This window comes from Patagioenas fasciata, unplaced genomic scaffold (assembly GCF_037038585.1).
Source record: "Patagioenas fasciata isolate bPatFas1 unplaced genomic scaffold, bPatFas1.hap1 Unplaced_1, whole genome shotgun sequence".
Lineage (NCBI taxonomy): Eukaryota > Metazoa > Chordata > Aves > Columbiformes > Columbidae > Patagioenas > Patagioenas fasciata.
The window spans coordinates 1,199,892-1,318,635 of record NW_027288510.1 but is presented as its reverse complement, the minus strand read 5'-3'; the positions used below and the strand labels follow the sequence as shown (position 1 = coordinate 1,318,635).

Genomic DNA, 118,744 nt, shown 5'->3' with positions numbered 1-118,744 from the left:
TAAGGGAAAGGGAGCTGGGGGTCCTGGGGACAGCAGGGTGACCATGAGCCAGCACTGGGCCCTTGTGGCCAGGAAGGCCAATGGTACCTGGGGTGGGTTAGAAGGGGGTGGTCAGTAGGTCAGAGAGGTTCTCCTGCCCCTCTGCTCTGCCCTGGGGAGACCACACCTGGAATATTGTGTCCAGTGGTGGCCCCTCAGTTCCAGAAGGACAGGGAACTGCTGGAGAGAGTCCAGCGCAGCCACCAAGATGCTGAAGGGAGCGGAGCATCTCCCGTGTGAGGAAAGGCTGAGGGAGCTGGGGCTCTGGAGCTGGAGAAGAGGAGACTGAGGGGTGACTCATTCATGGGGATCAATATGGAAAGGGGAAGTGTCAGGAGGATGGAGCCAGGCTCTTCTGGGTGACAACCAGTGACAGGACAAGGGGCAATGGGTGCAAACTGGAACACAGGAGGTTCCACTTAAATACGAGAAGAAACTTCTTCCTGGTGAGGGTGTCAGAGCCTGGCCCAGGCTGCCCAGGGAGGTTGTGGAGTCTCCTTCTCTGCAGACATTCAAACCCGCCTGGACCCCTTCCTGTGGAACCTCAGCTGGGTGTTCCTGCTCCATGGGGGGATTGCACTGGATGAGCTTTCCAGGTCCCTTCAACCCCTGACATTCTGGGATTCCGTGACTTGTCACACTGGTCACTGCCTGGGGAGAAATCCTCCACTTTGGAGCAAACTGCTTCTCTGTGCTCACGTGTGGAGTGGGAATCCAAAGATTTTTTTTTACTGCTGCTTTCTACATTTCATCTGTTCTTCGCCAGCCTTGCTTACACCTTGAAAGAAAGGCTAATTAATAATTCTTATTATTCCCACCTAGTTTTTCAAAACGTAATTTACCTCTACACCTGGGTCCTCAGGACACTCATTGTCTCAAACCAGTGTGTTCCTGGGGGGGAAGAGGAACCGGAGGCTCATTCAGAGCACTCATAGCATGTGCTGGGCTGGCTCCCTGCGCTCAGTCCCCGATGATGGGCGTTTTTTGCAGGATGACGACTGCTGAAGTACGAGGCTAAAAGTTTGTCCCTGCACAGCTCCCTGATGGCAAATCTTGTGCATCATCCTTATTTAGTTTTTTGCTAATTAAAAAAAAAAAAAGAAAAAAGGCAGCGCAGCAGGGACATCTTTACCCAGCCTGGCCTGGGATGTCTCCAGGGATGGTTCATCCACCACCTCTCTGGCCAAGCTGGGCCAGGCTCTCACCACCCTCAGGGCAACAATTTCTTCCTCATGTCCAGCCTGAATCTCCCTCCTTTAGTTTAAACCATCACCCCTTGTCCTATCGCAACAGGCCCTGCTCAAAAGTCTGTCCCCATCTTTCTTATCAACCCCATTGACGTATGAAAAGGCCACACTAAGGTCTCCCCGGAGCTTCTCTTCTCCAGCTGAACCCCCCAGCTTTCTCATCCTGTCCTCCCAGCAGAGCTGTTCCAGCCTCGGATCATTCCTGTGGCTCCTCTGGCCCCGCTCCAGCAGGTCCATGTGTGTCCTGTGCTGAGGACCCAGAGCTGGACCAGCACTGCAGACAGCAAAAAAACCCCACAAAAAACCCAGACAAATAAGTCAATAAAATCAAAATACGTAAAAAATATTGACAAGTAAGTAAAAATATTGACTTATTTTGGAGCATGTGCCCCGAAACCTGCCTTTTCTTAACATGCTGTGGATCTGGCATCCTCCTTCATGAGTGAAGGATCCTGTGTGTCTGTGCCTTCGTACTGACACCACAGTGTGTGCAAAATCCCCTTTAAAAACCAACATGTGTTGTCAGCTGGGCTGACAGTTCTGTGTTGAAATATGCGGCTTTGAGATGTGCACTTAGAGAGGGGCAGCGCTGTTCCTGCAGCCCAGCTCGTGCGAGGACTCATCTGTTCCATCTTCGTTTTAGAAAATATATAGCTCTTTTGATGCCTCCTAGGCTTCTTAAAATGCTTACTACACTTTTTAACTAAAAATATTAAAGAAAAGGCTGCAGATTCCTCCAGTAGCCCCTTCCTGCTGCAGAGGTGGGCACAGCACCTGGAGCAGGGCTGGATTTAGAGCTATTTAGCCTCTAATTCTCCCATCTCAGATGTGAAATACAGCACTGGGAAACATTTTTTTATCCCTTTATGGTTCTTGTTTCTGAAGCTTTTAATGTCTGAGCTTTTTGTCTTCTTTCTTTTTTCGAAGAAGTGGGATTTGGTTAAGGAAGTGGCAATCCCCCCAATCTTTGGGGGGATTACTGGTGCCTCACCAGCATGCGCTTGCAAAACTGATTGGTTTAGGTGAGTTTTCCCCTCTGCAGATGGGTAATGACACACTGCTCGGCGCAGGGCTGGATCTGGAGGGATATCCCTGCTTATCAAACTGTGATATCTTGGATACCTTCATTGACGTGAGGCTGATTCATACCTGCTCACAACAGGGCCCTGAGCTGCCGCATATCTATTTTTAGGAATAAATGAGACTATTTGGATTTTCAAAAATACTTATCACTTTGCCTGGGAAGTAAGGTCACTACAAATCTGGGGAGGGTAGATATAGAAGTGAGAGCTGTCCTCCCAGCTGCACACAGATGTGTTTGTGTGTTACTGCAGAGTGGGTCTGGTGGGCATTGCAGCTCTGACCTGTTCTCACAGCTCACGCTCATGTATCAGATTGTGCTTGTGTAATGGGGTTTTATATATAGGAGTGTACGTATGCACACACATTCATGTACCTGCAGGGACAGAAACTTTTTGTGTTATTAATTCCAAGACAGGTCAAGGAGGGAGCGCTTTGTGTTTTCCAGTATCCTGGAGAGCTGCAGATACTGGAATGGAATGGAATGGAATGGAATGGAATGGAATGGAATGGAATGGAATGGAATGGAATGGAATGGAATGGAATGGAATAGAATAGAATAGAATAGAATAGAATAGAATAGAATAGAATAGAATAGAATAGAATAGCCCCCCCGCAGTGAATATAGAATAGAATAGAATAGAATAGAATAGAATAGCCCCCCCGCAGTGAATATAGAATAGAATAGAATAGAATAGAATAGAATAGAATAGAATAGAATAGAATAGAATAGAATAGAATAGAATAGCCCCCCCGCAGTGAATCACTCCCTGACAGCCGGGCAGGACAGGGGTCCCGGCCCCAGTCCCACCGCCCCGGGCGCTGAGCAGGCAGCGGCTGCAATAAATGGCGATGGGCAACCAAGCGCCGGTGCGGTCTGAGTGGGGGTCCCTGGGGCAGGATGGCAGAAAGCCCCGCTGTGTTTGCTTTTCAGGAGAAAAATAAGCGCTAAAAGGGCACTTTGGGGGTGCCCAGGTGGATCCGGTGGTACCCAGGGCCCCCCCAGAGGAAGCACTGGCAGCAAACCGGTGGGCACCAGGGCAGAGCCAGCAAAGGCCCATCCTGCACCCCGGGTGGGGCTGAGGTGTCCATGGGCTTCAGAAACACCCCCTGGGACTAACTGGGGGGACGGGGTGAGGGGGTAACCAGGGGGCTGTGCAAGAAGCCGGGCTGACTGTCGGCAGCCGGAGGAGGGGAGCGCTTTGCTCTGGGTCGGGGGACCCAGAACTGGGGGGACGCAGCAGCTCCGCGCCCCGCCCCGGGGGGCCCACAGCCCCGTGTCGCAGCACTTTGCAGCCGCAGGAAAGCGCCCGGCACTTCCGGTTGATGGGCGCTCTGGTCACGCCCACAGCCCTCGGCTGACAGACGGAGCCCTCGTTTAGTGAAACGCCTGGGAGCGGAGAAGCTTCTGGAGCACTGACCGTATACGGGCCCAGCTCGGATTCCCTTGGGCTTGACAAGGAGGCTGTGGGACCTTCCGGCGGTTTCGGTGCGGGGCTGCGGGCGGAGCGTTGTCCTCAGACTGCGGACCCTGCGGGAGCATCCCGGGGAGAGCCCCCCCCGCCCCGCCGGCCGGTGGTTGTGTCTGCTGGGGACCCTGCGGAGCCGCCAGCTTTCGTGAGTGGGGATGTGCCTTTGGAATTGTCATTCAAAGGGTAGATGAGCACAGCTCGGCTTCAGCCGGGACGCCTCTGTGCCTTTAGTTTTTGTTTTTCCCTCACCTTCCCTTTCGCGCGGAGCGGCCCGGCCCGGGACGGGGGGGTGTGGGTGTGTGTGCTGAGGGAACACCTCGTACCCAGCAGCCTGCTCCGTGCCGCTGCTCCTTGTCCCTGCATTTATATACGATACACAAATGTAAAGCAAACGGGGGGGGTGCGTGGGAGCAGGAGCGGCTGGGGGCTCCCGGGCCGGGCCTGACGCCTGCAGCGCCTCACGCTTTCCCGCTCCCGTCGCGCCGCCATCTTGGGCGCGGGCAGTGAAGCCGCCGCACTGAGGCCGTGCCTCGTGCCGCCGGGGAGGAGGGGAGCTGGTCGCTCTGGGAGCCGCTCTTGGGAAGCGGGCGGCGCACCCCGCCGAGGAGGGGGAGTTAACGTCCTTCGAGTCCTCCTGCTCGGGTACCGGCGCCGTTCGGGCGGTGGCTGATGAGGTGTCTGTGGCGGGGCGGGGAGAGCGCGGCCGCTGTGCCCTCACTAGAGATGGCGGCGGGGCGGTCTCTGGCGCGGACAGGACGGCGGCCGCGGGGAGCGGCGCTCCAGCCCTATCTGTGATAATAAGAATTAAAAGTGTATGGGGAAGGAATATATTAGTGGAAGATTCCCCAGCTTATTTATTAGAGACAAACGTTTTACAGGCTCTGGGTGTGGAAGCACAGTTACTGCCTGGGGGGGTGATAAGGAGAAAATGTGAGAGCTATTCTATTACCTGGAAGTTGTGTTGGTTTTGGCCAGGGTGGAGTTAATGTTCTTTGTGGTACCTAGTATGGGACTATGTTTTTTGATTCGTGCTAAAAGCAGTGTTGATAATACAGAGATGTTTTTGGTACTGTTGAGCAATGCTTGCACAGGGTGGCCTGTTCTGCCTCCCACACTGCTCCACCAGCAAGTGGGCTGGGGGGAAGCGACAGCCAGTGGCACACTTATCTAAGCTCTTAGAGCCAGTGTCTTGAGTGTGTGCAAACTGCAGCAGTCACCGCTCTTCTGGTGAAAGAAAGCAGGAAATTAAACCCTGCTGCTTTCCTGAGGAGAGATGACAATGGGCTGCACCTCCTCATAGATGGGACTTCAGGGATAATTCAGGGGAAAAGACACAATGGGTGTGCCATCGTTGAAGGTGTGAGTGGTGAAATAAGAAACGGGCAGGTTACCTAATAACTGGTCAGCTCAAACATGCCAGCTATACGCTGTCAATCAGGCACTGCAGATGTTAGATGGAAAAGAAGGTACCATCTGTAACGGTTCTAGATATGCATTTGGAGTAGTGCACACCTTTGGGAAAATCTGGGAAGAATGGGGTCTAATGAATAGCAAAGGGAAAGAATTGGTTTGTGAAGAACCAGTTGGACAAGTGTTACATAATCTGATGTCACCAATAGAAGTGGCTGTAGTACATGATGTCCATTGGGACATCAGAGGGGAAACTCCTTTTGTGTCAGGGGAGATTGGTTATCAGATGAAATGGCCTGAGAAGCAGCCTTAAAACCTGAAGTGATAACTGTAAGTTATCTCACGCTTGAGGTCCTGGCCTCACAGGAAATTCCAGTTTTTGATGAAAAATAAGAAGAAGTCCTCCAAGAATTAGGAGCCAGGGAACAGAGTGGGAAATGGGTACTCCCAGATGGTAGAGAAATGTTAAATAAGCAAATCATGAGGGAGGTATTAGCGATTCTACATCAGGAGAGTTATTGGGGAACACAAGCAATGTGTGACGTAATACGGGAATTTATACTATAGCCAAGCAAATTTGTGAAAGATGGGTGGTTTGTAAAAGAAGAAATAAAAAGGCACTTAAAAAGCAGCCTGCAGGAGGGCAGGGTCCAAGTTTACAACTCTCTCAAAATATTCAAGGTGATTTGCCTGTAGCTGGTCGAATTAAATACATACTAGTGTTGGTTGATCACCTTGCCAGATGGGGAGAAGCTTTCCTCCTGAGCACTGCCGCAGCAGCAGTGGTAGCAAAAGTTTAAGAACAGGTGGACCTCCACAGTTTGAAACTAAGGATTTATTTCTCAAAAACTGTATACTCGGGTTGTCTTGCCTATCTTCTCTCAGGCACAAGGCCGTCTGGCACAAACTCTGCCTTTAGAGTTTTCAGCTCACAAGTTTCAGCCTGAAAACTGGGTCCTGGTCAAATCCTGGAAAGAAACGGAAGCTTCAGCCAGATTGGGAAGGAGCATTTCAAGTTCTGCTGCTCACCAAGACAGTGGTACGACCAGCTGAGAAAGGGTGGACTCATTAGACACGGATTAAAGAGCCAATCGAACCTCCAAAGGACAATGACGAGTGGCAAGTATTGACAACTGATGACCCCCTTCGACTAAAGATACAGAGATGAAAATGAAATGAAACCTTTGGGGATTGTTAATCCTGTGTATGTAGAATTTACAAATGGGTTACTTAACAAACGTCACTGAAACTGAAGGTTCCCTAACAATTTGAGTAGATGATTGCCACATCCTTAACTGTGGGGATGTACAGAGCTAAAGAGAATGGAGTTATGAAAAGAAACGTGTCCAAGGGGCCTGAGTCTAAGGATGATTTAAATAAGTGCACAGTTTTTGTTGCTGTCTCTCATTGCCCCTCCTGGTACAGTGTTATTTGGAGCACAGAGTTTAGGGGATGGACAGTGAGCAATGAACGGTTATAGAGTTGCAAAGAAAAATGACCCTATCTAAAGGACAGTCTCTCCCAGGATGTGAGTCTCTGCAGTGCAACCCTTTGCTAATTGCAAGGCAGAGAGCAGATGATTCAGTAAGTGGGGTTTATGGATCACAAATAGACATTAGTAGAAAAGATGCCCTGGGAAGGTTCAACATATATGGAGGTACAAATGCCTGGGTAGAATGGATCAAATATATGGTGCAAAGCCTAAACGAGCAATTGCTATGCCTGTGCGGCAGGAAGGCCTGTGGCCCAAGTGGTACCCTTCCCTCTGGGGTGGAGCGAAGATTGACAGGGGATGGAGTGCGTCTTAGCCTTATGCCAAGACTCTACGGCATGGAGAAATAAGTCGTGTCGTACTCTCTCCCTACTGTTTCCAGCTTTGCAGGGAAAAATATCAAAATTCCCCTGGCATTTTCAGGAATAATTGGAAATCATACTGCCTGTCTCTCACGACGCGGCAGGAATGATACCAAGTTCCTAGGAACATGAGTAGGTGTGCAGAGACACGGGAAGTTGGTCCTCATATGTCCTCAAATGCTTCTTGAGTGGATCTTTGGTGGTACTGTGGGAAGATGACACTTCATTCCATTTTATCCCCCACTGGGAAGGTACCTGTGAGGTCGTACAATTGGAAATTCCTTTTACCCTGGCATTTGAACACTGTGATCCATCAGGGCAACAGAAAAAGGAGTTGAGGGCTTTCCTCTGATGACAGGGTTTATTTCAATTAGATTGGGGTCCCCAGAGGAGTCCCCAAGGAACACAAAGCAAGAAGTCAAGTTAGCTGCGGGTTCTGAGTCCTTTTTGTTTTGGTAGGTAACTACAAACAAGAATGTAGACGGGATAAATAACATTTATTTATAAGTTATACTAGACAAGCAGTTAAATGAATCACCAAGCAATTAGATGCTACTAGTAGAATGGCATGGGAAAATAACATGGTCCCAGATACGATGTTGGCAGAAAAAGGTGATATATGTCTAACCACAGCTTCAGCAGAAGAATTGGCTGAGAATTCAGGTGTAGATAGTCCACTCATGGGATTGTTAGAATCTTGGTTTGGAATATTGAGAGAAATTACTTCTTTAATCGAAGTAACAGAAGCACTGATTTCTATAGCGTGCTACATCATTGCGTGTCTGCAAGGACTTGTTCAACACCTTATTGGACAGCTCTATCAAAGCAAGTGCCTTTAGGGCCACTGCCATGCTCAGATAAAATGATCCTGCTAGAAGAACAAGAAGAAAGAAAGAACAGCAAATGCATAGCTCCAGAAGAAAAACGTGAAATCGTGTTGTCTAGGCTTGAAGCCACCTATACAACTGTATCATAAGAAAATGCAAAACCTCCTCCATTTCAGTCCTGCAGCTCAGCACTAGTTTTTCCTCTTCCCTCCCTTTGTCCTGCTCCCTTTGCTTTCTCCCTTTGTTCCATATCCTTCTGCACAAAACCACCGTGACTCAGCCTAAGTAGATCTGCCGCTTATTCTTTTGTAGTGCCAGCAGATTGTGGAAGTAGAGTATAAAACCCATCCTTATGGAGAGATCTTTGCATTTTAGGCTTAGTCTAAGTGTCTCAAGTAGCCGGGGTTTTTGTTTGGGCCTAATCCATCAGGTCTGATGGCTTCCCTGCTCGTCTCCAGATGAATGTGGTAGAAAATATAAAGCAAGGAAACGTCCTTTGGCCCAGCCTTGCCTTATTTCCTTCTCATCCTGTTCTCTGTGCCAGCCTCTCTCACTAAGCCCTCGTCTGGCTGCATGTCTCTTCTTTCCTCTCTCCTTTTCTCAAACTCTCCTGCTTCCTGGCTTTTGTCTTTCCATTCCTCCATTTCAGTCCTGCAGCCCGGCACTAGATTTTCCTCTTCCCTCCCTTTGGCTTGCTCCCTTCGCTTTCTCCCTTTGTTCCATATCCTTCTTTCCGACTTGTCTCTTGGAGACTTTTGGCCACGCTGGACCCAAGTCTGGGGATGTTTTGGAAACTTTTCCGAGGCCTCGCTGGTGACAGGGGGGACAGCAGGCAGTGACAGGCCCGGGGCTGACAGGCTCCCCCTCCCCTAGGGGGCGCTCGGCTGCCACACCCAGCTGACATAGAACCTTTGTCACAATGCCCGCTACCGTGGGGAGGATGCGGGCACTCTGCGGGTGACAGGGACACAGCCGGACTTGGTGTCAGCTCAGCAAGTTCTCAGTTCCCCAAAGAAGCTGAATGAGGTGTGTTTAAATACAGTAAGGTGTTACGTATTCATAATGACCCCAGGAACGCCTCTACATATTCATAACCTTTCCTGCTTCTTCTTAAAATGAGTCCCAGGTGATCATTTCCATAGTCTCCTCCTTGACCCCTCCCTGTTGCACCTGCGCAGTGCCATCTGGTGGTCTTGAGGAGGGGTCTTTGGATGAAGGCTCCTTCAGCCTCGTCACAGTGACCTCTTTACCTTTGGCTCATTATGTTGAGTGGACTGGAACCCAAGCTGCCAAGTCGATTGAAATCAGACTGGTTCCCCCCTTTTGCTGTAAATCTTCGTTATCTCGTCTTCTCAAGTTTACATCTAGGTGCTGTAAAACCTCTTACCTTGGCATTCGACGAGGTTCTGTTTTTTCTTAACGTAATGGGTTAGTTAGTTAGTTAGTTCCCTCTGTCAGTTCCCCCCTTTTCGGGAAGGTTAGTAAATTCTTGTACTAACGTGATGATTCCCTATTTAACCTTTTCTCAGACCACAAGTAAGAAGGCTGCTTCGACAGGAGAAGACTTATCTTTCTCCCTCAAAGAACAAACAAATTCTCATGTTGAACAAAACATTCGTGTTGCTCTTCTGGGGCAGCTGATGACCGGGTGGCTGGTGCCCCGGCAGCAATGGCATCTGTTGGGCTGCAGCGGGAGCTCGCGCTCTTTGGCGTGGTGACCCCGCTCACTGCAGTTCCTAGCGCTTTCCTTTTGGGTTTCTTCTTCCCAGTGCGATGGCCAGGTCCAGTTTGGTGTTATCTTTTAAAATCATTAGTTTATACCCCGTTCCTTTTGCTGCCATTTCAGGATCTATAGGCGTGCCTGAGATTTGCATGGCTTGGACTACTGAATGTATTAACCGAACAAAGCAGGGGGTCATACGTGGCACAAACAGTAAACCCAGAAATGCACATACTATCGTGAAGCCTATTTTCTTCCACCAGGCTCCCCCAAATAAGTTACCCCACCAATGGCTAGTAAGTATAGAATTCCACTTCTGTACTGGTACATGTGCAACGCGTTTTATCTCCTCTGCTATTTTCATTATGGCTTCCCCATCGTTCTCTCTTTCCAAACAACACTCCGAAGTATTCAGTTTCCCACAGACGCCCCCCTCTCTTCAGCTAAAAGCCAATCTCACGCTCCCTGATTTTGGTACACTGCAGCTCTGGTCTGAGACAATTGTCTCGCTATGAGATTCGGTGCCTCAGCCGTCTGGTTGCTTATTATTTCAACCACTGCTTGCAACCGAATAATTTGGTTTAGCATATATATAGGGGTACGGGATCCCCAGTTTCCATCTTGGGCCCATGTGGCTGGATCATAGTATTCAAATATTCTTTGTGCAGGCCATTCACCATCTTTCCAAGTTTGCATTCCTCCTATGGGGCATTTATTAAACTCCTCTCTGTTTCAAGTTTTGTCTTGCACTCCCCCTCCATCTGAATAGCCCCTCCTACCAGCTTGTGTAAAACGGATGCTCTGTTCTCCCCTAGGGCAGGAGGCAGAGCCTACAGCGAGTCCACCTTTCTCTAGGTTAGTTGCTACCCATAATTTCTGCCCTTGGATTTCACACTTCTCCAATTTTGTTCTATCATAACATCCAGAATTAATACGAGTGTGATAATGTAGAACATACTGGGTTAGTCTTCCTATTCTCACACGCTTGTAGCATTTGGTACAGTGAGAGAGTGAGAGAAAATGGAATGCTCTTATTGTGGAAATGTGGGATATTTACCCCGAGGACGGCAACTGTTAGAAATGACTAAAGAAGGAAAACTCAATACACTTTGGAAAATCAGAGGGGCTGAAAATATTTGTGGTGTTTCTTTTTTGTGGGGCAAGTTGTTTAAATCGCAAAGGGGCATGTAATTGGTAAAGTAGGAGGTAATGAGGTCTAGTTTTTAGTAAAAACAGAAGCTACCCTATCCCTTCTAAATTCTACCCTAAAAAGATCTAAAACTGAAGAAAGAGTTGTAATAAATGGGGTAGCAGGGAGGAAGGAGAGACAATTATGAATAAATTCCTATCTGTGATAATAAGAATTAAAAGTGTGTGGGGAAGGAATATATTAGTGGAAGATTCCCCAGCTTATTTATTAGAGACAAACGTTTTACAGGCTCTGGGTGTGGAAGCACAGTTACTGCCTGGGGGGGTGATAAGGAGAAAATTTGAGAGCTATTCTATTACCTGGAAGTTTGTGTTGGTTTTGGCCAGGGTGGAGTTAATGTTCTTTGTGGTACCTAGTATGGGACTATGTTTTTTGATTCGTGCTAAAAGCAGTGTTGATAATACAGAGATGTTTTTGGTACTGTTGAGCAATGCTTGCACAGGGTGGCCTGTTCTGCCTCCCACACTGCTCCACCAGCAAGTGGGCTGGGGGGAAGCGACAGCCAGTGGCACACTTATCTAAGCTCTTAGAGCCAGTGTCTTGAGTGTGTGCAAACTGCAGCAGTCACCGCTCTTCTGGTGAAAGAAAGCAGGAAATTAAACCCTGCTGCTTTCCTGAGGAGAGATGACAATGGGCTGCACCTCCTCAGAGATGGGACTTCAGGGATAATTCAGGGGAAAAGACACAATGGGTGTGCCATCGTTGAAGGTGTGAGTGGTGAAATAAGAAACGGGCAGGTTACCTAATAACTGGTCAGCTCAAACATGCCAGCTATACGCTGTCAATCAGGCACTGCAAATGTTAGATGGAAAAGAAGGTACCATCTGTAACGGTTCTAGATATGCATTTGGAGTAGTGCACACCTTTGGGAAAATCTGGGAAGAATGGGGTCTAATTAATAGCAAAGGGAAAGAATTGGTTTGTGAAGAACCAGTTGGACAAGTGTTACATAATCTGATGTCACCAATAGAAGTGGCTGTAGTGCATGATGTCCATTGGGACATCAGAGGGGAAACTCCTTTTGTGTCAGGGGAGATTGGTTATCAGATGAAATGGCCTGAGAAGCAGCCTTAAAACCTGAAGTGATAACTGTAAGTTATCTCACGCTTGAGGTCCTGGCCTCACAGGAAATTCCAGTTTTTGATGAAAAATAAGAAGAAGTCCTCCAAGAATTAGGAGCCAGGGAACAGAGTGGGAAATGGGTACTCCCAGATGGTAGAGAAATGTTAAATAAGCAAATCGTGAGGGAGGTATTAGCGATTCTACATCAGGAGAGTTATTGGGGAACACAAGCAATGTGTGACGTAATACGGGAATTTATACTATAGCCAAGCAAATTTGTGAAAGATGGGTGGTTTGTAAAAGAAGAAATAAAAAGGCACTTAAAAAGCAGCCTGCAGGAGGGCAGGGTCCAAGTTTACAACTCTCTCAAAATATTCAAGGTGATTTGCCTGTAGCTGGTCGAATTAAATACATACTAGTGTTGGTTGATCACCTTGCCAGCTGGGGAGAAGCTTTCCTCCTGAGCACTGCCGCAGCAGCAGTGGTAGCAAAAGTTTAATAACAGGTGGACCTCCACAGTTTGAAACTAAGGATTTATTTCTCAAAAACTGTATACTCGGGTTGTCTTGCCTATCTTCTCTCAGGCACAAGGCCGTCTGGCACAAACTCTGCCTTTAGAGTTTGCAGCTCACAAGTTTCAGCCTGAAAACTGGGTCCTGGACAAATCCTGGAAAGAAACGGAAGCTTCAGCCAGATTGGGAAGGAGCATTTCAAGTTCTGCTGCTCACCGAGACAGTGGTACGACCAGCTGAGAAAGGGTGGACTCATTAGACACGGATTAAAGAGCCAATGGAACCTCCAAAGGACAATGACGAGTGGCAAGTATTGACAACTGATGACCCCCTTCGACTAAAGATACAGAGATGAAAATGAAATGAAACCTTTGGGGATTGTTAATCCTGTGTATGTAGAATTTACAAATGGGTTACTTAACAAACGTCACTGAAACTGAAGGTTCCCTACCAATTTGAGTAGATGATTGCCACATCCTTAACTGTGGGGATGTACAGAGCTAAAGAGAATGGAGTTATGAAAAGAAACGTGTCCAAGGGGACTGAGTCTAAGGATGATTTGAAGAAGTGCACAGTTTTTGTTACTGTCTCTCATTGCCCCTCCTGGTACAGTGTTATTTGGAGCACAGAGTTTAGGGGATGGACAGTGAGCAATGAACGGTTATAGAGTTGCAAAGAAAAATGACCCTATCTAAAGGACAGTCTCTCCCAGGATGTGAGTCTCTGCAGTGCAACCCTTTGCTAATTGCAAGACAGAGAGCAGATGATTCAGTAAGTGGGGTTTATGGATCACAAATAGACATTAGTAGAAAAGATGCCCTGGGAAGGTTCAACATATATGGAGGTACAAATGCCTGGGTAGAATGGATCAAATATATGGTGCAAAGCCTAAACGAGCAATTGCTATGCCTGTGCGGCAGGAAGGCCTGTGGCCCAAGTGGTACCCTTCCCTCTGGGGTGGAGCGAAGATTGACAGGGGATGGAGTGCGTCTTAGCCTTATGCCAAGACTCTACGGCATGGAGAAATAAGTCGTGTCGTACTCTCTCCCTACTGTTTCCAGCTTTGCAGGGAAAAATATCAAAATTCCCCTGGCATTTTCAGGAATAATTGAAAATCATACTGCCTGTCTCTCACGACGCGGCAGGAATGATACCAAGTTCCTAGGAACATGAGTAGGTGTGCAGAGACACGGGAAGTTGGTCCTCATATGTCCTCAAATGCTTCTTGAGTGGATCTTTGGTGGTACTGTGGGAAGATGACACTTCATTCCATTTTATCCCCCACTGGGAAGGTACCTGTGACGTCGTACAATTGGAAATTCCTTTTACCCTGGCATTTGAACACTGTGATCCATCAGGGCAACAGAAAAAGGAGTTGAGGGCTTTCCTCTGATGACAGGGTTTATTTCAATTAGATTGGGGTCCCCAGAGGAGTCCCCAAGGAACACAAAGCAAGAAGTCAAGTTAGCTGCGGGTTCTGAGTCCTTTTTGTTTTGGTAGGTAACTACAAACAAGAATGTAGACGGGATAAATAACATTTATTTATAAGTTATACTAGACAAGCAGTTAAAGGAATCACCAAACAATTAGATGCTACTAGTAGAATGGCATGGGAAAATAACATGGTCCCAGATACGATGTTGGCAGAAAAAGGTGATATATGTCTAACCACAGCTTCAGCAGAAGAATTGGCTGAGAATTCAGGTGTAGATAGTCCACTCATGGGATTGTTAGAATCTTGGTTTGGAATATTGAGAGAAATTACTTCTTTAATCGAAGTAACAGAAGCACTGATTTCTATAGCGTGCTACATCATTGCGTGTCTGCGAGGACTTGTTCAACACCTTATTGGACAGCTCTATCAAAGCAAGTGCCTTTAGGGCCACTGCCATGCTCAGATAAAATGATCCTGCTAGAAGAACAAGAAGAAAGAAAGAACAGCAAATGCATAACTCCAGAAGAAAAACGTGAAATCGTGTTGTCTAGGCTTGAAGCCACCTATAGAACTGTATCATAAGAAAATGCAAAACCTCCTCCATTTCAGTCCTGCAGCTCAGCACTAGTTTTTCCTCTTCCCTCCCTTTGTCCTGCTCCCTTTGCTTTCTCCCTTTGTTCCATATCCTTCTGCACAAAACCACCGTGACTCAGCCTAAGTAGATCTGCCGCTTATTCTTTTGTACTGCCAGCAGATTGTGGAAGTAGAGTATAAAACCCATCCTTATGGAGAGATCTTTGCATTTTAGGCTTAGTCTAAGTGTCTCAAGTAGCCGGGGTTTTTGTTTGGGCCTAATCCATCAGGTCTGATGGCTTCCCTGCTCGTCTCCAGATGTATGTGGTAGAAAATATAAAGCAAGGAAACGTCCTTTGGCCCAGCCTTGCCTTGCCTTATTTCCTTCTCATCCTGTTCTCTGTGCCAGCCTCTCTCACTAAGCCCTCGTCTGGCTGCATGTCTCTTCTTTCCTCTCTCCTTTTCTCAAACTCTCCTGCTTCCTGGCTTTTGTCTTTCCATTCCTCCATTTCAGTCCTGCAGCCCGGCACTAGATTTTCCTCTTCCCTCCCTTTGGCTTGCTCCCTTCGCTTTCTCCCTTTGTTCCATATCCTTCTTTCCGACTTGTCTCTTGGAGACTTTTGGCCACGCTGGACCCAAGTCTGGGCATGTTTTGGAAACTTTTCCGAGGCCTCGCTGCTGACAGGGGGGACAGCAGGCAGTGACAGGCCCGGGGCTGACAGGCTCCCCCTCCCCTAGGGGGCGCTCGGCTGCCACACCCAGCTGACATAGAACCTTTGTCACAATGCCCGCTACCGTGGGGAGGATGCGGGCACTCTGCGGGTGACAGGGACACAGCAGGACTTGGTGTCAGCTCAGCAATTTCTGAGTTCCCCAAAGAAGCTGAATGAGGTGTGTTTAAATACAGTAAGGTGTTACGTATTCATAATGACCCCAGGAACGCCTCTACATATTCATAACCTTTCCCGCTTCTTCTTAAAATGAGTCCCAGGTGATCATTTCCATAGTCTCCTCCTTGACCCCTCCCTGTTGCACCTGCGCAGTGCCATCTGGTGGTCTTGAGGAGGGTCTTTGGATGAAGGCTCCTTCAGCCTCGTCACAGTGACCTCTTTACCTTTGGCTCATTATGTTGAGTGGACTGGAACCCAAGCTGCCAAGTCGATTGAAATCAGACTGGTTCCCCCCTTTTGCTGTAAATCTTCGTTATCTCGTCTTCTCAAGTTTACATCTAGGTGCTGTAAAACCTCTTACCTTGGCATTCAACGAGGTTCTGTTTTTTCTTAACATAATGGGTTAGTTAGTTAGTTAGTTCCCTCTGTCAGTTCCCCCCTTTTCGGGAAGGTTAGTAAATTCTTGTACTAACATGATGATTCCCTATTTAACCTTTTCTCAGACCACAAGTAAGAAGGCTGCTTCGACAGGAGAAGACTTATCTTTCTCCCTCAAAGAACAAACAAATTCTCATGTTGAACAAAACATTCGTGTTGCTCTTCTGGGGCAGCTGATGACCGGGTGGCTGGTGCCCCGGCAGCAATGGCATCTGTTGGGCTGCAGCGGGAGCTCGCGCTCTTTGGTGTGGTGACCCCGCTCACTGCACTTCCTAGCGCTTTCCTTTTGGGTTTCTTCTTCCCAGTGCGATGGCCAGGTCCAGTTTGGTGTTATCTTTTAAAATCATTAGTTTATACCCCGTTCCTTTTGCTGCCATTTCAGGATCTATAGGCGTGCCTGAGATTTGCATGGCTTGGACTACTGAATGTATTAACCGAACAAAGCACGGGGTCATACGTGGCACAAACAGTAAACCCAGAAATGCACATACTATCATGAAGCCTATTTTCTTCCACCAGGCTCCCCCAAATAAGTTACCCCACCAATGGCTAGTAAGTATAGAATTCCATTTCTGTACTGGTACATGTGCAACGCGTTTTATCTCCTCTGCTATTTTCATTATGGCTTCCCCATCGTTATCTCTTTCCAAACAACACTCCGAAGTATTCAGTTTCCCACAGACGCCCCCCTCTCTTCAGCTAAAAGACAATCTCACGCTCCCTGATTTTGGTACACTGCAGCTCTGGTCTGAGACAATTGTCTCGCTATGAGATTCGGTGCCTCAGCCGTCTGGTTGCTTATTATTTCAACCACTGCTTGCAACCGAATAATTTGGTTTAGCATATATATAGGGGTACGGGATCCCCAGTTTCCATCTTGGGCCCATGTGGCTGGATCATAGTATTCAAATATTCTTTGTGCAGGCCATTCACCATCTTTCCAAGTTTGCATTCCTCCTATGGGGCATTTATTAAACTCCTCTCTGTTTCAAGTTTTGTCTTGCACTCCCCCTCCATCTGAATAGCCCCTCCTACCAGCTTGTGTAAAACAGATGCTCTGTTCTCCCCTAGGGCAGGAGGCAGAGCCTACAGCGAGTCCACCTTTCTCTAGGTTAGTTGCTACCCATAATTTCTGCCCTTGGATTTCACACTTCTCCAATTTTGTTCTGTCATAACATCCAGAATTAATACGAGTGTGATAATGTAGAACATACTGGGTTAGTCTTCCTATTCTCACACGCTCGTAGCACTTGGTACAGGGATTAGCCAGGCTAAGTTGGGAAGAATAAGTCACCGCTCCTGGCAAGAGGATCAGGTCCAGGTTTCCACGCTCTCTGGCCGAGCAGGTTGCAGCCGGCAGCCGAGTTCGTCGTCTTCTCGGCAGCGAGGGCCGTGTCCCCGCCTTTCCTGTTTTTGTTGTTAGCGTGGCGATTATCGTTTCCCAACTCTTGGCCTTCACTTCCTAGGAGAACAGGAGCAACACGGAATTTGATTTCTCTGTCTGCACTCTATTCTTTTCATCACTGGTGGACTCTCTAAATTCCCATTCACCCCTTCAGTAAATACCTCCCACCATTCTTGGCTATTTTTTTTCTATTCTTCCAGTGGCAACTGGAATCCTCAACCGAGCTCTGGTTTCCTGATCTTCTATTCTTAGACATTTCTTACACAATCCCGTTGGTAAGTTCCCTTTGTGGATATGCTTATACCACAGTCCATTTACAACCCCGAGTCAACTTCAATTTCAGTTTGCCCGGTTCTTGAGATACTTTCAAGGTTCTTTCTTCCGTCAGGGGTCCTTTAGCTTGAGAGACGTGTGTCCATCTTTTCTCTGCCCTCCAAACAGCTGGTTCTGTAGTTAACAAAACAAGAAAAAGGCCATGAGGAAAGAAAGGGAAAAGGGGCGAGATCCTCGTGATCTCCCACTTTTATATGAAGTATTCACGTGAACAGAATGTTATTCACCATTGGTCAGTCGCTCAGTCATCAGTTTTCTCATTGCCCCCCTCGCGAGATGTCCATCCGTGCTTATCAATAAGTTTGCATTCCCTTGCTGGGTTTAACCAAAACATGTGTTGGGTTCTCCAGGAAAATGCAGTTGACATGAAGGCTTTAGCTGACAGGCAAATTCACTAAAAGAGAAACTTGTTTTTAACAAAACCAGGACATAAACGTAGCAATGGAATGAAAACTTATTGATAAGCACGGATGGACATCTCACGAGAGGGGCAACGAGAAACTGATGACCAACTGTGTATAACATTCCATTCACGTGAATACTTCATATAAAAGCGGGAGATCACGAGGATCTCGTCCCTTTTCCTTCCCTTTTGCCTTTTTCCTTCCCTTCTGCTCATGGCCGACATTAGGAGAGGACCTTGCTGGTCGTCCCTGCGAACTGAGGCCAGTGAGAGACTGAATCCAGCTCCGGTTGGCTACAGAGTCCAATCCAGGACTTTGGGTGCTGGCTCTGCAGTTGCTGAGACTTTCAAGATTGGTTTTGTATATTTGTGTTATTTTCTCTATTCTTATCAGTAGCATTAGTAAAACATCTTTAACTTTTCCAACTCTCTTCTCTCTGTCCTTCTTTCCCTCTCAATCACCTGTGCTGAGTGGGAAGGGGGGAGAGGGAGGGGCAAAAGGGGGAAGTGGCGGGGAGAGGAGGTTGACAACACATCTGCCAGGGTTTGATTGTCACCCCGCAATCTTAACCCTCGACACCAGCCTATCTCCATTTCCCTGCCCACCTCTATGTCCAGGCCTCCTGGGCACTGGTGCCCTCTACGAGGAAAAAGTGGGTGGCCCTGTGGCATCCCCGGGGATTTTGGGCCATGAAGGCACCCAAGAGTGGCCGTGAGCAGGCGAGCAGGTGCCACCTGCCAGCGATGCCCTGACCACTCAGGACAAGGAGCCTGGACCTTCCTGTGGTCTCAGGGGAGGTGCCCACCGCAGTGGCCCAGGAGGGAGGGGCCGCAGCTTTTGTTGGCTTTTGTTCACTTTTAAGAGAGGCCTTTGGAGGAGTCAGGTGGGAATCAGGAGCTCCCTGCCGCAGGTTCCCTGTACACTGCCTTTTAGGGAGTTTCATTTGCAGACAAATGATTAAACTCCACTGCTCCATCAGGTGAAGTGAAAAGATCAAATGCAGAACTTCAGAACATCACTTTGTGGAGCAGCAGTGTCTACATTCATGGCAATCTATCCAAGACAAACTTACACTCAGAGGTGCCCCAACAATATCACTCCTGTTACACAGTTCTAGCACAAATGCCCAAGTATTTAAGGACAAGAAAAGGAATCATTTAGCTGCACAGAACTGTCTTCCAAATGTATGGAATGTATTGGTTTGGGTATTTCTTTGAAGCCCCAACTCACAAGAAAGAAACAGCACCAAGTTTAACAATAACGGTTTCTCAGTGGTTTTTGAGAACTTTTCCAAAAACCATTAGGCAAAAAAAAAAGCATTGAAAAACAAGAGCTGAGTGATACAATGTGAAAATGGCAAAAACCACACTCCAAACAATTGTTATTGCAAGAAACAGAAATCACACACAAGCTGTACAAACATACACGTTACCGGCTCTGGACAGACAGACGCACACCACGGCAGCACGTTCAGCTGTGCAAACCTTGAACCCACACGATCTAAAACCAATCTGACATTATCTGTACAACACAAAGTCAGACCGGAAATATTCCGGCACATTCACAATGAAATACAATGTGTTGCTGGGCACAAACACCAATATTCACATCAGAACTGTGCAAACCATGGCATTACTCGCTTTGGATTTACAACACAGCCTATGTTTTACTGGAAAACACATTATGTTAATGTTTGGAAAGTTAATACAAGGCTACATTGTTTAGAATTCAGTGTAGTGTGTAGGGAAAACAGTGAGAACGTGTGTTTTTCGTGCTGCTTTTGACAGGCTGTGTCTCATCTCGGTGTACTAAATGTGGCTTTTCTTCCGTGTGCACACCGAGTACAGACCCCTGGTTTTGGGATAACAGTTGTATCACCCAGATGGACACCAATCAAAGCCTTGCCCAGCCCAGCTCGCTGGAGCAGCGGGGCGGGTGCCGATGGGGCTCCAGCCGCACTGCCCTGTTTGTCAGGAGCCCCAGCGGTGCCTCCACCCGGCTGAGCAGCGAGCGGCCCAAAGGCGCAATGCAAACATCGAGATATTGTCTTCAATGAATGTAATTGTGATCTGTTTGTATATTTGAGCTTGGCGTGCGGTTTGCGTGTCTGAGCTCAGCCTTTTACTTCGCACGTTTATATTTGGTACCAAAAGAATTTTGTTCGGGGAGATAATTACAAAATGAGAACCGGTTCCATTATTAAAGTGCCACCGCGCTCCCCGTTCAGATGCATCTGTACACATGAGAGTAAATGAGAGGGGGAAGTGATGTGAATGTGAAATTCTGGGTTAGCTGTGTTGCAGTCAGTGTTGTTCTGCGCACAGACTGATCTGGGTCTGAAATTAGTGTAAGAAACTACAAAAGGGAGGAGCTGAGGGATGTAACTATTGCTCAGCTAATTGAAATTGCATATGAAGTTTATAGTCGCAGGAACTAAATGAAGGGAGAAAGAGATTTTAAATCAGACTCTGCCTTTAGGGTTTCCGATTCATAAAATACAACCTGGGGATAAAGTACTAATTAAAACCTGGAAAGAGGAAACTCTGACCCCACGATGGGAAGGACCTTTTCTTGCCTTATTAACTACAGAACCAGCCGTTCGGACTGCAGAGAAAGGGTGGACACACGGCTCTTGAGTTAAAGGACCACGGACGGGAGAAGGAACCTGGGGAGTAACCCAAGGACCAGGGGAATTGAAATTGAAATGGAAATGGACACGGGATTGGTGATGTAACCACTATCAGCACTGTTAATGTGAATGTCCAGTACAGAGAGTGAATCGCCCGTGCACCCAGCGCTGTTTGGCTTGTGCTCTAACGAACACGTGTTTGAGGAATACAATTAAGGAATTGGATTAAACGTTGTTTATCCATAGAAAAAGCGTAAGCTACTTATTTCAGTTCTTCATTTGGCAAAAATGCTGTAACTCTGTGCAGCACGACCCCTCATCTTTATCTCTCTATCTTTCCACCTCTTTCTGGCGTTAACAACGCCCAGATCAAACCTCTCAGCACAGACACTGAGAAATGCCCGCGGCCCATGCTCTGTCAGTTCCTTGGAGCTGCTGCTGTTCTGAGATCCCAGGAGGAGAAACTTCTCTTCAGCCGAGTTTAACACGGAACCTGTTCTCAGCAGCCGAGCCTTCTCCTCTGTGCAAGGGCAGCAAACCGCAGGTTTGGAACCCACAGCCCCTCAGTCCCGCTGCAGCCAGCGAGGAGGCGACGAACGAGCGCGGACACCGAGTCCGCCCGCGGGACGCGCCGGTCGCGCTTTGTGCTGCGGGGTCAGCGGTGCGGAGGGCGGGGAGGAGCTCATCTGACAGCTGAGGCTGACCTGCAGTTCAGGGGGTTTTCCACTCTCTGAGCCACCATGACGGCACGGCTGCCAGAGACTTTGTTATTTTAATAACTGTTCAACTCAGTCACATTTCGTATAAAAATTTGGCGGGTCAGGCGAATAATCGGACAGCTCTGGCGGGGTCCTGCCGGCAGCGCCGCTCGGCTCGCCCCTCCCGGTGACGCAATTTCCGGCTACAGGGCTGGGGCGAGCGGAGGCTGCTGAGCGGGTCCGGGGAGCGAGCGGCGGGTCCGGGGGAGCGAGCGGCGGGTCCGGGGGAGCGAGCGGCGGGTCCGGGGGGGCGAGCGGCGGGTCCGGGGCGGGGAGCGGCGGGTCCGGGGTGGGGAGCGGCGGGTCCGGGGGGGCGAGCGGCGGGTCCGGGGGAGCGAGCGGCGGGTCCGGGGAGGCGAGCGGCGGGTCCGGGGGAGCGAGCGGCGGGTCCGGGGAGGTGAGCGGCGGGTCGGGATGGGGGCGGGAGAGGCGCCCGCGGTCGGGGCGCGCGCACAAGGATCCGTGTGCGAACGGGCCCTTGGAGACCCCGGTCCCGGGAACCCCCGGAGCTGAGCCCACAGCTGCCGGTCTCTTGGTGCTTTGTGCAGGTGACAGCGCAGAGGCCGCCATGAGAAACCCGGGTGTCCCCAGCACGTTCCTGTTGGAGCAGCGCGTGGCCTGTGCAGCTTCGTGTGGGCCAAGGGAGGCGGCTGTGTCCGTGTTGGCTCAGGTCGGTGCAGCTGCGCTAGGATTTAGAGCAGTGACCCTGGCTGGCTGGTTGAGCCTTGGGGGTTGTTTATTGCTGAGAATGGCAGGGGTCTGTTCAGCAGGTCTTGAATTGCTGTGCACTTTACCCTGCAAGAAGGGTTCATTTTCAGTGTTATTCATTCAGCGTAGCTCTCTCCATTGTACGGATAAGTTTTCCCGCTCTCAAAGGTTCCCTCTCCATTTGGTGGTTGAATTTCTCAGCGTCTCTTCTGCCGTTTGTTTTCCTTCTCCTGCAAAGTGGGGTGGGAAGGAGAAGGCAAAAGGCTCCGCTGCTTCCAGGCAGGGACTTGGTTGCTTGTATAACGTATGTCTGGTTCATCTCGAAGTAGACAGAGAAGAGTGGTGTTAGAAATCAATCAGCTGCCTCCTGTTGGAGGGACAAAGTGTGTTGGGTTTGAAGGCGTTGGGCAGGACAGGAAGAGCTGCCTTCCTGGGTCAGTGATGGGCGTTGGCATGTATTGTCTGAGCTGGAGCTGATGGCTGTCACCACTTGAGCTCTAGAATTACTCTGAGACCCAGGAATCTCCAGTTCCTTGTGGAGCTTTTCCAGGCTGTGGAAGCCCCTTTCTGTCACAGATTGTAACGCAGCCCTTGGAGAAGGGGGCACTGCTTGAGGTTCCTCAGTTTGGGCATTGGGGAGGCGTCGTTCTTGGGCTCACGCTGGGCGTTACGAGGAGACGTTTTCACGTGAGCTGAAGGCAGCTCTGGGTACCCAAAGCTGTTAACCGGTGTTAACAAACGCTGCTGCTGAGATTTGGGGGTGAAAGTGCCACAAATGTGATTTCCCAGGGAAAACAGAGAGATTTGTCAGTGCCTGGTTGTTCCATGGCACATTGTAGTTAAGCACAGTGGTAATTTTGCATCGATTTTACACAGAGTTACTGGCTCTAACAGACTGGTTGTATCAAATAAATGTTGACTTGCTGCACTGGTGGCCTTGTGAACAGCAGATGGCTTCTGGAGGGGGTGACATCTCCTGTGAGCCCAGGAGTGCTGAGCCCATCATACAGGGAACGACCTCCCCTCCCCGAGCAGGGCAGAGGACCCAGGGGTCCGGGCTGCCTGTCTGTGCTCCTCCCCTGCCCCAACACCAAAATACATTCCTTGGGGACAGATGTGGGCCTGGACCAAGATGTTACATAAGATGTTTTTCCAGTAATTGTTATTAAAAACACACTAAAGTCATGTGATGTTTATTTCAGTTACGTTCCCACTCGTTCACAGACCAGGCCCAAGGACATTCACACATCCCATGCACTTGGGGGCGGTTATCCGGCCCGAGATCCCATTCTCACGAGTCTGGGCTATAACTTTTTACAGTTATGAGAAACGTACTTCAAAGTACTCTGTCCAAGGCCCGTTCTATGTTATTATGTTAGTATTATGTCTTTGACCGTCCAGATGGTCATGTTAGTATTGATCTTCGTTTATCATCCAGATGGCTGGAACCGCACATCTTGCTTTTCCACATTTACTTTCCAAGAGGCTGCTGAACTGTGGCAAGGTGTTGCTGTCTGTACGGAGAACATGGTTGTAAAAGTACATCATGGAGATGCTCACACAGCCCAGAGTCAGCCACTGAAGAATATCAAAGCAAACACAGGTATGTCCCTGAAGGGCTGCCAGCTCTGCAGGGACAGAAATGGGGTCTTGGGAATCTGAGATCCCTCTTCTGCTCCAGTCAGTGAGCACAGACTGGTGCTGGAAACCGCTCAACATCCAGGTCGCCCGGGCAGCAGCCACTGAGACTGGAGTTATAAACCGATTGATTCCCCCACTGTCACACTGCCCCACAGTGCCCAGAGGATGCTGACCAGGGCCCCCAGGATGGGGATGTTTGGGCCAGGGGTGCAGTGAAGGGAACCCCGCGCCCCGCAAAAAGCCAGGGAGAGCTGCAAGGTGGGCGGGGGAGAGGGCAGGGGAGGCCGTGCCCCTGGGGACACAGCTCCATCCCCCAGCTGCTCTGAGCCCCGCTCCGGCAGGACTCCCCAGGCTGTCCCGAAGCAGAGCGGCACCCCGGCTGTCCAGCTGCTCCCCTGGGACCCCCCGGCCTCTGGGCTCCAGCCTGTGCCCAGGGCAGCCAGGGAGCCCCAGGCGTGCGGGTGCCCCAGGACCTGCTCCTCCCCACTGCCCCAGCACTGCCCTTCTCTGTGGGCTCTGCCCGCTGCCAGGGCTGGGGGAGCCCAGGCTTCCAGGCTGCTTTAACTGCCCTGGATCCCCTGATCGGTCACTCTGTGAGGCACCGATCTTGGTGAACGGGCTTCTTGTGCCATGGGCCCTGGGCAAACAGAGCTGATCAGAGCCGCTGTGGGAGCAAACATCCCTCCTCGTGCCAGGGGAGCTCTGTCCTGCAATGAGCTCTGAGCAGCTGCCTGGGAACAAGCGCCCGCTTCATCACGTCCCTCTGGATGGCCACGTCCTGCTCAGGGACAGCGCTGGCCTGGGCCGAGGATGGGGGCATTGAAGGGACGCTCGGTGGGGACAAGGGCCTTTGGTGAGCTGTGACCAAGTCCCAGGAAGGGACAGGGCTGGAGCCAGAGCCTTGTTGGGGACAGGGACACTGGGACCCACCATGTGGGATCAACTCTACAGGGCGGGACCCAGGTTGTCTGGGAGGGCGCAGTGACCCCGGACAGGGACAGGTGAGAGCCAGGGCAGGGGATGTTCCCTCTGCTCTGTTCTCAGCTGTGGCTGCAGACTGGACCAGTTGGGGGCTGGCGGTGCAAGGGAAATGGGGTGGGCTGGAGCTGGGCACTGACACCACCCCAGCACTTCCCCCAAGCCCAGCCCTCCTCTCCCAGAGCCCAGGATTCACCAGTGCTCCCCATTGGCAGTGCCACCAGTGACTGAGGATCCCAGTCACTAGCTGTCCACATTGCCCCAGCTGTCCTCCCACCTCCCAGAGTTCCCTAATCCTGGGGTCCCTGGTGCCCCAAGAAGAGGAGTGACTCCCAGCCCCTCATTTATTTAAGGGGCTGGAAAGGGCTCAGAGATAATTGTGCTTAGAGACCCCAGATTTGAGGCTGGTGTCATCTCTAGGGGGGGTTCCATAGGGAAAGACTGGCCTGGGAGTTGAGGGGCACTGGGAGATGGTGGTGCTGGGAGGTGAGGGGCACTGGCAGGTGGGGGGATCAGGCTTTTGGGGTTGTTGCAGGATGGTTTCGAGTTGGAGCAGTGGGTCATCACCATAGGGTGTCTGGCTGTCAGGGACACACTGCTGTCCCCCCTCACCACTGTGGATGCCTGGGCCCTTCCCCGTGCAGCTGCCCCATGCAGGAAGCGGCACTGATGCCAGGGAAGGCAGCTGGATCAGTGCTCAAGGCGGGAGTGACTCTGTGCCAAGGCTGGGTTGCCAGGGCGGGTGTCTCTGCCAAGCTTTGCCCTGGGGGCTGGAGGTGTGGGGAGGGGCAAGGAGTCCTCCTGGGAGGGATAAAGGTGCCCTCACCTTTTCTGGCATCACCCAGGACTCGCTGCACCGCAGAGGAAGATGAAGGTCGCAGTGCTCAGTGTGGCCCTGCTCTTCACCATCCTGCTGTGCACCCTGGAGGATGCGCAGGTGAGGCTCCAGTGAGGGCCCCTCCCGGTTTCTTGTCTTGGTGCCCCCACACCCCTCTTCTTTGGGCCTCCCCATTCCATCCTTTAAGACCCCTCAGGTATCTCCTCCTCAGGATCTCCTCTGTGTCCTATAGAGGGTCGCCAAATGCTCTCCCTTTGATGGATGCCAACGCCTTTCTTTCCATCTTTCCACTCCATCCTTTGCCTTTCACCCTGTCCCCTGCGGTAGTGCCCTCAGATCCCCCTCCTTGAACACCCCCTCCCAAACACTTTCCCGATCCCCGCGTTTTGTTCCTCTGCTGTCCTCTTCCTCCTGCCCCCACCAACAACCTCACCTGAATTCCCCATGTCCCCTCCCCTTGAATTCTTTACCCCTCACTTGCATCCCATGCAGTCCTGTCCCTCCAGCACCCCCAGCCCGGTCCCTTGGGTTCTGCGAGTTCACAACAGTGCCCTGCCTCTGGGTCCCCCCCAGCCACCGTCCTCCTTGGAGGCCCCAAATTCCCATGTTATCCTTTTCTCCAACCCAAGCCCTGGTCCGCCATGAACAGGTATCCCAGGTGAAACTTGGAGGAATGAGGTTGGGGGGAGCAGAAGGGATTTTCACGCTCAGATGAGGGAGAATCCAGGGGCCTGGGTGGGGCTGGGGACACCTGTGCCCCACCCACAGCCCCATTTGTCTCCAACCCAGAGCAACCCCTTTCTCTTCTTTCATAGGCATTTCCAGGAACATTGCTGGAAGCAAGTGGAGGGTCTCTCCTGCATGTGAGTAGTGGGGCGGACTTGGAGGGCATCCAGTCTGGGAACTGGAGGGCACCTTGGTCCTCCCCTCCCTTGCTGGGGCTGGGACATCCCAGTGACCAGTGAGGTCTCATGGTCTCTCTACAGCAGGGACTCAAACTGGGGCGAGTGAAGAGGGCTGCGGTAGGTGTCACAAGTTCTGCTGCCCCACACCCTCCCTCCCACGGCCACGAAACTCCAGGGCATCCCGGTGTGCCCCAGAGCATGCCAGTGTGCCCCAGTACACTCCCATGCACCCCCTGCAGCCCCACAGAACATCCCTGCTCCCCAGTGTTTTCCCAGGGATGCCCCATTGCCCAGGGCTCCCATTGCATTCCCTTCCATCCCATCACAACCCACTACAGCCCAGTGCACCCCACGATACCCCAGGACACAGCCCCTTCCCCAGGACCTCCACTGCTTTCTGTGCCCCACCACACAAACTCACGCACCCCATTTTCCCTGGAGTCACCTTCCCAAGGACCCCATCGCTTTCCCCTGCCTCCCAGTGCACCCAAGTGTGTCCCTCACCCAACCTTTCTCCCCAGCTCCCTCTGTCTCTCAGGGTGGATGATGTTTTGCAGCAGAAACACCAGGTTCCAGATCTTCCAGATGCTGAAGTGCTAGTGCACCCATCTCCTCCATTGCTGGTGAGCAGCATCAGGGCATCTCCAGCCCCACAAAGGGTCCTGGGTGGGCAGAACGTGGATCTAGAAGCAAACAGAGGAGACTGTCCATGCCCTGTGTCCCAGGCCACGCTGGACAGAGCTGCCCCCATGACTTTTGTTGCACCCAGCGGGGCTCTACGGACCCAGAGGGTCACCGTGCAGGCCGGGCTGGGGCTCTGGGGCCTTACAGACCCCAAGGATCACCCTGAGGGCTGGGCAGGGTTCTGGGAGATGTAGGGGCATCCGGGGCTAGTGACACACTGGCCAAGGAGCTCTGGGTGCCACATGGATCTCAGGAGAACCGAGTCTTGTCCTGGGTTGATTGAGGGCTCCAACTCTTCTCTCCTTCCCTGGGTCTCTGCAGAGAGACGGTGGGGAGAAGCCTCCCCTCATGTCCCAGCTGACACTGGAGATCTCATTTTGGGCTCTGATTTCAGAACTGAAACTGATGGTGACAGCCGTGTCCTGTCCCCCTCCAGTGACATGAGGAGATGATCATCCCTGGATGACCCCGTCTGATCCCCTGGGAGCCCTGGGCCATTTCCCTCTCATGATCAGTAAATCCCTTCAGCAAAGCTACGCCTGCGTGTGGATGTGTGTCCGTGTCCATGCTCCCACTGCTGTGCCGGTGCCCGGACACCTGGGTCCTCTCTGTCACTCTGCCCGACACGTTGCCCCTCATGTCGTGGCCTCAGCAGAGGAGGTTTTTACCCTCATGATTCTGCAAGTATTGCACTAAAAAGCTGCACCCAGCGCATGTGCCTGATGTGCTGCTCTGAATCACATCAATAGTCAAAACTGCTGTGTTTGCTCCCCTCCCAACTAGAGCAAAGTGAACACCTGCATTTCACTCTCTTTCCCAAAGAGCCGATCGTAGGAAGTTACATTCACATCCTAGGATGGAAAAAAAAAAAGAGAAATAGGAAAAGCAGTCCAGACAATGGAAAACAAAATGGAAAAACATTCTATAAGGAAACAAAAATTTTGCAAGAGGCATCCACCTGTATTTCATATCAGAAATACGCTCAGTGCCGATGTTTGCAACACGAGGTGTACAACGTGGCATTCTCTGCACTGCTTTAAATCTGTTATATAGTATTACTAGATAAGTAAAACAATGATTAACTTGTATGAAACCTTGTTTTCATCAGAGTGCACCCACTTCACCTTGTTTCCTCTGACAAGCTGTTCAACTGGCCATATGGGAGAGATTCTAAGGTAATGTCTTGAGGACTCATGTTGGAAAGTAAATGTGGAAAAGCAAGATGTGCGGTTCCAGCCACCTGGATGATAAAGGAAGATCAATACTAACGTGACCATCTGGACGGTCAAAGACATAATACTAACATAATAATATATAAAGGGCCTTGGACAGATTACTTTGAAGTACATTTCTCGTAATTGTAAAAAGTTATAGCCCAGACTCGTGAGAATGGTGTCTCGGGCCGGATAACCGCCCCCAAGTGCATGGGATGTGTGAATGTCCTTGGGCCTGGTCTGTGAACGAGTGGAAAAACAAGGGAGACAAACATCACATGAGTTTAGTGTGTTTTTAACAACAATTAGTGGAAAAACACCTTTTGTAAACATCTTAGTCCAGGCCTGTACCTGTTTTTGAACAGTGGTACTGTCTGATGGCTTTCCTCCTCGTCTCCAGATGAATGTGGTAGAAAATATAAAGCAAGGAAACGTCCTTTGGCCCAGCCGAGCGCCCCCTAGGGGAGGGGGGGCCTGTCATCCCCGGGCCTGTCACTGCCTGCTGTCCCCCCTGTGAGCAGCGAGGCCTCTGATTCAGCTGCAGTTTGTACTGTAACCGTGCATTTCTTGCTGTGGGCAGTAGCGCTCCAGGCTGAGTTGGACACCTCTGTTTCCCTCTAGACACTCTTCCAGAACGTTGTGCCCCACCACTGCCTGGGCTGCATCTGGTCCCGAAGGGACAAGAAAGAGAACAAACAGCTGGCACAGAGCATCAGAGCCACCACCTCGCAGTTCAACGCCGTCACCAACTGCGTGCTCAGCACCATCCTGGAGAGCAAAGAATTAAAGACACAGCCAAGAGCGAAGATCTTGGAGAAGTGGATCCGTATCGGACGTGTAAAGCGTTTATTCGCGACTGTTTAACGTTCCTTGTGCGGGTGCCGTGGAGCTGGGAGGGGACAGGGGGGTTGTAGCGGGGAGTGATATTTTTGATGCTCAGTATTTGTAGAGCTGCCCGCTTAGCAGGGAGAATGTGCAGCAAGCAGGACACGGGGCAGACAGAAGAGCACTGACTATTGGTGATGCTGACGTTTAACGCTCCTGTGTTTCTAACCGCTCCTTTCACAGCAATGTAGGATCCTGAACAACTTTTCGTCTCTGAAGGCCATCGTTTCCGCCTTGCAGTCCACCTCGGTTTATCGCCGGAAGAAGACCAGGGCCTGCGTTCCAAAGTAAGGCTGTGCAGTGTGTCACTGGATGTGTTTTGGTGCTTTTATCTTTTCTGTGCCCAACTGTTAACGATTCTTGAGAAAAAAATTGTACCCTGGTCTGATTCAGAGTGCTTACAAACAACTTAAATCATTGAATCTTTTCCTGTACAGGGACACAATGCTGATGTTCGAAGAGCTTTGCGAAATCTTCTCCGACTGTGACAACTTTGCGACGAGCAGGGAGCTGCTGCTGAAGGTGGGAATGAGCTTGAGTTGCCAGGTTGTGATCTCACCCAAAGCCGAGCTCAGCCCTGTTCCTGACCAATGAGCTCCCGTATGCGGTGCTTTGGGGAAGACGGGTCTGTAAATCCCGGCTTTTCTGCCGGGGCGAGAGGTGCCGCACAGCGAGATTTGACGCAGAGGAGTTACGAATGAGCACTTTGGCTTATATACCGCTCTGCGCAGACATGAACCGCTGGCTGAGATACCAAGGATGATGTCGTGAAAGCATCATTTACAAGAGCGCTGTTTGGTGAAGCAGACTAGTTGTATTTGGTTTGCTTCCACAGGAGTATTCTAATTAGTATAATTATTACTTCTCAGTCAATTAATCCACCATTGCTCTGACCGTTTGCAGGGAGTCACACAAGGCACGGTACCTTACCTGGGTACCTTCCTCACTGACCTCGTCATGCTGGACACAGCCCTTCAGGACTATCTCGAGGTAATTTGGGGCAATTTTTGGAATCCTAAATCTCCTCCCTCCCTTGCAGACACTGTGTCTGCTCCTGCATCTTCCACTGGGTGCTAGTGCAGTTCTTAAAAAGAGAGGAATGTATTTAACAAATAGACTCAGGTACACGAGTGCTGTGGCTTATCCTAGAGCTGGAAACGGGTCTTTGTAGAGGCCTTTGGTCAGGGCAGCTCTGGCCTGTCCCTTGGTGTCGCTACTTCATCCTGTTCATCCTGTTTGTGATCAACTCCAGCCGAGCCTGTGCTCTTCTCCTCCGATCCCTTCTCTGTCCTTCCAACAGGGCGGCCTGATCAATTTTGAGAAGCGGCGAAGGGTAAGTGGAACGGTGACTGTTCTGTGATCGTTAGTGCCTGACGCTCTCTGCTAGAGCGTTCTCTTGGCGAGGCCTGTTGTCTTTGCTGGGCGTATCCAACAGCCGCTCACGTTACTCAGAGGGTGAGGAAGGAACAGTCCCCGGCACGCTGTGAACCTCTGCCGGGCTGTGCGGGGCGGCGCGGGAAGAGAAATTCCTTTTAGATGCGGGCAGCAGGGGAAGAGGAGCCGCAGGGCACTCGCTGCCGCGGGAGTTACGTCTGGGGCACGTTCCCCCCGTTTGGTGTTCACGGGAACACGTTACACGAGCGTGTTCTGTGTGCTGGGAGCGCATCAGACCTGCTGGCGTGAGACCTTTGCTGGCCGCAAGATGCAGTCTGTGACCATCTTCCTTGTGCTGCAGTAAATAGTTGTGGGTCAAAGGTGCAGAGAGCGAAGCGGGTACCTGGGACCGAGAAATCAAGGCTGAGCGTTGCCTTCCAGCCTGAGCCTTGTTGGTCAGAGATCAGTAGGAGCGAAGGTGCCGGGGTTTCCTCTGTCCGAGGGCAGTTTGTCCTGGATCTGTTGCTGCGTGTGTTTAGTGTATTAACGAGACTGGCTTGATTTTTCTAATTAGAATTCCTATTTTATTATTTGTTTTCTTAGGAGTTTGAAGTAATCGCACAAATTAAGCTGTTGCAGTCCTCATGTAACAGCTATTGCGTGACAGGAGATGAGAAATTCGTGCAGTGGTTTAGGAGGCAGCGGCATTGAAGTGATGAGGAGAGGTAGGGTCTCAGCCCAGCTGGCGAAGCAGCTTTTCTTCCCCCGCAGGCAGGTTCAGGTTCTCTCAGCCTTGAGCTCTGCGCTGCCAGGAGCTGCTCCCGGAGAGTGGAAATACACACGCACAGAGCTGCGCTCCTCCTCGTGGGGATGAACCCTCTGGGACGTGGGAGTGACCCAGGGCTTCTCAGATATGGCCACTTTGAGATATTTAACTAACGGTATTGCCTGTTCTGCAGTTTCCGTCTGTCACGTGAAATCGAAGGAGCAGCTCCTGACCAGAGCACCGCAGCGGGCAGAGCTCAGAAGAGCGTGGTGAAGAGATTCAGCCTGTGAGTACAACGGGGAGGGGGTTTGGTGTGTGAATATGAACTGGAATAAATCAAACACCAGCTGACAAACCTGGCTGGGGATCCAGAGCACTGCAGTGCTGCGAGGAGACACCGCCAGCTAGAAATACGTATTGCTGTTGTCTCTTTCTATTGGTGTAAGTAGCCAGGAGGGTTATCGACTAAAGACTTCAGAAATAACTCTAAGGTGTCAAACAAAGGAACGATTTTAGTGCTGGATTATAAATTCAATTCAAATTTGCAGCAGCAAAACAGAGCAAATAAGGATAGAGTCTAATTTGCTATACACACACAAACAATAGGCCACTCGAGATAGGAAAACACAACAGCAGGTCAGATTGTTGAAGCAAGTGACAGCTGTGCTCAGCCCAGCTCTGTTGTGCTTTCTTTTCTCCCCTAGGCCGTTCCTGGGCTTGGGGGTGAGCGCCCTCAGCACCCCCGTCAACGCGCAGCCCAAACCTGCTCCAGGTGGGAGCTCTGGGGACAGCACCGTCACCATCGTCCCTCCCACCGACACTGCTGAGGAGCCTCAGCACAAGGTAGGGCCCGGGCCCTGTGTTCAGCACAAACAGCCTGTGCGAGGCTGCTGACGCTGCCGGCGGCCCCAGGCGCTTGCCCAAGCCTGTGGATCTTGACTGGAGCGTTGCTGGCAGTGGAATGGAGGGACCTGAGCTCTGGGAAAGGCGATTTTGGGGGGAGGGCTCATGTACATCAGCCCAGCCTAATTCTGGGGCAGGCAGAGCAGCTGAGCAAGTGAGAAGCAGGTGAGGTCAGAGCTCACCAGCCCTGTGGTTTGACCTGCCAGGAACTGCCCAGACCAAGCCTGGGCTGGGCTGGGTTCCGTTCCCAGGGAGCTTTGTCCTGCAGACTCTGCTCTCTTGACCTAAGCTGCCTTAACTGGGTTGCCGAAGCCCTTGTTAAGGCTGTTGTGCTGAAGAGTGTCATCTTTAGCTTTTGGATCTTTGAAATTCAATGGTAATGAATGTGTTTGATCTCGTCTCCCCCCTTGCTGCCATCTGATGACAAGTGCTCCAAGAAGTGCCCCGGCCCCGTGACTCCCGTTCCATCAAAAGAAGTGCCGCCAGTCCTGCCAGTCTACAACCAGCAGAGCGGAGAGAGCTGCGTCATCCGCACCAGCGTAGAAGAGGACAGAAGCGGCAACATCTACAGGAGCATCCTGGTGAGCGGTGGGAACAGCAAAGCGCTGTTACTGTGGGTGGTGTTTTCACCCCAGGTGACTTGAATGGTGCTTTTAGTTTCGGAAACACCTATTCCCCGATCAGACCTCCTTGACAGGGAACGTGACCGATGTTACAAATCAAAACATGTGGAGCAGGGGATGAATGAGAGGTTTGCAAAGAGCATCTCTCAAGGTTTCTGGCCTTGAAATTGAAGCTTGTATTTGATCAACAATGCCAAGGGAAGCACTCTGAGCAAGTGCCGGCTTTGCTGCCCCTGCTCTTCTGCCAGCGCCGGCTGTTGTGTGTCCAGCTCAGCACTGGGGTGTGTGAGCTGTGACACAAGGTGCCCCTTCCCCAGCAAACCCAGCTCCAAGGCCCAGAATCTTTGCAGGACATCGCAGAAAGTGTTTAGCAGGGGAGACTGTGGATTAATGGATGTCTGCAAACAGCAGCTGGGGCAGCTCTTGCTGCGGATTCGATGGCTGCTGAGAACAAGGTCTCACCTCTCCGAGCGGTTGCTCAGGAGAGCAGAGGCTGTGATTTCCTGCTGCATTTCTAGAGCAGTGTCTGTTGTCTTGAACTAACTCCACCCCCAGGTGTCGCAAAGAGCGTGTTTTAGCGTCTGGCAGAATCTGCGACTTGGTTACCAAGCGACTCCTTGCAACTCCCTCTTTGCAGCTGAGTAACCAAGAGAAGGCTCCTGCTGTCACCCAGCGAGCCATGGAGAAGCACAACCTGCAGTCTGGCTCGGCCGAGGATTACGAGCTGGTCCAGATCATCTCCGAGGACGAAGGTGGGGAAGCAGAACTCTGCTGCTGCTGCTGCTGCTTGAAGAGCTCTGCTGCATTTTGCCGGCCAGAGTAACATGCGAAGCGACGTCAGAAACGCCATCGCCACGTTGTCCCAGCTGCCGGTGAGAATAAACCCCCAACGCTGAGTGGGGCGCCCATGAACGCTCGCTCTGCTCCCTCTCTTGCGGAGCTGGCGATCCCACCCAAGGCGAACGTGTTCTACGCCATGAGCACCCAGGGCAACTTCGACTGCATCCTGAGAAGAAAAGCTGCAGCACAGGAGGAGCCCGCACTTCATGGGTTGTAATGGCTGAGCTCTGGATAGGATTTACTGTTTATATTATAAGTATGTAAACTTTTTTCCCCCCAGTTTTAGTCTGGAGTTCATGTATTTTAATATGTGACCTGTATATAATGTTTGAGCTTTGTATCATATTTAATATTTCTATAACGAGTATATTAACATTTTTCCAGTTTTTGTCTGCAGTTAATGTATTTTAATACTCGATGTGTTTATCATATTTAATCTTTCCATACTTCTACAGAAACCTTCAATATTATATCATCTTTTTTCTACTGATGTCTGCTTGGAGTTACTATATTTAAATAGCTTAGCTTTATAGCGTATTTTAGCTTGTATAATATTCAGTATTCACAGAATAAGTACGTAAACTTTTTCCACTAATTTCTCCTTGGAGTTAATATATTTAAATGTTTTAGCTGTATATAGTATTTGAGCTTTATTTAATATTTTTTATTTAACATACTGATATTTAATATTTATGTGATATTTTTATTTAATGTACTAATGTTTAATATTTATTTAATATGTTTATTTAATGTACTAATATTTAATATTTATTTACTATGTACATAGACCTTCCCCAATAATTATTTTCTGGAGTTGATATATTTTATTATTAAATCTTTATACAATATTTGATCCTTGTATAATATTTAATATTGATATGATAAGTATATCAACGTTTTTCAACCCATTTTTGTCTGGAGTTAATGTATTTTAATGTTTCTTCTGTAGATAGTGTTTGAGCTTTATATCACATATCTAGAGATGCATATAAAATAAATAGAGAAACTTTTTTCCACCCTTTTTTTCTGGAGTTAATAGATACTAATAACTGAGCTTTATAGAACACATCATCTTTATTTAATATTTATAGAATAAATACTTGAACTTTTTTCCACCAATTCTTGTCTGGCATTAAAATATTCTAATATTTGATCCCTATGTCATATTCAATCTTTACATGGATGTAACATCTCTATCATAAATACGTCACTTTTTTCCCACTAATTCTTCTCTTGAGTTAATATATATTAAGATTTGAGCTTTTATATCATACATAATCTTTATTTAATACATAATCTTTATTTACATAATAAATATGTGAACTTTTTTCCCCCACCAATTCTTGTCTGGCGTTAAAATATTTTAATATTTGATCCTTATGTAGTATTTAGTTTTTATATATATGTAACATTTCTATGACAAATACATAACTTTTTTCAACTAATTTTTGTCTGGAGTTAATATAGTTTAATATTTGATCCTTATATCATATTTAATCTCTATATATTATTGAATGTTTCTATAAAAATCCGTAAACATTTTTCCAGTATTTTTTGATCTGGAGTTACTAGGATTAATATTTAAGCTTTATATAATACATAATCTTTATTTAATATTTATATAATAAATACTTGAACTTTATTCCACCAATTCTCGTCTGGAGTTAGTAGATTTTAGTGTTTGATCTCTAGATAATATTTGATCTTTATATGATATTTAATCTTTATCTCATATTGAATGTTTCTATAATAAATGGATTAACTTTTGACCACTGATTTGTGTCTGGAGTTAATATATTTGAATGTTTGATTTTGTATTCTATTTAATCTTTATTTAATATTTAATACTTATATAATAAATATGCAAACGTTTTCCCACCAATTCTTGTCTGGAGTTAGTAGATTTTAATGTTTGATCTTTAGATCATGTTTGAGCTTTGTGTAATATTTAATGTATCTATAATCAATAGATGAACTTTTTAACACTATTTTGTGTCTGGAGCGAATGTATTTAAATATTTGATCTCGTGTAACATTCCATCTCTCTATAACCTTTAATGTTTCTATGATAAATACGTCAACTCTTCCCGCTCCTCAGTGTCTCGTTCATCTCTTTTCCTCTCTGAGACTGCACCGCGGTCTGAGAGTTTCCACCTTTTCCCCGTTGTCTCCATCACGGCATTTGTTGCTCCTGGCAAAAAGACGACCCCGAATTTAAGCTGCCTCTTGCGTTCTGGTTGTACTTCAACTGCCCGGGGAGCCAGCACACTGTTGTCAGGTTGTCAGGTTCTGGTGACAGCCTTAGAACCGGTGACGTGCACCAACCCTGCCTGTGCCCTTGGTGTGAGCAGCTCCACTTGCTCCTCACCCTGGGGAAACTGCTCCTGGCTCCGGGTCTGTCACCCTCGCTGCGGGGTCTGCACCAGCCGGGGCTCCGGGGGCTTCGCTCTCGTGCTCCACAGCAGAGGACAAACCCCACGCTCACAGGAGAACACAATAACTCATGGAGCAGCTGAGCTTCACAGCAAAGGGGAAAAAGAGCAGAAAAAGAGCAGAACAGCGGAGAAGGGTTTGCACTGGCTCCTGCCTTCCCAAAACACAGTCAGTGCTGAGCAGGGAAAGCCCGGACAGCACCAGCCCAGGAGCTGAAAGCACAAGTGCGGTCACCTGCTGAAGTGAAGGGTGTTTGGGGTTGCACTGGGAAGCAGTTTTAGTCCTTCTGGGTGAGCAGCCTGGGTGGTGCTCACCGCATTGGGAAGAAGAAACCCAAAAGAACAAAACAAGTAGAATTTCTGGTAGATATGGGGGCAACACTAATGAAAACCTGAAAAGAAGAAACTCCAACCCCATGATGGGAGGGACCTTTTCTTGTTTTGTTAACTACAGAAACAGCTGTTGGGAGGGCAGGGAAAGGATGGACACGCGTCTCTCGAGTTAGAGGAGCCCTGACGGAAGAAAGAACCTTGAAAGTATCTCAAGAACCAGGGGAACTGAAATTGAAGTTGACACGGGATTGGTGATGTAACTACTATTAGTGTTATTGATGTGAATGCCCAGTATAAATGAAAATGAGAATGGCTTAATAGCTAAATGTGTTGAACCGAGTTGTATATGTAATTCTCATTTTATATTTGATGTTTAGGTTGTAAATGGACTGTGGTATAAGCATATCCACAAAGGGAACTTACCGACAGGATTGTGTAAGAAATGTCTAAGAACAGAAGATAAGGAAACCGGGGCTCGGTTGAGGATTCCAGTTGCCGCTGGAAGAATAGAAAAAGAATAGCGGAGAATGGTGGGAGGTATTTACTGAAGGGGTGAATGGGAATTTAGAGCCCACCAGTGATGAGGAGAACAGAGTGCAGACAGAGAAACCACATTCCGTGTTGCTCCTGTTGTTCCTGGGAAGTGAAGGCCAAGAGTTGGGAAACGATAAAAAGTCGCCACGCTAACGGTAAAAACAGGAAAGGCGGGGACACGGCCCTTGCTGCCGAGAAGATGACGAACTCGGCTGCGGCTGCAGCCTGGTCGGCCAGAGAGGCAGAGGGTGCAGAACCCTGGACCTGATCCCCTTGCTAGCAGTGGTGACTTATTGTTCCCAACTTAGCCTGGCCAATCCCTGTACCAAGTGCTACGAGCGTGTGAGAATAGGGAGACTAACCCAGCATGTTCTACATTATCACGCTCCTATTAATTCTGGATGTTATGATAGAAAAAAATTGGAGAAGTGTGAAATCCAAGGGCAGGAATGATGGGTAGCAACTAACCTAGAGAAAGGTGGACTCGCTGTAGGCTCTGCCTCCTGCCCTAGGGGAGAACAGAGGATCTGTTTTACACAAGGTGGTGAGTGGGGCTATTCAGATGGAGGGGGAGTGCAAGATCAGTAGAAGGAGGAGTTAGTTAAGAGTGCCACTCAGGAATTAAAAGGAAAGCAAGAGCAACAGAAATTGGTACAGAACAGCAGTGATTGGTATGAGGAAATAAGGCAAAAAGACAAAGGATTACAATTACCGACAGCAGGGAAAAACCTGTTTATAGATCTTATGGAAAAGACAGCCCGAGAATTAAATGTCACCTCGTGCTGGATATGTGGGGGGTCTCAAATGACTGAATACGTTGGACAAACCCCTTGTCAGTTAGCGTTGAGGGCAAATTCGTCAAGTACCTCTATTCCTCCCACTTGGTGGCCAGGTCCACCTAATGGATATTGGTCTCGAAACTGTAGCCTGGTGGAAGAAAATAGGGTTCGTGATAGTATGTGCATTTCTGCGTTTACTGTTTGTGCCATGCATGATCCCGTGCTTTATTCAGTTACTACATTCAGCAGTCCAAGGCATGCAAATCTCAGCCATGCCTATCGATCCTGAAATGGCAGCAAAAGGAACGGGGTATAAATTAATGATTTTAGGCAGGTGCTGGCTAACTTTGAAGTCAAAGCCCGAATCAATGGGATAAAAAGCAAAAAGGGGAACTGTGAGAAATGCAGCTGTGGTTCGTGCTGAGAAGATGTTTAATGTTTACAGATATAACCAAATGGGGCACGGGCTCTGAACCTGGAAAAGGAAAAGGTGGTGAAGTTCTATGTAAAAAGTTAGGAAACTTGTTTATGAAGTTATATTGATAGAGGGAAATAACATTTTAAAGGGTTAACCAACTACATAGTAAGAGCCTACTAACGAACTAACACTTTAAGCCACAGAATGAATATCTAGTTCAGAACTGTATGTAAGCAATTGTGCTAGGAATCTTTAAAGGGCCAGGAGTAAAATCCCAGCGCGTGGTGCGTGTGCGTGAAGCAGCTCCGGGAGCGCTCGCCCCGGGCTCTGCCGCAGCACACGTTGTGTTCCACGCACAGTCTGATGCCCACGCTCCCGGCTCGGTCCGTCCGTCCCGCTCCCGGCGCCTTGTCCGGCTGAGCAAGGGCTCGGACTGCGGGCGGGCTGAGGGCGGGGCAAGGGGGCGCGCGCGGAGCGGCGGCGAGCTGCGATTGGCCGGCTGCGGGCGGCGCGTGCCGCCGCGAGGCCGCGTCCGGTCGCCGTGGTGCCGGCGGAGCCGTCGCCGCCGTTGGCGTGGGGGCGAGCGGTCGGTGCGAGAGAGAGCGGGAGTGCGGGGCTGGCGGAGCCGGCAGCAGCCCTGCCTGCGGACGCGGACACAGCGCCATGTGCGGGATCGGCTGCGGGCCCTGCTGCGGACGGGTATGAGCGAGCCGGGCCCCGCCGCCCGCCCTCCCCAGGTAAATTGTCCCTTTAGTGCTAAAAAATGTAATAGTTCTTTTTGCAGTTTCACTTCATAAAAGGGATTTGTGTAATGCTTTCTCATTTCTTAAAAGGCATGGCTAAAAAAAAGAGATTAAATTTGAAATATAGTGTGATATATCACACTGAGGAAGGAAAACCATGAGCCAGCACTGGGCCCTTGTGGCCAGGAAGCCAATGATACCCGGGGTGGGTTAGAAGGGGGTGGTCAGTAGGTCAGAGAGGTTCTCCTGCCCCTCTGCTCTGCCCTGGGGAGACCACACCTGGAATATTGTGTCCAGTTGTGGCCCCTCAGCTCCAGAAGGACAGGGAACTGCTGCAGAGAGTCCAGCGCAGCCACCAAGATGCTGAAGGGAGTGGAGCATCTCCCGTGTGAGGAAAGGCTGAGGGAGCTGGGGCTCTGGAGCTGGAGAAGAGGAGACTGAGGGGTGACCTCATTAATGTTTATAAATATGTAAAGGGTGAGTGTCAGGAGGATGGAGCCAGGCTCTTCTCAGTGACAACCAGTGACAGGACAAGGGGTGACGGGTACAAACTGAGATACAAAAGGTTCCTCTTAAATTTGACAAGAAACTTCTTCATGGTGAGGGTGTCAGAGCCTGGCCCAGGCTGCCCATGGGGGTTGTGGAGTCTCCTTCTCTGCAGACATTCAAACCCGCCTGGACACCTTCCTGTGGAACCTCAGCTGGGTGTTCCTGCTCCTGGATGAGCTTTCCAGGTCCCTTCCAACCCCTGACATTCTGGGATTCTGGGATTCTGTGAAAGGGTTATTAGACATTGGAACAGGCTGCCCATGGCAGCGGTGGGGTCACCATCCCTGGAGGGGTTTAAAAGGGACATAGATGAGGTCCTGAGGGACATGGGGCAGTGCCAGGGGTGGGTTGACGGTTGCACTCGATGGTCTCTTCCAACCAAAATGTTTCTATGATCCTATCTATTTTTTGCATTGTAATAGTGTCTGAATTTCAGGGTTCATGTGATCTTGTCCCGGTACTTTTGCAAGGACGTTAAAAGTAAATGTGTTGCTATCTGCAATTCAAAACTGTTTTTCCGTTGTTTTCTAACAGGCTCGGAACTTCCCCTTTCGGAACCTGTCTCTTTGGAGATGCTGGAGAAGACCAAGGAGGAGGACACCCAGGCAGAAGAGACACGAGGAAGATGTGGAGTCTCTGCACAGCCTTGAGGAGACTCTGACCAAGCCAACCAAGGAAGAAGTGGAGAGCCCAGAGTGTACTGAGGAGCCTCCAGAGCGCGTTGAGGAGACTCCAGAGCGCATTGAGCAGACTCTAAGCGAGACAAGAGAGGAAGATGTGGAGACTACAAGCAAGGTATCAGACAAAGACGCAGAGACTCCAGAGCGCGTTGAGAACGGTCTAAGCAAGGCAACAGAGGAAGACACAGAGACTGCAGAGTGCACAGAGGAGACTCCAAGCGAGCCAACTGAAGAAGACGTGGAGACTCCACAGAGCCTGGAAGAAAATGTGAGGAACCAACCTGGGGAAGACGTGGAGGTTCCACAGAGCGTTCAAGAGGCAAGTCACTGGTGCACAGACAGTTCTGTATGACTTAGGGATATTTTAGAGTTAAAAGAGGTAAAAAAAAACCAGAAAAGCAACCCCCAAAAAAACCCCAAACCCCAGCACCCCAAACCAGGATTTGGTTGCACTGCACTCAAATCCTTTCTAATTGAGTTGTTGCTGTGCTTAAGGCTATGGTAGTCAGTAAAGCCCTGAAACTTTAATTATTCAAGTGGTATGTATGAAGAAAAAGCATTATGTGGTTGCAGGGGGACCAGTATATGTATTTCTGAAGTTAATTGTTACATCTGTTTTCAATTCTCTAGTGCTTTGCTCCTCAACATGTATCAGCATGTTAATACAGCGGCTGTTAGTGGTGGGGTTCAGGAGATCTGGACTCTCTGGTTTAATTCTTACCTCTTTCATTGACTTGTGCAGTAAGTTGTGCACTCAGCTCCTCTCTGCTTTCAGTTAAAAGCCCAAAAAGGGCCAGGTAACTGAAGGCAGCTAAAAAGTGGCAACTGAAGTGAGCGTTGTTGAGGTGTTGTGAGATCCTGGTGCTGGCATGCTGGTGTCTGCAGCCTGCGCTTGTGCAGGGACCATGTTCCTTTCTCTCTGACTTGTTTCTCTTGGCCCTTTTCCTGGCAGAGCACAACTGAGGATGGAGCTGAAGACGCACAAGAAGGAGCTGTTGACTGCGACAGCCTGAGAAGAGCGCAGATCCAGCAGACTGACAGCGAAGGAGCAAGATGGCTCGGGGTAAGTAAAGCTGGCATGGTGGCCAAGCCCCCAGCTGATCAAAGTGTCCTCACTTCATTGCAATCGGTGCAGCTGTGGCAGTTTGAGCCAGAGGGTCAGGAGGTGGGTAGAACTTTCATGTTATGTTGCGATGTTTCTACATTTTCTTCAGGATCCAAGGCAATAAGAACTTGCTTTGGTGTAGTGTCCAGGTTGGTAGTATAGAGACTTTGAGTGGCAGATTTCCCATCTCTGCCTCCTGTTTTTACCGGGAGAAACAGCAGAAAGTATTTTTGACCTCCTGTACATTTTCCAGCTGATGGGAAGAGTTCTTAGTGATGCTGCATTTGTAGAGTGATTTGGAGGCTTTTCAGCTGAAAAGCGTTGGCTGGTAGTGGATGTGTCTGAGAGAAATGCAGCTCTAACTGAAAATTTCATAGAACCCGTGTTGAAAGGAATACAACTGGTTTTGTTCATTTTGAGTGAGTTGGGCTTTATTACCAATTCCTTTAAGTACTGAGAAGCTTGAAACCTTGCTTAGTATTTTCTTGTAGAGGTTGGAGTAAGTGAAGGAACTTAGATCTTTCATGCTGCAAGAAGTCTGAGAAACCTTTCTTAAACTTCTGGATGCTAAGAAAGCATCCGGGGTTTTTGAATGGTTGGCCCTGTTATGAGAGAATGGTCAGTTTCAAAGGCAACCAGGAGATTACAGCTTAAGCACTGGAAACACTTGGCTGTTTCAATAAGAAATGTCTTGATTGTCCTCCAGTATTTGATACAGCATTTGGTGTTTGGAGAGCCCAAACCGACAAAATTGTTTAGTAACTAGAGATGGACTATTCCTGTGAAAAGGTGGAATGGAATCTGTGTTTCGTTGTGCAAGCTCTGTCGGGGCTCTGGCTTCTGTCTGAGTTTTGTGCTTTGTCTTTGTTTCCACTTTGTAGGCTGAAGGGGACCAGTTCCCTGCAGGACACACTGTCAGCCCGGACGAGACGTGCAACAGCAGGGCCCTGAAAGCTGGAACTTTGGAAAAGCTGGTGGAGACGCTTCCGACGGCCTTTGCCGATAATGACTTCACATACATCAGCATCTTCCTCTCCACGTACAGGGCCTTTGCTTCCACCAGCACAGTCCTGGAACTGCTCCTGGACAGGTGAGAGCCGGGACAGAATGGAAACTGAGCCGTCATTTATTATACACGACAGGGGGATGTTGACAGAAAAGAATCCTGCAAAATTCAGGATTTCAGCGTAAACACACCATGTGTAAATGCACGTTGCCCACATCCCAAATCTCATTAAAGCTTAAGCGCCAGGTGGGGAAAGCGTGCGTGGTCTGACCGCTAAGGAACCAAACTGGGACGGACACAAGAAAACCAATACAGCTTGTCCCTTAAAAAAAGACCAGTGCACGGGGGATATGTGCAAACCCTTCATCTCTGCCGCAGCTTCCCCAGCCACGGTGGAATTGTCCAGCATGAAGCCCTTGTCTTCATGCCAATTGTATATGAATATGCCAATATCTATATGTTTATGCCAATTGTATATGGATTACGCTGTTTGGGTTGCTCAGTAGAGGTTCCTCTAAACAGCCATCTCATTTTTTCAGATACGGAAACCTGGAGATCTCGGGCTCTGAAGAACATGGAACCCAGAATTCCCCCGGATCCAGCACAGTGCTCAGGACGTAAGTTTGGTTTTGCAGCGCCCAGCGAGCCCCAGTCAGGGTTCGGTGCTGGAGCGGGACGTGGGCAGCAGAGCTGTTGTTTCATTTGACAATTCACAGCCCTGTTTGCTTCAAGGAGCTTGTGTAAAGGCCAAGTATCAGCTGTCTCATAACACATCCAATAATACAACGCAGAGAAAATATGAATGACTGCGCTGGTTTCTCAAGGTGTAATTGAAGAAGCAGCCTTTAGTTTCCTATGAAGTATTATCTTAATAATATTTCTTGCCTAAAAAGAACAAATTAAATTCTGTGCTCACAGAAGTGTCCATACTGCCCTCACGTGGGGGATGAATGTCTCAGTGTTCCTGTTGTTATATTAGGTACAGATCCATGCGATTGCATCAATACCTGCTGCATACAACCCATGTGTTCTCTCTGAATTTGCTCACAGTGCGATGGCATCGATTTTACAAGCCTGGCTCGACCAATGTGCCGACGATTTCCGAGAGCCGCCCGAGTACGTGTGTCTGCAGAAGGTGCTGAGTAATCTGAAGAAGAACATGCCCGGCTCTGACCCGGAGAAGAGGGTGCAGAACCTCCTGGAGCAGTTCCAGAATGAAGAATGGGAGAATGATGGTAAAGTACCTTTCTCTGCTGTCTGTGTGTTCTCCCAGCGTCAAGCCTGACACATCCCCTTATCCAGAGCACAAAGCTTCCTGTGCCGTGAGCCGAAAAGTCGTAAGAGCTCACGTGGTATGTGAATGAGTACTGGAATCAACTTCCAGCCTTAGTAGGCAGACTGAGTTCTACTACATGCATTTTTCTCACGTTACCTGCGTGTTTCTCAGACCCCGTTGGCTCTGGAGCGCATAACGGTAGGACTGGTGTGCAGAAAAGGCCCAGGTTTAGACTTAGTGCTGCGGCAGCCAAGGCTGCTGATCAATTCTGTACAGCCCTGCAGCCCTGAATCCAGCTCTGGTTTAGTGCCGAGTCCAGCCCAGGGCGTCCGGGGGCCTGTCCTGAAGCTGCTGGAGCCACGATTGGTTTAGTATATTTTGCATTACTTTCTCTCCTCATCAGTAGTACTAGCAAAGCATGTTTTAAATTTCCAACTGGTCTCTCTCCCTTCTCCTCCTCTTCCCTTGAAACGTGGACATAAGAGCATTCTCAGCGTAATATTTTGGGGGTATAATTGCAGTCTTGTCTCTTTGCAGTTCAGCTGTTTTTCAGAGTATAGAATGCGTAAATGCTGACAAGCAGATTATCAAAGTTCTGCAGTGTTAATAAGGAGTTGTTGTGGGGGGGTTGGTGGGTTTGTTCTTTCCAAAGAATGGTTAGTGAATGGGTTAAGGCACTTCTCAGCTAAGAGACCCTGAACAGCTCAGTTCTCCCTATTTCTTTTTCTTCTACCTTCTCTTTGCCCATTTAATCTTCTGGACCTTCTCTATCTCCCTAAAATATGCAGCACGGTGAGGCCGTTACCCCAGGCAGGTCCCTTTGCATGTTCTGTTCTTCTATGTAGTGATTTTCCAAATACCTGCTTTGATTACTTGTTTTCTGTATAAATTCACTGACTCGTGTTTTCCCCGCTGGCCAGACGCGTTCCACAGCCTTTCTCCCTGCACCCCGGACGAGGAAGAGGAACTGGAGATCAGCGGCCCAGAAGAATTCTCGCTGTCCCAAGAAGACCTGGTGGCAGAACAGCTGACATACATGGACGCGGTATGTAGATCATACGTATTACTTGAAATGCTCGGGGAAAGAGTTCTGGGCTTCTCATTGTTTGTTTGTTTGTTTTTTAACTTATATCGGTGTAAGTCTGTTGTTCCAGAACGCTCTGGGAGCCGCTCTTGGGAAGCGGGCGGCGCACCCCGCCGAGGAGGGGGAGTTAACGTCCTTCGAGTCCTCCTGCTCGGGTACCGGCGCCATTCGGGCGGTGGCTGATGAGGTGTCTGTGGCGGGGCGGGGAGAGCGCGGCCGCTGTGCCCTCACTAGAGATGGCGGCGGGGCGGTCTCTCGCGCGGACAGGACGGCGGCCGCGGGGAGCGGCGCTCCAGCCCCTGGCGGAGCTCGGGTGGTTGGGTGAGGGGACGGGAACCCCCTGCAGCCTCGCTGCCTGCCAGGGAACCCCCTTCCCCTTTTCCAAACCTCCCGTTCCCCCTCAGCTCAACCCCCCCTTTCCCAGCCAGAGGGAACCCGTTCTCTGCCCGGCCACCCCCATCGTGGGGTCACTTGTCCCCTGGTTCCTGAGGTTCCGCCGGGTGGGCGTGGGGCGGGTTTGGGTCGGGCTGAGCCGAGGCCCGGCTCCCGGGGGGATGCTCTGCAGGGAACACCCCCCGCCCCAGGAGCGCTGCTGCTCCGGTTTATTTTCATATTTCCCGCCCCTAGCACTGCGCCCCAGCAGTGAACCAGCAGACTGCAGGTACCGAAGTGTTACGTATTCATAATGACCCCAGGAACGCCTCTACATATTCATAACCTTTCCCGCTTCTTCTTAAAATGAGTCCCAGGTGATCATTTCCGTAGTCTCCTCCTTGACCCCTCCCTGTTGCACCTGCGCAGTGCCATCTGGTGGTCTTGAGGAGGGTCTTTGGATGAAGGCTCCTTCAGCCTCGTCACAGTGACCTCTTTACCTTTGGCTCATTATGTTGAGTGGACTGGAACCCAAGCTGCCAAGTCGATTGAAATCAGACTGGTTCCCCCCTTTTGCTGTAAATCTTCGTTATCTCGTCTTCTCAAGTTTACATCTAGGTGCAGTAAAACCTCTTACCTTGGCATTCGACGAGGTTCTGTTTTTTCTTAACATAATGGGTTAGTTAGTTAGTTAGTTCCCTCTGTCAGTTCCCCCCTTTTCGGGAAGGTTAGTAAATTCTTGTACTAACATGATGATTCCCTATTTAACCTTTTCTCAGACCACAAGTAAGAAGGCTGCTTCGACAGGAGAAGACTTATCTTTCTCCCTCAAAGAACAAACAAATTCTCATGTTGAACAAAACATTCGTGTTGCTCTTCTGGGGCAGCTGATGACCGGGTGGCTGGTGCCCCGGCAGCAATGGCATCTGTTGGGCTGCAGCGGGAGCTCGCGCTCTTTGGCGTGGTGACCCCGCTCACTGCAGTTCCTAGCGCTTTCCTTTTGGGTTTCTTCTTCCCAGTGCGATGGCCAGGTCCAGTTTGGTGTTATCTTTTAAAATCATTAGTTTATACCCCGTTCCTTTTGCTGCCATTTCAGGATCTATAGGCGTGCCTGAGATTTGCATGGCTTGGACTACTGAATGTATTAACCGAACAAAGCACGGGGTCATACGTGGCACAAACAGTAAACCCAGAAATGCACATACTATCATGAAGCCTATTTTCTTCCACCAGGCTCCCCCAAATAAGTTACCCCACCAATGGCTAGTAAGTATAGAATTCCACTTCTGTACTGGTACATGTGCAACGCGTTTTATCTCCTCTGCTATTTTCATTATGGCTTCCCCATCGTTATCTCTTTCCAAACAACACTCCGAAGTATTCAGTTTCCCACAGACGCCCCCCTCTCTTCAGCTAAAAGCCAATCTCACGCTCCCTGATTTTGGTACACTGCAGCTCTGGTCTGAGACAATTGTCTCGCTATGAGATTCGGTGCCTCAGCCGTCTGGTTGCTTATTATTTCAACCACTGCTTGCAACCGAATAATTTGGTTTAGCATATATATAGGGGTATGGGATCCCCAGTTTCCATCTTGGGCCCATGTGGCTGGATCATAGTATTCAAATATTCTTTGTGCAGGCCATTCACCATCTTTCCAAGTTTGCATTCCTCCTATGGGGCATTTATTAAACTCCTCTCTGTTTCAAGTTTTGTCTTGCACTCCCCCTCCATCTGAATAGCCCCTCCTACCAGCTTGTGTAAAACAGATGCTCTGTTCTCCCCTAGGGCAGGAGGCAGAGCCTACAGCGAGTCCACTTTTCTCTAGGTTAGTTGCTACCCATAATTTCTGCCCTTGGATTTCACACTTCTCCAATTTTGTTCTATCATAACATCCAGAATTAATACGAGTGTGATAATGTAGAACATACTGGGTTAGTCTTCCTATTCTCACACGCTCGTAGCACTTGGTACAGGGATTAGCCAGGCTAAGTTGGGAAGAATAAGTCACCGCTCCTGGCAAGAGGATCAGGTCCAGGTTTCCACGCTCTCTGGCCGAGCAGGTTGCAGCCGCAGCCGAGTTCGTCGTCTTCTCAGCAGCAAGGGCCGTGTCCCCGCCTTTCCTGTTTTTGTCGTTAGCGTGGCGATTATCGTTTCCCAACTCTTGGCCTTCACTTCCTAGGAACAACAGGAGCAACACGGAATTTGATTTCTCTGTCTGCACTCTATTCTTTTCATCACTGGTGGACTCTCTAAATTCCCATTCACCCCTTCAGTAAATACCTCCCACCATTCTTGGCTATTTTTTTTCTATTCTTCCAGCGGCAACTGGAATCTTCAACCGAGCTCTGGTTTCCTGATCTTCTATTCTTAGACATTTCTTACACAATCCTGTTGGTAAGTTCCCTTTGTGGATATGCTTATACCACAGTCCATTTACAACCCCGAGTCAACTTCAATTTCAGTTTGCCCGGTTCTTGAGATACTTTCAAGGTTCTTTCTTCCGTCAGGGGTCCTTTAGCTTGAGAGACGTGTGTCCATCTTTTCTCTGCCCTCCAAACAGCTGGTTCTGTAGTTAACAAAACAAGAAAAGGCCCCTCCCGTCATGGGGTTGAAGTTTCTTCTGTCCAGGTTTTCATTAGTGTTGCCCCCATATCTACCAGAAATTCTACTTGTTTGTTCTTTTGGGTTTCTTCTTCCCAATGCGGGAAGCACCACCCAGGCTGGTCCCCCAGAAGGACCAAAAGGTGACTGTGAAAAACAGAGTTTTCCAGGTTGCGCCCGGGTTACCCTCCGTGGTGTTTCGCAGGCTTTCTTCACTCTAGAATGGCGAATCCAGGCATTCTGTTCTCCGATATTGGTAGCAGTCAGGGGGTCTTGAAATGGACCTTCCTATTATGGTTTCAAAGTTTTCTGCAAAAGACTTCACATACTCGTCAGTAAAATGTGGCCCTCAATCAGAGGATCTAACAGCTGGGCCTCCAAGCCTTGGTATTATTTTGTGTATCAGTGTTGTAGTCACCTCCTAAGCTTTTGCTGTCCTGGTAGGGAACGCTTCTGGCCAACCTGAAAAAACATCAGTTAATGCCAACAAATATCGGTACCCCCCTTTTCCTGGGAGTTCTGAACAATCAGTTTGCCATTGTGGTCCAGGCCCATTCCCTTTCCCCATTTGACCCATTTCTAGCTTGGGCATATTTTTGGGATTAGTCTGGAGGCAAAGATCACACCGCTGTCACCTCTTCCACAGTGACAGACAAATCTCTAGCTCCTGTCTCCCTAATCAAATGTTTGCGTAGTGGTTCTAGTCCCCAAGGCCCCTTCTTCTGCTCTTCCCTTCCTAAAGGCCAAACCAGGTGGGAGAAAGCCCCACTGTGTTTGCTTTTTCAGGAGAAAAATAAGTGCTAAAAAGGCACTTTGGGGGTGCCCAGGTGGATCCAGTGGTATCCAGACCCCCCCCAGAGGGAGCATCCCCCAGCACCCCCAAGTCCTTCGCAGGGCTGCTCTCAGGCCCTCCATCCCCAGCTTGTGTTGATACCGTGGTTGCCCGGGGCAGCTGCGTCTCCCAGGCGAGCTGGGTCCCGCCCCGGCCCGCCCCCGGCTCCTCGCAGTGTCCCTTCCCCCGGGCAACGCGGCTCTTCCCCGCCAACACCCGCCGGTGCCGGCCGGATGGAGCAGGCGGTGGAGCCGGTGCCCGGCGCCGAGCGGCTGTGCCGGTGCGCGGCGCGGGGGCTGGGGGTGCCGGCGGAGCGCTGGGAGCGCTGGGCAGGCGGGGAGGCGGCGGGGCCGCTGCTGCGGAGCTTCCTGGCGGGGCCGGCGGGGCCGGCGCTGCTGCTCTGGCGGGGCCCGGCCGGGGAGCTGGAGCTGGGGCCGCCCCCGCCGCCCCCCGCCGCCCGCCGCAAGGGGCTGTTCTTCCTGCGGGCCCCCGGCGCCGGCCCCGGGGAGCTGCTCTGCGGGGACCTGCCCGCCGATGCCCTGCGGCACTTTGCCGCCCTCGTGGAGGAGGTGAGGATGAGGGGCCACGGGGGCAGGCTCAACATGAGGAGAAATTTGTTTGCTGGGAGATGGCAGAGCCTGGCCCAGGCTGCCCAGGGCGGGTGTGGAGTCTCCTTCTCTGAGACATTGAAACTCGCCTGGACCCACCTGTGTGATCTGCTCTGTGACCCTGCGTGAGCAGGGCTTGGACTGGGGGATCTGCAGAGATCCCTTCAACCTAACCAGGCTGGGATCCTGTGAGGCCTGGGCAGCCCCGGAGGTGCAGAGGGAGCCCTGGCACCCATGAGTACCGGGTGCCCCTCGCACATGGCAGCGGGGAAGGTGTCCCCTCCTACAGACAGGCTCCTTGGCCTCCCTCCCTTCTCTGCTGATGCACTTGTACCCTTAACTCTGCCCTTTGCAGTACCATGGACGGCTTTAGAACTCATATAAACCACCTGAATGCTGATCCACATCAGCTCTGTCTATCAGTGGGGTCCTTGTGGGACTGATGTACCCACAGGTGCTGGAGGGGACATCTGCAGGTCACCTACTCCAAACCCCTGCTCAAGCAGGGCCATCCAGAGCCAGTTGCCCAGGGCCATGTCCAGGTAGCTCTTCATTATCTCTAAGGATGGAGACTTCACAACCTCTTTGAGCAACCTGGGCCAGTGCTCGATTACTCTCCTAGTGAAAAAGTGTTTTGTGATGTTCAGGAGCCTCCTGTAGCTCAGTGTCGGGTTATCTCAGGTGGGCTGATGTTTTCTTAAAGAGATCGTCAAGAGGTTCGAGTGCTTTTGCTTTGCTGTGTTATTAGCCTGAACTAGACAATGTTGTTTCGGTTTATTCCTGATGGCTCCTCACCTGGAGAAGTCTCAGGAATGAGGCTGTAATGGGAAAGCAGAGGAGCTGCTGGATTTGAGAAGCTCTGATCATGATGTTTGGTATATTAAGATGGTGACTGATAGATTGGATTCCCAAGAGCAGGCTGCCAGACTGGTTATCCTGGTTTTGTGAGAAAACACATTATTTATACGGGGAGCTTTTGTTTTGATGAGCCCCGTGGTCTTGCGAAGTCTGCACAAACAGTGGTTTTGCATCACGGCTGGCCAATAGCATTGCAAGCACCGTCTGCTATGGGTAGATGGTGGGGTAGGAACACTTTGGCAGATCCTGTTAAATCCTGTTTTCTGAATGCCTTTGGGAGCCGGGATTGTGCGTCCCAGCTGCGTGTTTGCAGGCTTTGCTCTCCCCTGTGCAGACATGCAGTATTTCTGCAGGGAGCAGATTGTGCCTGGTTTTCATCCTATTTTCCTCTCAAGCTTCACTTGAAGGCAAAAGCAGCGGTGGTGCTGGGTCAGGCAGATGGGGTGGGTCTGCGTGAAGGTGAAAAAGGTCTTGAATTTCCTGGGGTTGGGGTCGTGTGTTCCTCTGCCCACACTTTGTCTTTATTCAGTGAGGGGTCACAGCTGGTGACCTTGTCCACTTGTTGCTTCACTCCTGCGGTGCCGAAGGGAACACACCTGCTCTGTGGGCTGGGGCTTCATCCTGAGTCCAGTTATCATTTTAACAGTCAGAAAGAAAATGAACGGCTATCATTTGCCTGGTTACAACATCACTGGCATTAGCAGTCCACATGCTTTAAGTAATAGAGACACATCTTGCTAATAATGCAGCTAAAACTGCTGAAGGTGAACTCGTCAGCACCTGCCCGTGTGTTCCCTGGGGTTGTGCTCCCCCTTCCCACGGCTCCCTGGGCACGAAGGTGGCTGGTCGGGTCTTCTTCGGGTCTACAGAGCCAGCCACAGTTCCAAAGAGTCTTCAGCATCCTGGGACAGCACCATGGAGGTGCTGAGCTGCTTTATTCCGTTTCAATTTTATGTCCATTTGCAGCTATTTTTATGCCTTTAGTCACCTCCCCCCCCTCCCCTACCCCCACCCTGAGTCCAGTAACACAAAGGGCTGTTGTTTGTCACTAGGGACAACCTGGCTTTGTTAGGCTGTTGCCACAGGCTGGTCCCAGTGCAGAGCCAGCCAGGATAGGTGACAGACACGGTGTTGCTGTCACAGCTCAAACAAGCCAAAAGCAGCTCAAATCTGGGCAAACCCCGACCAGCCCCACAACCCCATGCTGCCGGGTCAGTAAAAGTGCTGATAAAGGCAAAGCTCCTGTTTGGTGGGCTGCAGCTGGGACCTGGGGGACCCTCACCACCAGTGTATCCCAGGGGGTACCAGCAGACCTTCCCTTGCAGCACACTGAGCTCAGCCCAGCCCTGGCAGGCTCAAAGGGCAGCCTGACGGCTGTGCCCGTGGGCAGGGACATGGGGACCAAGCACCGGGGACAGTTGTGAGGGCAAGGGACAGCAGCCCATGGGGCCATCTCCAGTTGCGGGCTTGAAAGGCTGGGAGAGCCTGGGGATGGGGCTGCTCACTTTGCCTACTGGCTTCCACCCTCCTTGGCTGCTTGGATTTGGGGAAAAGGGTGTTCTGCTGTATAAAGTGGGCCTGTAGAGATGCCCATTCATCATCAGCTGCCTCTATTTCACATGGGAACTGCTTGAGACAGCAATGAATATGGGTCTCCAGGCTTGGCCAAGCACAGACCTCAGAGCCTGGTGGCCTGTCCGTCTCCTGCTGCACTTTTTTCTCCATTGGTCTTCCGTGACTCCCGCTGTAGGTGATCGTGCCCATCCTAACGAACAAGAAGAACCATCAGGGCTGGCCACAAGTGGTGTCACAAGACATCGTGCGTCATGTCCACAACCTCAAAAGTACCATTTTCACAGTTGTTGGCCAAGTAGACGGCAAGACCTTGCTGCCTCTCCCAGCTGGCTCAGAGGGAATTGAGGACATTGATCTGGAAAATGAGAAATCGTGAGTACCACCCCAAAATAACAGGTTCTGGAAGGTCCAGAGAAGCAGATGCGTTTGTACATCAAGTTGTCATCGTGTCTGGGCTGCGTGCGTGCCCCTGTGGAACCCCAGGAGATGTGTGGGTGCAGTGGAATGAATCACTCCTCAGACAGGACGTGGTGCGGGTGGGATTTTGTGAGAAGTTACTGCTTCCAAGGCAGTGGGGTGACCTGTCCTCAGCTTCCCAGCCCACTTGGTGGTGTTTCTTGCTGAATTAAGTGAGTTAATGACTGCAGGGATGTAGAATATTTTGAGGGAGAATGGTATGGGGAGAGAGAATCTTGCTGGATGTGTGAGTCTCCAGGTCAGATCCTGAACCTGAATGGATCTGATGTGACAATGACTGGCTGTGCAGAGAGGTGGCGACTGGCTCTTCATTTCCACCATTCACTTTATGAACAGTGTTGTTGCCCACACTGCTGCAGACATTCAGCCATTTTCTCCAGAGTGTAATTCCTATATTAAACCAGTGACAAAATCTTATGGGGTTTGATTGTTTTGTGGTTTTGAAATGTGAAACCCTGTAAAATCCAGCTGCCCACACGGCCATTGGAAGTAGATCCAACTGAGCAATGCACATCAACAAAGTTAATCACGTACTCTGTTTACTACAGCATGGAACGGATAGATAAATCTCTGGTGTATGCCATGGAGTCGGCCATCATAGACTGGAGCCACCAGATCCAGGAGGCACTGAAGAAAGAGTCTTCAGAGCCTCTCCTGCAAGGCAGCAATCCGAACCCGAAGGTGGAGCTGGAGTTCTGGAAGAACAGGTACCCAGAGCAGCCTGGCCAGTGCATGGTGCCCTGTGGTGCTGGTTTTGTGTAGAGGGAGAGTGCTGGTGGTGGAGCTGCTAATTCCATGAGTTGAGAAGAACAGGCCACTTGGGGTTCATGTAGGCTTCAACTAAGGAAAATTGCTCCCGCACAGAAAATCATCATGATCTGCAAAGTGCCTGGGAGGTCACTGGGCAGCTGGCTGTGTTTTAACTTAGCCCCACCACAGGGGCTACACCTCAAGGGACTTTTTTCAGAAATGCCCTTTACAGAATCCCAGGCTGGTTGGGCTGAAGGGACCTCTGCAGATCCCCCAGTCCAAGCCCTGCTCACGCAGGGTCACAGAGCAGATCACACAGGTGGGTCCAGGCGGGTTCGAATGTCTCAGAGAAGGAGACTCCACACCCGCTCTGGGCACTCTTTGGTCACTGTTCACTAGGAGCCATCCACAGGAGTAATTGCTGATGGACACCTGCTGGGGGCTGTCTGGAAATGGTGCATCTCAGCTGGCTGCTGTTCATCTGTCAGGGCCAGAGGGGCTTTAGATGCTCAGGAGCCTGGGAGTGGTATTTCCTCCTGCCCTTTGAAAACCTTTGTGCTGTACTGGTTCAGGCTGACTCGGGGCAAAGCCCTGCTGGCTGGAGAGCTGTTGCTAATGCCTGCAGAAACACGATGGCTTTTTTTCAGCGACGTTCTGTCAGTAGCAGAGCTGCTGTCATGCTGAACTCAGCACTTTCTGTCCTGTAGGGTTTGTCTGTGCCTCATGCAGCTTTCTCCCATTTCCACAGTCCATGTGTAGCTGGAGGAAGCCCTGAATCAGGCCCAGGGGAAACAGATGATGTTGGGGGACAGCTGATGGCCCAGTGTAGGTGGGTAACATGGCCACCAGCATCCTGGTGTGCATCAAGAACAGTGTGGCCAGCAGGCCCAGGGCAATGACTGTCCCACTGTACTCAGCGCTGGGGAAGCCAAACCTCAAATCAGTTTTGGGCCCCTCAGGCCAAGAAAGACCTTGAGGTAGTGGAGTGAGTTGAGAGAAGGGAATAGAGCTGGTGAGGGGCTGGAGCACAAGTGTGATGGGAGTGGCTGAGGGACCTGGGGGGTTCAGCTGGAGAACAGGAGCTGAGGGGAGACCTTCTGATCTCTGCACTGCCTGAAAGGAGCTTGGAGCCAGGGGGGGTCGGGCTCTGCTCCCCAGGAACAAGCGCCAGGATGAGAGGAAACGGCCTCAAGTTGCGCCAGGGGAGGCTGAGGTTGGATATTAGGAAACATTTCTTCCCAGAAGGGGTTGTGAAGCATTGGAACAGGCTGCCCAGGGCAGTGGTGGAGTCACCATTCCTGGAGGGGTTGAACAGTCACAGAGATGACATTCTCAGGGACACGGGGCAGTGCCAGGGGTTAGGTTATGGTTGGACTCGATCTTGAGGGTCTCTTCCAACCAACTGATTCTGTGATTCTGTGTCTCGGTTGCTGTAGGTGTGATGACCTGGAATGCATTTACAACCAGCTGACAACGAGGAAGGTCAGGAACATGATGGAGCTGCTGGAGAGAGTTGAGAGCAGCTACATCCCAGCCTTCAAAACCATGCTAATGGATGTTGAGGCAGGTGAGATGCTGGGGCAACTTTACCACAGTGCTGGCTTCTGGCCTTTCTTCGTGGCCTGGTGTGACTGATTTCAAGCCAAATCTTTCTAGTTTGTGAATTGAGACTGGGCTGCTTGTGCTTGAGTCTAGGCTTTTGTTTCCAGGCTGGGACAAGCTCCATCGCTGGTCTGTTGAGCCAGACTCTTGCCAAAGTTCAGGGTGAATGGGTTTGGGAATTTATTCTGCTGTAATAAAGTGTTTGCATTACTCTAACAGGACTCACCTCAACTTCCACCAGCTCCTCTGGTGTTATTATGCAGGAACGGGAGTTCAGACTAAGAGGACAGATCTTGTACCTAAGACTGCTTTGTTAGAGCGCTGCTTCTCAGGCTTTGGCCACTGCAGCCCGAATTTCCTTGCTTTGCTTTGCTTAGGGGAGTTGAGCGCAGCCCAAGGAAATATTGCAAATCCCTGTCTGTAGTGAAAAACAGTGTAGTCCTGCTGGTCTGTCCCTGCAGACCAACACAGCTGGACATCCATGTCCAACCCAGCTGCTCTCTGGCACAATGAAACCATCTAGACTGTGTTAGCTGTGCACGTGCTGGCAGAAAACACTGTTCTTCACCACTTCACGTGCAAACATTGAATCTCTTAAGGATCTGTGTCACACTCTGCATTGTGCAGTTTAAATGGGCTGGAGAAACACCCCTTATATAAGGAGCCAAGGGTTCATTGTTAAACTAATTAATACTTTCAGGGTTTAATCAAAATACAACAAATATTTGGTTTTAATCCGGCTACAGCGATACTAACCCTAATTGGATAATTTGGACTATAATTGTTAATTTCCATTACAGCGCAGTTCAGATTTGTGTGCACCTGCTTTTAAGTCTCTGCCCCTTTCCCTGGCATTGTACTGGTGTGGCTGCTGTTGGTGGATTTGCTGGGAGGGTGATGCTGATAGTGGGAGTCTCTTCTTCCTTGGTCTTGGGCCTTAGGGGTTATTTTTGCATGCATTCAAGCACTTCTGTCACTTCTTGTTGGTCCACAGGTTTAATTGCACAACGATCTGGTTTTATTAATGCTTGCGCTCTGGGGTAATTCTTCAGGGTAAAACCACACAGCTGTACAGAGCTAAGCTAAAGCTTTCGACGAGTCAGACATCAGTTGCTTTACTGTTGACAGGTTTTCTATTACAGTCAGGACTAGTGGGGCCGTCGTCATCTGCCCACTGGACAAGGAGTTGCTTGAGCCAAAACTGAGCTAAAAAGGGCTCAGGCCAAGGCTGTACAGCCTGTCGTGCTGTACAGCAAGGCCATGGCTCACAGCCATGGCAGCACTGTATTTTTGGTGCTGTTGGGCAAATTCCGTGTGACTTTTTAGCAGTTGTGGACTCAGGCTCTCCACGAAGCCCTGTCCCAGCTCCCTGTCCCCTGCCATCACATCAGCTTATTTCTGTTCTGGTTACTGCCGCAGGTGAGTGATGTTCACGAGTGAGTGACCTGCAGCACACAGGTGGCTGAGGGTGCTCAGTGCTTGTCAGGACAGTTTCTTTTCCCAGGCACTTTTCCATGTGGTGAGGCCAGCACCTAGCTGGGAACCCAGCACACCGCAGCTGGGTGGTTCTTACCGCTTCTCACGTCTCTCAACACAGCTTTGACTGAAGCTCAGGACGTTCACCTGCACCTGACACCCCTCAAGCGCCGCTTGGAAGACGTAGAGAGGGTTGAGTTCAGCGAGGTGAAGCCTTTCCTGCTCCCCCTGCTCCACGTGGTGTGTTTGATCTGGGTCACCTCCAAGCACTACAACATGCCCGTGCGGATAGTGGTGCTGCTCCAGGAGATCTGCAACCTTCTCATTGAGCAGGTCTGTGGCTGTGATGCCTGTGTTTGCAGTCCCCTGTGTCCCCTCTCCCCTTCTTCCTATTGTCCTTCCCTGGAAAAGTGATTCTTTAGGCAACATTTAACTTAATAAACAGGTTCAAATGTGTTCAACACAAGAAGTCCTTGTTTTCCATGATGGCAGAAGTGACCTCTCAGGTGTGATTTTGCTCTTCCAGGCCCTGGTGTACCTGTCTCCAGAAGACCTTCTGAAAGGGGACATGGAGGAGAGCCTGGGCAAGGTGCGAATGGTGCTCGGTATCCTGAACATGTTCAAAGAGGCATTTGAGGAGAGAAGGGAAAAACTGCACATGTATTATGAACCAGGCCAAGAAGTGAGGGAGTGGGACTTCAGCTCCACGATGGTGTTTGCGAGGCTGGACACCTTCCTGAAGAGACTGGAGATGGTGGAGGTGAGACTCTGGTCTTGAAAAACATTGCAAACCGTCAGGAGAACTCTGTAGCCAGGAGATCACTTGCTGGCATCTTTCCTTTCTATAGCTTCACCTGATACCAGGGAATGGGGCCACTCTTTTGCTGTTAGGTCTCCTGTTACAGCGAGTCTAAGACTGTGTTTTACTATGTCCTGCTCAGTGCATATGTAAGCTGGTCAGGTTGATAGGTGTGTTTTTTGCTCTCAGGAGTCCCGTTGGACTCCTTGCTCCTGTTGGGGCAAGAAAAGGAGGATTACTGGAGGTGTGGTTTGCACAGCTGTAAATAAAGCAATGTAATCTCCCAGGTCTCCTGGTGCCATCAGAGACAGATTTAGGTTATGGTTGGACTCAATGATCTTAAGGGTCTCTTGCAACTGAAATGGTTCTATGATTCTATGACACCCTAGAGCTGGGTCCTGCCTGTCTTGGAGAGGCCAGATGGCAGGATCCCCTTGGCTGTGCCACGTGGGCCTGGGGAGGAGCAGGGACACGTTCCTCACCAGGTTGTCCCTTCGCATCCTCATAGTCCATCAAACTGGGGTGCTGTGGCTCAGGGGTGTCCCTGTTTGCCAGATCTGTCACCTGAGGCAGGGACATTGGGGTGTCATCCCTGAGCTCCCAGTGTGGCCAAGGGCTCCTTGAGCCACAGGAGATGTTCTGCAGAGAGCAGGTCTGAGTGTGAATGTGGGAGCTCCCTATGCTCTCCTTACCACATGGCTGTGTCTGGAGACCACAGACATACAGACACCATATGTACCTGTTATACAGACACTGTATATACCTCTTATACAGATACTGTATGTACCTCTTGTACAGACCTTGCATGTACCTGTTATCTCTCACGTGGCTGACCACACACATTCATCTGCTCTCCACACACATCCCAAATGAATTTCTTTGTTGATTGTTGCTGCGTTCTCAGTGTGTAGGGTTGGATGGCCAGTGTACAGGTTGCTGGTGTTTGCAGTTTTACTGCTTTAAATGTGCCATATACTTTTATGTGTTCCTTAATTAACTATGTTGAAAACTGTCATGACTGGTGCCTATTTTAAAAGTATTCATAATGATGGTTTCCAGTAGGGTTTGATGTGAAATAAACCAAATTATGCTGGTCAGTGTAGAGAGGAATATAAATAGACACAGGAATAACTGCAGGGTATCATGAGGACAGTGTTGGTGACAGGTTTACTGGGACCCTGTAAAGGCTCTGGGGCACTGACTGCTGGGATTCCATGGATGCCATGGGCACACTGTGGATATGGGCTGCAGACAAAAGCCAGTGGGGAGGTTTTGAGCTGGGGCACTGTGCGTTTTGACCAGTGTCTGTTTCCTCCTTCCGTGGCTGTCCCACACTCCAGGGACAGTAGAAGCTGCAGTATCTGGAGTCAGAGGGAGAGCCTGCGGAGTGAGCTGTGAAACAATAATTAAAAGCATAGTGCACACCAGCCTGTTAATGAGGAAAACTGCTGCATCTCTCTCCGTCTCAATTTCCCCTCATCACTTCATTTCAAGCAACCTTGCAAGACAAAGCAAGGGACAACTGGTATTTCCACATTATTTTTTTGCCTTACTAGGTATTTGTTCAAGCGGATGTGCTGGTGTGTCGAAGTGAATATGAATGCGTATGTGCATTTGTTTTCGAATTTTCATAAAAGCTGCAGTTACACTGGTGCATGGGTAGCCCATGAGCACGTGAAGAGGGAAGGATCCCTTTCCTTTGGTTCGTTGCACTGTTTCATATTACGTGTCTGTGGTAAAACCTGCTGCCCTGCTCGGGTGGCCCCAGGACAAGTGCAAGCAGAGAGTGGCCACCAGTACATTCCTGTGCACATTTCTCCTGGTCCTCTGAGACAATGGATGTTCAACCAGCCCTTACTTGGCCCTACCTAGGGAGACAGATGAGGTGGGATGGCAGCAGAGCTGCCCAGTGCTGCCACCACCACTGGGGGAGCGGGACATTTTCCCAAGAGGTGACACTGCCAGGCTGCAGAGGATGGGAAGGGAAGGGAAGGACCCGTGTGCCACCTCAGCAGAGAGGGCCAGCGGGGCAGGTGCTGCAACACCCACTTGGACACGTGGAGGTTTGACTGCGCAGGAGCTTTGGACAGTTTGGGTACCTGTAAATATTAGAAATCTGTCCTTGGTTAATACCTATAAAATTGGGATTCTTAGCTATGCTGGATGACATATAAGAGTCTCATATCCTGCTTTGGATCTGTCCTTTAAATACACTTAAAAGCGATTTTACAGTTGTCATGGTATTTCTAGTGGCTGCAGCAGGTCTCACTGGGCAGGGACGTGTTATGAGCAGCCACTGATGCTCAGGACAGGCAGATCAGGCTCCCCCCTTCCCATCCCTGCCACCCAGCCTGAGCACCAGCGCTGTGCTTGGGAAGGTCCCTCAGCAAGTGCAACTCTGTCGTGACAACTGTTGTCATCTTCTTTTGTCAGCATCATGACCTGTGTCTCCCTCCGTTGACTTTGAAGGATCTCCTGGCAACTTCCTTGGACTTGATGAAGCTGGAGAAAATTGAATTCAGTGGGATTAAAGGGAAGACCCTGGGCCAGCAGGTCCTGGACATGTATGAGGAATTCCAGGAGGCATACAAGGTGTTTTCAGAGCGAACCTATGACTGTCTTGACCTGACCAACACGGTAGGTGGGACCAGTTTGCGGGAACATCAGGAACATGTGCATGTTTCCAAAGCAGCAGTTTCCTGCTATCTTCTTCCCAGCTCTTTCCTCCTTTCATTATGATCTGATCTGGTACTGGAGGGAACAGGGAGCCGCTGGCCTTTCCTGCAGAGATTTGGGACTTCTTGCACGTCTATATCTAACATATCTTGCTAGATCAGCACCTTAGATCAGTGCAGCTGGGAAACTGGGATTTCCATGAGTTATGCACAAGCTTTTGCTGTACATGGTGCTTGCTGAGGTATAAGAGCTATACCAACACCCACATCTCTTTGCTTTCCTGCTCTTGGTATTTACCATGTTTCCCCAAAAATAAGACCTACCCCAAAAACAAGCTATAGCATGATTTTTCAGGATGCTTGAAATATGAACCCTATTCAAAAAATTAGCCCTAGTTACAGTTCATAAAAAAGTCAATTTAAATAGGGTCCAGGCAGCTATACATGTAAAAAAGTAAGCATCTTTTGCAGCAAAAATTAATATAAGACTCTGTCTTAGTTTTGGAAAAACAAGGTAGTTTGCCTGATGAGGGCCAACTCAGATCATCTCTGGGATGTGTTCGCTCCTGCCTAGATGAACACATGGCATCTGGGGCTCTCAGAATTCAAGGATGCTCTATTTTATTATCAGTAGTGCTTTAATTAAAGGAATATTCCCAGCCCTCTGGGACCTGCCTGGTGTGGGGATGGGTGGCTCGTGCTTTGCTTCCTGCAGCTCCCAGTACATCTCTGCAGGGGGTGGCACGTCCCCAGTGTTTCTTGCTGGAAAGCTGCTTGCTCCATAGCACCCCTCCTTCAGCAGGGCAGGCACAGAGGAGAGGTGACAGTGGCTCTGCAGGAGGTGGCTTGGGTTTGGTGACCCCATGGCCATTTGTGTGACTCTGAGTCATGTTTGTTCTTTCAGTGCTCTAGTTTTGCACCCTCTGCCACTGCTGGAGCCGTTTTTTTTAGCTAAAACATGGCATCTGGATCTGCTGGAGCTCAGCAGTAGCAATAGTAAAAGCTATTTCCTTGCACTTTGTCCTTTGGAAAAGAGACACATGACCTCATTTTTAGTGGTTTTGTCCAAGCTAGAACAGAAGGACTGTCACGGACTGTCAAGTTCAGTCTTTGATTTGGACTCTTTTACGTGTAGGAAAACAAATATAGATGTTACTCTTGAAGTTCAAAGGATTTATTACAATTGAAGCAAGAAAAGCAGTGCAAGAAGATGATGGAAATTACAGAAACCCAGTACTGTTGAGTTTGAAAAGGACCTCTGGAGATCACCCAGTCCACCTTCCCTGCTCAAAGCAGGCTCAGCCAGAGCAGGACTGTGACTGGTCAGGTGAAATATCTCCAAGATTACCTATGTCCAAGTGTGGAGACTCCACAGCCTCTCTGGGCAACCTGTGCGAGTGTTTTGAAACTGCCTCACTCACAACCAGCTCACCATGGAACCACAGGCTTGTTTTGACTTGAAAGTAGGTTGGATTTGGGACTCAGCAGGTGCATCCGTGGGTTTTCTGGATGATGGTGTGGTCTTCAGGCCAAGTGGTGGGGGAGAGGGTGTGGAAATAGTCCATCTTGCCTGTAGGCTGAAGATAGTGCCATGTGGGCTGTGGAAAGCCCTCAGGACCAAAGGGTCCCTCCCAGAGAAAGGGCCAACATCTCAGCCATGGGACAGCACAGAAATGTTCTCAAGCTTCGTGAGGACTTTGCCACGTTGCGATGGCTGAAGATTGGCCAGAGGCGTGGCTTAGTTCACGGTGAATAAGAGAGGGCATCTCTGGATCGAGGAGTTACAGGTACCTTCCTAGTGCCATCTTGCAGCCTCACAGCTTGTGTTTTGCCTTTGTGCAGGACTTTGAGCAGGATGCCTTTGGTTTCCAGCAGAAAGTAGAAGACATGGACCGTCGGCTGGGCACCATTTTCATCCAGGCTTTTGACGACGCCTCCAACTTGGACCACGCCTTCAAGGTTTGTTTATCGCTCCCTTGCTCTTCCCTAAAAGGGAAATCAGGGCACCCGGCTCGGTGAGAATCACGCTGAGGAGACCAGGCAGTGCTGGAGCCACGGGCACATGGGGCTGGTGTTTGCTGGTGGGACAGTGGGACTTGTAGCTTTTGGGCTGCTCTTGGTTTGGGATGCTCAGGCTGGTGGGTCCCTCACAAAGCTTTTGGATGCCAGGAGATATATTTGTGTCTCTCTCTGCAAGTTGGGGGAAATCATGCTTTTTCTAGGATTTCCTGGTGAGAATTGATATTGTTAGTATCAATTTGTTAATATTATTAATACATGGATCTGTTTCAGTTTTGGAAACAGGTTTTCTAGAAACAAAGCTGGTTTATTTATCAATTAATCTATCTTGCAGAAATAATAAATGGTATTTTTTTTAAAAAATCAATATAAGCATTTGTAGAAAAGACTTTAGCAAGTGACAGTGTTTATCTTTGTAAGTTTTTTGAAGAAAATAGAAAATCTTGAAGCATTTGAAGAACAACAGTTGGAATGTGGTCCAACCCCAGAGAAAGTCTGAGAGGCCCCGTAACAAAGGGAGCAAATGTCCTTTTTCCAAAGTGCCCATCGGTGCGGACAGTATTGAAGCCTCTGGGCTGGGGAGGAAGGTCCCAGCTGATCTCTCTGCAGGAGTCGGGGTTGTAAATTTTTCCCCTCTTCTTTTCCTGCGTGTTCACCCCAACAGCTGCTGGACATGTTCGGGAGCCTTTTGGAGCGACCGGTAGTCGCTGCAGATGCTGCTGGCAAATACTCCGTCCTCATCAGCGTGTTCAGCAGGGCCCTGGACCACGCCAGGCTGATCTACTCCCGGCACATCCAGGCAGAGCTGAAGCTCGGTAGGTAGAACGTGCTGAGTAAAATGGGTTTTACAGGGAGTTTGATTGAGATTAATTTGGGGGGGAAATGATTTATTTTTCTAAGGAACCCAAAACTTTACAAATTGCAGATGTTTTCAGCCTCTGTAGCTCCTAGTGGCAATGGAAATGCCTGGGAAAGCTCTGTTCTTAGTATTAAAGCAAATAATTGGTTAGGAGTAAAAATACCCTTTTTCAAATGTGTATGCATGATATGTGACTGGGAATGGAGACACATGCTGAGCTTTTCTCCCAGCGAGGCTGTGACAGGAGGTTTCTCTCCACATTTGTGTGCTGCCTCCAACACCCCATGGGACCTGCAAACCCACTCATGTGCTCCTCAGAATGAATTTATTTTGTTTCCCTTACAATGCTTAAAATGCAAAGTATGCGAGTGGGACTTTGTAACCAAGGGTTTAATCAGCCTTTTCCAAGTTTATTATTCCCCGTGACTGTTGGCACAGGGGGGAATGGGTGGATTTCTATCAGATTATGAGGATTCAAGTGTGTCATTTTGAACAATAACCTATTTACTTGCCTCAGAAAGATCATACTGGAACGAGACAAGTCCTGGACTGGAGAGAATCATGGAGAGAATCATTTGCTGTGAATTTGTGGTTATTGTTCTGTGGCTGTTAGATAAGACGGACAGAAGTAACTCCTGGTCAGAAATCCCTATGTCAGTGTTTGTGAGCAGCGGGGAATGTGTCCCAGGCAAGGGACACCTCACATCAGCTCAGGTTTGGACATAGTCTGGGCTTCTCGTTCGATCTCAGCTCCTTATTCAAGATCCAGAGGCACTTGCCTTGGTCACAGACCTACATCAGTGTGGCAGATGTTGGATTTAAGGAAGGAAGCTGGGAAATCAGAGCAGTTTTCTGCAAATGAGGTTCTGTTGTGGCATCTTTGGGGTTACAAGTGCAGTGTTCAGTCAAATGCTGTTCCAATGTGCCCTCCCCAGGATCCCCCCTGTGCACAAGAACATGCCGCCGGTGGCTGGAGCGCTGCGCTGGGCGCAGGAGCTGCGAGCGCGAATCCAGGTGCCGTTTGATCACTTCAGGCACATCCCACATCTGTGCGTGTCTGTTCCAGCTAAGTTGCTTTATGACCACCTTGCTATCTTCTCTGTAATCAATCTGATTTTCTTTCTGTGGTGAACATTATCCCATGGTTATAGCTGAAATAATTCTTAGTCAAAGAGGTGTGAAGTGGTTGCACTGGTGCTTTTCAGCTTCCTTGTGATCATTATTTTTTTTAAGAAACTCATTAACTGGATTTGTTTTGAAGCGATTAAGAGGCACAGTGGGCTATTCAGCTTTCAGACATAGTTCCCGGGTTGCAATTGAAAGAGGTATCAGAACCTTTCCTGCTGCAATCCCACTCAGCATGTTCTCCAGGACCTCCTCAGCTGCAAGTCCTGGTTCTGGCATCATCCAAACTGTGAATAGCAGAGAAGTGCTGGGCTGGACTCAGCTGAGATGGATCGATGGAGCTGGGTTTGCATGTTGGGGAGCAGACGAGCATTTTGTTGGGCAGAAGAAAACTTTCTCAGCGTTAAACAAAGGAGCCATCTCCCAAGATCAAGGAAAGAAACCAATGCTGGTATATTTATCACCCAAATGCTTGTTATAACGGATGGTGTCAGGGAAGTATGGCCTCATACTCACAGCTGGCACCACATGAGACAACATTTAAGAGCTCTGTAAGCAAGGCAGTGTTGGACTTATGACAACTGCGGATGTTCTAGGGACTGCACCTGGTAGCTCACAGGAATGGCTTCACGTGTGCTGGTCAGGATTCTGTGTAAATGGATCCACTTTTTTAATGTACTTGACCGTCACTGTACCATGTTTGTAACCTTCTCTCACTGTATCTTGCCATTAAGTGTCTTTAAGTGCACAGTTATTCTGCAGCAGCAAAGACATTGGTGCAATGAAACAAACTCTTGGGCTGTTCTCAGCACAGAGCCCAAGTTATCATGTCTGATTTGAACCTAAATGGCAAATTTTTGTCCACCATGAAGGACCCAGATCTGCATTTCACACTGATTTTCTGTCCTCTGTTTAGAGTAGTTAATAACATGCTCTGCAACGGTGGTGACATGATGCTGTTGAAAGGGAAAAAGGATTAAAAAGGAGAAACAAAAGTGGTTTTGCTGGGATTTACTTGGATTTGCTCAGAGGACTTGTTTACTTCCAGCAGGTTTCTCAGCACTTGCCCAGCGGTGACTGCTCAGGCGCTCCTTTTTTCCAGCTTTTGGTTAAGTTAATTCAAGTTTTGTCAATATGTCCTCCAAAATCAACAACCATCTTGAGGAAAACTTGGATATTGTAGATGAAACAGTGGGGAAAAGACAGCATGATAAGAATTCCTCTGGCCTGCTGTTCCCTGGGCTGTACAGCCCTGGCAGCGTGGCCAGGGCTCTGCCTCCCGCACTCTGGGACACCTTTGCTCTTCGGTTTGAGGGGCATGAATTGGGCACCGCCAAGAGCTTCATCTGCCGGGAGCCACACTCTGCTTCTTTCTGTGCCTCTTTGACCTCAGAAAGTGGTGGCTGGTGAGCAGAGGTTGCCCTGCTCTGTGCAAACACCGGAGCATTGAGTATGTTACGGAGACCAGTGTTCCTCCAGCAGCTCTGGGCCCTTGTTCTTCCCCCAGGACGTGGTTCTCATTTGCCAGTTGCCATGCAAACACCCGCAAAAGGGCGCACTGGGGCTTGGAGAGCTTTTGTGCAGTGAAATGGTTTTGGGCGATATGGTGGGGTTGGAATGTAAGATCCCCAGCCAGGCTCTGCCTGCAAGGTGGTGGGTGGTTTTGGGAAGGGGTAAATAGAGACTGCAGCCTCACAGGGCTAAATGTAACGCTGAGCTTGTCTGTTGTGCCACCAGCTGCTTGGACTCTGCTGGAGGAAGAAGGGTGATAGAGAAGTATGAAGAAATGATCCAGCTGCTCGACAGGTAAGTGGTGGCTCAGGCATGACTGTAACTATATGAAAAAAAGCCAAACCTTATAGAATCATAGAATTGTTTTGGTTGGAAGAGACCCTCATGTCCATCCATTAACACAACCCTGGCACTGCCCCGTGTCCCTGAGAACCTCGTCTCCACGTCTGTCCACCCCTCCAGGGATGATGACTCCACCACTGCCCTCGCAGCCTGTTCCAATGCCCGACAGCCCTTTGGGGAAGAAATGTTTCCTAATATCCAGTCTGAACCTCCCCTGGTGCAACTTGAGGCCATTTCCTTCTCCTTCTCTAAACCACCTTTCAGCACATTTGCAAGCCCAGGGCCTGAGAATGTCTCTTTCTAAGCCAGAAGGAATTTTGTGATGAGAGAGGAGGAGGAATCCTTTGCTACACACCACAGTCTTTCTGTGATATCTTGAAATGAGAAGTTTGCATGGGAGGGACAGGGGCTGTGCAGCCCAGCAGAAATGTTGGAACGAGATTCTTTTGGATGTAGGAGATGCTGTGGTAGAAAACCTGAGCTGACCAGAAGTCTCAATCCACTTGTGCCCATTCACAGTGTACTTACCGTGGCTGTAATGTGTGTGTTCCACAAGTGGGAGTGGGATTCGTTGCACCTCACTTAATATCTTAATGTTTGATGCTAAAACTGAACTGATTGCTCTGAGCTTTTGAATGTTTGTCCCCAAATTTGAATCCTCTGCTAAGAATGGTACTTGGGGGATCTTTGTTTTCCTGACTTGATGCTGTCACTGGTTTTCAGGTGTTTGTCTTTGAAGCCAAGATCTTTATGGAGGTGGTGTGGGTGGGTTTTAAATATTCCTTGATGTTCTTCAGCCCTCAGAAGTGGACTTGGCTTTTATTTGGTTCTATGTCTTGGTGTGCGGGCTTGGCAGCTACGTGGTGGATGTTTTAATTGGTTTGTTTGTTTTTCGGCAGGTATCAGGAGAAGCTCTATGCAGACTGGTCCCAGACAGTCTCTGAAAAATCACAGTACAACCTTACTCAACCGCTTATCCGGCGAGATCCAGAAACCAAACTGATCACAGTTACTTTTGATCCCCAGGTAAGAACTAGCTTTCCTGTCTGCTGGAGGGCACGTCTCCAAGCTGTGCCCCACCGTGCATGGCAAGTCTGGTGGGATCGCTACTAGATCTGTTCTGCTGAGGTCCCTGGAGCATCTGTTATGGGTGACATGAATTAACCATCCCCTTTGTGGGCTCTGTCTCCTGGTAAAATATCAGGATTACAGTTTAAGCAGCACAGATTGTAATTAAAGCCAGAAAGTCTGTGAGTAGCCAGATGTTAACTGGTGTCAACATCTCCAGAGCAGGTTGGTTTGACGCTGGTGTGGGGAGCGTAGGAGCATCATCCTACAGACGTGGGTTCGTGTTATGTTTACCTGAAATCTGAGCTTCCTGAAAGGGTATAAAAATCCCAGGAAAGGTTTGTTTTGTTACTTCAGTGTTGTGGCTGTTGGATTTCCTTAATTGTGGTGCAGGAGGCTTCCAGTAGGTCTCTGTTCCCTAGGGCTGCCCTCTCCAGCACAGGGAGGCCTGACCATCCCCCTGCCCAAAGCAGAGGCAGGGTCCAAGCCAGCAGAGTGCAGAGGTGGATTCAAAGGTTCTGGGGCCTGATGAGAGCTGGGGCCTCTCAAATGTGAAATGCCATTTGCTGCGGAGGTGCTGAATCTCAGGGGCCTGGGAAAACATCAAACACTTCCCCCTTTCCCTGGGACTTGCTGCTGTTAGAGAAGAGTGTTGAGGTTCCAGAGCTCATTCCAGCTTGGCTCTCAGACAAAGGATTTGTCCAGCTCCTTGGAATCTCCTTGCTAAGGTGGGAAGCAAATGGCCCCAGGGGATGTTTTCCACCCTTCACCCTGGTGCCAGGGTTTGGAGCCTGTGACGTGCTGAGCATGTTCTCAGCTCCAGTCTCTGAGTGCTTCTGCGCTGCTCTCAGCTTTCCGTACTGAGGACTGCCTCATGTCCTCAGGTGCCTGCTTAGCAGCCCCTTCATGCCCTTCAGAGCAGATAGGAGCACCTCATTTTGCCTAAAGGGAGGATGTATTTGCAACCCTTCAACATTAAAGAATCTTCCAGAGCTCACCTTCCATGGAGGAGAGGGAAAGAGGGTAAGACATCCTTGACACCATGGTGGGGATGTCTCAGACATTCCAGTGCATAAAAGGGAGGGGAGTTTGGTTCTATCTCACTTGGCCTCCTGCTCCCTCAATCCCCTGCTTTTCCCTTCCTCCCATCCCATCCTCTTCCATCCGCCTCCTCAAACTGCTCCCTTCACCCTTCCGCGCTCCGTCTTTCTTTCCTCTTCTTGTCATTGTGGACATAGTCACTTTAGTATTGTAGATACTCCTCACCCCTGCCATTGCCCATACAATATACTGAATTTCTGTCACCCAGCCAAAATGTGCAGTTTCAGGAGCATTTTCCCTCTCACAAGCCACTAAACCGAGCAAAGATTTTTTTTTTTTGTCTTAGAAGTGATATATTGCGTTGGAAGACCTTGCTGCTCCGTTTGTTGCAGGGACTCACTTCTACTTGGGTTTATAGTTTAATAACCCACTCAATCCCGTTCCATCACAACTCAAAGATGCTTTTGGTTGTGCCTCCTCCTGCAGGCACAGTATTGCTGAAAGACTGTATTGATGAGGATAGCTGAGAAGACCAGAGATCATCATGGCTTTTAGAGGCTGCACAGGGTTTGCTGGCTGGGTAGTTAACAGAGCTATATGTCTTTGATTGGGAAGCAAATCAGAGGCAAAGATCAATGGGAGGGAGATGGTCTGGACTAGGAGGTGTCCAGGCCCTTCTCAGAGCGTACTGCTTTGTGAATAAAACAGCAGGAACCCCCTAAGATCCCCAGAATTGACGGGAGGGTGTCTACCAGGTGAATGGGGAGGATTGTCTCACATTCAGCTCTCTGCCTTGTTTCTGCAGCTGGTGTCGGTGCTGAGGGAGCTGAGCTACCTGTCTGGCAGCCGGCTGGGAGCCATCCCACCCACGGCAGCAGAAATCTATTCCTCCAAGGAGTCATACCGGCAGCTGGCGGCCAACTTGGAGCTGATGGTGAACAGATACAACAAGGTCCTGAAGACAGTCCTGGAGGTCGAATACCCTCTCATACAGGAGCAGCTGTGGGATATTAACTTGAAGCTGAAGAAGGCAGAAGAAACACTCAACTGGAAGATGGAGGGTGAGCTAGCTCTGTGTTAGGGCAAAAGAGGCCGTACAGGATTTCACAGAATCCCAGACTGGTGAGGGCTGAAGAGACCTCTGGAGATCTCCCAGTCCAACCCCCCTGCTCACGCAGGGTCACAGAGCAGATCACACAGGTGGGTCCAGGCGGGTTTCAATGTCTCACAGAAGGAGACTCCACACCCGCTCTGGGCAGCCTGGGCCAGGCTCTGGCACCTCCCAGCAAACAAGTTTCTGCTCATGTTCAGATGGAGCCTCCTGTGTTTCAGTCTGTGCCCGTTGCCCCTCACCCTGGCGTTGGGCACCACTGAACAGAGTCTGGTCCATCCTCTGACACCCACCCTGAGATATTGATCCCATTGATCAGATCCCTCTCAGCTTCTCTTCTCCAGCTCAACAGCCCCAGCTCTCTCAGCCTTTCCTCAGAAGAAAAATGCTCTAGACCCCTCAGCATCTTGGTAGCCACCGCTGGGCTCTCCCCAGTAATTCCTTGTCCTTCTTAAACTGGGGTGCCCAGAACTGGACACACCACTCAGATGGGGCCTCACGAGTGCAGAGCAGAGGGGGAGGATTCACCTCCCTCGACCTGCTGGCCACACTCCTACTCACGCAGCCCAGGTACCATCAACCTTCTTGGCCACAGGGCACATTGCTCATGGTTAACCTGCTCACTTGGGTCTCATCAGATTCCTCCCATGTCCCCAGCCTCCATCACCTGGTTCCCAGTGACAGTTCACAGCAGGGCAGGGGACTCTCCAGCAGAGCCAGCACTGGGGAGACAAAGGGCAGCCCCCAGCCTGCCTGCTCCTTCCCATCTTACCTTGATCTGCTTGGGCTGGGGACAGGATCCTGATCCCTTCAGCTTCCCTCTGGGCTTTTGGGGAAGAGAGGCTGCCCTGTAAGCAGTGATGCTGGGGAAACGGCAAGATTGGGGTTTGTGAGAGCTGGCAAGGCTGGGGTTGAAGAGTCTGCTCCCTGCCCGTGCCAGCCCAAGTGACCCACTGTGTGGTCATGTCCCTGTGTCCCCAAGGCACTGCTTTCTCCCTGAGTTGTGCAGGGACTGGGACCCCTTGGCCCAGCCATCTGGCTTGGGACAGACTTCTCCCGGTGGGGGCCAGGGCCACCTCGTTATCCTTTCCAGCCAGATGAAATACTGTGGTTAGTGGTGAGGTTTGTGCACCGTGACTTTGGGATGATTTAACCAGTGTTCTTGCTTGATCAGTTTTAACTGCAAAGCAGAATGGAGGAAGACAATTTGTTTCCTCTTGGTGAAAGCAAACTGCTCGCTGTTGGAATATATATTTCTGTCATCAGGCTTGTGGTATGAACAGGAACAAGTGTCCTCCCTTGGGAACTTGCAAAGCAGAATTCCTCATGCTGAAAAACTCTTTCTCCATTGCACACCAAAGATGAAGGGACTTTCCTGCAGATGAAGTTCCCTGAATCTAAATGCAGCCCTCGCTGGTACCTTGGGCTGTCACAGCCTGTGTTTGTGGGGCTGTGGGTCCCTGCTCTAGTGACAGTGGCAGGAACACTCAGCCTGTTGTCCTTGTTCTCTCTCTGGTAGCAGATTAAATCTGGGTACGGGAAAGGGGGAAGTGTCAGACGTCCCCACGGTGCTGGTGCTCCTGGCAGAAAACAGAGGCTGCAGCTGTACCATGGATTGTTGGGGTAGGAGGGAGCTAGAAGTGACTCTTTTGGTTGAGGTGGTAAGTCTCTTGTGTTAATGATGGGTGAGAAATACATGAAACCGTGGGGGAAAAGTCTTATGGAGAGTGCACAAGAGCTTGGCCATGCAGCTCTGAAAAAAAGTAGTCAATCATCTCATTTTTTACCAGGTGTCTGGGATCACATCTCCATGGTGATGGATGATGTCCATGACCTCGAGCAGAGGATACAGAAAGCCAAAAACAATGTTGAGGAGATCCAGACCATCGTGGGATCGTGGGCGTCGCCCATATTTGTGAGAAGAGATTGTAAAAGAGAATCGCTGCTGAGCCTGGAGGACTGTCAGGACCGCCTGGAACGGCGTTACAGCCTTGTCCGAGAGTCAGGGCAGAGGATTCATCTGCTGGTGAAGGTGAGGGGGGACCTTCTCCAGGGGTTTGTTGACTCTTCATAGGCTCTGGGTGTCTCTCCGCTCTGGTGAAAATGTCCAGAGCTGCTTCACCTTAAAATTAACTCCCTTAACTCATTTGAAAAACTTACCTGTTGTTGATTAAGGAATACTTTGATGGGTGAGCTGGTACAGCTGAGTGTGCGGGGCTGCTGACCAGGCACCGAGTTTGGAGCAGGAGCGGGAGCCGATGCAGCCCAGTCTGGCTCCCAGTCCTGGTTCTTGTGAAGCCACTAGAGGGGAGTCGTGCATCAGGCTTTGGGATCCTGCTCAGAGGAAAAACTCCTCCGAAATATTCACCTTAAAATGGAGAGGCAGCTGGCTGTGGCTGACCTTTCTGCTTTAGGCTTGTTGTTCCTCTGTGGGAGCAGGAGGTGACGCTGTCAGTCCAGGGAGAAGCTGAGTAACAAGAAAAAAGCTGCTGTCTGAACCCTGGGTTTTTTCCAGTGGCTTTGCCAGAGCTGAGAGTCCTCTTTGCAGAGCAGGAGAAAGCCCAAATCTCTGCGCCTCACCTGCCCAGAGGTTTTAGCGTGTCAGGGACAGCACCTTGGCTGGAAGGCAGATGGATTTTAGGTCCAGCCCACTCCTGAGGGTCACCATCTGGCCTTGGACTCTGGAGAGACTGGGCTGACCCTCTCTGGGACACTGAGCCCTTGTTGCTCACCTTACTTCACTGTCTGCACTCAGCCTTGGGCTTCTGACCCACTTCTGTACCCTCTGAACCCACGGCGAGGATTTTACTATGCCCACGTTGTCCTGCTGCTACAGCTGTGACAGGCTCAACCACCTCCAGCTACACCCAAAAGATGGGAACACTTCCTAAATTGACCGGAGAGAACATGGGGCTGTGGCCAAGGCAGAAGGGCTGGCACCGCTGCTCTGGTGGCTCACAGGGCAGGACCAACTGCAAAGCAGCATGAAGGTCCTGGGGAGGGAAAGGCACCGTGGCCCAAAATAGGATGTCCCCATGCCTCTGTCCTGCTGTGCTGGTCAAACCTGGAGGAACAGCAGCAAAGGGGCCAAGAGCTGGTCTGCTGTGTTTCCCTTGGGTGTTCAGGTCTTCTTTTGAGCAGGTGAGTCTTGAGGCTGCTGAGAGAAGAGCACAGAGAGTTTGGGTACGTGCACCCACAAGCACAGGCAGGACAGTGAGATGCTGGCTTGCATTGCCCTTTTGCACCAGGATGAGGCCTCTGGAGTAAAGGTTCAGTAGAACACCAGTGACAAGGGGGCATTGTCAAATACAAGGGCATGGGACGGTGAAGAGGGGGTGGTGCTTTCAAATGGGCATTCCCATAGTGTTCAGTCCTGTGAAGTTCCCCTTTCTCTTGTGTCAGCAAAATGTGGAGGTGAGTCTGCAAGGCACCAGAGCCCTGGCTTGCTCTGTTAACAGTTTAATCACTCAGCGTTGATGTGTAAAGTTGGGGAGCAGCAACTCTGGGTTGACTCAAGCCCAATTGGCAATGCCACTCTATCTTGAGGAGGCTGAGGCCAGACCTTCTTGCTCTCTGCAACTGTCTGAAAGGAGGTTGGAGCATGGAGGGGGTTGGTCTCTTCTCCCAAGTAGTAAGAGATAGGATGAGAGGAAGTGGCCTCAAGTTGCACCAAGGAAAGTTCAGATTGGATATTAGGAAAAAATAATTCACAGAGAGGATTGTGAAGCTTTGGAATAGGCTGCCCAGAGCAGTGGTGGAGTCACATCCCTGGAGGTGTTAACAAATGTACAGATGGGGTTCTTAGGGACATGGGTTAGTGGTGGAGTTAGGTTATGGTTGGATTCGATGATCTTGAGGGTCTCTTCCAACCAGAATGATTCTATGATCTCATGTGTGCCAAGCTGCCATGCCACTGGGAATGGCACCCTCTCCTGTGTCCCCAGAGATGAAATACAGCCAGCTTTGAACCCCTGGCAGCAGACTGCAAGCTGGACCTTACGTTTTTTTTGAGCCCGTGCCTGTGTTGAGAGCCCCTGGCAGGCTTAGGAGAAAGAGCCCTCAGAGGGCATAGCAAGGCCGGAACAGGATCACGGCAGAGCCTGGGAGGTGCAGGGGATGGATACCCAGGCTGGTCTTGTGGGTGTGGAAGAGGAGACGCAAGAAGGATGGGGCCATTCTGTGGCCTAGAAAACCGTGAATTTCCTGACTGTGAACTTGCCTGGAGGTAAGGGACGCAATAAGCTGAGAAGGGAGGCTGTAAGCCAACCCTTTGTCTTCTGATCCCAATCTTTAACTATTTTCACTTGGTTTATTTAAAAACCCTTTTCTGAATTTTAAAGTTCTCTTGTTTTGAGATGACCATTTGTAGGGCAGAGGTGTAAGCAGTCCACTTGGAAGGACTCATCCACCCAAGGTAACATTATACAGGCCACAAGGACTGAGGCTTCATGCATTGGGATGAGCCTTTGGCCCAGGTCTGCAAAGCACCCTTGAGCCCTTTGGCCTCAGAGAAGAGGGAGGAGAAGGTTGCAGGGCTGCTAAGTCTCTCACGCACTCCATTTTTACCTTGTGATTATTTTGAGTTGCTTCAGATGACAAAGCAGCCCTTGACAGAAGGAGAAAATTGTGGCCATGCTACCAGCAGCAACATCCGTCTGTCTGGTTTCTCACCCCCCGCAGGGCTGGTACCTGTGTGCTCATTGCCATGAGTCCTCAGCTGTGGGCAGCTCTTGTAGGACAGACTCAGCCCCGCTGTATTTCAAAGTGTCGTCTTTTTCTTCCAGGAAAACCAGAGCCTCTTACTTGCAGACCCAGCATCTGACATCTGGAAGGCCTATGTGGATTACGTGGATGAGATAGTTCTGGATGGATTCTTCACTGCCATTGAGTGCTCACTCAAGTACCTCCTCGAAAACACAGGTAACTGCTGGTTCCTCAGCTCTGGCCGTGATACCATCTTCAGTCTCACCAAAAGGAAGTTTCTGTTTTGTGCTTTGACTTGTGGTGGTCTTTCTACTCTGCCTCTTGCATTGTCTACAGCAAGTGCTGGAGGAGCCTCCAGACTCAGAGGGTAACTCTGTCCCCTGGTCACTGGAGCAAAGCCTTGCTCAAGGGAAGGGACAGAGATGACTGTGCACCATTTGCTGGGATTTGTGAACAGACAAAATTGAGGCATCATTCCAAGTCTGTTCTTGGGCATCAGCCATCTCCTGACCTCCCATGCACAAAGCATCAAGGTGACACAACCTTTCGTTTGTGGAGAGTCTCAAGAGTTGGTTCTGTGGATGAAAGACATGAAAGAAAAACCTCCATCACTGAGGAGTGAGGAGAGGGGTCACCAAAGCAGAGCTCCTGCCTAAGGCTGCCACGGAGGGTCACTCTGCTGAGAGCAGCTGTGTCCAGCTAAAGCACATCTTCAGAACGCTTCCCTCCTGGATGTGGAGGCACACTGAGCTGGAGAATTGCATCCAGTTCCTCACCATCTTGTTAAAAACAAGCACAGAATTTCACATTTGTGAAACCAGTTGGTGTTTTATTTTTTCATGCCTTTCTCCACTAAATTAAAGAGCCTCTTGGTTCCTGTTGTTTTTCTCCTCTTTAAGTACTTATGCGCTGTAATTGTTCAGCTCTCAGACTCCCTTTTGATTAGCTGAAGAGCCTGGTCTCTTTAAGGCTTCCCTCCACAGCATTTTTCCGGTCCTTAAATCACTTGTGTCTCATCTGTTCTCCAGTATCTCCTGTGGGTACCAGAACACCAGCTGGTTTGGCAGCCTCCCCTCTGCGTTGTATGCAGACACAATGTCACTGGACCCAGCGAGTGGGTGTCCCACCTGCCTGGTGTCCCTGTGGGGCATGTGTGTGTCTTGTGGTGGGATGTTAGTGGTGGCTCTAGATCACTTTTCTCCCCTTCAAAAATAACCTGGCACCTCTGTTCTTCCCTACCAGATCCCAAGGCAGGGCTTCCTCCCCTGTTTGAGGTGCAGCTGGATTTGGTGATCCCAGATTTGATATTTCAACCCTCCTTGGACCCTGGCACAAACGATGGCTTCTACGACGTGGTGGAAGGTCTTCTCAACGACATCTACCAGATCTCATCGCTGGTGCCCAGGCTGGCTGAGCACAGCGGCTTCCTCCACTACCAGGTCCGTGGCTGTGGAGCTCCCTCACGCTGTGTGGCAGTGAGGAGGTGCCACGCTGCCCCCGCATCACTGCGAGCTCCTCTCCTCTTCTCTCCAGGCTGACATGGAGGACATGGCTGACCTGGCCGACATGCGCCATGAGCTGATGGGGTGTGTGCAGGCCGTGATGGCGGCCTGCTGTGATTACCGCAGTGCCTTCGACCACTACTCCTACCTGTACGGGGAGGACAGAAAGGAGTTCTTCCGCCAGTTCCTCCTCTACGGGCACATTCTCACTGCGGCAGAAATCGAGGCCCATGCAGAGAACGGGGTCCCTGAGTCACCTCCCACGCTGCAGCAGTTCCGAGAGCAGATTGACTCCTACGAGAAGATCTATGAGGAGGTGAATCGCATCGAGCCCATCAGCATTTTCCAGAGTTGGATGAAAGTTGATGCTCGGCCTTTCAAAGCGTCTCTGCTGAATGTGATTAAACGGTGGAGCTTGGTGTTCAAGCAGCATCTCATGGACCACGTCATGCACAGGTAGGAACCGTTCTACCTCTTCTTCCCAGAACCAAAGTGGGTTTCTCTTGTGTTGGCTGGGCTTTATCATTTCACACTGATAAGCAAAAGGCTAATACAGGAGCAAGAGGAGGGGGCACACACCCCCTGCCAGCTCCATCGCATCTCTGCTAACTTTCATCCCCTCGTCTCTGCTGGGAGCAGCTGGTCCAGCTGAGTGTGTAAAGTGCAAACAGTTCCACGAACTCGGTACCATCGACATCCTGCGAGCTGATGCTCCTACGACCTACTGTGTGGTGTTGGACAGGATGTCTGTTTGTCTGTTCATCCTGGTCCAACTAATCTAATCTCTTCTAGGGCTCTATGCTTATTTTGTTGAATTTGCCATCAGTAAAGCTGCATTAATGCCATGAGATACTTGCTCCGTTTCTAAATGCAGTGCTCTTTTGAGTGCACTCTTTGTAAAAAAAGTAATTTGGGTTGCCTGGCATGAGCAGTCATGGGGAGGCAGTTTCAAGGTTACAAAAAGGAGGAGCTTTGGATGTAAGTTTTGAATTAACATGTGTTCCCTGCTCTGAATAGCTGCTCAGCCGCCTGGTCTCTGCAGGATGATGTGTTAGGTGATTTATTTGAGTAGTAGCAGCTGAAGGATGCCACAGGGCTTGGATGCTTACGAAGAAATATTTACAGACATATGTACTAGTGAAGGCTGCTGCGTGTGGTGGCTGCTGTGATCTCTTGTGTTCTTTTCAGCACGATAATTCCTGTGCAAAGAGGTTTTTGCATAGGTTAGAACAGGCATTTAGGAGTTCTTATTAAGAGCTCCTGACTCAGCAGTTTAGTCTTTAATAGGTGAAGTGTTTAGGGCTATGTTTTGGTCCAGCAGCATCCACAGAATTTAAGCGGGCACTTCAAAAGTAAGCGTTTTGAGAAGGGAAGAATGGAAAGGACCAAAGATCCAGGAGCCCATCAAGCTCTGCTAACAGTGTCCAGCAGCTGGTGAGATCAAGAAGCAGGTAGGGAAACTTCCCCCAAATAGTCTCCTTGTCTCTAACCATTCATACCTGAGGACTTTGAGAGTCATGGGTTGTACCTTTGTATCTAAAGACCTGGATGGATTTTTTTTTCTCCCACAAATGTTCGGTTGCTTTTCTGAACCGCTGTGAATTTTTAACATCTGCATCCTTCTGCAGCAGAGACTTACCCTCTGAAATAAGGCAGCGTGCGAAGAAGAATCCCTGTTTGTTGTAGCTTTACAACCTACCAGGTTCATTTGTTGAATTCTTGTATTGGAAGAGATGACATGAAAACTGTCCTTTCAAATTCACTCTCTTCAGACCACAGACCCGAGCTCACAGGTCTCCCTTATAGAATCATAGGATAGAGTCATAGAATCTGTTTGGTTGGAAGAGACCATCAAGATCACAGAGTCCAACCATAACCTAACTCTGGCACTACCCCATGTCCCTGAGAACCTCATCTATATGTCTATCCAACCCCTCCAGGGATGGTGACTCCACCACTGCCCAGGGCAGCCTGTTCCAAGGCCCGACAGCCATTTCTGTGAATAATTTTTTTCCTAATACCCAATCTGAACCTCCTCTGGAGAAATTTGAGGCCATTTTATCTTATCACTTGCTACCTGAGAGAAGAGACCAACCCCCTCCATGCTCCAACCTCCTTTCAGACAGTTGCAGAGATCAGGTCTCCCCTCATCTCCTGTTCTCCAGGCTGAACAGCCCCAGCTCCCTCAGCTGCTCCTCGTAAGACTTGTGCTCCTCAAATGCCTTTTCTCCAACCTGTGAAGTCCCAACCCATTTATCCGTTCCTCACAGGAAGCTGTACCACATCTATGGATCCCTGTGAGCATGAACTGTGGTTCTGATGCCCTCAGCATGTTGCCATGTGATGGGCAGAGTTAGCCAGGCCTTTCCCTCTCCGTGCCAGTCCAGCTGCCTGGATGATTCCGGTAGGAACTGCTCTCATTTGGTGCTTTCCTGTTTTGTGTTCTACAGCTTGTCTGACCTGGACGAGTTCATAAAAACTGCTGACAAAGGTTTGAGCAAAAAGGTTGAAAAAGGCGATTATGATGGTTTGGTGGAGATCATGGGGCATCTCCTGGCCGTTAAGGAAAGGCACAGTGTCACCGATGCCATGTTCGAGCCCCTGAAGCAAACCGTCGAACTGCTGAAGACGTATGAGCAAGAGCTGCCGGAGGAAGTCTATAAGCAACTGGAGGTGGGTGAAAAGCTGCGGTGGACACGGCGGTTTGCCAAGTAGCCAGCGTCAAAGAGTATGAGCTTAAGAGCATTGCAGGAATATTTAAAGCCCCACTCCCTGTCATTAGAGGGCCTCAGTGGATAGTATTTTACTATTGTGGGATGTGCCTTAATAGCTCTAAATTTTGGAGTTATATTGAGGTTTTTCTTTTAAAGCAGAGATTAAGCCTTTTGTTATGTATGAAAAACATAGAATTGCCTGCTCCAACTCTCAGCGATTACTCTTGAAAAAAATTAATGCATTTTCAAATACATCTGTTAATTAGTTTGAATTATAATTATTTTTAAATAAGCCAGTTCTTGGCAACTGTGGAGATGGGAAGGATAATGTTGGCAGAGGAGTCGCCTTCTCATAGGACTTCAGTCCTCTGCTAGGTCTATAACACCCAATCTGCTTGACCCAAAGGACATCACTGGGAGCACGTTATGAAAGTATTTCAGCACCTTTCCACATCTGGCCCTGATGAATCAATTTTTCTTTGGGGAATTCTTCTCATTTCTGGACAGGGGACCATGAGGTGAAGGTTGGAAAAGCCTGTGGGATGCCCAGCCAGCCTTGGGGAACTGGCAGCAGTCACCATGTTACGGTGGAGGAGCGTGTGGCTGCGTACTGATGGATACCCCTTAGTCACGGGGCGTTGTGTGCAGAGGGCTCTGTGTAGGACACCAGGTTTAAGGCAGAGCTTTTTGGGGAGAAGTTCCTCCCTCTGCTGCAGGCTTGGATGGGACCTGAGCGGGGTTTAGCAATCCCCCAGTTTTCTGCTGGTGCAGCCGTGATCCACGGATGGTTGTATCACCAAATCTGACACGGGTAAGGGCCCTAAAGATAACTGGATTCCTACAGACACCCTGAAAAACAGAAGAGCTGCATTAAATGAATGTTTTGGCTGCTACAGCAGCTTCAGTTCAGCATAAAAAATGGTGCTATGGGGAACCCAGCTCTGCTGATTCCTCTGCCCAAGAGCTGCTTGCTTGGTGCCTGTTTGTGCGTGTAGATTTGAACAACTGATTTATTTTTCTGACAGAAGAAATGAGGTATGCAGGGCAGCCATTCAAATGTAGGAGATAACAAAACAGTTTCGTTCTTTCTGGCAAGTGACAGCAACACATAGTTGAATAATTCATTCACTGCTGTACACAGTAGGAAAACCAAAGTAAGTTCCTCCAGGTACCGCTCCCTCCATGGCCATGAAGATGGATGGGCTGGAGCTGATAGTTTGTATGAGAAGGACAAGGAAGCAGCTCCATGTGTGCCCTGCTATGGTCATGGATAGTGATTTCTACAGAGACTGGAACATGAAGTGCCAGAAAGAGACCCCTCAGGAGGGACTGGCCCTGCTCTGGCCGCCTCTGCTGCCTCCAGGTTATTTCGCTTCTTTGCATAGTGTTGGTGCATCTCCATTAGTCTTCTCAACTATGTGCACTGGGATGAAAAGAAGCCCAAAGTCTTTCCTGTAGGCTGGCACAGTACCTGGGGAAGTGGGAGAGCAAAGCTGTGGGACTTGAGGACAGCAGAGCCCTGGCTGGTGTCACTGTCTGGGGTGAGGATTTGGCTCGAGAAGTCTAGTGAGAAGAGAAGAAATCAAATCTCTTTCTAAATAAAATCCCAGGTGCAAAGGGTGGATTGTTAGCAGTGCTGTGCACCAGCAGCTTGGATGCAGTCCTGAGAAAGAAACTGTCTTATTTAGTACTAATATTATACAGGCAGGCTGGAGGGATTTGCCCCAGAAAGCTCTGTAGAAGTCCTTCTGGCATAATATCTTCTGCTCTAAGAGCTGGCTGGAAATTTCCCAGGCTCTGTTTCTTAATTAGCTCTGGGAAGCCGGACGATCTGATGAACTTGCATCCTCAGCCCACCCTCCTGCCTCCAGCCAGCTCTGGGTCCCGCTGGGCTCGGTGTCAGGAGAACTGTGCTCTCTCAACCACTGAGCCATCCTGGGAGCCCAGGATCTGGTCTGGGACCCTTCTTCTGAAGTTATTTAACATGTTTTTGCAATCAGAGCAGTCAGTTTTAAAGTCTCAGTCTTCATTCGTCTTCAAAATTGTGGATAACTGATAAGTTTTATCCCAAATTGTGTTTAGCTTTTGCATCACAACAAAACTTCCTTGCAGTTTTAGGCATGGAATCTGTTGCTTTTCCTGTTCTGTGATTGTCCATAAACAGATCAGTCACATCTTATATCAAATAGCAAATACTGCCTACCGTCATTTAAATTTTGCTTGCAGGAGCTGCCAGAAAAATGGAACAATATAAAGAAGCTGGCGATAGCTGTGAAGCAGCATGTGGCTCCTCTGCAGGCGAACGAAATGACAGTTGTGCGCAAGAGCTGTGCGGCGTTTGATGTTGAGCAACACAGATTCAGAGAGCGATTTCGGAAAGAAGCACCATTCAGGTACAGTGAAATTATAACATCAGAGAAGCCCTGAGGAAGAAAAGCGTCATGGGATCATCTCGGAGTGTCCTGAGGATGTGTTCTTGAACCCTTGCATACATTTCCTACCTGCTCACGGTGTTGTATCTGTTATGCCCTGGGTGTTTTGTCCCTGCAAACACTGTAAGGTGTTAGCAAGAGATTCAATCTGGATGCTGAGTGCACAATATTGCTTAAAGGGGTTGTCAGCAGTGCCATGTGGCTGCACCATCAATGGGTACTATAGATGTATCATGTCTGCTTTGTGTCTCAGAGGCACCATTTGTTTTATGTTTTCTTTAGAAGTTGTTACAATATCACTTATGAAGAATAAACGTTTCTTTCTAGGTTTGACACCAAAAAGCCTTATCAACTGCTGGATACAAAGCACATTGAGATTAAACAAATGGAGTCAGCCATGACCTCGATTTATGAATCAGCTGGTCTGTTTGAAGTCATAGTGCCAGACTATAAACAACTGAAGCAGTGCCGAAAGGAGCTGTGTCTTCTCAAAGAGCTCTGGGATATGATCTCCCTTGTGGGCACTTGCCTTGATGACTGGCAGACCACCAAATGGGCGGATATTAACGTGGAAAACATGGATCTGGAGTGTAAAAAGTTTGCAAGAGAGATTCGGAATTTGGATAAGGAGGTGAGGGCGTGGGATGCTTTCACTGGGCTGGACAGCAAGGTGAAGAACATGCTGACGGCCCTGAAAGCTGTGGCAGAACTTCAAAATCCCGCCATTAGGGAAAGGCACTGGAATCAGCTGATGCAGGTGACGGGTGTGAGGTTTGTGATGGACTCGGACACCACGCTGGCTGACCTCCTGAAGCTCAACCTCCATAACTTTGAGGATGAGGTTCGTGGCATTGTGGACAAAGCGGTACGAGAAATGAGTATGGAGAAAGTCCTGAAGGAGCTAAAAATGACTTGGAGCACCATGGAGTTTCAGTATGAGCCTCACCCCCGGACGAACATCCCGTTGCTGAAGTCAGACGAGGAACTCATAGAAACTTTAGAAGACAACCAGGTGCAGCTGCAGAATTTAATGACATCCAAATGTATTGCTTTCTTCTTGGAGGAAGTGTCCATATGGCAGAGGAAGCTGTCCACAACAGATACAGGCATGTTCCCTCTTTCCTTGGAGGGGAGAAGACGGAGATAATTACTCAGATGGTGCAAATTGTCAAATCAGAGCTGGACCAGGCAGCTTTGCAGTATCCGCTTCCCTGCCTCCAGTGCTGGTGCAGCAGGAGAGCAGCTCTTCTCCCACTTCAGCTTCAGAAAATTGAGCAGAGTTGTCATTGATGCCCTCCTCAGGGTTGTGACCTCCTCAGGGCTGTCTTTGAGTCCAGCTTCCAGTCTTATTCCCTATTCTCTTGATTATTTAGAAAATCTTCCAAGCTTGTTCCTGGCCCCGCTGGACCACTCGCAGCCCTGTGGAGGAACCTGCCTTTCACTCACGAGTGACCCACAGTTGGCTGTGTGACCCCCGTCCCTGTTCACGAGCAGCATCGCTGACAGCACCACTGTGGGACGAACACCCACGAGGGGATGTGCGCAGCCCATTGACCCCTGGACAACACACTGTTCTGTCTCCAACCCTGCACTCTGCTCTGCTTGGACTGTTCCTCCATCTGCTTCAGAGAGCACGCTGTGCTGAGTGTCCTGGGGGCAGTTTTTGGCCCCTCACACCAAGAAAGCCCTTGTGGTGCTGGAGCAAGTTGAGAGAAGGGAATGGAGCTGGTGAGGGGCTGGAGCACAAGTGTGATGGGAGCGGCTGAGGGACCTGGGGGATTCAGCTGGAGAACAGGAGCTGAGGGGAGACCTTCTGATCTCTGAACTGCCTGAAAGGAGCTTGGAGCCAGGGGGGGTCGGGCTCTGCTCCCCAGGAACAAGCGCCAGGAGCAGAGGAAACGGCCTCAAGTTGCGCCAGGGGAGGCTGAGGTTGGATCTGGGGAACAATTTCTTCCCCAAAGGGCTGTGGGGCATTGGAACAGGCTGCCCAGGGCAGTGCTGGAGTCACCAGCCCTGGAAGATGTATAGATGAGGAACATGGTTTAGTACTAGATTTAGGTTATGGTTGGACTCAGTGATCTCAATGGTCTCCTCCAGCTAAATGATTCTGTGAATCTGGGCACACCTCGCTCACTGGGCAATATATACAGGTGCTGATAACCAGTGCCCTGAGGCTGTACCATGTGCCAGCAAGCTCTTAATATCCAGGAGCTATCTAATGTCATGTATGAAATTGCATCATGATTTACATTTGCATCCTGCTGGGCAGCTGTCTGCATCTCAGTAGCTGTCTGGCAGTGGTATGAACCATAGAACCATAGGATGTCCTGACTTGGAAGGACCCATCAGGATTGTCAAGTCCAACTCCTGTCCCTGCAATGACAACCCCACAGTTCACACCGTGTGTCTGAGGACATTGCCCAGTCTCTCCTTGAACACTGTCAGGTTGGGGCTGTGACCCCTCCCTGGGAGCCTGTTCAGTGTCCAGCACCTCTGGGTGAAGAACCTTTTCCTCATGTCCCACTGCCCTCCCTGGCACATCTTCTGCCATTCCCTGGGTTCTGTCACTGTCACAGAGAAGAGCTCAGCCCTGCCCCTCCTGCTCCTGCTGAGGAACCTGCAGCCCCATGAGCTCTGCCCTCAGTCTCCTCTGCTCCAGCTGAGCAAACCCAGGGACTTCAGCCGCTCCTCATACGGTTTCCCCTCCGAACCCTTCACCAAGTTCATGTCCCTCCTCTGGACACTCCAGTAGCTTTATCTCCTTTTCTCCTGTGTCCCCAGCCCTGCACACAGTGAATGCTCCAGGTGAGGCCGCCCCAGCACAGAGCAGAGCGGGACAATCCCCTCCCTGCCCGGCTGGCCGTGCTGTGCTGGATGCACCAGGACACGGGGCCCTCTTGGCTCCAGGGACACAGGTGGCTCAGTCAGCAGCTTCTCTTCCGTAAAAGAAAGACTGAAGCTCAAATTCTCTGTAGCTGAGCACCCTCAGGATGCATCCAGGGCTGGGGGGATGTGCTGACAGGCTGTGGGATGCTCACCTGGAGCTGGATCTGTGGCGTGAGTGTAGGGAGGGCTCAACCTTCCAGATGGAGCCTTGCTCCTGGGGCTGAACACAGGGTAGCGTGGAAGTGTTGCCTGGACTGCTTGGAACACTTGTTCAGTGTCCCGCCTCACTTAGGAGGCCTGACCTGGGAAGAAGGGAGGAGCAGAGATGTTTTGAACATAGCTTGCTTTATTCTTCAGTGTTTAGCTCCAGAAATTCAGAGTCCCTGTTAGATATGGAGCATAATTGTTGACGTGGGCCTCCGGTGCTGACATGGGGTTTCCATACCCTCATTGAAGGCAAGGAAGGGCTCTCCTCTACAAGAGTCATCATACCCGTTTTGTGGATGGGTGTTGGGATTCCTGTGCTGTAGCAGGAGGGGAGGAGTGCACTCACATGAGGCTGGTAGCCTTTCCACGGTGTGGGAGCATCTCCTGCTGCTGCAGCCAGGGAAACTTGGTACTTCACCTGGACATGGGAGAGAGAGATTTATGAGGTTTTCCAAGGGGAATTAAATCCCATGAAAATGGTTGGTCCTAGACATTGCCTCCTGCATGGAGCGCTTTATCCACAACCCCTTTGGGATACAGTGACAAGAAGGCAAGTGCCTGTTTGCAGACTAGTTTCAGGCAAGTCAGTGGAAGAGCCATTCTGGAATGGTGGAGGGGTCCCTGTCTGCACTGGACAGAAGGTTTTCCCCTCAACCCAAAGACAGCACCCAGAGGATGGAGACCTTTAGCACAAAATCCATGTTTTACCATGAACATGTTTGTGTTGCTTTTTAGGACTCCAAACGCTTTGAAGGGATTGATGCGGACTTTAAAGAACTGGCCTATGAAACTCAGAAAACCCCAAATGTGGTTGAGGCCACCAATAAACCAGGTCTGTCCCAACAACTGGAGGACATTCAGAGTAGGTAGGTACAACTTCAGTCCCAGGATTTTGTCAGAGACTGGGATCAGCTCTAATAAGTTGGTTTAACCTGTGCTCCAAGGCTTTCCTTCTGGACTGTGCGTTCTTTGCATTCACACATTGAGTCTTTTTATTCATGATCCATCACCCTGAAGCCCCCAAGGTGGATTCTGGCTTTGCGTATGTGCAAACTCTTATCTTGAATATTGATTTGCACACATACAAAGCTAGGCACTCAGTTGGTTTTAATAACATGTGGCCTCACTGCCACCCCAAATTTGGTGTCTTAAATATCTATTTAGCAGTCCAAGCAGGGATATCTGCAGCAGAGCTGATCCCATGTGCTTTAATTAACAAAATTATCTTTGTGTGTGTACCCTTCACAGATGGTATAACTAAACTCCCTGAGAAAGACCTTAATGTCCAGAGATGGATACAGTTCTCACCTAACATATGAGCTACTCTACCTGGAACACACCTAACAAGTTAACGTGATAGCTGTTGTGTCAGTAATAACTATCCATTTAAAATAGAGATCTAATTTTACTTCCTAAACAGATAAGGCCCGTGTTCCCCACAGAGGACTAACTGCATGTTATTTATGAACTTTGAAAGCTCAGCAGCAGTTTAACATGTAAACACTGAGAGATTCATTTTAGAACGGAGCAAACAAGTTTCTTTTCAGGCTTCACAAGCACAAAAAGCTGAGTAGGTTTGAATCAGACTTTAAAATGTGCTCATTAGAATAAAAGCAGTTTTGGAAACTTTCATCCTAGTGTGAAATCACCTGTGGCAGTTGAGAGCTTGTCTAAAACAGTAAGTCAGACTGCAAAGCCTTTCTAGCCTCTTCTTCCACCTGTGTTTCTGCTTTTTGGTGAGGATTCTCTGACTCTTTGTCTGTTTGACCCTTGGGAGTGGAGAGAGATCTATGAGTTACTATGTGCTTTGTTATCTATTTGGAAAATGCTGTAAAGGACCAGCCTGCAGGCTCAGCTCATGTCTGGCATTTCCCCATGGGAGGGGAGAATCTGCTCGATAACCCAAACTGTAGCACGACACATTAAAGGATATTCACCTGCCTGTCCTGGGCTCTATTTTTCTGCTCTTCTCCCCAGGTTGTCCCTGTGTGAGAAGGCTTTGGCTGAATATTTGGACATGAAAAGATTGGCCTTTCCCAGATTTTACTTTGTTTCTTCAGCAGATTTATTGGATATTCTTTCCAATGGCACCAACCCACAGCTGGTAAGCCTTGCACTATGTCACCTTCACATTTTCCAGCTGTCAGTAATGTCAGGGTGGAAGATGCTGTCTAGGGACTCAGCTGTAGCTTATCCTTTCTTGAGTGCCTTTTCTCCCACCCTCACTTGGATTAACAATAACTCTTTCACTGCTGGCCTTCATCTGTCGTCTCTGAAAGGCAATGCGCACACTGTATGTTGTCCCATCTGTCCCTGGTGATGCTTGCAGATGGTTCTGAAAGCACTGCACAGAGCAGAGCTATGTTCTTGATACCATAAAAACAGTGGGTTTGTTTCTGCTGGGATACAGTGAGGTTGGGGGAAACCATTTCTTGAGGATCTCAGCCAAAACTTGTTGCTGAGCTTGGTTCCCCAAGCTGGGATGCCAGCAAACAGCATCTGTTGTTGAAAGAGCCACAGACCGGTCATTCAAATGTGACAGTGTTGACAACCGAGGGCTTGGAGACGTCTCTGTTTTTAGGCAGAGGAGACATCTGCTAGTCAGCCACTTCTTCCTTCCCCCATGCAAAGGTCTTTGGGATGGCCTGTTTACAGGGGAAGAGCAGAACACAGCCTGGAAGAGGTAAGACAGCTGGTGGTCAGACAGTGGCTGTGGCCAAGGCAGGACTTCCTTGGGTTGCCACCCACCCCTGCACAGCTCTGCTTGGCCTTGTTTGGGACGCATCTTTTATTCAGAGGTTGGTGCATAAAACCAGTCAAAACGTTCACAGCAAAAGGCGAGTGTTGGATGATGAACAAAGTCCTAATTCTGTCTTTTGGTAGCGAGTATTTTCACTTTCTTCAGGCTTTCCACCATTTTCAGTATTGATGTGAGCACAGGAATGGAGCAGGTTTGCATGTGTATTTGGAAATGCTGTTGTTTACCTCTAACCTTTAACGCTGCTTCTATCTGTGTCTGCTGCTGGGTGATTTCAGCCCACAGAGTATCATAAATACATAGTTGATTGATATTTAAAATGAAGAGGAAAAAAAAAACACGGGAAGCAAAGATACTGTGTTGAAATGCTCTGTTGAGTAAGAAGAAATTCCTGGTGTTTTCTGTTATTCAAAAGTATTTGCAGTAAAATCAAAGTAAATGTCAAGCAGTATCATACATAGATACACTCTCAGCCTTCCCAATGTAGTTTCAAAGTCTGATGATTCCTAAAGGAGGATTAAATACACAATGACATTATCCTCGTGAACTGGGTGCTGAACTTGTGCAGATTCAGGTGCGCTCGGGCTCTGGCAGCAGGATCGCAGCAAGTGCTGGGGTTGTGTCCGAACCCTCCAGACTGGACAGGGTCTGGGAAGGGGCAGCTGGGGATTTGTGACCAGAAGCTTCTACATGTAAGAAAAAGTTTCTACGGTTTACTTACGGTTTGAAAAGAGATAAGCTTATGGCCTCAAGATACGCTTAATGGCCTCAAGTTGTGCCAGGGGAGGTTCAGATTGGATATTGTAAAAAAATTCTTCCCAGAAAGGGCTGTGGGGCATGGGAACAGGCTGCCCAGGGCAGTGCTGGAGTCACCATCCCTGGAGGGGTTTAAAAGACATTTAGACGAGGTTCTTAGGGACATGGATTAGTGCCAGAGCTAGGGTATGGCTGGACTTGATCCTGAGGGTTTCTTCCACCCAAAATGATTCTGTGATCTGGGGGGATGCTGAGTGCCCTGTGCTTCTCAGAGTCACTTAGCACCTCCCAGGGTTTGGCCCTGCTTGTATGTGTGTGAGAAGCTGCGTCCACTTGCAGCACAGCTCATGAGAGGGAGGGTTGTAGTTCTTTGTGAGTCAGTGAGTCAGAATTAGATGGACAAATCCACCTCCACCCTTCCTTCTCTGAAAGCATCAGAGCATTGGGCATCTCACGCAGAATCCCAGAATGTCAGGGTTGGAAGGGACCTGGAAAGCTCATCCAGTGCAATCCCCCCATGGAGCAGGAACACCCAGCTGAGGTTCCACAGGAAGGGGTCCAGGGGGTTTGAATGTCTGCAGAGAAGGAGACTCCACAACCCCCATGGGCAGCCTGGGCCAGGCTCTGGCACCCTCACCATGAAGAAGTTTCTTCTCAAATTTAAGTGAAACCTCCTGTGTTCCAGTTTGAACCCATTCCCCCTTGTCCTATCACTGGTTGTCACCGAGGAGAGCCTGGCTCCATTCTCCTGACACTCCCCCTTTATATATCTGTAAACATGAATGAGTCCCCCCTCTGTCTCCTCTTCTCCAGCTCCAGAGCCCCAGCTCCCTCAGCCTTTCCTCACACGGGAGATGCTCCACTCCCTTCAGCATCTTGGTGGCTGCGCTGGACTCTCTCCAGCAGTTCCCTGTCCTTCTGGAACTGAGGGTCACAACTGGTCACAATATTCCAGGTGTGGTCTCACCAGGGCAGAGCAGAGGGGCAGGAGAGCCTCTCTGACCTACTGACCACCCCCTTCTAACCCACCCCAGGTACCATTGGCCTTCCTGGCCACAAGGGCCCAGTGCTGGCTCATGGTCACCCTGCTGTCCCCAGGACCCCCAGGTCCCTTTCCCTCATTTCTCATCTCCCCTATGGGAGTTTTTCTACCTCTCTGCTGTAATTGAGAGAGGCAGCTCCTGTCTGGGACTGCTTTGGGAGCTTCCCCTTTCTGTGGGGACGTCAATCCTAGGAGAATCTCACCTTCATTGGCGTGGGGCGCGCAGTGATGCAGTTGTGTGTTACGCAGTGGTCTGGAAGAAGTGCTGGTGACCTGCTCAGCTCCCAGCAGGCAGATGCTGATGTTGAGAGCCCACAGCATCTCCCTGTTGGCTTTGCAGACTCAGATGGAGGTGAACAGGAAAGAACTGAATTATTCTTTTCCTTCTGGAAGAGTGCTTTTGGTGAACATGGTTGTTCTATAGGAGGTCTGGGCTGTTTATCATAGGTCTTAGGCAGAAATAAAGATCTTTCTTCTCCATGAAAGAGAATTTAGGATATTTCACTAGCACAAAATCAGTTTCTAGTAGTGGAAAAACAGGAAAGTTCATAGTGAAGAAAACTTCACGTTGTGCTGAGAATAGGATGAGGTGGAGAAATGGCTACAGACTTCTCATCACTACATGTAGGGAAATTTGGGGTAGGAGTCATGAGGTGTTTCAATGTTTTCTATGCTTTTGCTCTGTATGGAAGATTTCCCAATGGAGAAACATGATTTATTAAGGCATGTCTGTCTTCTAAATTCCGTAGAAATAGGTGGAAGTATTACAAGAGACAGCAAGAGGCTTTTGTTGGCAGTATGTTGGCCACATTTGAGAAGATGTGGTGCTACCTAAATATCCAAGATATTTTGTTAACATGATTTTGCTTGTGACATGTATAGTGATCTTCATTCCGCTCGTCCTATCTCGGTTGCTTTATTTATACAACCCGTTTTGCAGGTGCAACGTCATCTTTCCAAACTCTTTGACAGCTTGGCCAGGATGAAATTCCAGCTGGACTCTGAGCAAAAGCCAACCAAGGTTGGCCTGGGAATGTACAGTAGAGAGGAGGAGTACGTCAGCTTCAGCGAGCCCTGTGACTGCAGTGGGCAGGTGAGAGGGAAGTCCTTGTCTATCAGAACTGTCCGGTGGAGTCTGCTCCCCTGCCCCTCGTGTGAGATCCCTTGCCAAGACGTCATAGAGCTTCACTGCTCTCCCTTGGTGCATGAGAAAAGCTGGAAGAGGTGGTGATTTAGTACCTCCTTACACCACAACCTTTCGTGTCACTCTGGATAGGTCCTCACTAAGGGGGGACGTGGATGTCGCAGTCCACTGTGAGAGAAAGAGCTGTGCCATTTTCCTGACTAGGTTTTTAATTTGATTTTTTCTAAGACCTTTTGAAGGTTAGTCTTAAAGCTTGCTACAAATATCCTCGGTGAGGGAGGGGATGCAGACTGAAAAGAGACTAAGCTATTCCATAGTACCTCTGCACGGGTGTGTTTGGCAGGAGAAGGCCTTTTACCTGTTTCTCAAGTCTTCATTATTTCATACCACGAGTGAAAGTATGAAATGTAAGAATCAAGCTACTGCTCAGCTTATCTATCCTGGTAGTTTCACCTTTCTGCACGGTCTATTACAGGAAGCTAAAGTACGTAATACCGGCTACTGAGCTCCCCAGCAATGGAGCTTGCTGCGTTCAGTCTGTCTTCTTGTTGAGGGCTTTGCCTGTGAAATATGAAATTCAGCAGGAATTGTGTTCCCAAGTTTGGCAGCATCTTTCTTCTGCTGCTGGCAGACTGCCCACATCCCACCAGGGATTCTGTCATGGCCTGGAGGTGGAACACACCTGACCAAATTATTCATTGACGGAGTTCATTTTGGTTCCTCCTGTAGCTAGAGTTCAAGAAAAAAATCTGTCTTCTGTTCTTGGTGTCTGGAAGTAGATGCTAATCCTACAGTACCAGAATTAGCCAAATCTACCCAGTCTGAAGGAGGCTGTGAGGTTTGGTTAACTCATAGAATGTCCTGAGCTGGAAGGGACCCACCAGGATCATGGAGTCCAAGTCCTGTCCCTGCAGTGACAACCCCACAGGTCACCCCGTGTGTCTGAGGACGTTGTCCAGTCTCTCCTTGAACACTGTCAGGTTGGGGCTGTGACACCTCCCTGGGAGCCTGTTCAGTGTCCAGCACCTCTGGGTGAAGAACCTTTCCCTCATGTCCAGTCTAAAGAGAACTGAGATGCTTGCCTCATTTCCTATCTTCACTAATTACCAAAGGCACTTAAGAAGAGCAAATGTGTTACTGGGATTTAATCTCTTTTCCAGGTTGAAGTCTGGCTCAGTCATGTACTAGACAGCATGAGGGCTACTGTGAGAGATGAGGTGACAGAAGCCGTCATGGCTTATGAGGAAAAACCAAGGGAACAATGGCTCTTTGACTATCCTGCCCAGGTATCTGCCACTGCTTCTTATCACCACTCAGGCTGGCTCGTGGAAAGGTAGCTCTTGGGTTCCCCATCAGTCCTGCCCTTCCCTTCTTTCAGCAGCTGTGGACAGGCATGTTTCTGGCCTCCACCTTGCTATCCAGGAGAGAGGGAGGATGAGTTGTCCTTTATCCTGGCGGTCTCCTGATGGAGTTTTCAGGCTGAGCTCCATGCTCTGGTTGGGGCTCTTGGTTGGGTGACAGAGCCCAGGGGCTTGGGCAGTGCAGTCTGTACAGCCAGAGCAGTGAGAGGTGCAGCAGGAAGGCAAAGTGGTGAGGCCTGATAAGAGTGAAGAGCCCCTCAGATGCACCTCTGACAACCTCGTGGTCTCCAACTCTTCCTCCTCTGCTGTGTCAGGCATGTGAAAGGTGCTGATTTACTTATAACTAGCTGCTAAATGTGTCTATCACTGATATGGTGTTTTAAATGAATGTCATGGAGCAGATCCTTGTTGTACTGTCTGCTGTGACTACTGTATGAAAAAATACTTAATTTCATGTCACGGATGTTTCATCCTTGATCTCCCTGTGGATCCGACACTCTTGAACATAAGGAAGCTTTGGTATTTTCCCTGATACTGAACCAGCCTATTTCCCTAGGTGGCGCTTTGCTGCACCCAGATCTGGTGGACAACCGAGGTTGGGATTGCCTTTGCCAGGGTGGAGGAAGGCTACGAGAATGCGATGAAGGAATATCACAAGAAGCAAGTGACCCAGCTGAACACCCTCGTTACCATGCTGATCGGGCAGCTCTCCAAGGGCGACAGACAGAAAATCATGACCATTTGCACCATCGACGTGCATGCTCGGGATGTGGTGGCAAAGATGATAGCACAGAAGGTTGGTGTTGGCAGTTCAGCACAGTTCTGTGGGTGCTGGAGAGGGGGCTTCAGGGGGCCCAACCACTGGCCATTCAGATCACTGCCGGTCTCAGTGGGAGACGTATGACTAAATTTATTTCTACAATGTTTGTAGTAAGTGTGCAGAAAGCCCCTGTAAGCCTGCAGAGCTGTGCTGTGTCATGGCCCTGCAACACCAACTTGTAGTTGCTGCAGATTCACACCAGGAGTGAGAGCGCGGCACTGCGTCCTGGTGCCAAGACATGTGCTGGTGGATGATGGTGCTGTGTTGGGAGGCTGCTGGACTCAGTCTCAGTTTTGACTTTAGAAAGTAAGAAAAAGCATTCAAGCTTTGTTCTTTGTAGCGTCCTTTGTCTGGTGTGGGGCCACAGGGACTTATGTGGGACTCCCTTCTCCTGCAACACCTCTCCCACACTACTCCCCTGTCCCTGACACCATGCCAAGTGTTTAGCCTTGCAGGTGGGTGGGAAGATGCCCTGAATGTATTGGGTTGTGGCTCTTCCCTCATCTGTGTCATCTCAGAGGCAGCCAGGCTGCTCACAGGGTTTCTGTCTTCAAGGCTCAGCTGGGCTCAGTGGTGCCTCGGTCCAGCCTGGGGTGAAGTGATGCATCTGGACCTGCCTGCTGGTTGTGCAGAGAGCGCTGGCCATGCCTGTCTTTGTCCACCTGTCCCCAGTCTGTTTCCTTGGTGCTGTCTGCAACCTCTTCCTTGTCTAGATGGCCTCTGCTCCTTCTCTCACTCTGGTTGCATTATGAGACCTTCTTCATGACTTGCTGCTTCTTAAATCTATTCAGGAGTCTTTTTGTAAGGCTCTTTCTCTTGGCCATTAATTTTTTCCTCTCCCACCAATGTGGTCACTAATTTGGTTCCTCCCCTTTACTGATGGGAGATGGGGAGGTGACATTTCTCACCGCATTGCAAGGAGGCGGCCTTCCTCACCACACCTGCCTTGCAGTGAGGACCAGTCATCCCCCATGAAAATTTTATAGCAGTCGCTATTTTGGCCCCCGAGCTGCATGTGTCTGGCATCCCCGGCCTTCCTGTGATGGTGTTTGTGGGTGTGTTGCAGGTGGACAATGCCCAGGCCTTCATTTGGCTGTCACAGCTCCGGCACAGATGGTCAGATGAGGAACGGCACTGCTTTGCCAACATCTGTGACGCCCAGTTCCTGTACTCCTATGAATACCTTGGCAATACCCCTCGGCTTGTGATCACTCCGCTGACCGACAGGTAAGTCCCTGGGACACAATGTCATAGCTGGGCTTTGCCACACAGGTAGAGAGAGAGATGCCAACCAAAGATGGATTTAGTTCAGACACCTGTATCCCTCTTGTTCTGTCTCCATGTCCCAGCACTCCAGTGGTCGAGCTCTAACTCTTATCTGGTTTTTGGTGGTACCCTCTGGGGAATTTGTACATCAGATCCCTGGGTGGGATTCAGCTCACACATTAAAACACTTGTGGGTGTCTTCCTGTGCACAAGATGTCCACAGTCCATAAAGCTGGTGAGTCTAGAGAGCTTTCATCCCATCTTGAAGCAGACATCTACCTGGTTGCCTCAGTGGGGACACCTAGGGTTACTTGAGATACTCTGTGTTGTCCCACCTGGCTTCCAGCTGCCAATCCAGAAGTGTAAAAGTCTCCTATGGACCCCTTGTCATATCTCTCCACCCTATGTGACATTTCAGCAACCAAGAGCATCTCAGGTGGCTCTAGTCACCTGTGTTAGTCAGCTGCGTCAAGCCCCCAGGTATCATCAGGTTTTGTTGGCTATATTGACTACACCTCTGTGGCTTATACAGGTAGTATAGATACTCACATGTGGACACCACCCCAGTGTCCATCATCAACATGATGGAGAAACTTTGGGACTTGCTGCAGCTTTGAGTTGGGTTCACTCATAGGCCACCTGAGCAGGTTTCTGTCAGTGACAGGTCTTCCAGAAAAGCTGTCCTTTTCTCATACTGCCTGAGATGTGCCCAATATCCGTGAGTTGTATGAGGATCCAGAGAGAACACAAGCTGGACATGAAGAGGTTTGGGCAGACCTTGGTGGAAGATGAGTATCTCTTGGAGAAAACAGAGCTGAGCAGAGGTGGTAATTAATGCCAAGAAGGCTTTCAGCTCAGACATGACCCCTGCTCACGTACAGCTTTTCAGAGGAGAGGCTCTGCTGAGTGCAATGCTCTAGTGCTATTGCCCTGCAGCCCACAGTTGACCTATTGGACATATTTCCTTTTTTCATTCATCATTCACTGTGAAAGATGTTACATCACCCTGACCCAGTCACTGCACCTGACCATGAGCGGAGCACCTGCAGGCCCTGTGGGCACTGGCAAGACGGAGACTACGAAAGATTTGGGGCGAGCCCTGGGCATCATGGTGTACGTGTTTAACTGCTCCGAGCAGATGGACTACAAGGTATGGCTCCCACCTCGGCTGCAGTGCGGTCGCATGGGGCTGGGGATGCTCAGGGCCCGAGCAAACCTGAAGGATGAGAGTAATCCAATGGTACCTGGGGTGCATTAGGAGAGGTATGACCAGCAGGTCAAGGGAGGTTGTTCCTTCCGCTCTGCTCTGCCCTGGTGATGCCACATCTGGAGTTGTGTCCAGTTCTGGGCTCCCCAGTTTAAGAAGGAATAACTGCACAGAGTCCAGCAGTGGGCTACAAAGATGCTGAGGGGTCTGGAGCTTCTTTCTTGTGAGGAGAGACTGAGAGAGCTGGAGCTGTTGAGCTGGAGAAGAGAAGCTGAGAGGGATCTGATCAATGGGATCAATATGTCAGGGTGGGTGTCAGAGGATGGAGCAGACTCTGTTCAGTGGTGCCCAACGCCAGGGTGAGGGACAACAGGCACAGACTGAAACACAGGAGGCTCCATCTGAACATGAGCAGAAACTTGTTTGCTGGGAGGTGCCAGAGCCTGGCCCAGGCTGCCCAGAGCGGGTGTGGAGTCTCCTTCTCTGAGACATTGAAACCCGCCTGGACCCACCTGTGTGATCTGCTCTGTGACCCTGCGTGAGCAGGGCTTGGACTGGGGGATCTGCAGAGGTCCCTTCAGCCCAACCAGGCTGGGATCCTGTGATCACCTCTCTCCAAATCCCTGCTACACTCCTTTAAGCTGAATGCCTTTTCCTTCTCCTCCCGTTCCTTCTCTAAGATTTGCACAAGGTTCTTCAGGAGGCAGAGACCCGAACTATCTTCTCTGCCTCATTATGCATTTCCCTTCCTTTCTGGAGTTAGATTTCATGTGTAATTCTTCAAAAATGTTGGTCTGTTCAGTTGAGACCAAGGCTGTGCTGATAGTTGGACCCTGGTCGTTCCTTCTCGGCGTGCTCGCGACCTGGCAGCCCCTGGCACGGGGAGGGACCTGTCCTGGTTTTCTCAGGATCCTCTCCCAGAATAAACCCAAAACATAGTGAACCTTCAGCCGCTACAGAGCACTGAATCATTAGGCTGAGTCTTGCTCTCTGCCAGTCTGGCACGGTACAGTGATTTTGGTAGCCTCGGATCATATTTCATTTAGCTTATGGGCTCTCCCAGGAAACGGGGCCATCAGTAATTCAGCACAAGTGACCTTTAAATGAAACTGGTGCACAGATATATCGAGAAAGTGCAATTAGCAGATAAAGTGGCAAGCTGCGCAGAGCTATAAATATTATAATTGAGTTGTGCCTGCTGTTTCCATGCACTTTTCTAAATACCCACAATAGACTGTAAATTGCTATAAATAAACAGGCTGGGAAATAAAATCAATTTTTTGCTGGAGTTGATTCCATTTATGATTTCACTCTTGTAATCTTTGTTTTTGTTTTGTTTTTCCAGTCTTGTGGGAATATTTACAAAGGCCTTTCCCAGACGGGAGCCTGGGGCTGTTTTGATGAATTTAACAGGATCTCAGTTGAGGTCCTTTCTGTGGTTGCTGTACAGGTGAGTGGAGAAACCCTCATAAATAAATACAAACAGAGCAGAGCCATTCTGCAGTCTTTGGAGCAAGGGTAAAAATGGCAATTGCATATTGCCGGTTTCAGTTCTGTGTATAGGCAGGTGTGGGATTAGATCTCAAGATTAATCACATGAATATCACAGCACTGCCAAGATGTCGCAGTTACGTGCTGCAAAGATATTTGTCACTTTTCTTGCCCCAGTTACAGCATTTGTGCCAAGACAATTCTTTGTAGCATCTTTTCCCAGACCACTACGCACCATGGCTCTGTACCTGTTCCTCCTCAGGAAAGCACTCGTGTCGTTAATCTGCTGTGAGATAATTGCAGCACATCGTTTCAAGACAGAGAAGCTGCCTTGACTTGCGGCTGCTCAGTCTGCAATGTAGGGAATAATTTTCACAGAGGGGAAGAGGGGTGTTTGGGGCAGATCCGCTGGACTTCTGGGGGTTCCTTATCACCCCTGGTCAGGCACAGGTTGTGTGTCATACTCAGGAAATGGGAATACATTCAGGATTAATTTTCTTAACCTGTCTCCAAAACTATATGGCTGTGGATTTAGTTCTGGTGTCTGTAACGACAGCTCTGCCAAGTGGCTTTGGAAGGTATTCCTGGCCAACTGGCACCATTCCTTGGAGGAATGTGTGCAGCCCCGTGGTGCTCCCAAAAGCCAGTGTCAGCTGGTGACACTCGGGAGCTGGAATCTGGGGCAGATCTGCGGCCCTTGCTGACGCGCTTGCCCAGGGTACCCTGACACCGTGGGATTAAACCTGGGACAGAGCTATTGGAGCGGTGCCCAGCTGGGCATGGGTGTTTCCCCTGGCGAATGGTTTCTCATCTCCTCTGTAGTTTAGCTGCTCAGTGCATTGTGTTGGTGAGTCTCGTGTGAAGCGCAGCAGCATCCCTGGAGAAGGGCTGGAAGGGAGACTGGCCTCCCCATCGTGCCAGAAAGTCCTGTGCTCTCGTGCTTATATATATAATCTGTCACTTCGCGTCCTCCTTCCCCTCCTCTTACCAGCCCATGAGGAAACCTGGCATTATTTTATACAGGGGAAGCCTTGGGGGGCTTCAGTGCAGAAAACTGAGGTGCCAAAGTGCCCAAGTTCTTCAGGATCCAACTGTCAGCTGAGTGCGTGTTTTAGGATCCTAATATCTGATTGAGGTGCTGAATTGTTCCTGGACTCCCTTTTGGGCTCAGTGTTATAGAAAGATATAAAGCTCAGAAGTTTCTACACTTCTGTAAATGTTTCGGTCAAAGACATTGTTCTTAACCCCTCCATGAACTCCTCATTCTTCTCATCTGTTTCACTCATAATTGGTACCTTATGTGGCATCCCAGAGAAGCCCCAGGCAGGTACAAGAGTTTATGTATCATTCCCTCTCAATTTCTCTTCCGTCAGGTCCTAGTTTAAAGTTGTCATTGAAAAAAAGTCTTTGAGGATCTTGAAATAAAAAGGGAAGCTGAACAAAAGAAGCCCAGGAATGACTCAACTGCTGATGGTTCCCTCGCTCCTGGCTGGAGCGTGGCAGCTGAAGAAAGCGGCACGGCCGTCATTCCATCATGGTGTCTCCTGGCTGCTATTAGGAGTGTTACCATGGCGATGTTTAATTGGCTGTCTTACTCATGCAGCTGATGTCGATATGGTTCCTTACAGGGAAAAATTCGATTAATTGCTTTACTTTGAGATGGCAAACAGTCGTGAGGTTAGAGCGGTGAATAGAGAGAGATTTGCCCCTCGCTGAGGTGCTGTTTGCAGAGAGGTGAACTCTTCGGAAGGAGAGGAATGAGCAGAACAAAGCTGCAATCAGGCAAATATAAAAAACAATATAATATTAGTGAGTGAAGGTGTTAGGAGAGGTTTTACAGCTTCTGCCTTCTGGTTTTGGTTTTAAATCAAACATCTGATGTCCCAAAATCTTTAAAAGTGGTATCAAGTGGTCAGTTTACAACTGAGCTGAGGCCAAGCTTATTGGGAGGTGCTACCCCTTCTCTGGGCCTGGTCAGGGAACGGAGCAGGCACAGGAGGGTTTTGGGATGTCCTGAAGAGCAACGCTGTGTGGGGAGAGGTGAGATGGGTAAAGGGAATAATGGGCCCATATTGCGATAGACTTTGGGGAGTGCGTTTGGGTGTTGGCTGTGTTGTGGATACCTGTACTGCCCTGTGTCTCTCTCACACATCAGACCTCTGCTGGGCTGGCTGGTTCAGAGATGGTGGAGCCTTTGGTGGTGTTTTTGCTGTGAGATGTGCTGAGCAGTGTCCCACAGGTGATGTCAAAAGCCAAGGTGAATGCAGGCAGTGCTGGGGACATTTCCCGCTCCTGAGTTGCTCTTCCTGACCCACGTTCATCATTGTCTCATGGAGCAAAGGTGTGAAGTCTTGCAACTCCTTTGCATTTTGACTTTCCACTCTCTTCAGCTCTTTTTTCTGCTTTGCCAGAGTTTGACTGAGATGGGAAATTGATATTGCCATGCTGATGTACTCCAAACAGTGTATAAAGCTTTATGCTGCCGGTGAAAAATAAAACAGTGATTAGCCCCATTTGTCACGAGGCCAAGAGTAACGAAGGAAGCACCGTTGTCTGATGTGTTTTTCATAAGTGAACGCTGATACTATAGTACTGTCTTGATTTCTAGGTGAAGAGCGTGCAGGATGCAATACGGGAGAAGAAGAAATCCTTCAATTTTCTTGGAGAAGACATCAACTTAGTACCATCAGTAGGCATTTTCATCACCATGAACCCTGGTTACGCAGGGCGAACAGAGCTACCTGAGAATTTAAAAGCTCTCTTCAGGTGAGTCCAGGTCAGGGTTTGTGACCTGGCAGAAACTGTCTTTTGGAACATCCAGGCTCGACCTCATGTCCTTGGGGAATTCACTTGCACAGGGCATTCGCAGGTAGTTTAAGCCTTGCACAACAGGCCTGGGTCTGGGCACGCACAGGCAGGGCAAAGGAGCTCTGTCCCTTGTCGTGGGGAAGGCAGAGGGTGACCTGGCTCATAAAAGAAGGCCTAGAAGATGAAGCTGCAAATGCGCTGCCTGTAAGACCTGTAGTCAAGAAATACTTGTTCTGCAATGCCTCCTCACCTGTCATTTTAGGCCGTGTGCGATGGTTGTGCCAGACTTTGAGCTGATCTGTGAAATTATGTTGGTGGCTGAGGGATTCATCGAGGCCCGGGTGTTAGCCAGGAAGTTCATTACTCTCTACCAACTCTGCAAAGAGCTCCTGTCCAAGCAGGTGAGCCTGATTCTGTGGCTGAGTGGTATGATGAATCTCCAAAATCAGCAGAAACATGGCACTGTGCTGCTCAGCTCCATGGCTAACGTTTCACAGCTTTTATTTAATGACTGCATTTGCACTGGCTGCTGGGGGAGGAGAGGGTTGGTGATCATCGGAGCAATAAGATTTTCAGACTGCTTTACTGGAGCATCTGCAGGGACAAAAGCATTTGACCAGCTGCATTAATGGGAGACCTTTCAGTGAGTTTAAATGACACCATGTTTGGGGTAGTATTCAGTGACCTTTTGCTTTCCAGTCTCTTCCTATTGATTCTCCTGCCTGCAAAGGGTTTATGGTGTCCCTCTCTGAGTTCAGCCTTAGGCTGGTTCCAGGTCTTGTTAGAGTTACTGTCAGTGCAAAGCAGATCAGATTTTTCCTTGTCATTATTTGTGTAGATCGAAGCTGGGTCCAGAGGAGACCTGAATCAGGATTCCTGATGATACAAACCTGATCTTGGCTGTGCCAGCATGAGGCTGGGTGGGATATGCTCTGTCGCAGAAACTTGGTGCTGTGCCTTGAGGGGCCTGGTGGAAGCCATGGCCTCCCACACAGAGCAGTCAGCTGTCGAGCTGTGCTCTGGAGGGTGTTAACAGGACAGAAATACGAACAGTTGTTTGTTGGCTTGAGAGTTCTTCTCATGCCGTTTTGTGGTACTTTTTCAGCAATGTCTTTACTGACCCCTTATTCCTGGACCTCCTCTGAGACCAAACAGGCTTGTCATCTTGTGATGGGCAGGGTGGAGAAACTTGGGTCTTTGGGGCCTCATAATGGACTCACAAGCCTTTCACCTTGGTGGCTCCTGCAGATGCAGGGGGCTGGCTGGCCTTGCTATAGGTGCTTTATGATTTAGGTGAAACAAATTGCTTTGGTCTCTGGAGTGCAAATCCTGCTGCTGTCTTACTGCCAACTGTGAGCCCATGTGATGGTCTGAACAGCTGAATTATTTGACTCTTTAATACTGTCCCTGACGGGAATCTCACCTACTGAGATGGAAACCAGGTCACTCAGGCTGGAGAAGGTCTCTGGCCACAATGCAAATAACAGATTTAGATGTATTTTCATTGCTTACTAGTCTGGCAGTTTGGGAATGGTGGTTCTTCACCCTACATGGTACTGTCTAAGCATAAACTCATGCCTCTTTTTTTTTCTTCCTCTGGTGTAGGATCACTACGACTGGGGCTTGCGTGCCATTAAGTCAGTGCTGGTTGTTGCTGGCTCCCTCAAGCGAGATGACCCAGAGCGACCCGAAGACCAGGTTCTGATGCGCTCTCTTCGTGACTTCAGCATCCCCAAGATTGTGACGGATGATGTGCCGGTGTTTATGGGGCTGATTGGGGATCTATTCCCTGCACTGGATGTGCCTCGGAAGCGTGACCTGAATTTTGAGTCGTTTGTGAGGCAGGCTGTGCTGGACCTCCGGCTGCAGGCTGAGGACAACTTTGTGCTCAAAGTAAGACCAAGAGATCTTCTGCTACACCCACATCGCCATCAAATCATTTGGGTTTTCTCAAACAGCTTTGCTTCTACAAAGAGAGCTCTGCACAGCATTGTCCTTGCAGGCAGATCTCGCTGGAGGGCAGTCAGCTGTGCTGGGTCTGAGGCAGCTGCACCTGCTCCTGAAGTCAGCACTGGATCAGTCTCTGGGCTTCCAAAGGGGCCAACTTTTGTAGGCTCATGAAAGTGTAGCCCCTGGAGAGCAGGGCCTCATCAGGTGGTGGTTGTCAAGTATAAACAGCGCTGAAAGTTTATCTGCAGGCTGAGGATTTCACCCATTGTGATTAGAGTGGCTGGACCAAACTCAATTGTCAAATCTGCTTGTGTCTCAGGGTCACGTCTTTCTAAAGAGGTGGCCCAGTGGGACCTATTTTATAGACCTGAACTTCAGTTTGGCATCTTTGTCTAAAATTTGGGAGTGTTTTTCTCAGGTGGTGCAGCTGGAGGAGTGGCTGACGGTCCGGCACTCTGTCTTCGTGGTGGGTAACGCGGGCACGGGCAAGTCTCAGGTGATGAGATCCCTGAACAGGACTTACCAGATAATGAAGCGACGTCCTGTCTGGACAGACCTCAACCCCAAGGCAGTCACCAATGATGAGCTCTTTGGCATCATTAACCCAGCAACAAGAGAATGGAAAGACGGTAAATGTCATTTCATGTCTGAAATATGTAGATAAAGACGGGTATTTTTAATGAATTTCCCGAGCAGCAGCAGGGTGACTGGTTCTTCATGTGCAGGTCTGGCCGCCATGGCCAGGGTGGATGGCTTCCTGGACTCCTTGATCAAGTTCGACAAGGAGAACATCCATGAGAACTGCCTCAAAGCCCTTCAGCCCTATTTACAGGATCCCAAGTTTAAACCCGAATTTGTGACCACCAAGTCCTTGGCGGCGGCCGGGCTCTGCTCCTGGGTGGTGAACATGGTGCGGTTCCACGCTGTGTTCTGCGAGGTGCAGCCCAAGCGGCAGGCTCTGAGCAGGGCCAACGCCGAGCTGGCGGCTGCCCAGGACAAGCTGGCCAGTATCAAGGCCAAGATTGCTGTAAGTGCTTGCCCTTCGGTGGGAGCAGTGTAAGGGAAAGGGACCTGGGGGTCCTGGGGACAGCAGGGTGACCATGAGCCAGCACTGGGCCCTTGTGGCCAGGAAGGCCAATGGTACCTGGGGTGGGTTAGAAGGGGGTGGTCAGTAGGTCAGAGAGGTTCTCCTGCCCCTCTGCTCTGCCCTGGGGAGACCACACCTGGAATATTGTGTCCAGTGGTGGCCCCTCAGCTCCAGAAGGACAGGGAACTGCTGGAGAGAGTCCAGCGCAGCCACCAAGATGCTGAAGGGAGCGGAGCATCTCCCGTGTGAGGAAAGGCTGAGGGAGCTGGGGCTCTGGAGCTGGAGAAGAGGAGACTGAGGGGTGACTCATTCATGGGGATCAATATGGAAAGGGGAAGTGTCAGGAGGATGGAGCCAGGCTCTTCTGGGTGACAACCAGTGACAGGACAAGGGGCAATGGGTGCAAACTGGAACACAGGAGGTTCCACTTAAATACGAGAAGAAACTTCTTCCTGGTGAGGGTGTCAGAGCCTGGCCCAGGCTGCCCAGGGAGGTTGTGGAGTCTCCTTCTCTGCAGACATTCAAACCCGCCTGGACCCCTTCCTGTGGAACCTCAGCTGGGTGTTCCTGCTCCATGGGGGGATTGCACTGGATGAGCTTTCCAGGTCCCTTCAACCCCTGACATTCTGGGATTCCGTGACTTGTCACACTGGTCACTGCCTGGGGAGAAATCCTCCACTTTGGAGCAAACTGCTTCTCTGTGCTCACGTGTGGAGTGGGAATCCAAAGATTTTTTTTTACTGCTGCTTTCTACATTTCATCTGTTCTTCGCCAGCCTTGCTTACACCTTGAAAGAAAGGCTAATTAATAATTCTTATTATTCCCACCTAGTTTTTCAAAACGTAATTTACCTCTACACCTGGGTCCTCAGGACACTCATTGTCTCAAACCAGTGTGTTCCTGGGGGGGAAGAGGAACCGGAGGCTCATTCAGAGCACTCATAGCATGTGCTGGGCTGGCTCCCTGCGCTCAGTCCCCGATGATGGGCGTTTTTTGCAGGATGACGACTGCTGAAGTACGAGGCTAAAAGTTTGTCCCTGCACAGCTCCCTGATGGCAAATCTTGTGCATCATCCTTATTTAGTTTTTTGCTAATTAAAAAAAAAAAAAGAAAAAAGGCAGCGCAGCAGGGACATCTTTACCCAGCCTGGCCTGGGATGTCTCCAGGGATGGTTCATCCACCACCTCTCTGGCCAAGCTGGGCCAGGCTCTCACCACCCTCAGGGCAACAATTTCTTCCTCATGTCCAGCCTGAATCTCCCTCCTTTAGTTTAAACCATCACCCCTTGTCCTATCGCAACAGGCCCTGCTCAAAAGTCTGTCCCCATCTTTCTTATCAACCCCATTGACGTATGAAAAGGCCACACTAAGGTCTCCCCGGAGCTTCTCTTCTCCAGCTGAACCCCCCAGCTCTCTCATCCTGTCCTCCCAGCAGAGCTGTTCCAGCCTCGGATCATTCCTGTGGCTCCTCTGGCCCCGCTCCAGCAGGTCCATGTGTGTCCTGTGCTGAGGACCCAGAGCTGGACCAGCACTGCAGACAGCAAAAAAACCCCACAAAAAACCCAGACAAATAAGTCAATAAAATCAAAATACGTAAAAAATATTGACAAGTAAGTAAAAATATTGACTTATTTTGGAGCATGTGCCCCGAAACCTGCCTTTTCTTAACATGCTGTGGATCTGGCATCCTCCTTCATGAGTGAAGGATCCTGTGTGTCTGTGCCTTCGTACTGACACCACAGTGTGTGCAAAATCCCCTTTAAAAATCAACATGTGTTGTCAGCTGGGCTGACAGTTCTGTGTTGAAATATGCGGCTTTGAGATGTGCACTTAGAGAGGGGCAGCGCTGTTCCTGCAGCCCAGCTCGTGCGAGGACTCATCTGTTCCATCTTCGTTTTAGAAAATATATAGCTCTTTTGATGCCTCCTAGGCTGCTTAAAATGCTTACTACACTTTTTAACTAAAAATATTAAAGAAAAGGCTGCAGATTCCTCCAGTAGCCCCTTCCTGCTGCAGAGGTGGGCACAGCACCTGGAGCAGGGCTGGATTTAGAGCTATTTAGCCTCTAATTCTCCCATCTCAGATGTGAAATACAGCACTGGGAAACATTTTTTTATCCCTTTATGGTTCTTGTTTCTGAAGCTTTTAATGTCTGAGCTTTTTCTCTTCTTTCTTTTTTCGAAGAAGTGGGATTTGGTTAAGGAAGTGGCAATCCCCCCAATCTTTGGGGGGATTACTGGTACCTCACCAGCATGCGCTTGCAAAACTGATTGGTTTAGGTGAGTTTTCCCCTCTGCAGATGGGTAATGACACACTGCTCGGCGCAGGGCTGGATCTGTAGGGATATCCCTGCTTATCAAACTGTGATATCTTGGATACCTTCATTGACGTGAGGCTGATTCATACCTGCTCACAACAGGGCCCTGAGCTGCCGCATATCTATTTTTAGGAATAAATGAGACTATTTGGATTTTCAAAAATACTTATCACTTTGCCTGGGAAGTAAGGTCACTACAAATCTGGGGAGGGTAGATATAGAAGTGAGAGCTGTCCTCCCAGCTGCACACAGATGTGTTTGTGTGTTACTGCAGAGTGGGTCTGGTGGGCATTGCAGCTCTGACCTGTTCTCACAGCTCACGCTCATGTATCAGATTGTGCTTGTGTAATGGGGTTTTATATATAGGAGTGTACGTATGCACACACATTCATGTACCTGCAGGGACAGAAACTTTTTGTGTTATTAATTCCAAGACAGGTCAAGGAGGGAGCGCTTTGTGTTTTCCAGTATCCTGGAGAGCTGCAGATACTGGAATGGAATGGAATGGAATGGAATGGAATGGAATGGAATGGAATGGAATGGAATGGAATAGAATAGAATAGAATAGAATAGAATAGAATAGAATAGAATAGAATAGAATAGAATAGAATAGAATAGAATAGAATAGAATAGAATCGAATCCTTTTTTATTTTCAGGTTTGTTTCTAGCGTAGCTCAAACAGCGTTAGAGTGATTTACGAGCAGTTTATCCTTAAGCAGTTTGCACTGGGTGGAGATAAAATCTATTATTACTTCTGCCTCTCTTATCAGAAGTGAGATGCTCCAAGTGCTTGTGGGAGCCCTTGATTTGTTTTAGACCTGAGTGTGAGCAGCTCTGGCCAAGCAAAGGGACAGTGTGGGGGGCTCCAGGTGCTTTGGGAGCTTCTGCCCCTTCCCAGCCCTCAAACACTTTGCAGCCGGCCTGCACGTGAGATGGTCCCACCTGGAGCTGCTTGCGCTCCTCTGTCACAGTGTCCAAGGCAGCTCAGGCAGCTTTAGGAGCAGGATCACTTTATTGACTTCTATGTCATAGTCCTTTCTAGAAGGAGGGCACAGGAGGTGTGTTCTGGCGATGGTTCAAGCCCCAGGAGCCCCTTGGGGTTCTGCGCGCAACTCAGCAGAGCCTCAAGGACTGGACCGAGACCAGAGGGGCTGCAGCATCAGAGAACAAAAGACTTGGTTTTCTTAGCTGCCCTGTTCATAGCTATAGCACCACTCATAGGTGCTTGGCCATAAGGACCCCTTTTCCCAGTTTAAATTCACACCAAATACATTAGTTTTGCAGGTTCTTCGCCTGTGCCCTGCGCTGAGGGTGTGAGTTCCAAGCACACAATGTAACCCAGGACCCGGCTGCTCCGCGCTGCTCCTGCTGCCGCAGGGGGAGTATCTCTCCAGAAGGGTTTGCCTTAAAACTGTGCTGTGATTTTCTCCTTTTATTTTCTTTTCTCATGTACAGCGCCTCAACGAGAACCTGAGGAAGCTCACAGCCAAGTTTGAGAAGGCCACTTCCGACAAACTCAAGTGTCAGCAAGAAGCCGAAGCGACAGCGTGTACCACTGCTCTTGCGAATCGACTGGTGAGTGTCAGCAGATGCAGCTCTGGTGGCATGAATGGGAGGTACCAGGTGCTGCTGAGATGCGAACCACGTGCGCACAGCACGTTACATCCTCTCATTTTTTTGGAATATGTTTCCTGCACTGCAGCAAGTTTCAGTAATGAAAATGATTTTGCATTGGCTGTTTTCATACATCAGGGTAGGCACTGCTCGTATTGCTATACCCTCTTCACAGGTCTCATCTCCTTTTTGTTACTTAAAAGCTTGATCAAGTACTGATGAGCCAAAACTATATTACTCAAAAATCGTATCATTAAAAAAAAAAAAGACAGGAATATGCCAGTAGCTTTGCAGGTTTAGAAATTATGAAAAGTTAATAGTGAAAAGCTCTAAAAAAGCAGCGCATGTCTCCATTATCAGTCCATCGCTATGCATTGCAGTCTATTGTATCTTCAAAATACGCAGCCTCCTAGTCCTCTGCAGGGGCAATGCCCTTGTCACTACTTCACAGATAAGACACTGAGAGATGATGGCTTCTGTTCACACTAGCTGGAGCCCCAGCTCACATCCAGTGCCTTAATTGCCCTTAATGCTTTGCATTTTGGCTTCCGCACTGGCTGTCAGCTCCGAGCGAGCCAGTTCTTCCTCTGAGCAATGGAACGGGGCTGCAGGAGACTGACTGGTGCTTGAGCTCTGCCCTGCCAGGCGGTGGTGTTGGAGCTGGTTCTAGCAGCTGATTCTGCTGACTCAAGCTCCCCCTCTTGCACACAAAGGCACCATTATCATAGAATCACAGAATCATTTGGTTGGAAGAGCCCCTCAAGATCATCAAGTTGAACAGTTAACCCACCCTGGCACTGCCCCATGTCCCTGAGAGTGTCATCTCCATCTATTCAACCCCTCCAGGGCTGGTGACTCCAGCACTGCCCTGGGCAGCCTGTTCCAATGCCCCACAGCCCTTTGGGGAAGAAATTGTTCCCCAGATCCAACCTCAGCCTCCCCTGGCGCAACTTGAGGCCGTTTCCTCTCATCCCATCGCTTGTTCCTGGGGAGCAGAGCCCGAACCCCAGGCTCCAAGCTCCTTTCAGGCAGTTCAGAGATCAGAAGGTCTCCCCTCACCTCCTGTTCTCCACCTGAACCCCCCAGGTCCCTCAGCCGCTCCCATCACACTTGTGCTCCAGCCCCTCACCAGCTCCGCTCCCTTCTCTCAACTCTCTCCAGCACCTCAAGGCCTTTCTTGGTGTGAGGGGCCAAAAACTGAACGCATTGATATAATCTCAGTGGAAAGCCCCAATTTTTCCATGTTTTTAAAATATCCGACATGCTAGACCTGCAGGGAAGATGCAGGTGGAGGTCTGGACTTAGGCAGTTGCGTTCCCACATTGCAGCTCTTCATGTGCAGAGCTCCTCCCGTGCCCTGTTTTGGGTGAGGGATATGTGCACAGCTGCCGAGCCTGTCCTGTGACCTGGCAAAACTCACTGAAACGTGTGGCCCCTGCTTTGTGACCTGCAGCCTGGGCCTGCAGCAGCCCTGAAAGGCAAGCGGCCGTGCTGCTCTTCCTCCCAGCGGCAGGGGAGATGCTGTGTTTGAACCGCTCTCTTTCCCAAGAGACTCGGCCTGTATCTCCAGGAGACCATCCTGCCTGCTCTGCCCATCTTCAGGGATGCAGGTTGGTCTCTGTGTTGTTGAAGCTGCTACTGCTGGTGGAGCTGGTGGCAGCTGCATCCCAGTACAAAGGTATGTCTAGAAGTGATGCAGGATTCTCTGATTGGCTGTAATCTGTATATAAAGTAAAATATCTGTTTGCATCTATCCCAATGTAGCATGCAGTGATAAATATAGAAGTCAAATGGTTAAGCTTTTTGCTTTGGACATGCAGAGTTGTGCTCTGTTCCACATTTCGTACTCTCAGACCTTCTTAAGTGACCTTCAGCAAATTGCTTTAGCCTGGATTTTCAGAACTGTTTAGATTTCGGGTGAGTTTTCACAGACACATGAAAAAGGGCAGGAAAGTGTTCCCCAAAAGTGCGGAGTTCACCTGCTGCGTGCTTGGGTACTGGGAAACTTGGGAAAAAAGACCCTTCATCTTGAATATCTGTGTGCCTGCGTTGGAAGAGCCGCGTGCAGCCCGGCTGCGGCACAGGCGGCTGCTTTGCCGACAAATGCGTTTGGGACTCTGAGATGCTCAGATATCCGGGGTCAAAGACAAACAGCAGAAAAGTCCCTTCCTGTGCCGATTTAGATCTGTTTTATGCAACCGCTGAAGGAGTTTTATGCTTCCATGTTCTTCAGGTTAAATCTCGCTGAATGCTTCTGAAGCATTTAATTAAAACAGGAAAGTAGCTTTTTCTTTTGAAAGAGCCATTGATGTTTCCGGGGAGATTTTGAAGGATGAGTATTGCCCTGTGTCTTTCTGCAGACTAACAAAATCACATTGAACGTGTGACATGGAGGTAGATTGTGGCTCACATAGAAGAACCACAAAATAGAAGAAAATATTTCATTAAAAAGAAACATAGAAATGATGGTTGCAATTCTTTTCATATAAATATGTGTGTGTGTGCTTTACACTGAATACGGCTTAATTTCACCTTGATTAGTACCACTGTAGTGACAGATTGTCACCTGTGATGTATCTTCCTACATGATTTTTTTTAAGTTTGATAATTTCCTTTAAAAGCAACTATTTCAATTCTGAAATCAAGATAAGACATAGGAATCAAGCTTTAGAAAATCTTTCTTTGGTTGCAACTGCATTTTTAGCAATGATCTCTGCACTAGTCTGTGGTCTGACAGCACGGAGTTTGTGTCATGGGCGGTATAACCTCAGTGAAGCAATAGGAATATATTGGCTCTGAAACGTGTTCTTTCCCTTGCTCATGACCTGGGGACGCTCACAGGTTTCTTTCATCTTGAAATGCTTTGGGTGCATTTGGATGCCTTCCAAATAATGAGCGTGCTAGCTGTGGTAAAGAAAGGTTTCTAACTGCAGGAAGGAAATGAACTCGTTTTCAGCCAGAGCAGCACAGCCACTGCAGACAAGGACACACAGGGCTCCACAGCTCTGCTTGTGTGGAAAGATGTGGAAGATGTTCCCCGGGGTGCTGCAGCACTGCTCTGTCCCCTGTGAGTGTATCTCCTCCCAGTGCTGCTGGGTGACCCAGCTCCATCTGCCCTTGCCTTCCTTTCCTTCTGTGTGTGTGTGTATTGGTGGGGGAAACATCACTAGGAAGACGATCAGCTGCGAGTCCAAGCTCTGAAGAAAGCCGTGAGAGAAAGAGAGGAGAAAACACAAAAGGAGATGGAGCTTTTGAGGGCTAAGAAGAAACTCGAAGCCCTGAAAAAGGAACACCAGAAGCTCAGCAGCCAAGTGCAGAAGCACTCCATCTTCAAAAACTACCTGGAGGATGTGGTGAAGATCTCCCCACAGGTGAGTTTGGACATGAGAGACAGATCATGGCCTCAGGGAGGGCTGTATGTGGATGTTAAACCTGGAGGAGATAAGGCAAGTCCAGGGAAATCATGACACTTGGTCAAACCCAGAGACCTCAGGTGGGATGGGAGGAGGTTCCCTGCAAGCCAGGTGAGCCAAGGGGACCAGAGTGAGGGGAGGAAAAGCAGAAAAGGAGACAAAAGCTTGAGAAAACCCAAGAAAAAGTGTTAGAAGGGGGAACAGCACAGAGCTGAGGGGCATGGGGACCCCTTTGTGTCACTGTTTCACGTGACATGGATGGTTTGGGAGGAGGGCCAAGCTGCCCAAGAATGGGAGCCCAGGCAGCTGTCGGGAAAGCTGAGCCCTTCTCAAGGGTGTGCGGGCGTCCCTCCCTGCATCGCTCGCACTCCTCCGGCCCGGCTGCCCCACTCCCATGGCTGGGTGACTTGGCCCTGGCAGCTGCACTTGTGCTTTGTTTCCTATCAGAGCACTGGGGGTGGTACGACATCTCCCCTTGCTGCTGGCAGTGGCAGCTCTGGGACCGGCACAATGGGGCCATCAAACAGGGAATGTGGCGACGCTCACAAACCAACTGGGGCAGCAGGCTCGCCAAGAGGGGAAATCTTTCAGCTGGGGGAGGTGTTGTCCCTGGTCAGGACAGGGTGCCAAACAGCACGAGACTTGCAGTCATGAGGGGAGGGCAGGGGCATTACTAAACCCAGGATCCTTGTGCTGCAGTTTGAGGACATCCAGGACGTCATTTCCCGCTACAAGCTGCTGGTGAGGACACGCAAGGACCTGCAGCAGTCCCAAGAGAAGGACAGGGAAATGATGGAGCAAGCCAAGGTGCTCCTGGATCAGTACGAGGCAGAGAAAGCAGCTGAGATCCTGCAGTGCCAAAATGAGCTGGAGCAGCTCCAACGACGTTTTGCGCAGGCTCAAAGTGATGTCCGCTTCTGGGTGAGGAACTGCGGGATGGGCAGGGGAAGATCTCCAAGGCCTGGCTGGGTGAAGCCACAGGGTCATGGCAAGGCACAGTGGCAGACTTTGTAATTGGAGGAGATGCCTCATTTCATCCCTGCAGCAGGGGGCTGCAGAATGACAAATGACAGACCAGGTCTGGAGCACGTTATGTCAGGGCTTAAAACAAGTCCAACAGTGACCCAACTGGTGGTCATCTGGGCTGTACCAAGGCACATGAATGTGTAGAAACGCGCGCAGCTCTGCTGGCCTCTGTTCCCTTTGCATCACTCTGAGGGGGCCTTGCCAAATTCCCTTCCTGGATACTCCAGGCTGCAGGAGTTGAGTCCCACCAGGCAAAGCTGGAAAGCGCGTGGTCTGGGCGGGTGGTGGTGGGATGCGCTGCCCCCAGGGTGTCAACTATCGGGGTATCTGGAGGACCCACTGGAATGAGGGGTGCAGGAGCTGGCAGAGAGATGGGGCTGCTCAAGGAGCAGCTGTGGTAGTTCCTGGATCTGCTTCCACCACACCAAGCTGAACCAGCTCCAGCATAGCCCTGGGTGAGGACAGGTTCTTCCTAGCAAAACAAAGGAGTGCGGAAGCCAGGCTCTCCAGCACTGAAGCAGCATCTTTGCTGGGACATATCACCATGCTGTGTGTCTCTCCTTCTCCTCCCCTCCTCAGACTGCTCGCTGGGCCGACATCCAGAACAGGAATGCCAAGAATGCCCTGATGCTGACGACGATGAAGATGGCCGTCCACAACCTCTTCCAGTGCGTGAACACGCAGCTGAAAGCCAAAGTGCATGTGCCGGAGGATGACAGCCTCAGACAGCTGGACATGGTAGAGCAAAGCCAGACCCCTCCCTGCCCAGAAAGAGGAGCAGTAATGACCCTCAGCTGCCCAAAGGGAGGGGAAAGCCCAGAGAAATCAAGGTGCCCAACAGACACTTCCCTTTTCCCCTGGGCTGTCTCTTGGGCATGGGGAATGGGCGGAGGACACCAGGCAAACCTGTCTCGTCCCAGGAGGCAGAGCAGGGGGTGGATGCCTGTTGGGAGCTGGGCAGGCTGGGGCAGGGGGTGCAGATCCACCCATGGCTATAGTCTGGCTTCATTCACCCCTCTGAGTCACCTGTAAAAGCCCATTGTGGTGGTGCAGATCCAGCAGGGCAATTGCCTTCATCCTCCTGCTCACTTTGGTTGGTGAAATTTGCACTCCAAAAGGGCCAATGGGCTCCTCTCTGCCTCCTGTTCCCAGCCCTGCTGTGACCTCTACCATCTCTCTGCCCTACCAAGCCCTCCACCCCAAACCCTTGCACCCCAAGATCCTGCTCTCCTAAACCCTGCACCCCCATATCCTCCTTCCCCAAACCCTGCACCCCAAAACACTTCACTCCAAACCACTGCACCCCTAAATCCTGCAACCCCAAATCCTGGCCCCCAAACCCGGCACCCCAAACTCCTGCACCCAAAGATCCTACTGCCCTAAACCCTGAACCCCCAAATCCTGCACCCCTGGAACCTGCAACCCCAGACTCTGTAGCCACAAATCAGGCCCCGCAAAATCCTGCTCCCCTGGCCTTGCACCCCCAAATCCTGCACCACCTAATCCTCCAACCCCCTAACACAAACACCTAACCCCTTCTCCTCAGGGCCCATTGTGACACCCTGGGGATCCCCCTTGTCCCCAGGGCCCATTGTGACACCATGGGGACTCCCTTTTGTCCCCAGGGCCCATTGTGGCACCATGGGGACCCCCTTTGTCCCCAGGGCCAATTGTGACATCCCAGGACCCCCCTTTGTCCCCAGGGCCCATTGTGACAGGGTGGAGATCCCCCTTGTCCCCAGGCCTGTTGTGATGTCCCAGGACCCCCCATTGTCCCCAGGGCCCATTGTGACACCTTGGGGACCCCCCTTGTCACTGGGGACCCATTGTGACACCATGGGGACCACCCATTGTCCTAAGGGCCCATTGTGACATCCTGGGGACCCCCTTGTCCCCAGGGCCCATTGTGACATCCTGGGGACCCCCTTTTTCCCCAGGACCCATTGTGGCACCATTGGGACCCCCTTTGTCACTGGGGCCCATTGTGACGTCCTGGGGACCCCCTTTGTCCCCAGAGCCCATTGTGACGTCCCCGGATCCCCCATTGTCCCCAGAGCCCATTGTGACATCCTGGGGACCCCCATTGTCCACAGGGCCCATTGTGACATTCAGGGGACAGCCTTTGTCCCTAGGGCCCATTGTGACACCGTTGGGACCCCCGTTGTCCCCAGGGGGCCCATTGTGACATCCCAGGACCCCGCATTGTCCCCAGGGCCCATTGTGACATACTGGGGACTCCCCTTTGTCCCCAGAGCCCATTGTGACACCGTGGGGACCCCCTTTGTCCCCAGGGCCCATTGTGGCATCTAAGGACCCCCCAATTGTGCCCAGGGTTCATTGTAACATATCAGGACGCCCCATTGTCCCCAGGGCCCATTGTGACGTCCCAGGACCCCCTTTGTCCCCAGGGCCCATTGTGTCATCCTGGGGACCTCCTTTGTCCCCAGAGCCCATTGTGACATCCTGGGGAACCCTTTGTCCCCAGGGTCCATTGTGAAATCCTGGGGACCCCTCTTTGTCCCCACGGCCCACTGTGAGATCCTGGGGACCCCCTTGTCCCCAGGGCCCATTTTGAAACCGTGGGTATCCCCCTAGTCCCCAGGGCCCACTGTGACATCCTGAGGACCCCCTTTGTCCCCAGGGCCCATTGTGACAACCTGGGGACCCCCTTTGTCCCCAGGACCCATTGTGACATCCCAGGACCCCCTTTGTCCCCAGCCCCATTGTGACATCCAAGGGACCCCCCTTTGTCCCTAGGGCCCATTGTGACATCCCCGGACCCCCCATTGTCCCCAGAGCCCATTGTAACATCCAGGGCACCATCCTTGATCCGCAGGGCCCATTGTGACGTCCCAGGACCCCACTTTATACTGAAGGCCCATTGTGACATCCTGGGGACCCCCTTTGCCCCAGGGCCCATTGTGACGTCCCCGGACCCCCCATTGTCCCCAGGGCCCATTGTGACATTCAGGGGACAGCCTTTGTCCCAAGGGCCCATTGTGACACCGTTGGGACCCCTGTTGTCCCCAGAGCCCATTGTGACATCCTGGAAACCCCCTTTGTCCCCAGGGCCCATTGTGACCTCCCAGGACCCCACTTTGTCCCCAGGGCCCATTGTGACATCCTCGGGACGCCCCTGGTCCCCAGAGCCCGTTGTGACATCCTGGGGAGCCCCCTCTGTCCCCTGGGCCCATTGTGACACCGTGGGGACCCCCTTTGTCCCCAGGGCCCATTGTGAGATTTAGGGACCTCCCAGTTGTGCCCAGGGCTCATTGTGACATCCCAAGACCCCCCATTGTCCCCAGGGCCCATTGTGACGTCCCAGGACCCCCCGTCATCCCCAGGGCCCATTGTGACATCCTGGGGACCCCCTTGTCCCCAGTGCCTATTGTGAAATCCTGGGCACCCCCTTTGTCCCCAGGGCCCATTGTGACGTCCCAGGACCCCCCTTTGTCCCCAGGGTCCATTGTGACATCCTGGGGACCCTCTTTGTCCCCAGGGCCCATTGTGACAGGGTGGGGACTCCCTTTGTCCCCAGGGGCCATTGTGACGTCCCAGGATCCTCCTTTGTCCCCAGGGCCCATTGTGACATCTCAGGACACCCCAATTGTTTCCAGGGCCCATTGTGACGTCCTGGGGACCGCCCAGTTGTCCCCAGGGCCCATTGTGGCATCCTGGGGACCCCCCTTTTTCCCCAGGGCCCATTGTGACATTCAGGGAACATTGTTTTGTCCCCAGGGCACATTGCGACATCTCAGGACCCCCCAATTGTCCCCAGGGCCCATTGTGGCATCCTGGGTACCCCTTTTATCCCCGGGGCCCATTGTGACATCCTGGGGACTCCCCTTGTCACTGGTGACCCATTGTGACACCATGGGGACCACCCCTTTCTCCCCAGTGCCCATTGTGACATCCTGGGGACCCCTTTGTCCCCAGAGCCCATTGTGACATCCTGGTGAGCCCCCTTTGTCCCCAGGGCCCATTGTGACATCCCAGGACCCCCCTTTGTCACCAGGGCCCATTGTGACGTCCCAGGACCCTTCTTTGTCCCCAGGGCCCATTGTGACATCCCCGGACCCCCCATTGTCCCCAGAGCCCATTGTGACATTCAGGGGACAGCCTTTTTCCCAAGGGCCCATTGTGACACCATGGGGACCTGCCCTTGTCCTCAGGGCCCATTGTGACATCCTGGGGACCCTCTTGTCCCCAGGGCCCATAGTTGCACCCTGGGGACCCCCTCTTTATTTCCAGTGCCCATTGTGACATCCCAGGACCCCCCTATGTCCCCAGGGCCCATTGTGACACCATGGGGACACCCCTTTGACTCCAGGGCCCATTGTCACATCCCAGGACCCCCCAATTGTCCCCAGGGCCCATTGTGACATCCTGGGGACCCCCCCTTGTCCCCAGGGCCCATTGTGAAGTCCCAGGACCCCCTTTGTCCCCAGGGCCCATTGTGACATCCTGGGGACCCCCCTTGTCACTGGTGACCCATTGTGACACCATGGGGACCCCCGTTTGTCCCCAGGGCTCATTGTGACATCCCAGGACCCCCCATTGTCCCAAGGACCCATTGTGACATCTCAGGACCCCACTTGTCACTGGGGACCCCTTGTGACACCATAGGGACCCCCGTTTGTCCCCAGGGCTCATTGTGACATCCCAGGACCTCCCATTGTCCCCAGGGCCCATTGTGACACCATGGGGACCGCCTTGTCCCTCTGGCCCGTTGTGGCACCGTGGGGACCTCCTTTGTCCCCAGGGCCCGTTGTGACACCATGGGGACCCCTTTTGTCACTGTGGCCCAATGTGACATCCCAGGACCCCACTTTGTACCCAAGGCCCATTGTGACACCGTGGGGACCCCCCTTGTCACCAGAGCCCATTGTGACATCCTGGGGACCCCCCTTGTCTCCAGGGCCCACCGTGGCACCGTGGGGACCACCCTTGTCACTGGGACCCATTGTAACACTATGGGGATCCCCCCTTGTCCCCAGAGCCCATTGTGACATCCTGGGGACCCCCTTGTTCCCCAGGGCCCACTGTGAAGTCCCAGGACCCCCCCTTGTCCCCAGAGCCCATTGTGACATCCTGGGGACGCCCTTTTTCCCCAGGACCCATTGTGGCACCATTGGGACCCCCTTTGTCACTGGGGCCCATTGTGACATCCCAGGACCTCACTTTGTCCCCAGGGCCCATTGTGACTTCCGGGGGACCCCCTTTGTGCCCAGGGCCCATTGTGACATTTCAGGACCCCACTTTGTCCCCAGGGCCCATTGTGACATCCTGGAGACGCCCTTTGTCCCCAGAGCCCGTTGTGACATCTAAGGACCCCCCAATTGTGCCCAGGGCTCATTGTGACATCCCAGGACCCCCCATTGTCCCCAGGGCCCATTGTGACGTCCCAGGCCCCCCCTTTGTCCCCAGGGTCCATTGTGAGATTCTGGGGACCCCCCTTTGTCCCTAGGGCCCGTTGTGACATCCTGGGGACAGCCTTTGTCCCTAGGGCCCATTGTGACACCGTTGGGACCCCCGTTGTCCCCAGGGGGCCCATTGTGACATCCCAGGACCCCGCATTGTCCCCAGGGCCCATTGTGACATACTGGGGACTCCCCTTTGTCCCCAGAGCCCATTGTGACACCGTGGGGACCCCCTTTGTCCCCAGGGCCCATTGTGGCATCTAAGGACCCCCCAATTGTGCCCAGGGTTCATTGTAACATATCAGGACGCCCCATTGTCCCCAGGGCCCATTGTGACGTCCCAGGACCCCCTTTGTCCCCAGGGCCCATTGTGTCATCCTGGGGACCTCCTTTGTCCCCAGAGCCCATTGTGACATCCTGGGGAACCCTTTGTCCCCAGGGTCCATTGTGAAATCCTGGGGACCCCTCTTTGTCCCCACGGCCCACTGTGAGATCCTGGGGACCCCCTTGTCCCCAGGGCCCATTTTGAAACCGTGGGTATCCCCCTAGTCCCCAGGGCCCACTGTGACATCCTGAGGACCCCCTTTGTCCCCAGGGCCCATTGTGACAACCTGGGGACCCCCTTTGTCCCCAGGACCCATTGTGACATCCCAGGACCCCCTTTGTCCCCAGCCCCATTGTGACATCCAAGGGACCCCCCTTTGTCCCTAGGGCCCATTGTGACATCCCCGGACCCCCCATTGTCCCCAGAGCCCATTGTAACATCCAGGGCACCATCCTTGATCCGCAGGGCCCATTGTGACGTCCCAGGACCCCACTTTGTCCCCAGGGCCCATTGTGACATCCCAGGACCCCACTTTATACTGAAGGCCCATTGTGACATCCTGGGGACCCCCTTTGCCCCAGGGCCCATTGTGACGTCCCCGGACGCCCCATTGTCCCCAGGGCCCATTGTGACATTCAGGGGACAGCCTTTGTCCCAAGGGCCCATTGTGACACCGTTGGGACCCCTGTTGTCCCCAGAGCCCATTGTGACATCCTGGAAACCCCCTTTGTCCCCAGGGCCCATTGTGACCTCCCAGGACCCCACTTTGTCCCCAGGGCCCATTGTGACATCCTCGGGACGCCCCTGGTCCCCGGAGCCCGTTGTGACATCCTGGGGAGCCCCCTCTGTCCCCTGGGCCCATTGTGACACCGTGGGGACCCCCTTTGTCCCCAGGGCCCATTGTGAGATTTAGGGACCTCCCAGTTGTGCCCAGGGCTCATTGTGACATCCCAAGACCCCCCATTGTCCCCAGGGCCCATTGTGACGTCCCAGGACCCCCCGTCATCCCCAGGGCCCATTGTGACATCCTGGGGACCCCCTTGTCCCCAGTGCCTATTGTGAAATCCTGGGCACCCCCTTTGTCCCCAGGGCCCATTGTGACGTCCCAGGACCCCCCTTTGTCCCCAGGGTCCATTGTGACATCCTGGGGACCCTCTTTGTCCCCAGGGCCCATTGTGACAGGGTGGGGACTCCCTTTGTCCCCAGGGGCCATTGTGACGTCCCAGGATCCTCCTTTGTCCCCAGGGCCCATTGTGACATCTCAGGACACCCCAATTGTTTCCAGGGCCCATTGTGACGTCCTGGGGACCGCCCAGTTGTCCCCAGGGCCCATTGTGGCATCCTGGGGACCCCCCTTTTTCCCCAGGGCCCATTGTGACATTCAGGGAACATTGTTTTGTCCCCAGGGCACATTGCGACATCTCAGGACCCCCCAATTGTCCCCAGGGCCCATTGTGGCATCCTGGGTACCCCTTTTATCCCCGGGGCCCATTGTGACATCCTGGGGACTCCCCTTGTCACTGGTGACCCATTGTGACACCATGGGGACCACCCCTTTCTCCCCAGTGCCCATTGTGACATCCTGGGGACCCCTTTGTCCCCAGAGCCCATTGTGACATCCTGGTGAGCCCCCTTTGTCCCCAGGGCCCATTGTGACATCCCAGGACCCCCCTTTGTCCCCAGGGCCCATTGTGACATCCCCGGACCCCCCATTGTCCCCAGAGCCCATTGTGACATTCAGGGGACAGCCTTTTTCCCAAGGGCCCATTGTGACACCATGGGGACCTGCCCTTGTCCTCAGGGCCCATTGTGACATCCTGGGGACCCTCTTGTCCCCAGGGCCCATAGTTGCACCCTGGGGACCCCCTCTTTATTCCCAGTGCCCATTGTGACATCCCAGGACCCCCCTATGTCCCCAGGGCCCATTGTGACACCATGGGGACACCCCTTTGACTCCAGGGCCCATTGTCACATCCCAGGACCCCCCAATTGTCCCCAGGGCCCATTGTGACATCCTGGGGACCCCCCCTTGTCCCCAGGGCCCATTGTGAAGTCCCAGGACCCCCTTTGTCCCCAGGGCCCATTGTGACATCCTGGGGACCTCCCTTGTCACTGGGGACCCATTGTATACACCATGGGGACCCCCATTGTCTCCAGGGCCCATTGTGACATCCTGGGGACCCCCCTTGTCACTGGTGACCCATTGTGACACCATGGGGACCCCCGTTTGTCCCCAGGGCTCATTGTGACATCCCAGGACCCCCCATTGTCCCAAGGACCCATTGTGACATCTCAGGACCCCACTTGTCACTGGGGACCCCTTGTGACACCATAGGGACCCCCGTTTGTCCCCAGGGCTCATTGTGACATCCCAGGACCTCCCATTGTCCCCAGGGCCCATTGTGACACCATGGGGACCGCCTTGTCCCTCTGGCCCGTTGTGGCACCGTGGGGACCTCCTTTGTCCCCAGGGCCCGTTGTGACACCATGGGGACCCCTTTTGTCACTGTGGCCCAATGTGACATCCCAGGACCCCACTTTGTACCCAAGGCCCATTGTGACACCGTGGGGACCCCCCTTGTCACCAGAGCCCATTGTGACATCCTGGGGACCCCCCTTGTCTCCAGGGCCCACCGTGGCACCGTGGGGACCACCCTTGTCACTGGGACCCATTGTAACACTATGGGGATCCCCCCTTGTCCCCAGAGCCCATTGTGACATCCTGGGGACCCCCTTGTTCCCCAGGGCCCACTGTGATGTCCCAGGACCCCCCCTTGTCCCCAGAGCCCATTGTGACATCCTGGGGACGCCCTTTTTCCCCAGGACCCATTGTGGCACCATTGGGACCCCCTTTGTCACTGGGGCCCATTGTGACATCCCAGGACCTCACTTTGTCCCCAGGGCCCATTGTGACTTCCGGGGGACCCCCTTTGTCACCAGGGCCCATTGTGACGTCCCCGGACCCCCCATTGTCTCCAGACCCATTGTGACATCCTAGGAACCCCCTTTGTGCCCAGGGCCCATTGTGACATTTCAGGACCCCACTTTGTCCCCAGGGCCCATTGTGACATCCTGGAGACGCCCTTTGTCCCCAGAGCCCGTTGTGACATCTAAGGACCCCCCAATTGTGCCCAGGGCTCATTGTGACATCCCAGGACCCCCCATTGTCCCCAGGGCCCATTGTGACGTCCCAGGCCCCCCCTTTGTCCCCAGGGTCCATTGTGAGATTCTGGGGACCCCCCTTTGTCCCTAGGGCCCGTTGTGACATCCTGGGGACCTCGTTCGTCACTAGGGTCCATTGTGGCACCATGGGGATGCCCTTTGTCCCCAGGACCCATTGTGACATCCTGGGCACCCCCTTTGTCCCCAGGGCCTATTGTGACAGGGTGGGGACTCCCTTTGTCCCCAGGGCCCATTGTGAAATCCTGGGGACCCCCTTTGTCCCCAGGGCCCATTGTGACATCTCAGGACCCCCCAATTGTTTCCAGGGCTTATTGTGACATCCTGGGGACCCCCCTTTGTCCCCAGGGCCCATTGTGACATTCAGGGGACCCCTCTTTGTCCCCAGGGCCTATTGTGACATCCTGGGGACCCCCCTTTGTCCCCAAGGCCCATTGTGATAGGGTGGGGAACCCCTTTGTCTCCAGGGCCCATTGTGCCATCCTGGGGACCCCACTTTGTTCCCAGGACCCATTGTGATGTCCACAATGGCCCCGTTGTCCCAAGGGGTCATTGTGACATCCTGGGGACCTCCTTTGTCCCCAGGGCCCATTGTGACGTCCCAGGACCCTCCATTTTTCCAAGAGCCCATTGTGACATCCTGGCGACCCCGCTTTTTCCTCAGGGCCCATTGTGGCACCATGGGGAGCCCCTCTGTCTCCAGGGCCCATTGTGACATTTAGGGGACTCCTCTTTGTCCCCAGGGCCCATTGTGACATCCCAGGATCCCCCAATTGTGCCCAGGGCCCATTGTGACATCCTCGGGACCCCTCTTTGTCCCCAGGGCCCACTGTGACACCGTGGGTATCCTGCTTGTCCCCAGGGCTCATTGTGACATCCTGGGGACCCCCCGTTGTCCCAGGTCCCGTTGTGACATCCCAGGACCCCCCTTTTCCCCAGGGCCCATTGTGACTTCCTGGGGACCCCCTTTGTCCCCAGGGCCCATTTTTGCACCATAGGGACGCCCTTTGTCACTG

General features: G+C 50.6%; 2 protein-coding genes, 1 long non-coding RNA gene and 1 other non-coding gene across 4 annotated transcripts; all 4 read left to right on the top strand.

Moving 5' to 3' along the window:
• Positions 1–22,439: 22,439 nt before the first annotated feature.
• Positions 22,440–22,524, top strand: LOC139826725 (small nucleolar RNA SNORD45). The gene has a single exon (XR_011736869.1). It is a non-coding gene; the product is annotated as a small nucleolar RNA SNORD45 (small nucleolar RNA).
• An 8,846-nt stretch (positions 22,525–31,370) lies between these two features.
• On the top strand, positions 31,371–33,985 carry LOC136115856 (uncharacterized). The gene is made up of 4 exons (XR_011736862.1): positions 31,371–31,577; positions 31,996–32,134; positions 32,623–32,775; positions 33,373–33,985. It is a non-coding gene; the product is annotated as an uncharacterized lncRNA (long non-coding RNA).
• A 22,295-nt stretch (positions 33,986–56,280) lies between these two features.
• LOC139826719 (dynein axonemal heavy chain 9-like) lies at positions 56,281–68,283 on the top strand. Its single transcript, XM_071803125.1, has 8 exons — positions 56,281–56,507; positions 59,016–59,183; positions 61,064–61,180; positions 61,905–62,055; positions 63,035–63,113; positions 64,962–65,030; positions 65,978–66,104; positions 67,993–68,283. Exons 1-8 carry the CDS (start codon positions 56,316–56,318, stop codon positions 68,266–68,268), a joined length of 1,179 nt encoding a protein of 392 aa, XP_071659226.1. The 5' UTR covers positions 56,281–56,315; the 3' UTR covers positions 68,269–68,283.
• A 3,824-nt stretch (positions 68,284–72,107) lies between these two features.
• Positions 72,108–106,827, top strand: LOC139826685 (dynein axonemal heavy chain 9-like). Its single transcript, XM_071803097.1, has 22 exons — positions 72,108–72,111; positions 73,026–73,030; positions 73,083–73,218; positions 74,245–74,441; positions 74,536–74,960; positions 76,955–77,177; positions 79,445–79,611; positions 79,978–80,746; positions 83,482–83,609; positions 84,721–84,847; positions 88,240–88,392; positions 89,604–89,729; positions 90,361–90,600; positions 91,691–91,851; positions 92,884–93,040; positions 94,443–94,547; positions 97,197–97,354; positions 97,659–97,797; positions 99,002–99,289; positions 99,765–99,975; positions 100,072–100,373; positions 104,206–106,827. Exons 1-22 carry the CDS (start codon positions 72,108–72,110, stop codon positions 104,581–104,583), a joined length of 4,599 nt encoding a protein of 1,532 aa, XP_071659198.1. The 3' UTR covers positions 104,584–106,827.
• Positions 106,828–118,744: the final 11,917 nt, after the last annotated feature.

Coding starts and splice junctions, on each gene's coding strand:
- LOC139826719 (XM_071803125.1), top strand. CDS start 56,316: ATGGAGGAGAGCCTGGGCAAGGTGCGAATGGTGCTCGGTATCCTGAAC. Junction 62,056..63,034: donor CCAGGCAGAGCTGAAGCTCG/GTAGGTAGAACG, acceptor TGCCCTCCCCAG/GATCCCCCCTGTGCACAAGA. Junction 63,114..64,961: donor AGCTGCGAGCGCGAATCCAG/GTGCCGTTTGAT, acceptor TTGTGCCACCAG/CTGCTTGGACTCTGCTGGAG.
- LOC139826685 (XM_071803097.1), top strand. Junction 74,442..74,535: donor GCGGCTTCCTCCACTACCAG/GTCCGTGGCTGT, acceptor TCTTCTCTCCAG/GCTGACATGGAGGACATGGC. Junction 97,355..97,658: donor AATTTAAAAGCTCTCTTCAG/GTGAGTCCAGGT, acceptor CTGTCATTTTAG/GCCGTGTGCGATGGTTGTGC.